General features: G+C 42.5%; 3 protein-coding genes across 17 annotated transcripts; all 3 read left to right on the top strand.

Moving 5' to 3' along the window:
* Positions 1–9,119: 9,119 nt before the first annotated feature.
* Positions 9,120–80,199, top strand: ITCH (itchy E3 ubiquitin protein ligase). 10 transcript variants are annotated; one of them, XM_075166269.1, is made up of 26 exons: positions 9,230–9,309; positions 29,501–29,573; positions 37,327–37,417; positions 40,049–40,187; positions 43,349–43,473; positions 44,719–44,856; positions 47,060–47,102; positions 49,187–49,356; positions 50,552–50,786; positions 52,046–52,141; positions 53,470–53,644; positions 54,608–54,674; positions 56,577–56,661; positions 58,061–58,189; positions 58,863–58,935; positions 59,781–59,852; positions 61,955–62,043; positions 62,710–62,869; positions 63,139–63,272; positions 67,069–67,209; positions 69,013–69,133; positions 69,886–69,990; positions 70,224–70,320; positions 70,700–70,772; positions 71,460–71,598; positions 76,673–76,755. In XM_075166269.1, the coding sequence occupies exons 3-25, from the start codon at positions 37,348–37,350 to the stop codon at positions 71,557–71,559; spliced, it is 2,637 nt and encodes an 878-aa protein (XP_075022370.1). In that variant the 5' UTR covers positions 9,230–9,309; positions 29,501–29,573; positions 37,327–37,347; the 3' UTR covers positions 71,560–71,598; positions 76,673–76,755. The 10 variants fall into 10 exon arrangements, 9 of the variants coding, with proteins under 9 accessions (XP_075022365.1, XP_075022367.1, XP_075022363.1 ...); XM_075166270.1 differs by lacking the exon at positions 29,501–29,573 and adding an exon at positions 22,986–23,110 and having other exon boundaries at positions 9,236–9,309; XM_075166267.1 differs by lacking the exon at positions 29,501–29,573 and having other exon boundaries at positions 9,219–9,309.
* Positions 76,679–83,724, top strand: DYNLRB1 (dynein light chain roadblock-type 1). Of its 4 annotated transcripts, none has more exons than XM_075166275.1 (4): positions 76,679–76,754; positions 80,121–80,196; positions 81,648–81,815; positions 83,210–83,724. In XM_075166275.1, the coding sequence occupies exons 1-4, from the start codon at positions 76,680–76,682 to the stop codon at positions 83,251–83,253; spliced, it is 363 nt and encodes a 120-aa protein (XP_075022376.1). In that variant the 5' UTR covers position 76,679; the 3' UTR covers positions 83,254–83,724. The 4 variants fall into 4 exon arrangements, with proteins under 4 accessions (XP_075022376.1, XP_075022375.1, XP_075022377.1 ...); XM_075166274.1 differs by having other exon boundaries at positions 81,648–81,821; XM_075166276.1 differs by lacking the exon at positions 76,679–76,754 and adding an exon at positions 77,229–77,360 and having other exon boundaries at positions 81,648–81,821.
* A 1,074-nt stretch (positions 83,725–84,798) lies between these two features.
* Positions 84,799–107,785, top strand: MAP1LC3A (microtubule associated protein 1 light chain 3 alpha). 3 transcript variants are annotated; one of them, XR_012676236.1, is made up of 4 exons: positions 84,799–88,687; positions 99,624–99,679; positions 99,988–100,168; positions 105,929–106,035. XR_012676236.1 is itself a non-coding variant. In XM_075166272.1 (4 exons), the coding sequence occupies exons 1-4, from the start codon at positions 88,441–88,443 to the stop codon at positions 106,738–106,740; spliced, it is 573 nt and encodes a 190-aa protein (XP_075022373.1). In that variant the 5' UTR covers positions 88,307–88,440; the 3' UTR covers positions 106,741–107,785. The 3 variants fall into 3 exon arrangements, 2 of the variants coding, with proteins under 2 accessions (XP_075022373.1, XP_075022374.1); XM_075166272.1 differs by lacking the exon at positions 99,988–100,168 and adding an exon at positions 106,578–107,785 and having other exon boundaries at positions 88,307–88,687; XM_075166273.1 differs by lacking the exons at positions 84,799–88,687; positions 99,988–100,168 and adding exons at positions 89,013–89,134; positions 106,578–107,785.
* The last annotated feature ends 13,755 nt before the right edge of the window (positions 107,786–121,540 follow it).

The raw sequence follows: 121,540 nt of genomic DNA, 5'->3' as shown, positions 1-121,540 counted from the left end.
CCACTAATTTCAGCTCAAGGCGTACTTCCCTGTGAAGGCTGAAAGGGACCAGCACCTGACTACAGCTAAGCCAAGGAATGGGTGGCGGGAGCTGACAGTATTTATTAAATGAGGACAGGTCAGCTCCACCTAGCATGAAGGTGCTCCAACGCTTGTCAAAGTATTTATGGTTGTTTATAACCGCATAAGGAGTGCTTAAAGACAAGTCATGCTAGCGGCATGGTTTGCCCTGACCCTCTGATTTAGGAGATTAATACCTCATAGCACTGTATTACACTACATCTTAATGTGTATCAGTGCCTTGACTACTCATATACAACCTAGTCCTTTCATTGTTGCTGTCACTGGTGGATTTGGGACACCAGATGGCACAAGATAGGCACAAGATGGAGGGAGTAGGATGTAGTGAAGAAGAAGGAACAGGAAAAAGAACAGAAGAGTACAAAAAACCACTACCTAACAGAGTACATGAAACAATAACAGGATGTTATTCATTTTATACATCCTGTGACTGTTTCATTTACTGTAGTAGTTCAAGTAGGGAAGTTCTGGGTTGTAAATTTAAATATCTCACAGTCACTGAAAAGTTGTGAAACTCAGGGAAAAAAATACTTTTTAAAAAAATGAGAATATGACATTTCTTCAGAACTATATTTTTAAAAAGATTAGGCTTACTGACGTGGCTAGGAAATACTGTAGATTTCAAGACTAGGAAAAAACATCAGTCTAAGCTTCTGTATAATACAGGTGATAGTTCACACAGGTACTCCATACAAAGCCAGTTAGTTGCTGGGGCAACTTATATATTATACAGATTGTAAGAAGGATTTTGTGCAATCTGATATGATTTTTTATAAAAAGAATGCCGGTGATTTGTTCAACAGGATTCTCGCCTGACAGTGCACTGGGAGTATCTGTGAATTAGAAATATACAGAAAATGAGGCTGTTGTTCACAGGACTTCATTTGTCACAGCAGGCAGAAGATGGGTATCAAAGAGTGGCAAGAATGGTCTGACAATGCAGCACTGTGGGAGCATGGAGAGCTGGGTTCCATCCCTACCATAGCACATCATCCCCTTGTGGTGCTGGCTCAGTCCCTTAGGACAGGCTTTGCATGAGTGATCATTAATTGTGTACTCATTTTCCAGGTGCCCAAGCATCCTCTGCTCTTTCCTGTTCTTTGACCAACGTTCTGCCAGGCTGTGTAGACTGAAGTCCGGAGTACATCACTGACCTTAGAAAATGCAGCACAATGCCAAGTACTCTGACAAAACAAACCCTGAATGTCTCAAAGTGGTACCCACAAACAATGAGAACATTTGAAGTTATATTCTGTACCTCAGTTCACCCTTACCATAAACTGCAGACAACGATTTCACTTTCCCACAAACTTACATATACATTGCAAAAATAAATTCATTTCTGCCTGTGAAGCACTACGATATTGTGGTGGCAGCATTCAGGAGCACCCTGAATTAGGAAACTAATGTTGTTTTACCTTGCATAGAGGTTTGATGAGTGAAGAAGAATCCCCATAGTGAATGATGCAGGTGAAAGAGGTGCTGCATAACTACTGTTCCAGCTAGCACAAGCCATTCTGTGCAGTGAGGCAGGTACAGTGTTTGATGATCCAGTTAGATCGTATCATGGTAAATGTCACAAGGTGCCTAATGAAGGTTGTAACAGTGATGCCATCACTGGCGTCTTCTAAGTAAAGTGCTTTGCTCTGTAGCCTTACCGCTTGTGAGGGCCCCAGCCAGCAGCTAAAGGTTGCAGCAGCCTTCTTACATGGACGCTGGATGACTCACACTGCTAATTTAGCTTAGCAGGGGTCCCATGTCGACTAGAGCCCTTGTTGTGCATGCCTTAAATTGGCTTTTAATATAGTGCTTTTATGAGTAGACATACACTTACAGTACTCACAAATGTGTTACAGCTCATGCTGCGAGTAAACTCTCCCTACCTGCCTCAAGCATAAACTCTGAGACATGTATTGCCTCGTGTGTTTGCACAAAGTCCTTCACAATGTGATTTCCCACTCACTATCATCTTGTGCAGCAGTACAGAATAACACCACCGGGGATCTAGTTCAGTTAATACTACCTCAATCCACAGCAGCATTTATATTACTGTGGCAAGCATCAGCATTATCATGATAATACCATTTGCCCCAGCGATATTAAATTCAACACATTCCAGATTCACCGCAGCAAACTGTCTCCTCCCCTATCCTCAGTAAAGACTTCTGCACTTTATCAGGTCCTGATTTTGTGTTTATGGTACCATCCACTTTCCATCATTAACTGCCCAACAGAGGGCAGAGAGAGCCTTCGTTTTGACTTCCCTGTGAATGAGGACTACCAACATTTAAAGAAGGGTTTGGTATAATCAAGCTGGTGCCTTTTAGGAGGAGTATGGTTAGTCCAAGGATTAAAAGGAGGCTATGTTTTTGTGGCAAGAACACTAGAAATAATTTACTTGTGAACATGCTGTCTGTACATCCAGTGCAAGCATGAACTGAAGCAAGAGCTAGAAGATAATAAATGAACTGACGTGAAGGCAGGTTTGGACTAATTTTACCTCTTGCCTTTTATTTTCCTTATACCCCCAACAAGATAAAACCCACCAGGTTTTGTTTCTTAGAGGAACCCTGAGGCCAGCCTCTCACTCAAGAGGCCAGTTCAGTTCCTGAGAGCCTGAGGCTCTGGGTTGGTGGTAAGTCAGTACAACTTCATCTTCTCCTCCCTCTCGCAGTTGTAGCAAGCATGAGCATAACCTGAACTGAGGACCAAGCCCTGAGCCTTGTAGAGCAAGTTTAACCAAGTAAATTCTCCCTTAATCCAGGCTGGGAAATTATGAGCTCTGCACCTGGTATGTTAATGGCATGCGACGGGACTGGTACAGCAACCTTCCTGCCCCTTGCTGTTAGTCACCTTAAGTTTGCAATTCAGCTGCCCAGTTACTTAGCGCACACTGAACATAAGAAAGGCTGGATAAAATAAATAGAGTGAATGAGCAAAATTACTACTCAGCAAGGGATATTCAAAGCCTGGGCCTGTTACCTTCCTTGCAGTCCAAGACCAGGGGTTTGGTTCAGAGTTCTTGTTCAGAAGTGTAATGCTGCAGCTCCAAGGGACAGAGGGACTTAGTGAAACACACAACTTGACCTCTTACTCAATTCAATTGATAGCTTGGGTGGTTTTGTTCTTTTTAGTGGAGGGCATTGGGGTAGCCTGGTACTAGGGACTACATAAGGTAAAGAAGGTACAGCCCCCTGAAGCTGATAGAGACTTTTAATTTACAGTGGAAACCAGTTCATTAGCTTTATTTGGCTTTGGATCAAGCCCTAGGGATTTAAATCATACCTTCTCCCTTTGTATTAGTTTTTACATTACATAGCTTTTTATCAGCATCTGTTCTGCTCTGAAATGCAAGCTGATTTATACCAGAGCAATTTGCAAGGAGGTAAACCACTCAGGGGATGAGTCAGCCTTTCTGATGTAGATAATTTACAATTGTATAAATGAGGGAGATTATCAGGGTGGGACAGGAATAAACCTGGGTCTAAACAAGATAAAGGCTCCCTCTCTACTAGCATCTCCATTTCAAAAACTCTTCTCAAAGAGCCTGGCAGAAGCAGGCATCCAACTCACACTGACACTCAGCAAATGCGTGTGTTCCCGTCCTTTAAGAGTCCTAGATGCAGTATCCAGAGAGCAAAGCAGTAACTGGGATCCAAGTGGTGCCTGTGGGTACCCTGCATATCTGCCATGCTGTCTCACCGTGCGCCCAGCTGACCTGAGGGCTGCTTGCAAGGTCTCTGTGGAGACAAGAGACGGACAGAGCCATCAGTTGAAAAATGCATGGTGTGTTTCACATATCCCAGCACCAGCATGTCATGTCTTTTTCTGAAAACTCCCCAGAGGGTTTACAGTATCATGTTCTTCAGCCCCAGGGGAAAATAATATTCAGCCTTTTGTGTGGGGAAGAGAGGAACAATTTTCCCAGTACCTTGTCCTTCCTTTAAAACATCTACATATCTTGGTTGTGTCATTTCCGTTCTCAAGACACCTAATCACTCCCTTCCAGTTCTCTGATTATGCACTGTAGAGCAATTGAGTAATAAAATACTTAATTAAATAGCCACATGTCTTTGTTTTACCCTTTAATTAGATTACTTGGAAATAATAATAGTTTCTCACCAACCTGAGGGTTTCGTTCATTCCTTCTCCAGATAACAGGAAGTAATTTATCTTTCCCTACTGATACTTTTCTAAATTCCAAATCGAATTAATCAATTCTGATTTTAAAGTCAATTAGAAATAGATACACTCTGACAACACACCTTTATCTTCATGAGTGAAATAATGAATTCAGACTCTGATAACAAGGCAGCACAACAAAAATTCTCTTTTTAGGGATGACAATTTCAAGATAAGTCTGATTTTAAAATATAAAGCACTTGCTGCGATAATTACCTAGTTAACAAAAAGCCCCAGAAAACTTATTTATAAGAAGACTTACTTTATAGTTCTTTATAAAGTGGTTTGAAATCCAGTAATGAAAAATGATGTGAAAACAAAATATTCCTGCATTTATAAATCACCAACTTTACAAAGCCTTAAGTCAGACAGAAGTGTTAAGCCACTGTTAAAGACTTAAAACAGCTTAGCAGGTAATGGGTGCTGATGACATCTGATGACTGTTCAATTGTGTGACATTTGCTTGGGGCTGTGTCTAGCCCAAAGTGGGTAAGCTTTCACACTATCAAAATTGCCTTCATAGAGAGATGGCCGATGTGATCTCTTCAGTACCAGGACCAGCTTTATGTTGTCGACTTATATAGCATTAGCAGACTGAGGTCCTAAATGAAAGTGGACAAAAACCTCAGGAAACTCAACAGAGACAAATGCGGGTGGTCAAAGATAGTTCTGTGTCTGGGAGGGAGTAACCCCAATTCAGCAGGACATGGGTCGACTGCCTAGAAAGCAATTTGGTGGAAGAGGTGCTGGGGTCCTCCTAAACGAGTTGAGTAGGAGTCCACTGAGTGCCCCTGTGACAAAGAAGGGCTGTGTCACCAAGAGTGCAGCCAGCAGGGTGAGATAAGGGAACCTTGACCTTTATTCTGCAGTAGTAAGAACCCATCTGCTAGAGCTGGGTCCAGTTTGAGCTCCCTGGTATAAGGCAGGCACTGATGTACCAGAGTCCAGGGGAGGCCACCAAGATGATCAGGGATGGAGCACAGGACATATGAGGAGATGCTGAGAGAGCAGCATCTGCTCAGCCTGGAGAAGAGAAGGCAAAGGGGAATCTTACTGCTGTCTACAGCTGCCTGATGGGAAGGTGTAAAGAAGATGGAGCCGTACTCTTTGCAGAAGTACAGAGGGACAGGATGAGGGACAAGAAGCAAAAGTTGCTACAAGTGAAATTCCAATTAGATATAAGGAAAAAAAAATCACTATGTGGGTCATCAAACACTCGACCAGGGAATGAAGAGGCTGTGGGATCTCCATCCTTGAAGATATTTATCTCTCGACTGAACAAAGCCCTTGGCAACCTTATCTAAGTTCATCCTGGTTCAAGCAGGGGGTGGACCTAGAGGCCTCCAGAGGTTCCTTCCTACCTAAATTATTTTGTATTTATGTGATTCTGTCTGGATTTTTATGTTCTTCACTAAAATAATAAAAAAATCATTAAACACTTGTCAAGGAGCTAAGAAACCCAGTTCTGTTTCCAACTCTGACAGCGACTTGCTGTGCAACCTTTAGTAAATTATGTAATCTTGGAAAGAATAGGTTTGTCATATGCGAGGTCAATGGGGATCTGTTGGTTGAGAGTGGAAAAAGGGAGTGAATTAAGGCAGGGTCTATTTCAGGAGAGGGGATCCCGTACTCTAGGGATAGCAGAATAATAAGGGTGTTCAGTGCTTCTGTTACGCAGTCCAGTCCCAGCCTCCTAGATGAGGGAGCCTAGGACTTTGAGATATCGGAGAGCAACCTCCATTTACAGACTCCTGCTCAAAAATCTAATAGAATTGTAATATTTTAATGATCCTGCAGGATTTTTTTATTACCACGTGAAAGATTCAAACATGGAAGTGATTTACACAACTCTGCCACACAGACCCTTATCCTCAGCGGTTTCCCAGTCAACTCCCAGCACCAACAGCACTTACTTAGTGTGCTAGTTCTGCCTGTAACAACACAGTTAGACTGCATTAGTGAGTTGAATATTGTTACTTACAATATTATTCTCAATGCAGATTACAGAATACAATATTATGCTCAATATTTATTCTCAATGCTATACATATTTTGCCACATGAAACAATCTCTGTCCCAGTGACCTGGAAATCTGGGTTGGACTGAGAAAAAATGGAAAAAATATTATGAATATTATTAAATATTATCTCTCAGAGATTAACTCCCAGAACCACTGCTTGACCATATTAAACCTAGGAAATCTGAAAAGCTATAAAATATACACAGTTTTTCTAAAAAGCCTTTGTACAAGATCATCCTGCATAGTTGTAGCAAACTTTCCTAATCTGTTGGGGTTCTTATAGTCAAAAGAAAGTTATGAGGGAATAGCAAGAAAATTCCATCCTGCCTGAGTATCTTGTAGTTATAGAAAGTATAGGAAAAAAGAAAATAATCAAGCAGTCTCCTCCTTTCCCCAAATAAGCAAACAAAAGAAAGGTAAAATCTTGGATATGTAGCTCTTCTGCCACTCAATTATATTCATCTGTCCTTGCGACGTTCTGGCGTTAATTCATTATTCATTGTTCCAGTTCACTGATAGGCCATGATTTTTAACAGGGAAAATGATCTCTGAAAGAGTGTGAGTATGAAGATTGCTCTACATTCATCTTGTCCTGGCAAGCATAAACTAATCAGTAGTCTGTGCACCTGGAATGCATTTTTTTTCTCATGAATTTTACAGGGCAGATAGCACCAGTGGAACTTGACTTGAGGCATCAGAAGCCGAAAAATAAAGAGATTAGGGTTGCTGGAGTTGAACAACAATCACTTTTCTGAAATGCCAGTTACAAAAGCAGAAAAAAAATGACAGCACAGAGGACAACTTATGTGGTGTCCTTGAAAAGAGACACTGAATGTTATTAATTCTCATCTGCTTTAGCAACCTTTACCTTGGAAACCTAAAAACCAGTAAGACAAAAACAGACTGCAAATGGCTACACTGCCCTAGCGATATAGGCACATCTGTTGACTTCGATAGGAGTCACACATATGTGTACTTGGGGTAGCATTCAGGTTCTTCCTGCAAACACTAAACTTCTACTAAAGTTAAAATTAATTCAGACAGCTGGGGTAAAAGGTCATAGTACACCTAGGTGCAATGATCCTACAGTTTTGGGAATCAAACCACAGGCAATCTGCAAAAACAAGCCCTATGTTATATACCAGCTGGGAGACAGACCAAGTACGCTGTAAAGGAAACCCAGCTATGCAGATGTGGAACTCCAGCTGGTCAGCCTGAGCTTTACTGTCCTGCCAGGACAGGAATCTGTACCGCAACAATGGCTGAGAGATGGCTGTTTATGTAGGTAACGCCTGAGAGAGAAATTTCTGTTAAGTAAGGCTTGCAGAACTCATTTTTATTGTTATTAATTTGAATGGACCATTTAAATATGGAACTGTAAATCTGGTCAATATGTGGTCAAATGTCTGTGAAGGAAGGTGAAGACTTAAAGGTGCATAGAAAAGTTTTAGAGGAAAAAACAAACTCCAGAACTTATTTCAGCTGTTCAATTTGTTTGGTTCTTATATTGGGCTGTAACCTTGCCTTCAAATCTGCTTCCCAGGGACACGCACCTTTCTGACAAAGCCACACACTTCTGACTTTTCAGTACCCACAGGCTCTGCCTGAGCAGCATGTATTGTTCTGTGCTGGAATTAAAGTGATTCCTGTGCTTGAAGTTATGTGCACATGTACCTTGGTCAATCATAACTGCAGATGGCTAATTGGTGTTGAAACATGTATGTCATTCTGCTAGGAGAAAACAATCTGAGTTGTTTTCTTGCTTAGGCCTCATCAACAGAAACGCTCATTTAATTGTAGCTGTGGGATCTTTCTCATTGGAGTTTATATGTGAAGTAGGGAAGACAAGATGGATTTTCACATCCCTGCCAGTTGTAAGAAAATGCCAAACGTTGCACTTGTAAAGCATGTAATTTTCTTGAAAAATTAGTGAGGATATTCTCCTACTCTTTGAAAATTAAGGAGTCTCTTCTCTGACTTCAGTGCATAGAAACTGAACTCTCTCATTCTTCACTGTCAAAAGAGGAGGTGTATTGTAATTTGTATATATTCACTCATGCAATAGTGCATTCTGGTTAAGAAAAAATACACTTGAAACAAGAAAGGTTTTGTGTAAAGGTTAAGTAATAGCAATAGCTGAAGTATCTGCAGTGGATACATTAAAACTGCAAAACCTCGATCGTGTGACACAAAGCCCGCGCTGCTACCAGTGATAGCCCAGTTGCTTGACTGGTAGAAACGTGGATTACCCTGTACGTACATCCCTTTGTGCTATCAGAAATTTCCAGTTATTAGTGTTACTGCCGTAATGCAGCGCCATGGATGGCCATGGGTTCGCTAAGGTATTCTTGTAACGTCGGAGAGCATTAGCCTAGCCTGCAGGGTTGCTTTGACGATCAATGATTTTTACTTTAGTGTGCGTATACATATACATACACACACATACATATATATACTCTGTGTGTGTGTGCATACACATACATAACCCTTTCTAGGGACCTGGCCCAGCCGGTTGCTGTGGGAGGTGAGGGGATGACCGGGCCCAAACGCCTCCCTGCTGCTCCGGGCAGCCTCACCAGCGCACGGCCAAGCCCCAGCTGCGGCCCGGGAACCGAGCGCTGTTGGGAAGCGTTCCCGTGAGCTCAGCGCTGAGGCCCAGGCACCCAGGCCGCAGCCACGGCCGCGCCGGCGGCGCTGCCCCTCAGCCCGGCCGACTCACCGCGCCCCGCCCCGCCCCGCCCCGCCCCGCCCCGCCCCGCCCCGCCCCGCCCCGCCCCGCCCCGCCCCGCCCCGCCCCGCCCCGCCCCGCCCCGCCCCTCACTGCCCGGCGGCTCCTCCGGCCGCTGTGAGCATGCGCAGCGTCCGGAGCACGCCGGGGCTTGTAGTCACTGCGCGCCCATGGCCGCTGAGCGACTCGGCGCATGCGCACATCCCGCCCGACTTTGTAAAGTCGCTGCCTCAGGTTGTGCTCGGAACGGCTGCCATCTTGGCCGAGGGACGGAGGAGCTGCTACGCCGCCGTGCCCGGTGAGGGGAGCGGGGGTCCGCGCTGCGGGCAGGGCGGAAAGGAGGAGGTGGGGGCGGCGGCAGCGGTGGGGACGGGACCCTGCGAGGCCGCGGGGTGCGGCATGGTGGCCCTGCCGCTCTCCTCGGCTCCGGGCGGCCGTGGCGCGGCGGCGGAGGCAGGGGGGCGCGGGGGACCCCGGCGGGCGTAGGCCCGCCTTTAGAGGGGCTTCTCGCCCCCGGGAGGGCCTTGCTGAGGGAGGCCCTCCCCGCCGCGCTGCCTCCCCGGGCCCCGGCGGGCGCAGCTCTTGGGCCGGGGGCCGGCCTGGGACGGCAGCATCGTTACTTCCCCAGGAGACGGGGCGGCGGTCCCGGGACCCCGGCGCTCCCCTGCGAGGGCTGCCTGGCCCCGCCGCTCCTTCTCCGGCGCTGCCGGCCTGCGCTGCGGAGCCCTTTCTCCGCTCCGGCTGCTGGGAGCACCTGCCCGGGCCCCGGGCTGGGGTGCCTGTTTCCCCCAGCTCTGCATCGCTTGCCCCAGTTGTCCCCAGCAGTATTTGCTTCCCCTCCCCGGTCGGACCCTGCCATCCTTTCCAGGCTCCTTGTTGCTGAGATCAGCCTCTAAACCTTCGCCCTCTTAGGGCCTTGGGGATTCGCTCCCGTCAGAGGCTTTGCTTTCCGGCAGTCGTTCCGTAGCACAGCCCTCTTCCCAACCTTTGTATTTAGCCCCTTCTGAGGAGCGCGTCCCCTCGGTCCTGGGGTCTCCTTCCAGATTAGGCTGCTGCTGCTGCAGCCGCTTTACGAGGGTTCGCTGCCTTTGTCTTGTCAGGGTACAGCCGTGCCTTGAAGTAATGTTTCCAGCGATAAAGCATGACTATAGCTGGAGGTTTATACTGAACTGTGTTCCCTCTTGTAAACACAGCAGAATGGCAACGCTGGTGCCACCGCTTTATTTTGGAAACACGGACAAGTTCTAGCTGTTAACACTACCGCTTCCAAATAGGGTGTCTTTGACCTTGTGTGGCAATAGTATCCAGATAAAAGCAGAAGAGGGTGTTTGAGGATGGCTTTAATTGGCTCTGATATCCAAGAATTCAGCTTGTTTTAATAGCTGTAATTTGTGATGTTAAATTGACAAAAGAACTTCAGATCTGTGCGTGATGCAGAGAGAAAGGCGGGTGTAGCATTTGGACTATCTGTTGTCATTTGTGTGGCATCCTTCACCCTTGAAGCTTCAGAAAATATCCTCAGCAAAACTTATCTTTATAGCTTAGTTAGAATTGAAGAAATCAGAAACCAGGGTATTTTAGACCATCTTTTCCCAATATATTATTGCTTATTTTAGGGAGTTTCTCATTGTTTTGTTTGGTCTCTGCTACCCTGCCACTCATCCTTTTCAAAGAGAAAAGGAGAGAAATCCAGACTGATATGTGCTGATATTATTAGAAGACAGTCCGTGTCGAGAGAATGACAGTAGATCCAGTTATTGCTTGCTTGCATTTACCTGAAAAAAGGCATGGATGTTTAAGAATGAAATATGAACTGCAAGCTGTCTTTGGTTCTGAGGATTTTAATGCTTTAAAAAAATTTTATTTGAAAAAACAAATTTAAATTATTTTCTCTCTTCTTACAGCAAAAGTCCAAAGCAGTTCTAATTTAATTACAGTTACATTGCTCTTTGCTACAGCCGTTTAAATCTGGACTTGGTCTAGTGTGCATTCTTAGTTGTGGTTTGGCTGACAGTTTTAATCACTACACTGAATGCATTCACCTCCAAGTGATCATCAGAATAATATGTAGCATTCTGATCCAAAGTGAATTTTCTTGTCTTTAAAACAAAGAACTGATACAGCACATGTGAAAGATGATGTTGCAGTGGAAAATAACTGAGACTTCTGAGTGCTAACTTTGAAAGCTTCTTACAGATTAAACAGTTATTTTGGGTCTTAAGAGAGATTGAGAGAAGATTATTTATAGGAATTTATTAGTTAAGCAGCATCACCTCATTTTCTTCCCTCAATTTTCTCTCCCTTCTTAAAGTTCTGTTCCTTCTGTGGTGAAATATGAAGTTGTCTTGTTTCCTTGTTTCTAAGTTTCAAAATGGTTTGGGGGAGTTAACTACAGAATAAATAAGCTAATAGGAAGACAGATAGTAAAGTAGCATGATGTTTCTCTTGTAGAGTTTAAATTAATCATTGTTTCTAAGAAAGCTTGCCTTACGACTGCTTGAAAAATATGTTTCAATATCTGAGAGTTACGAAATAAATTAATTTTCTTCTATTTTACAGTATATGCAATAGATAAGTCGCTTCTCAACAGCATTATCAGTTAATATCAGTCAATGATAGCATCTAAACAAACATCTTTCGTAAATTTAAGCTGTTTAAACGAAGTGGTAAACATATTCAACCATAGTGAAGTGGTTTTCATGTTGCAGCAAAACAAATTTGATTTCTGCTTAAAAGCAAGGAAAAGAGTCTGTGGGGTTACACTAGAAGGAAAAACCCCTTGCAAATGGTAATGGTGAAGCTTCTGGGAGTGCTATCACTGATGCTGTTTATTTTTAAGCCTTTCTGTTTGGCTATCCAGTTATGTTCATGTAATGTTCTAATTTTTGTCAGTCTGCTGTACTTTATGTAATTGAAGGAACTACTTTGTGCCCTTTCACCTAAGGAAAACGAATACGTGTGCATAACCTAGAGGAGAGTATTTGCCTCAGATGCTTACTGTAACCGTACTTTGCCCAACTATAGAAGCACTTTGAAGTGTGTGCTCGCCTCAAAAGAGGAAGTAGACAAGCCATGATTATAGTCTAGCTTGGGAGTATTCTGTTTTTCTACATATTTACTTTTTACTGTCTCATAAATTGAGTATTTTTAAAGGTTTTAGGCAATCCTTCTTGGGCTTTCTTTGACTGTTGTCTGAGCTAATTCTGTGTCCACAGTTTGGAGAGGGAAATGTAGTTTTTCTTCTCCATCCCTCTCATCTGAAGAATAAAGCAATAAGGACTTGAGCATTTTCTGTAAGTGACTGGCATTCAGGTTTTGCTTATTGTAGTGCAGAGTTGCTGCAGTTGAAGGATTGATCTTTTTCTATAAGAGAATTGCAAATTACACTTAATAGATATGAAAGTATTGTAAACTGGGAAAAGAAACCAAGGCCCTGTTTCATATGACCAGCTCTTAAGTTATGCCTGGAATTTCTACTTTTACTATACTGGGGCATAGAACAAACTTCCTGGTAAAACATCAAGGGCAGATTTTTTTTCCCCCCTCTGAGGAAACATGATACTAGATCTTGTTATGCTGGTTATTCAAATCATTTTTTTAAAACTTGGCACTATGTTAATATGCTGTTCTTTTTTTAAAAAAGTTTTATTACAGTCCTCCCATTTAGAAACTGATAATGCCTGCCTTCCACCCACCTGCCTGAGCTATTCTAAACTGGTGGTAGGAGAGGCCTATTGTTTCAGTCATGAACAGAACTACTTACACGTTTGCATTTAGATCATTGATTTTGAAGTTCAGAGCTTAGACTCAAGTGGTATTGTTGTTGAGCAAGAAAAGGCCTATTCTCTTCAGGTGGATTGTTAAAGTTTTATTGTGTGGAACCCTGTTTCTAATTAAGAAGTGAAAGTTAAGTGACTTATCTTTTACCTGAAATGTGCGGCTCTCGGGTTTTGGGTTGGGTAGGTCATGATATGGAAGCTGGAGCCTTCAAGAAGAGGGTGTTAATATCAGCGTCTATAAAATCTTTATGCGCTCTGTTTTCTGTTCTGTAGAGGTCTAGCTTTTTGTCAAGGATAGCCTTTAGACACACGTCTTCTGTCTTAGTATTAGCTAGATACCTGGTAATCTTTTTAAAATGTAATACTAAGGAAAAGAAAGATCAGTTAAGGTTTAAAGCAATCTTGAATAGAAAAAGACGTAGTAAAGATAGGCCTATAATCTGTTTCTGATTTATTCATTAATTCATCGAATGGATAGCCATTTGCAGTGAAATGTCCATCAAGAATATAAAATTTGTGACTGGGAGCATGTTCATTTACTTAAAAATAAAATGAGCTCTTTGATTCCTTCAGTTTCACATGATTGTGATGGAACTTTTGCATGTGCAAGTCATTTGTAAGTGGTTACTTCCCCTTTTCGCTTTGCCTCGTCCAGTACATTGAAAAAAGCTAAGGAAGACTAGATGCTGAGCAAGTTGAAGAGTATGTACTGAGACATAGAAGAGTGGATTGTGTTAATTTTTATCATACTTTTGGTCAGTATCCTTCCCTAGTGCCTGTTCCTATCCCCAGTGCTAGCTGTCTTTTAATTATATATTAATAATCGTTACTCTTGCTTGACAGTTAGAGTGGTCAGATATCCAAATTTTTATTTCTTCACTGCTGGTTTCATAAACATTTGAACGGATTTAGACCTGTTGCTCCAAATACTGCATTTGTACTTTTCTGACACCTTAATTTTTTCTCTGCCAGTGCCATCAGCTGCTCTTCCCTTGATTTATTTGCAAAGCAGCTAGATGGAGTGAGTTCATTCTTTATAAGGATTCCTCAGCTTTAAAGTTTTTTTACTTTGGCTTGTCAGACCCTGAATTAATTGACCTTTGGATCACTCTGATTAATTTCTCTTCATAGGGCTTGCCTCTACAGGTGTGTGTGTGTGCCTTGTGTGTATATGTATGTGTGTATTTCTTACCACTGTAAATATATCATTTCAGAGGCTAGATAAAAAATGTGATTAATATATAAAAGTGTTCATAAGGCGATAATGTGTTTGGTCTAATCTTTAACCAGGCTTGCTAACTTTTGTGAAAGTGATGAGCTGCATATTTTCACTAGATTTTACCTGAAGTTGACACCTTTCCTATCTATTCAAGTTAAGACCTCCTGGGGTGATCTTGAAGGGCATTTCACTCTATAAAGGAAGTGAGAAAAAAGAAAATACAGGAGCTTAGAAGATTAAAAAGTTACAGTATGACACCAGCTTGGTTTTTGTATAAGGATAGCAAGGCTGCTTCTGTTCTTATATGTATGCGATTCATCCAGCGCATGTGTTGTCATCAATGATGCAGTCTTCAAAGCAGCTTCTTATTCCAGCTATTTGAAGGGGAATAATGTGTGTAATGATAACAGGAAAGAGGAGGGAGATGATGAAGGTTTAGGAAAACACTCTGACCACCTCACTGTACATTAAAAAAGTTTCTATAGCTATCCAAACTAAATAGCTGTCACCTGTGTTTTCAAATTTTTTTTTACATTGTGTTGTTTAGTAAATATTGGCCATATGTAACATTCCTAATTCCATTTAAGTGTTCATCACCTAAAGATACAGAGGAAAGCTTATGATCAATGGGCAGTACTTCTGCAGATAATTGGCATACTCCATTTTGTGCTTGGTAAATTGAGTTTCCCAGTAAGATATTAGAATATCTTTTTTGTCTTTTGCAAATGCGGCATGTGCTGTATATTAGAATGACCAATTTCCAGAGCAATGCTACATTTGTTAAACATTTGCCTGAATCAAATCTAGTTCAGGTCAATGAATGAACTATCACAAGGCAACGATGTTCTCATTGTTCTTCTTTTTGTGCACCCATTGAATCAGTGTATTTAACCCCTGTTCTGAAATGTAATTTGGGCAAGTGAATTTGCTCTGTGTGGAAACCTGTTGACATTGCTGGTGGTTTATTTAGGTATTCTCAGTGTTTTAAAGGTTTTAAACATAGTCCTGTGAGGTGTGGCATATCATTACTTTTTTCCTTCCCCTTCCTTTCCACCCCTCATCCGGCCCTCAGAACTACAAGACTTTTATGGCATTAGTGACAATTTGAGTTACTAAAGCAGAAGATAACATTTAAGAAAAGTCTTGCTTTCATCTGGGATGTGAATGTCTGAACAAAATAATACTGTCCTGATGGTGATATTAGAGGTGAAAATGCTTTCAGACTGATGTGTGTTCACTTTGAAGGTTCCCAGTGAACTGTACATTTGAGTGTAGAAGATACCAAAAAATGAAATTCACAGGTAAGGGTGGACGATGTAGGAGTTGAGAGGGGAGGGACTTTGTAGGCAGTTGTGATAGGGATAGAATCTATTATGAGAGACGGCTTGTGCCACTGCTGGGACTTCTTTGCTTTTTGGAATTTCACTTCCTATTTTTAAAATCGTAAACTCTGTACTTTGCATTTTGTATTTCTGCCTTCATGACTTCTAATCAAACACAGTATGGTTCTTAACAAATTACAAACTAAATAAAAAAAGTGTCTGAACAAAATTTAGAAGAACAATTGTCAGAACTCCTCAGATGACCTAGACTCAGGGTTTGTATCTGGAAGAATGCTTTGCTGATTAAAGAGGTCATTACATAGCATTATAACCCTATGGGCTTATACTTTTACTCCAGCGTTTGGAGTACCTTTTTGGTTTGCCACATAATGCATGGACGGGTAAGCCGTGAAGGGGTGTATGTATGGTGTAGCAAGTGTGTTCGCACTGAGTTACACTCCTTGTATAGAATACTTTGCCAGGGCATGTGAAGTATGCCTATTTTATAAAAAAAAAAAATGGTTTTGCAGTTATTAGGGGCCCTAGGCTTTTTTTCCCCCTGAAGATTTACTGAATTTAAACAGGTCAGTGAGTGTCAATTTAGCACTAGAATTGGCACAGAGATAGGGAAGGACTGTGTGACTGGGAGGAGCTTAAAGGGGAAGGGCAGTATCAAGCTGCCAGAGTAGAACTCACCATCTGCGCTCTCCTGATAGCTGCAGCAAGTGTATTGTCGTCACTCTTATTCTACAGTTACCTCTGGCTCACTGTCAAGTTTTAGTTCAGGAGACAGTTCTAAGCTTCTTTACAGACCTGTCGGCTTTAAGTTGTATCCCTGCAGTATGGCGATTCCCTTGAAATTGAAGGATGCAATTAATGTTTGTTGTTAGCAGATAATCCTGTTCTTTTTTTAAATGTGCAGTTGTCAGTTCCTCATACAGAAGATCTAGGACATAAAGACTGAAACTTTCATTCAAGGATTTTATTTATTACTACAGTTGGAAGTCTTGGGTAACCCCAGATTTCAGAAGAGAAGTCTACTTTATCTTCTGATACAAGGACAAAAGTGTTTTTAGGGCAGTGCCATAAAAACCAAATCAAATGGAAGTGCTGAGAATATTGAAATAGTGCTGCAGTTCTAAGCCATCTTTTTCCTATAGTTTCTGTTTTATTTTTCAGAGAGGCATGAGCTGGAATGTAGCAAACAGTTGCACTTTCCAGGGTTGGGATGGTTGTGTTGTCCACTCCTGCTATGCTTTCATGTTGCCGTCTGGTCACTCATGAAAGATTCCTAGGAAACAGGTGATGGACTTCTGTTGCAATTAGAAAACATGAAGATGATTCCTCTAGAACTCAAGATTTTGCTTGCAGCAGTTTGCAGTTGTAAAAAAGACAGTGACTCATAGTAGACTTTCAGATACCTCAGTGTTTACTTAAATAATCTCAATTCCTCCCCCCCCCCGAAATTCTCATTTCTATTATATCTTTTGCATTTGTGTGCTTTGCTTTACTAATGTGTAATTTAGGTTGGAAAGATGCAACCTTTATTTCTGGCTGGCATTGAATTTTGCACACAGGAGTATTATTTCATTTTGTTCCAAATGCTAGATTTCCAGTTCTAGTTTCTTTGATTGTTTGTAATGCTTAAGAGTATTCAGAGAAGCAGCTTATTTTTCTTATGGGGCAATGTATGTATATACCTTGGTAACTAGTTAACTGTAAGAATTTCAGTGCACTGGCTACAGTAATTCTTGTTCTTACAGCTGAGTCAATCAAGAGGAACTGTATCTTATACCATCTAATTTGCTAAGGCAAGCACAAGCAGCAAGTGACAAAGAACTTTTTTTTTCAAGAGATTACAAATCAGCAAATTTCAGATTTGTGGTTGTCACTGGTAGTAGAGAGTGATTCATCATTTCTTTGATGAGTCTTGCCAGGTTGAATTGCAGATCTGTGCAGTATGTTTTGATTTGGTTTATTGCTCAGGTACCTGTAGTGACAATCCGTTTAGCAAGATGTATTTTCTCAGGCGATATCATTTGCCAGTATCTTTCTATTGATACCTCCATGGCCCTTTTTATCTGTGTTCTTGGGAGCAAAGAAACAGGTGTATCTGGGGCTCTCTTCATTGTTGTACCCCCAGAGGGAGGTACCTTTGTACATGTGTGAACCTTCATCAGTGCTATTGAACACTCTTAAAACAAGGTGCGTTATACGCTGTACAGTTCTGTACAGAACACACTGAACAATCCTGTTTAGGTTAATGTAGATACCAGCTTTATTATGCTTTTGAAAAATGTATCTGCTAGATTTGAGTCTTCCAGGTGACAGGATCTGGTTTTGGTTCTGGGTTTATAGACTGCTAGTAAACAACAGCCTTTCAAAAGGCTACTTCTAAAAACATTCTTTAAAACAACTGTAATAGTGGGTGAAGTTGTCATTCTTAGTAATGAATACAGGTAATAGTGTAATTTAATGGTCAAGCTTTCTGTTTTTTTCCCATTCCCCGCAGAGTTAAAAACTTTATGTAGGTTTATTTGAATAAGGGTATATATGAACCGTCGCTAATGGTTCATTGGTACATCAGTGGACATGGGAAGAGCTACAGTTGTCGTCTGTCTGGACCTCTGTAAGGCCTTTGACGCAATCCCCCACAACATCCTTCTCTCTAAACTGGAGAGATATGGATTTGATGGGTGGACTGTCTGGTGGGTGAGGAATTGGTTGGATGGTCGCATCCAGAGGGTAGTGGTCAACAGCTCAGTGTCCAGATGGAGATCAGTGACAAGTGGTGTCCCGCAGGGGTCTGTACTGGGACCAGTACCATTTAATATCTTCATCAGCGACGTAGACAGTGGGATCGAGTGCACCCTTCAACAAGTTTGCAGATGACACCAAGCTGAGTGGTGCGGTCAACACACCTGAGGGATGGGATGCCATCCAGAGGGACCTGGACAAGCTTGAGAAGTGGGCCCATGTGACCCTCATGAGGTTCAACAAGGCCAAGTGCAAGGTCCTGCACCTGGGTCGGGGCAACCCCTGGTATCAACACAGGCTGGGGGATGAAGGGATTGAGAGCAGCCCTGTGAGAAGGACTTGGGGGTACTGGTGGATGAAAAGCTGGACATGAGCCGGCAATGTGCACTCGCAGCCCAGAAGGCCAACCGTATCCTGGGCTGCATCCAAAGCAGCGTGGCCAGCAGGTCGAGGGAGGGGATTCTGCCCCTCTACTCTGCTCTGCTCTGGTGAGACACTCCCCCCCCCCCCGCAGTGCTGCGTCCAGCTCTGGGGTCCTCAGCACAAGAAAGATGTGGACCTGTTGGAGTGGGTCCAGAGGAGGCCACGAAAATGATCAGGGGGATGGAACGCCCCTCCTATGAAGAATGGCTGAGAGAGTTGGGGTTGTTCAGCCTGGAGAAGGCTCCGGTGAGACCTTATTGCAGCCTTTCAGTGCTTAAAGGGGACTTAGAAGAAAGATGGGGACAGACTTTTTAGCAGGGCCTGTTGCAACAGGACAAGGGGGAATGGTTTTAAACTAAAAGAGGGTAGATTTAGACTAGATATAAGGAAGAGATTTTTTCCGATGCGGGTGGTGAAACCCTGGCACAGGTTGCCCAGAGAGGTGGTAGATGCCCCATCCCTGGGATCATTCAAGGTCAGGTTGGACGGGGCTCTGAGCAACCTGATCTAGTTGAAGATGACCCTGCCCATAGCAGGGGGGTTGGACTAGATGACCTTGAAAGGTCCCTTCCAACCCAAACTATTCTATGATTCTATGAAATGTAGTGCTAAGAATGGAATGAGGAAATATGCTGAAGCAAGCATTGAGCTGTAAACAAGAAGAAAAACTAATGGCTGGAGATTATGAAATCCTCTGTAGATGCTGTCCTCTGTTAATAACTGAATATATAACTGCTTCTAAAGTGACTTGTTTAAAAGCTGCAAGGTGGATGGTGAAACAGAAAGTGGTGGCCTTGTATTTTGTTTTACTGCAAGAGTTTATAATCTAGAGATTGTTTCTTATTGACACTTTAAAAGCAATGCCTTTGAAATACATTTTAAAATAGCTGTAATCAAAAACATTAGTTTTCTTCTGGTGCCAAATCACGAAATAACCAGGCAAATTAGTTAAAGCTCAAGTGGTTCTCCAACATATCTACTAGTATCAGTCTTTTATCTCTCTTCCCATGCGCATCAAAATAAGTTCTGTAGTTTCTGAAATTTGCTCATGAAGGTTAATGATTTCCGCCTTTTTAATTGGAAAATAACATAAAACTGTAATCCGAACTGTGATGCTATGTGAGTATTTCTGTAATAATGAGATAGGGGAGCTAACTGTATGCACTGGGAACTGTGAAATGAGTAAAAGTTAGTGGATATGTTAAAACCATGAGGCTAAAATAGTAGAACAGCACATTGATGTGAATTTATCAGCTTGGTATGCAGCTGTATTAAGCCTCCACGGTCAAGTTACCTGTATATATCATTGGGATTTTTGGCAGCATCGTTTTTGTTTGTTTAGTATAAGTGAAACTCCATTGCCATTCTTTCCCACTGAGGTTTGGATTAATTTGTATAGATACCTAGGACGAGTTTTTAGAAACTGTTAGGGGATCAACATCCTTTAAGTGACACTCCAGCCCAAATTTGTCACACATGGAATATTTTTAATGTAAAATAGAGTAATTAGCTTGATTGAAAGTACTGCAGAGATTGGGACAGAGGCTTTATAGATGTGTGGGAGAGATATGGAGCAACATACAGGTAACTGTCCAGATTTGCTCTGGAAAGTTATCACCATATGAGTTAAAATGAAGGAAATTCTTAAAGGTATGAACAGTTGGACACTTGCCAATAGCAAAGAAAATGTCTTTTTGAATAAACAGAGTATCAACCATGATATTCAATGACTGCCCCATCTCTGACGTTATATAAATAATTAAGGGATACCACAGGTTCCAAGGCAGCGATATGTGAATGTTTTATGAGGTTTCTTATCAGGGCAAAAGAAAATTAAAATAAGCCAGGAAAGCAGTGTGCATATGAAGTGTACAATAGCATTCTTTCTGTTGGGACAGTTGAACTTGGCCTTGATTTTTACGTGTTTTTCAATTTCACGTTACCTGATTGTCATTAATTGAAGCTACCTAACACTTTGGTATGTAGAGTCTTGGATGTTTTGTAGAATATTGACTCAAGCTGTGTTGCTTTGTTCTTTATAATAGAGAGCAGCAATAAAGTAAATGGAAGTAGTTTTCAAAAGTGAGAAAAAATACTTAGTGTAGGCTTGTGCATTGAATTTTAATGTAGGACTTGGGAAAAGTTGTAGAAATGAAAGCAGATGACACTCAAGATGAAGATTACTGAACCTGGAGAAGGTGCATACTGGCTTATGCAGTCTGTGCCTTTCTATTCAAACTAGTAAAACTTAAGCTGTAATCAATAAGTGGGCACTGAAAAGGAACCTCAGTTTGAAAAAAAAAAATCTATGTAACCGACTTGATAGATGTCTCTTTAGAGGAGGAATCTGCCACAAGACAGAGACCTAAAGAGAACAAGCAGGAAGAACGGGACAGGTACAACAGGAGTTATTGAGTTTGTTTTAGGGAAGTCAAAGAATCGCAGCGTAGTTGAGGTTAGAAGGGACTTCTGGACATCATGTGGTCCAAACCCATCTGCTTAAAGCAAAGCCAGTTAGAGTGGTCAGTAACGTGTTCAGTCGGGTTTGGAATATTTCTGAGGATGGTGACTTAACCTCTCTTGGCAAGCTTCTCCACTATTCAAGCACCTCAGTAAAATAAGTAACTAAATCCCTTGTTTTTAAGTGGAATTTCTTGTATTTTGATTTGCGCCTACTGCCTGTTGTCCCATCACTGAGCACTGCTGGGGAGAGTCTGGCTTCAACTTTTTTAACCCTTTATACCCCTTTCAGGTATTTAATACAGACTGATAAGATCCTCCCGAGCATTTTCTTTTCCAGGCTTAACAATTCTAGCTCTCTCAGCCTCTCCCCATATGTCATGTTCCAATCACTTTCTCTCCATGGCCCTTTGCTGGTGCCACTCCAGTATGTCTGTGTCACTCTTGATTTGGGGAGCCCAGGACTAGACACACTAGCATACCAGATGTGGTCTCTACCAGAGTAGAGGGGAAGGACCACTTTCCTCATCCTGCTAGTGATGCTTTTCCTAATGCAGCTCAGGATGTTGGCGACCCTTTTTTTGCTGCAAGGAAGCATTACTAGTTCGTGTTCAGCAGGACCAGTGTTTTCTGCAAAGTTGCTTTCTGTCCAGCTGTCCCCCAGCCTTTACTGCATGGGTGCATGGGTTTATTCCTCCCCAGGTGCAGAACTTTGCACTTCTCTTTGTGGAACTTTTGTTTCATCAGCATATTTGCTGAGAGTGAGCTTGGTCCTATTGTCCAGGTCATAAATGAAGAAGTTAAACATTATTGACCAAGTATGTACCCCTGGGGTACAGCACTAATGACTGGCTGCTAACTGGACTGTGTACCGCTGATCAGAATCCTTTGAGCCTCGCAGTTCAGCCAGGTTTTCAGTCCACCCCACAGTCCTCTGTCTGGCCCATACTTCATCATCTTGTCTATGAGGATGTTATAGGAGACGGTGTCAAAGATAATCAGCATCCACTGCTGTCTTCTCAAGTACCAAGTCATCTTGTCATAGAAAGCTGTCAGGTTGGTCAAATATGATTTCCCCTTCATAAATCCATGCTGACTAATCCAAATCACCTTCTTGTCCGTAGTATGTTTGGAAATAGCTCCTATAAGAATTTGCTCCCTGACTTTCCCTGGGATTGAGATGAGACTGACCAGCCTGTAGTTTCTTGGATCATTCTTCTTGCTCCTTTGCAGAAAGAAGTGACATTTGCTTTTTTCAGTACCTGGGAATGTGGAGAGTCAAAGGAGTTGAGTGACCTTTTCACTTTCACATGGCACAGTATGGGCTTCACTGAGCGCAAACATGACTTCAGAGATTTATCAGAAATTTTAGTTTTGATGAATTATTTTTCTCTAGCGCATAGAATGAATGGGAAAAGAAACCAGTTTTTCAGCATCTCTGTAGATGCTTAATCCTTCTTGAAATGTATCCTCCTTGTGAAAACAAACATTTGTATTTACACAGATAGCGGTCCTCAGTTACTGGTCTTCCTGCCACATGAAACAAGTAGTTCTGTGGTCCAACTCATTGCTTAGGCCTCAGAGAAACACAATCTGTTACCCTATTTGAAGACACAAATACTTTGTGCTTTATGACAGAGCTTCTTTTTTTTTTACCTACAGCATTAGTCATTCAAGTTAAATAGATTTACGGTTTAAATGCAGCCTTAATCTATTTGACTAAAAAGGTCCTTATTATTTACTTAATTTTAACTGCTGTGGTCATGTCTTTCCCATAGTTTGGCAGAAACAATTTTCTAGCCTAGATTTTGTGCAGAAGAAGGGAAAAAGCAGATCTATCCCAGTGATGGAGAGTGGGAAACTTTGGGGTTTCCTTTGTATATTTTTATGAAGGAAAATGTTCTGTGAAAGAATCTCCTCTGAAACTGCCAAAACAGAGTGAAAGGTAAAAGTCTTGACACAAAGTGACTAAGCATATACTCATGCATGAAAATATTTATATCCACATTCACAGAATTAAAGAAAGAACAGAAGTAATGCAAAAGAATGAGCTTGAGTCAGTGGACATAATTTAGACCTGTGGAGGATTTCCGTACGGCCAGAATGCATACCAGAGAGGAATAGGTGAAGGGGAAACAGGTTAGTGTTTTAATTGTTTTAATTTGGACAAGGAGTGCACTTTGGAGATGAATCCCCAGTTGTTCTCACAGACTGCACTTTGATTTGGCTTGTGAGATGAGATTGGATCGAGAAAGCTGAATTGCCTTTGGATGAAACTAAACTGGAAGCTGCAGTCCGACTGGTGTGGGGCTGTGGGATCAGAGTAGAGCTGTTCCAAAATAAAACTCCAGAAATGTATACAATGTTGGTATTGGGTCTACAGACCTGTCTTACTTCCTAGCTCCACTTCTATCACATTGCACTACTTGCCGATGTGGACATAGCAAATCAGATTAAGGAAGGTACAGGGAGAGTTCAAAGACTGTCATCATTGGAAAAAGGCTGTTGCCATTCTAAAAGATGCCATAACAAAAAGGAGACAGGTTGACTACCGTATTTCTGAAAGGTGTGTGCAAGGAGTTTTTAGAAAGATTAGAGTACAGGAGGTAAAAAATGGGTCTGTCACAAAACAGGAATCTGTTTTGGCAAGTATTTCCCTCAGTGAAGCTTAGAAGCCATAAGACAACGCAATAAGCTAATACAAGCTAAAAGGGAATAGGCCTATTTTTAAATACAACTTCTAGAAAGGAATTATTCTCCTTGAATGTGTACAATATGAACAAGTATAGAAAATGAAGAAGCAGTAAAAGTCTTCAAGAAGAATAAAGAAACAAATGAAAAAGAAACCTAGATCGATAGAAAGGGAAGCATTTATATGGATTCTTATTGATAAAAGGTGCAGGGAAACGTACATCCTAAGGTGTTAAAGGAATAGCTATTACATTCACTAAACCCAGAATTATTTTTTGGAAAATAGTGAGATGGAGAATGCTTCAGAAGGAGTTAGCTTAGAAGCTCTTCTCAATCTTTCAATTGAGAGCCGTATGAAATTAATGTACAAACATATACTGGAAAAATTATTATACTTCCAAGAATTAAGTTGTGACAAAATAAATCTTGTATAAAATGGTTTGGTTTGGTTTTTTGTTTGGTTTTTTTTTTAGAACTATTAGTTCTGCACACCAGTTTTAGTAAAGCAGTTTGATTCACAGTTTGCATAAAGTCCTAAATGAAGTAAATTATCTTGACTGTGAGAAATCTCTTTATGAAATGAAAGGTGGCTTGTAATTGAACTTGGTTGGAAGGTGACTGCTTAGGGTAGAAGAGGCAGTTGTTTTTGGAGTTCACCTGTTTCACTGTATTTGCTCTTTTTCTCCATATTATTGCAAATATCAAGAGGAATGAAGTTGCTAAGGAATGCATCCTTAGGTAACTTCATATTTTAACTTTCATGTTAAATACATTTTGTTTCTCTTGATACCTTTTAGTAGAAGTATGGCAGGGATATGTGAAAGGCCTGAAATGTTAGGAATGTAAGGCATCTGTGCACATTTATGTGTTAGGAAAATAGGATATGCATTTGTGTAAAACCACAGAGCCGCTCACTTTGTTGTTATTGTATCTGGAAACTTGAGTATCTATTGAGATACCTTTATTACAACTTGCATCTTGCTACTAGTTTAGTGTGCTGAACATTTTGATGAGACTGTGCAGCTTAGTCTAACTTTGAAGTTGGCCTTGTTCTGGGAGGGTTTGGACAGGATGACCTCCAGAGGTCCTTTCCAGGCTAAATTATTGTGAGGTTCTATAAAAAAACCCCCACATTTGGGAGGAAATTAGAAAGTAATTCATAGAAATGTGTTCTCATTTTAAGATACCCTTGTTTCCTCATATGCTCTTTCAGTAACACATTTTCATTTATGTTATTTTCAGATCGTTTTTAGATAGGTTTTTTTTTAAATGCACAGCATAGGGAAGAACAAAAATATACATAGGAAGGTTCTGAGAGATAATATATAAATGCTGCTTCACAGTTGTTTAGACTACATTAAGAAACATCTGAGAGTAAAACCAAGCAAACTTTTCCTATACTGTGTGAAATTTTTCACAAGGCTTTGTACCACAGCTTTAAAGTCAGTGACTGTTCTATGTATTTTGTCTCCGTGTCCTTAATTTTCTAGCACTTCGTAACAGACAAAATTTTGGTTTTTATGGTGTATTTTTTATCTTTCAAGTTTTGTTCATGTGTTTTATGTAAAATAACTTTTAATCCTTGAATATCTTTGTTTTAAATATGGAAATGTTAATTTGTGTTTTTCCTGACTATTTGTACTAACTTCTTGCATTTCAGGAAAACTGTTAAAACTGCAAAAAGATGGGTAAAAGGGAGGTGATTTGAAATATCTCTTCCAGGCAATCATCAGTTAATAAATTACAAGTAAGAAAATTGCTTAAAGGGGAAAAAATAACTTAGAATTTTGACTTAATATTTTTGCTCTGGGTGATGATATTAAGATTATTTCATTGCCCTAATTAAAAAATAATTGAATAGCATGAATAAGGTGCTTATGGCTTGTGGATTTGTGTGACCATCTCTTCTCACTACTGTGTCACATAGCTAAAGCAGTGATAAGTGGAGGCCTGCAGATGAATTCTTTCCTTCCCCTTCCGATAGCAACAGGCAGGAAGAGACTTTGGGTAAAGTTCTTCAGCAGATTTATTTTTCCTGCTTTCATGGCAAGGTCCAAAATAACCTGTTGCTAACACCAACATTAATATTTGACTGAGATGCTCAAGACTGGGATTTTTGCTTTGTAGGAACCTCTTAGCCTCAGCGCCAGCTGAAGGGCAGATAGAGCAAAAAATATTGCTGCTTTTGGTAACTCTGTGTTTGTAACTATCTTGGACTTCTGCTCTTCAATATTTCTTTGTGCTCAAAGTTGTCCTTTGTGATAAAATTTGAGTAGTGTTGAGAAATATAATCTCTGAATTACAAAACAAATGCATGTATTCCTACAGTTAGGGTACAATCTTACTTAGGTAAACTGTAGCCAAGGCTGCATGCTGTAGAATATTGTGTTTATGAAACAGCTGCAATTCAAAGAAAGCACTAATGCTTTTGGATACTTGGTCAGCTTACTGTTAGTGCACAGTTTAACAGTGACTGCCTGTAACTATCTGGCCACGCTATCCGCTTGTCCCTTGAGAAAATTCTTTTCCAAAATTACCACTGGAAAATGTTGTTTATACTTTCTAGGTACTTTCTTTTTAGAAACCTGGGAATAGAACAATGTTATTTTTTAAAAGTGAAATATAAAAAGGCTTTTTGCCTGTTAGGGCTCTGTCAATATATGTCTGTCGATTACATTGCTTCAGTCTTTGTAATTGTCTTTCCTTCCTTTCCTTTCCTTCTCTGAGGAAGGATGTCCCTGAAGTTACAGCACAGATTATTTTTTTTTTAACCTGTATTTTCACAAAGCTCCATATAAGACATGGCTCACAGTGCAAGGAAGTGGAAGAATTAAGAGGGAAAGCTGTAATTAATTTCTACAAGATGTGAGAGTTCTAATTGCTAGAACTCGATGCCTTTTTGTTAGAGATCTATAATAACAGTCTTAACAATCCTAATAACAGGAATTGTGTAAGGTCAGAGGAACTTTGGCATTTGGAGGTGCTAAAAGGATATTTCCCTATGAAAGAAGAATATTGCTCATTCTGAGAAGTTGGTTCACCGTATAGTCCATCACCTTCCAGTTCTGGAACCTCTCAGGGCAGCAACTCTCCAATCATAATACTGTCAGCTGGTAGATTTCAGATCATGAGCTTAATTTGTATGTTGGAACCTGAACTTCCTTTAAACTATCCTAAAAGAAATGTGATGCAACTGAAATATGATGGTCACAGTAGACCGCTATGATGGGTTAACCGTGGCTGGCTGCTCACGAAGCTGTGCTCTCGCTCTCCCTCCTCAACAGGAGGGGGGAGAAAATAAGATCGAAAAAGCTCATTAGTTGAGATAAGGATGTGGAGATCACTCACCAGTTACCATCATGTGCAAAACAGACTTCACTTGGGAAAGATTAATTTATTGCCAATTAAAAATAGAGTAGGATAGTAAGAAATAAAAACAAAACTAAAACCACCTTCCCCCCACTTCTCCCTTTTTTCCAGGCTCAACTTCACTCCTTCATTCCCAACTCTTCTACCTCCTCCCCGCCCCAAGCAGCACAGGGCAATAGGGAATGGAGGTTGTGGTCAGTTCATAACACTTTGTATTTGCTAGTCCTTCTTCCTCACGCTTTTCCCATGCTCCAGTGTGGCTCCCTCCCATGGGATACAGTCCTTCACAAACTTCTCCAATGTGGGTCCCTCCCACAGGCTGCAGTTCTTCAAGAATTGTTCCAGCATGGGTCCCTTTCCATGGAGAGCAGTCCTTCAGGAACAGAATCCTCCAGCGTGGGTCTGCCATGGACCACAGGTCCTGCCAGAAAACCTGCTCCCACACAGGCTCCTCTCCATGGACTGCGGCTCCTGCCAGGAGCCTGCTCCTGTGAGGAGAGCTCCACAGGCTGCAGCTTCCTTCAGGGCACATCCGCCTGCTCCAGCGTGGAGTGTCCAGCCTCCTCCACAGGCTGCAGGTGGATATCTGCTCTAGCATGGTCTCCAGGGGCTGCAGGAGGGCAACCTGCTGCACCATGATCTTCTCCACAAGCTGCAGGGAAGTCTCTGCTCTGTTGCCTGGAGCATCTCCCCCCTCTCCTCCTTCACTCATCTTGGTGTTTGCATAGTTGTTTCTCTCACGTTTTCTCACTCCTTTCTCACACAGCTGCTGTGCAGTGTTTTTTACCTTTTCTTAAATGTGTTACCACAGAGATGCTACCGGCATCGTTGATGCGCTCAGCTTTGGCCAGTGGTGGGTCTGTTTTGGAGCTGGCTCTGTCCAACATGGGCGCAGTGGCCACCCCTGCAGCCCCGCTGCTACCAAAACCTTGCCATGTAAATCCAATACAACCACCTACCATGGAGACAGGTTTGGAGCTAAATTTGATTAGTTGTCTTCGATAAATTAAGTTAAAATGTTCTGTATTCATACCCTTAGGGATTTATTACTCCATGAAGCAAAGGCAACCAACAGTGATTTAAAAATCTTGACTTATAGGGTAAGCTTCCAGAAGAGGGGGCCTAGGAAAATAGTTTTGCCCATCATGAAATGGATAAAAGAGCACAAACCCTTACAAACAAACTTTTACTTTGTGAGTCTGTTGTCAGCCCATGATAACACCTGGGTACTTTCAGCCATAAAAGGAATAGGCTTGAATATCTGGTTTCTTGAATGAAAAGCAACTTGTCTTCCTTTGTGAGTAGCAAGGTAACAGCTTACCTTCCAGTCCACAGATTGTAACATTGTTCTGGCTCTGTACTACCACTGAAAAATTTTCCTGAAGTCTCATCACAGAAGTATTAAGATGAAACGTAGTTCTGAGTCAATGCAGTATTGTGTTGAAACTGTATTATTACAAAAGATTTTTTAAAAAGAGTTTAAAAGGCCAAAATGGATTTCTAAAAGCAGTGGTTTGTAAAATGCAGGAGTTAATCCAGTTAATGTCCAGTTAATACCAGTAAATCCAGCAGTTTAAAAATCTGATTTGTTTGTGGTAATTACCACGATGCCAGTTTCACTGTCTTCTCCTCTGTCTTCCTAATACCAGTTTAATTCTCTCTACTGTGGGTTAACATGCATGCCAAGTTTAATATATCTTGTTTTCCAACGGTGGTATTTAAGAACCAAGCATTTTAACTATTGCTCTATGTCTAAGATTACAGCAGTGAACCAGTTTTAGCTTAGTGGTTTGCATATATGAATTGTTGTCCTCTTTGAAATGGATTGTGCCATAAGAAGGAAATGGCTGAAATAAAAATAGACTATCTCTTTGTTTTCACAAATGGTTTTAATTATCTCGTGCAGCTCTGCAGTAGCTTTTCTTGCCAGGCTTTTTGGAATCAAGCAAAAAACACATGATGTTCATGTACACTTTTGTCTTTTTTTCCTTCTTTGAGCATTTCTTAAAAGTTAGTAAAAGCTCACATCCTTTTAGTTAGGAAGGAAATTCATTGGCAAGTTATCTGAGTTGGTGGCAAAGCCTGTTTTGTCCCTTTTGTCCTGCCTGCCACAGATTTAGTCTAAGAACAGCTTGTGATTGGGGAATTACTGATGTACTACTGAAAGGGGGAAAAAACTGTCAAATTACATGATCTTTTTTCTTTGAATTTTGTATATTGCAGTACTGTTTCTTTACATGTCTTTTTTCCAATTCTTTTATTCAGTATCAAGTACTATATGTATGTAGAAAAAAGTCACATGAAATATTTCTGCTGAGATGCAGGTTATACAAGCAGGCTTCTTGGTGCATAGAAATGCTAATGAATGAATTCTCTATAATGTTGATGTAAGTCTTTGGTTTGGGAGGCCTAAAGACATAGTTTAATTTGGATTGCAAGCAGTGTTGTTGGAAGCATTTTTCTCTGCAGGTTGAAGTTGATGGACCAGTTTTTCTAATCTGCGCAGTTTGCATAAGGAACACTGGTGATCCCTGGTATTGAGGTAGAAGTTACAGTGTGAATATCACTGGGTGTCTGACCACAACATTTCCAGAGTTACTCTGTCTTTCCTTGGTCAATCTCTTCGTTTTGATAGTTAGGTTAAATGTTTTTCAGCTTTTCCAACTTAGAAACTTTGGATTCAGAAGTTTCCCATGTTCAATTCTCTTTTGAAGTGGTAGATATTTAGGAAAAACAAGGAATCAGTGCCGAGGGTTAGTGCTGCATATGTAATTGTCCGAGTGTTTTTAGGAAAGGTGTTTAAGGCTGTTAGTCTGCAGTTCCCTATTCTTTGCTACTATAATTTTAAATCTGTTCATGACACAGAATAGAGCCATCTTTTGACCCTATTGTAGGATATCAATATGGTGTCAGACTGATTATCATTCATGTTGTGTATGAGGTCACAGGAAAGTAGTGTAACAAAACTCAGTGTGAGACTTTACGGGAAGGGAATGTGGTATTTGCTTTTAAAGTCTCAAATTAATTTTACCCACTCACACTCATTCTCTCACACATTTCATTTACTCTTTCTCTCACACTTGTGTACTCATAAGCACCAGGACATTTTTGTGTGTTGAGGTGGTATAGCCAGTGTCTCTTACGTGCAACATGGAGAATGGAACTAATGGTATCTGTCAACTGCTTATCATGCTTCGGGTTCCTTTTGGTGACAACAAACTACTTTATAAACAGATGTTTTATATCCTTTGGGAGTCAAGGGTTGTTTTACGCTAGTCCTTTGCTTTAGAACCTGGCTTACTTCAGCCTCCATATATCTTATGTGAAGGCTAATGCTAGTTGTTTTTTTCCTGATTTGTAATATCCATATCTTTACAGCTACAGTATGTTTTCCTGTTGAGCTAGCACGAAAAGGAATGACACATGTGATGTGCCGTAACCCTGTTGGCACACTCCTCTCTTTGAAGCACAGACTCTTCTGCTGGCCAGTCATCTGTGCTGTAGTCTTATCAGAGTGAAGGCATCCTGGTCTTGACACAAACACTCCTCAGTTTTATTGCTGCAAGAAGTGTCCTTTGTTATCAATAAAAGCCACTCTTCTAACCTTTGTTTTGCTTGTTTTTCTGATTTATATGCACACATTTTCATTCCTTCTTTGTTCATACCAATGTTAACATCTCCATTACAATTCTCTACAAGGTATGTCTACTTGTAGCAGAAAAACATCCAATGGAAAGATTCAGGATGGTAGTTACTTAGAATAGATTCAGATAATCTTACTTATAAAATATAATTAGACCTGTTGATTTAAAGGAGATGTGTCTTCTGATATACCACTGTGCTCTGAAAGAGTGTAGAAATGATAGTTTATAAGCAGACATAATGAGAAAGTGCTTCCTGTGTTGAACTAGAAGTACAATGGATCGTATATATTGTATACATGAATTAGATAGGGAAAAATGTAAAATATACATTTTTAAGACAGCATAATGGATGAAGTTTCTACTTCAATGTCAAGGATTTCTCATTAGCAAGTCCATAGTAGGGAAAGGACAGAAGTTGGGCAGCTCTTCTCCTATGTTTCGTGGTTTATATATGTTGCTTCTCTCTCATTGCAGCCTCTGAAGATCATGCCACGTGGGTTGCTTCCGAAACGGATTAAATTGTATTTCCCACAAATATATTTTTAGCCAGTATGTTGAATTGGCTCAAGTGTTGTCTTTGAGTCTGCATCTCACTCATTCTTATCAGAACAGCTGCCTGTATGTTAGCTTTGTAAATAGTTAAACTGAGTGTGTACACAGCAAAAGGCAGGTGTGCCTGTAGTGCTAACTGGCATATCAGTGCTGGCTGTAATCTGGTGAGTACAGTTATTGATAGCAGTGGAGATATGGCAACAACAGCTCAGTAATTCAACCTAGAGTCTGTTTTTGGACCCAGTATGCACTGTATTTCACATTTGTTCAAAAAACAATTTAGGTATCTGGATTTTAAACTTCAACAGATATATTATGGCAGAGACTACTTTGATTTTACTGCATTTTCAGTAAATAAGTGTAGTGCTGCTCATATGCAGTAATGGCCAAGGGAGTTAAGCTGCATTCTGCTGTTAAAACCCTCTTTGTTTCCAATCCTTATATAAATATCCCTTCATGCAAACCTCGTAATTGCTTCCCTTTCCAGTGTGTGCTCAACAGTCTTATAATCTGTGCCTATTCTTTTCTTCCTGGTTGGTTACTCAGCAGTTTCTTTCTTTCTGTATGTCTTCTTACTTGTTTGGGCAAAACTGACCATGTCCTTAAAATTTATTTTAGGGAAAAAAACAATAAAAATGTAAAACAATAAAACCAGCTTTGTCAAAACACTTTTTACTTTAAAGATGAAACTTGAGCAGTTAAAGTAACTGCAAATTTGCTAAACAAGTAAGTTGCCAAACTAGCTGTCTCTGCCTAGGCTCACTGGGTAATTATATCTAACATTTAAGAGAAAAGAACTTTTCCGTAATATGCATGCCTTCAGTTAAAAAGAGGCTTCAGTGTTTTGGGGAAAGGAGAGGAAGAATTTGTATTTATTTCTCGCACACAAAAAATGCAGTATTAATGTAAACAGGTGACTGAACTTTCTCTGAAATATCTAGTCTAATCTCTTCTTAATTGTCTAACTGACATACCTGTTGATAAAAAAAATAACTGTTGTAAAGGGGACATGTTAGGTCTTACATGCAGTTTTTTAAACAAAACTTTGTACATTTTACACTTTTTCCAAAAGTCTGTATTCCTGTGTTACACAGTGAGGTTTTCAAAACCGTTGTTAAAATTACTAGGTATGTTAAAGAAATTTTTAAATTATGTGATTTTTTTTTACTGGATTATTGAAACAGCAAATACACTTTGAATCGGTACACCTGTAAAGAGCAGTTTAGCTTGTTCTTAAGATTAATTACTAAACATAAGGCTTACAGCAGGCAACAATGTGCAATTGTTTAAGTATTTTTTAAATTATAAAGAGCATGTGCCAACATATTTTCAAACCTATGCATGTGTAATATACAGTCATGGGATTTCATTGTGACCTAGTTGTGTCTTCGGTTCTTTCAAATAAATACGAAACAAAATTACCTTCTTCGATAAGTCAGTTCTTTAACAGATGAATCCCATCACTGAATAAAGTCACCATAAGTTAAATTGATGTGACGCTCTAAAGATCTCTCAAGCCTTTGATAGCATTTTTCTTCTATTTGTACTCCCTGATTTTGTGGGGTAAGAAGCTCCTTCCCATCTCTTCCCTTATTTTGTTTTAACCAAGAAGCACTCAAAGCAGCTTTTGTCCCCACTCTTTCTCATGATTTGTTAAAAGAAAAATAAATGATGATCCTCCCTTTCTGCCTTCTTTTTTCTGAAAGTGTTTTTAGCATCTGGGCTGCGCTCCTCTAGAATTTCTTCTTTCTTCCACACCACTCACACAAAAAAATCTGGTGATGAAGTTTGCTGTCTTGGATTAAAATGCCACTGAAGATGATGCAGTTTGGCCTAACAGCATCAGGCCATGCCATAGGGGAGGCTTCTCAGAAAGCATGCTGGTTAAGAGGTGGAATTCAGAGAACTGAATCCCAAAAGGATGTGTGGACTGAGTTGCCAAATGTGAGGCGGATTTATTTTAAGCGATGTTTGTTCAAACCTGCCTGAGTACAGACAATGGCATATGCAATTATGAAGCTGAGTATAATTTATCTAATAATCTACACCTTATGGTAGCATGTTACAAAACCAAACAAACCTACCTGGGAGTAGGTACGCAGCCACCGAAGAAATTCAGGCAAGCATTTGAATGGTTTATTTTTAATGACAAGAAAATATTAATTCTGTATTATTCTGCACCAAATAATTTGTCTTGTTCTTTTCTAAGAAAATTATACTTTTGTGATAATACTCTGAGTGTCTGTTATGCTGCCCCGCTCTCTCTTCCACAGCTTTGAAACCTTTCAACTCATGTTGCTAAATTTCAGATTCTGGCAGGCTTCTTGGAAGTGAGTAGCAGCATCTGAGAGAAAAAATGGCAATATGAGTTTACTGTAATTTAAAACAAGACAAAACCAGAACAAAAAAAAACCCCAAACCCAAACCAAAACCAAATCCCTAAATATTTATGAAGATATATGTAATTTTCTACTGCAGAAAAAAACTTGAGTATGCATTCTCAGTTGTTTGGAATGACAGTTTCAACTTGTGGAAGTACTTGTTGCGTTACAATGAATTTATAAAGCACACATACCTGCTTTATAATGATTTCTCAAATTATATTTTTATTCATAAAATGATTACTTATAACATAGTTTGAAAGCAATCATTATACTCCTTTCCACTGGCTAGGGGTCCAAAGGTCTAGTACAATTAGAATGCTTGTTGGTGTTGACACAAGGCCTGTTCACATCCAGTTGCTGACAGAACTGCTTGTCTTAAAGACACTTGCTGTTCACAGAATCCGAAATATTGTTTCTATTGTAATAAAACTAAATGGAAATATTTTAATAATGATTGAAGACTGTATGTTGTCTTATTGTGTGATTAAATTTATAAGTAGCCCTACGCTGGTTTTGAGTTGAAATCATATGCAGTGTTACCATTAAAAATAGCTGTTAATACAGTAGTTTCTTACCAAACAAATTTAATTTTTGTGTGTATTTGTTATATAAACAAAGAGGAGTTAAAGGCTAAAAATTAAGTTTAAATGTAGAAATCAACTGGCTGTGTGTGACGTGGGGTTATTGTCTTTTGCAATCTCTTTGTGCTTCTTCAAAGTGTAGTTCATTAATCGTCACGGATTCTTATTTGACTAATTAATGTATTTTAGCCTTATTTCCTAAGAAAATGAGGTGTATACAATTCCACCTGCCAATCCTGTTCTGCTTTCTTCCCCTTTTCCTGTGTGTTGCACTACAAACTTTCTTAATTGCTGATCCATTCCAGCTAAAAGTTGATGGAGATGGAGGTATCAAAGTTGATTAAATTTCTATGAGTTATGAAAAATCTAGATAGAGTATGTACATGCATGATAGGGAAGAGACTTAAATTAGTGCCCAGCTGAGAGAGAAGCTGCAGTGTGAGTTCAGTGATTATTCCTTGCTGGATGCCTGGCTTGGAACCAGCTATTCTGCTTGCTGAGTCTTTCTCAGCTGGCAGTTAAGGGGAGCAGAAGAGGCATTGGGGTCAAGGTGTTTGAAAAGAGAAATAGGGCTATTGAAGGGCAGGGCACAGGTAAATTGTTGCTTGCTGTTTCTTCCTCTGGAACTCTCCTTTTTCCTGATTAACTAATGGAGCTTGCTTTAAGTGAAGAGCCTCTGGATTTTAGCAAGTGTGCAATAAAATAAGACTCTTCAGTTTTATTGTTCAAAAATAATTAGAAAGTTTATGGCAGCTGAGAGAACTAAACAATGTGTAATGTAGTTTCTTTTTTTTTAGAAGCGTTTGGAGGCAATAGATTCTTGAAATTTTACTTAAGCTAGTTGTTAGTAAAAACTGTCTCACTACGTATACGCTTGCACATATACATGTGCTAACTCAACAAATGTTTGCAGGGCAGTCATTTCAGATGTGATTAAGCTGCTAGAATTTTTTCTGCATATTCTCAATGAAAATGATCAAATATTAATAAAATTGTTTTAATGAGTGTATTTTGCATCATTTAGAAATGAAAGTTAGCTTTAACGTGGTTCTGAATGAATGTTTTATGCTGTATGTGCTGACTGGATGACTTCAATTGAAAATTATCACCTTCAGTAATTGCGTTTGTATTACATGCAGTGTTATTTCTCCAGGTGGAAAATAGCAGCTGTTCTGTAAATGCAAATTCCTTTAGGCTATCCAGTATGTCCTTGTTGGTCTAGACGCTATTCAATTGCTTTCTTAAAGCATAAAGGATACCTAGTGAGTTTGATAGAACTAATCACAGGATTAGAATTAAGAATTGTCCTCTAAATCTTTTAAATTTAGACTACTTTTGAAATAGTTACATTAAAAGCTTTTTTACTCTAGCAGGATCTAGATTTGTGTGATGCACATCTGGAATCTAGTAATTAACGGTACTGAACTCCACTAATATAACACTATATACTACTTAAGCAAGTCGTTAGTACTTTTTTTGGTGGTGTCATATTCTCCAGTAGTTAACACTAGCATCAGCACGCTGTGGGATGCAAGAACTTCGCATTTTACCACTTTCAAAATACCTGTGGAATTATCAATTTCACAGTAATTATCCCAGTATACAGACTTCTGCTTCACATTGCAGCTTCTAAAAAGGAACTTGCGATATTCAAATTCGGTCTCCTTTTACAAATTCTGTTTTGCATGGCAGGCAGAGGGTAAGCCATACACTTGTTTAGACTGCTTGTGCTGTTATCAGTTGGTAAGTCCACACGTATAGCCTTTTGTACTCAAGATACAGGTATCAGCATCTTAAGCTAACGTTACTTTCCTTGTTGGAAATAATGTTGTGTGCAGAAAATTACCTGAGAGCTGGCACGTGTTATTTGATCTGCTTTGGGATTCAGGTTCGGTGGCTGACCAAAGATGTGCAGCCAAGGGCTGGGAGATTTGCCTGTGCTGATTAGGCAACCCCTTGGCTGGAGTAGTTGAGCCTCGCAACAGGCGGGGGCCCAAAGGGCGATAGGTCAGACATACAGGTGGATGCATGGTTTTGCAGTAGATTATGACCACAGAAGACTGCGAGGAACACGGCACGAGAGGGGATGCAGTAAGTAGTCTGGAAGTTGTAGCTAGGAGGTAATTTGGAGTCTTCAACAACCCATTCATTTTCCAGTGGGTAATCTGCTGTAGAGGACTTACTGCTACGTATCTAGTTTAGTTGGTAAGGGATGTTGAGCTGCAAATGTGTTTTAAAAATGAGTAGGAGATAAGAATATCTGGATATTTCCAAAGTGATGTCTATTTTTAATATAATAGTACACTATTTCATTTCTGTCTGTTAATATTGAAGCTACATGATGCTTTGTCCACTTTCTCCCCCCTACCCCCAAAACCAAATACTGAATTGAATTAAGTTCAAAGAATAGTAGGAATATCTGCTTGCTTTGGTGCTGGGAGGATCAGGCTAGCAGAGGTGTGAGCGTTGCGGTGTGGTAAGAGAGAAGGTTGGGCTGTAAATGAAGATTGTCTTACTCTCTTTCAGAAGTGATGTATTTCCTCTTTTAGTGAAGTGGTTTGTAGAATTACAGCCCCTGTCTGTAGACTTGATCTGACCAAGTAAAAACAAAAAACATACAGAAGCAGGTTTCTCTAAATTTGAACTTCATTTTTTAATTTAATAATTCATTTTCAGCTTTTTTCCTATGCTTGTGGATTGTGGTTTTCTGTTTCTCTTTTTTTTCTTTTTTTTTTTTCCTTTTTTCATTTTTTAAACCAAGTAATACTTGACATGGGAGGATAAACTTCTTACCCAGGACTTACTACATCAAAATAGGCAGGTATTTTCAGACATAAGAGGTACAGCAAACTTTGCGATTAGAACATAATTCGCTCTCAGTTAATTGGCAAAATTGAAGGGACAAAATCAAAAGACCTCTTTTGCCTAGGAAATGAATATTTACAGATCATGTAATAGTAGAGACTAAGCCCTTTGTAAACTATTTTCTGTACTTTGGGGAGATGGAAAGGAACTAGAAAGAAAACAAGTGTGGTAGTTTTGTTTGCAGTATAATGAATCTACTTGTCGAAAACCAGATGATTTAATTTTTGAGTTTCTGAGGATTCAAATGTTTACATTGTCTCTTCATCCAGATTCAAGATCCAGCCCGTATTATGGCTGGCAGTGGGTCCAGGTCAGGACCATCCAGTGGGTTTTCCATGAAATCACAGCTTCAAATCACTGGTAAGCCTTTTGAAAGGATATATCTTTTCTGGTTAGAAATGTAAAAGTGTTTTTCTCACAATTAAACGGAAGTTACTAGTATGTTGCATTTCAGGAAGTTTTGAGTTGTACAAAACCCAAGAGCAGTCACGCGATAAAGTTGATGGTGTTATGCCATCATTACTTGGCAGAAATATAGCTATTTTATTCAGAATTTTATCTAAAATGCATTTTGAAATGATACATTTTTGTGTAAAAAAAAAAAAGGAATAATTCTTTTTGAATGCTATTGAGTAAATTGTACAGAACAGTCCTCTTTGAAATGTAATACGATACTGCTTTCAGTTACTAACACTTGACATAATACCAAATCTAACACTTTCTCCTAACAATCTTTTTACATCTCAAGCTAAGTGAATCTGAACTGCTGTTCATTAAATTTTACTTACTGCTTCTCCCTTATTATATGTTTTTATGGCCACCATTGTAAAGGAACTTTAATAGAAGTGTTGGTGAGAGTATTACTGTAATTGGGCACCTGTAGATTGCATAGGAATGGATTTACATGACATACTTTGCTTTTTGTAGTGCCCCACCAACAGAGAAGCTGTTGAAACTTAATTACCCAGTTTTCCTCACTTTTGCTCTCTGACAGATTTTACTGAAGCATAAAAGCTGAAGCCTGGGAATGGGAGACCTGTAGATGTATGCAGGTCTATGTTTGGAAGCATCAAGGGTAAATTTTGCACCCTCAGTGTGGAAGATCTGTGGCTATATGCAGAATTTTCACAAAGTTGGTATTATGAGGATGAAAAGAATTGCCAAAAATAGATGGGAAAGCTTTAGACTAGAAAGGAGGCTGGAGCTGAGTAAGTTACTCTGGCTCCAGCTGTCACACTGAGGTCACAAGCTTGTTTTTTCTCAGTAGGCCATGAGACTTTAAGAGAGATCTTGTCCCTACAGGTTGATATTAGAGAGAAAAATTGGAGAGGTTTGGAAGGAGGTACGTCCTCCACATAGCTATGGAGAGCAGAGCTAAGGACTGAAGTGGTAATTGCTGTCTGAGGCTTGCTCCGTTAAAGACCTGTGACTCGCATAAAGAAAGTGAAGTTGAAGAAATGTCTCAGTGTTTAGAGTTGAGAATATTAAGATGTTGAATGGTTCTTAATTTCTGTAGAAGTTCAGCCACAGTCTGCAAGTTAACTATTTCCTGTGCAAGCAGGCGTTACCTTTTTGTAAACATTTCTGTGAACAGCACCCCCCACCTGCCTTACCCTCACCTCCCCATTCTGCTGTCTTCATTAGTTTTAAATGAACTTTCTGGTTGTCTGGGTAAGTAAGAACCTTGAAAGTAGGTACAGGACTGCTGGTCTGTGCTGCCTCAAAGTAGGTCTTGATGCCTTTGAGATAGCTAGTGATGTTGAGGCATGAGATGCTGTAGTATAGAAGTACTGGAGACATGAGGGGGAAGGGAAGGGGAACTATTTGTGAAAATTAGTGTTAGCTAACTAAAGTTAATTTCTGTAAGATGTCTGTAATATAGAGAGAAAGAGTTTCCCTTGGGAGTAGTTCAGAGCAGTTTATACTAAGCTACTTCTCTAAATCTCTAAAGGAGCATAGACTATAAAGGGAATCTAGGTGGATTAGCCATATGGGCTTGAATTAGTCATCTTTTTTTAAGGATGTAGTGCAGTTGAGGTGGGTGACAAAAACACAGGAGACCGAGTTGTTATTTGTTAGAACAGAGTGGAGTTCATTGATAATTGGAAATGATAATACCTTTGTCTTAAGTACTGTTTTGTGGGTTTAGTGTTGCCAAGGGGTCCAAGAACACTGCTAATCTAAGAGTCAAATGTTGGGGGTAGGCTCGTGCACACACATGCTGCTTTGGCTAAATGGAGGCAACATAGCTGCGGTGTTTGGAAAGACAGGAGCGTTGCAGTTAATGATGTTGAATGTTTTAAAAAAAAAAAAAAAACCAAACAAACAGAACAAAAAAAAAACCCCAAACCAAAAAAAACCAAAACCAAAACTGAACAAACAAAAAACCAGAACGCACACCAAATTAAAGCTCTAGAGCTGCAAGTCCTGTCCAGATTTTGTTGTTTCTAGAACAGTAGGTAGTTACTGGAACTCAGAGTTTGCCTTTAGTTAGTTTTTCTGTAAGTTTGGTTTGATATAGAAAACTTAACGCAAAATTCTTTTTTCTTAATGATGTTCTTTTCACCAGAGGTGGTGGCAGTTTTCCATGATTCCTTAATGAGAGAGACAGATCATGTTTTGAGCTTTTTAACAAGCAAGTGTAATAAACTCAGGAATTCTCTTGGCTGGTGATAGGAAGAGGTTGGAGAGGATATTTTCTACTTTCAACACCTAAGCGCTTTTGTGCATCTTATACTAATTATTATTAATTATAGTGTCTGATGTTATAGAAGTACTGTTGCATGTTTTAGGATTTGTGTGAGCTATAGCATTGTATAAAATGATCTGGAATGCAAGAGCATTTTTGTCCATCTAATGTATTTTTTCTTCTTGACCGTTATTGTCAGGCGTCAATGACCTGATACTTGAATACTGAAGCACACAACTGAAAAATATTATTTGCAATTGAAATCTTATTGAGTAAATTATTACTTTTCTCTTTCTTGACAGTGATTTCAGCAAAACTAAAAGAAAAAAATAAATGGTTTGGACCTAGCCCTTATGTGGAAGTCTCAGTAGATGGACAGTCAAAGAAGACAGAAAAATGCAACAATACAAATAGTCCGAAGTGGAAACAGCATCTTACAGTGTATGTTTGATGGTTTTGTTTTCCAATTTATTTGAGCTAAATTAATGCAATTGACAGTGGAATTAAGGGTTGACTTTCTATTTTAAGCAAGGCATTCAATGTTGAATGATATGAAGATATTTGTGTAATTTTTGGAACAAATATACTACAGTCTGGAATATATATTTACAAACTATTGCATTATGTCCTATGGAAAGGACCCAGTGCTTATGAAGGAATGTATTCTGTATTAATGTATGTGGCATATCAAAGGAGCTTTAATTCTGTGAGTAGTAAGGAAAGTAAGGTAGTTTGATATTAAAACTGACAGTCCCATGCACGTTTTTGTTGTCACATTTAAGGTTATGGTGTTTCAGAAATACCATGGCTGAAAAGCACAGCTGTTCTTTGTGTACCGCTTTGTTGTGTACCACGCCATAGCGCAGGTAGTTAGCTCTGTCTTGCGCACGTCTGAACTCAATCACAAGTACAAAATTCCTGATTAATTTGTGCCTTCAGATTACAAAACTAACATTAGATTCAGGACGAACACAGCTGTTGATGTTTGCTTGGCCCAGTATTTGTGTTGTGAGATGATAGGAAGTATAAAGCACAGAAGAAAAATCATCTGCAGCTTTTATAAAATGTAGTTTTCTCTTAAGAATGTGTCACATGGAACACTGGCATAAAGGTCAGTTTTGTGCTTGCACATTTGCTTATGCTTAAATTCTAGATTATTATTCTTGAGGCGCCTTGAACATTCCTGCCTGATGAAAAGCTTTTTTGTGCCTGTTCTTTTCTTGTAATTCAGATTATTATGAAGTTTTAGTTACTATTTACCTTACTTTCCACTGCAAAGAAGTATTTTAAGAAAAAGAATACCGTATGCTTTACATGCATATCAATGTGCAAGAGCAGAATTTTCTTTCAGTTTTTAAAGCCTGCCTTTTTTCCTTTCTTTTTTTTAATTGAAATGTTTGTGGCTTGTGCTGTGCAAGTCCACATAATAATACATGGGCAATTTTTGCTCTTGTTCAATAAGTGCCAAACAGAGACACGCAATGCATATCAACTCCATTGAAGATTACACTAATGCTACATGGAACTTAGTGGAGTAAGTTAATTGTTTTTTAGGAAATATTTCAACACAGTTGCTTACATTCAGATTCAGAATAAAAAGGAAAAGTGTAATGGCTTCTGTAAATGGGAATGGACCATGGGTTCCTCTTCTAGGAGGCACTGTTAGGTGGAGCTGCATATTCTGAAGGGACTGTCTGACTGTGAAAGTCTGAACTTATCAATCATATACAAGTGAAATTATCCACTGAGAAAATAAAGTCATTTGTAATACCTGTTTCTCCCAGTTAAAATAATTTAAAAATATATAAATGTTAGAAGTTCCTTACAGAAAAAGAATATCAGTATTAAAAATTACTTTGAAGTTGCTGTTAGGGATTTTTTAAAAAAACCCAGAAATATCTTCGTACAATGTCAGCAACTGATACTGACATAAACTTGTTTCTCTGTTGTAAGGCTTCTCAAAACTCAAGGAAGCATGAGGGGCAGGTGAATATTTTACCTCTAAGAGCAACTTTATAGTAAAAAAAAGTTTTGAATCCATTCTTAATTGTAGTATCAGCTATTTTGTGATGCTCATCTTTCTGCTGTTGTCAGAATACTTTTAAGAAGGAAAAAGAAAAATCTAGGCTTTCAGGTTTTTCTTATCATTGGGAGAGTTCCTTTATTCTCCAAGATTTACCTGATCACATACACTATCTCAGCTGTCATCATCTTGCTGCAAAATGTTTGGTGAGATTTAGCAGTTTTGAAATGAGCATGGTTTGATTCAGCTTGTTTTGGAGCTAGGGGGGGAAGACTAAGTAACTGCTGTGGCAGAAAATATTTCTGTTTGCATATCTTTCTTCTCCAGTAAGGGGCTCTCCCAGTACATTACTGCTGGCATAGATCTGGGAGGGGAGGGTCTTACAGCATAGGTAATCCTTGATAAGAGATTTCAGGTTTAGGGAGTGACTCTGCTGATGGCTTTTCTAGGAGCCGAGATACACCTCCTCTGCCACAGGTTGACAAATTCAAACTGTGTGTTTGGCAGAGGCTACTGTGCTGTGGTTTTATGACCTTACCAGTCCACAAGGTTTTTCAGAGAGAACTTTGGCTCTTGTTTAGACTATATAGAGGCTTACATTGCCACTGTTTGTACTGTGCCTGCTCCCTGGAAGGCATCTTTCCAGATTGTAGCATCATGCTTTGAGTGAAGTTCAGATTTTTGTGTCACTAAAACAAGTAAAAATTTAAGAAAAGCCTCAGGGAAGTAAAAGGGCGGTAGAAACAAATGGTTGAATTCTTCTTTGAATTACTTGATTTGGAATGAAGAGAAACTGTTGTGATAGCTGGGTGCATAAGGGACTTTTCTGGTAGTAAACCTGGAACCAATTCTCCAAGGACATAGTCAAATTAGCACACTGTAGAAGTAATACATCCTACTCCTGGAAATGGTGAGGGAAGTTTTTGAATTGTTAAGCCATGGAAGATGTAGTGTGTTCTTCTGTTCTCAGTAAAAGCATTGTGAAGCCAGAAGTATACTAGTAAAATGTTAAATAATTTTATATATATTCAGCTACTTTGTCATGATATGATGTAAATATGTGCCAGCTTATTAGGGGAACAGTCATCTTCTAAAAATAGTTGAAATAATTTTTGGTATTTCCGAGTACTTCCCTTTTTATGGGATATCCTAAAATTTTCTGATAACCTCTTCAGAAAGCAAATTTGCTGTCTTCCCTCTCTGTGTGACAAACTCTCACATCAAGGTAGGCAAATGCTGAACACTCGGGAAATGTGAATCTGCAAGAATCAGTCTTTTTTTCTAATCCTAGTTAGACTCAGATGCTAATTGTGAGCTGGTAGTTTTTCTATAGATATTTCCCTTAAAATGGTAATAATAAAACATATACTCAGTCTGTGTACAGTCTTGCAACAGTCTTTTACATGACATATAAACGTCACTGCATACTAGAATGTGATAATTAGACATGGTATGATGTTACCACCATTATTTCTTTGTTTTTAAATAATTTTAAGTGACAGTTGAAGTAGATTGCTCTGTTCTCCCACTTCCCCTGCCAACAAATCCCCTTACGCAGTGCTCAACTTTTTCTTTTCAGAATTGTCACTCCTGCAAGTAAATTAAACTTTCGAGTCTGGAGCCATCAAACTTTAAAATCTGATGTCCTTCTGGGAAGTGCTGCTCTGGATATTCATGAGACTTTGAAATCAAATAGTATGAAACGTAAGTATGAGATTAACAATACCTTGGGATGCTGCAGAATTTGTCAGGAATTGTCTGTAATGAGTGCTGTGTGCAACTCTGTAGATGGCCCTTAAGAATTCCTTTTGTTGCTACAGATTGCATTTATGAGCTTCCTCCTACTTTTTCAGTGTAATCTTTCTTCGTTATACATAGTCTGCTATGATGTCATTGAAAACATGGTATTTTTCACTTTGCTAGTATGTGCAAGAGTGAAGGCCTAATTAAAAAAAAGAGTGTTTCCTTTTATATAGCTTAAAAATGCTGATATGTTCCTGGTGCTAGATCAGGAAATGTGTGAAGTTACTTTTGTTCTAAATAGTGTTACAGGGATATGTTGTATTATTTCATGCATCTTAGAACTAGCTAGTCTTTAGGCAGTATGTGCATCCTATGAAGCTTGAAAGAGAAATACAGAATTCTACACACCCGTTACAGAATTCATGTTGCTACAGCATATAGCTTTGTGCTGTCATACTTATGCTCTGTCCTTTAAAGAAGTGTTTGCTTCCGGGCTTTGAGATGTGGGCATTGTAAATGCAGCATGTTGATAGCAGTGTAATAACCTGTTCTCCTGACTGTGTTACTGTCCTGCTGAATCTGGGTGAGAATTACCTTGGGTAACTCCATTGTTCTGTATGACACCAGAAACCCTGCTGTAATGCGCTGGATTTTGTTTCAAACCATTTAATCAAGAACGTTTATTTACAGTTCTGAAAGTTATTTACCCTGAAAATACCTTTGGTCTGGGGATATGATGCAAAATCTTCACATACTAAACGTGAATCTTGATGTCATTAGATAAATGCGAAATATTTTAATCAGAAGATAGAATTGATATCTGCTCTGTATGAAGAATAAGGTGAATTACGTTTCCTAACTATAGGTTTTTGAGGACAGGTGTATTAAATGCTTTAGAATTGTGGGCAGAAATGTGAGACTCAATCTCTGCTGTAATGATAATCCTTTCTTTAGGCAGCAATAAGCTTATTCTCCAGTTTTCCCCTTTTTGTAGAAATAATAGCTTTTTACTGATATCTGGAAATGATTAGTTTTAGCACACAAAACTAAAAATCAGAGAGAGACAGAGCTGTAGTTCTGGGTTTTGTTTTGTTTGTTTTTTTTTCTTCCTCTTGATCACTGTGGTTTATGATGGGCTTCTTGAATAAAATGCACTTTTTTGTCATGTAGTAAGATAAACTCCCATTCTTTTCTGTACTTCTTCAGTTGAGCAGGTAGTGGTGACATTGCATCTTGTTGGTGACAGAGAACCAGCAGAAGTGGTAGGAGATTTGTCTGTCTGTCTAGATGGGATGCAGGTAGATCCTGAGCTCCTAACCAATGGTGATGCCTCAAGTACAAGAAGTAAGTAACTTTCAATTCAAATGTGCCCTCTACATATATCTGGTAAACAATTTTTTTCTGGAAGCTTTAACACAGTGTTTTAAGAATCATAATAACAGTGGTTTTATAAATTCCTGTTTGTAGAGACCAGAACTCTTATGCATTTTTATTTGAGGTGGGGTCATAGTCCACAGTGAAGATTTTCAGCCTTACTGTAATGAAAATAGGATCAGCATCTTTATTTTCTGGAATTTGCTAACTTACATCTAGCAATCCCAAACTTTAATGAAAGCCTCTAGCTTCCTTGAATATTTAACAACATCATAAACAGAAAAGAATATAAAATAAGTTAGTTTGATCTCATAATAATAAGAAGAAGTATTCTGCTCACTAGGAGACATGGGTTTATATTCGTTTTTCTTAAAATATCTCATTTAAATAAATGTTTTCATAGATTTTGCTCTGTGGAGTGCTGCAGAGAGGGATCTGCTATTCTGTTTAGTTGGTGTCTTCAGTTTCAGATAACTAGTATGATTTTTAACTGAAAATCTTGAATACATGTAAAATGTGTAATTACACTAAAATAAAAAATAAGGGGTTTTAATTCCATTGGTGCAGGACAGACAATGGAGCATTTTTGAGGGTATTGTACGTTGCAAGGTAGAACTAGATAAGATGATACTTCTCCAGAAGGCAGCATTAGAGAGGCTGTCTGCTGTAGCGACTAGCTAGGCAGTTAATTGGCAAATTTTAGGCTTCTGGGGTTTTTTTTTAAAGGACTAGAGGAAGTTGCTTTGAGATTCCATCTAAGTATCATAGGAAAATTGAATTAACACACTAGCGTTGTAACCATTTATTTCTTAAAGCTTTTAGTCCGTCTTTCTTGGCAGCTTGTTAAAAGGATCAATCACGTGATCTGATGGTGTGGGATGTTTTTTGTAAATAAAAGCCAAATGCTGGGATAGTGTGGGGCTTGTAGAGCAGGGCTGAGGTGTGTTGATGGAAATACCTAGTGAAAGTAACAAATTTTCCTCTTATGCAATACTTGTTTTTCATCTGTGCTTTCTTCCATTTCCTGAAATTCACCTACTGAGAAAAAGGTGCTAGCGAGTAGAAAAAGGCAAGCAGGTAGTGGAATTGAGTACTATATAAAGATTTGGTCTTGGCAGTAAAGACAGACGTTGGCATACCAAGCCAGACGTTCAGCAGAGGGTTCCCGGATAATCAGGGGACTGGAGCACACGAGGAAAGAGTTAAATCTTAAAGTAGTCTAAGACATTCTTATTGTACAGGCTAAAAGTACTTACAGACAAATACGTTGTTTATTGAGTAGTTTTTTAAATTAAGATTTCTGTTTCTGGGATTAAAATCGCTTCCATGCATAGCCCACTAACAGCACATTATCATAAGCCTTTACAGGACTACATCCTTGTCTTTGGCTTAGATCTGTAAATAATTCCCATCAGAATTGATAACTGATTTCTTTGTTAATGACATTTGTTTAATTCTACGGAAATAAAGTATTTGTGCAGTCTATGTGAATGAGCAGTTCTGTGCTGCATATTTAAGTATTGCAAATGCTGGCACAAAAGGCAAATATTTCCAAGCTGGCTGAATAAGCAGTTGCAAAACATTTGCAAATCTAGGCTGAGCTGCTATAATTCTGTTTGGAGTGCAGCCATATTTCGTACCTGCTTGAATGCCTTTATGCTAAATAATTTACAGAAAAAGGGAAGGGTCCAGGCTAGAGAGCCCCAGAAAACAAAGCCCTCTGCTTGCTAGCCAACCAGAGAGAAGATTTTAGAGAAATTGTTGCCCTTCCTGCTCTGCCTGTCATCATTGAAAAGGGAGAGAATATGAAAAGCCAGCTCCACCTGAAGGGTGGAGAACACTGCTTGATACTGCTACAAAGATAGGAGACAATGTTATTGAACTGTGTGTGTTTAGGAATATTCATACAGTCAAAGGATATCCTGTTATATCTTCCATAAGGTGAAAATATTACTCACAGTGGCAGTGGTTTAAAAAAAACGTATACACACAAACAGAGAGAGAGAGAGACATGGAAAATATACAGTTTTGAAATAAGACAGTAGATAAGCAGCACATAGTGAATCACTTCCACATATGAAAGAAATGTAAGCATTAAAGACTGCTTCTTTTCTTGGAAGTGATTCAGAATGTTGCTTATACTTTTATTGTCTTTTTCTTTCTGGTATTTAAGGTCCTACACAGAACGATAGCTCCAAAGTAAGGAATGATACACGGTAAGACTTTTTTCCTCTTTTTTTTTTACACTGCCTTTTAGCATTTGCAGTTTTGAAGGAGGAATTGTATGTTTTATAAAGAAGACAACTGAAAAATTTCTGACTATGCCCTGCAACAGCATCTGTTAAGATCTGAGCATGTCCTAAACAAAAATACTGTACCATTGTACATTCACATATTAAATTGTTTTCCGTATGAGCCCCATCTTCTAGCTTCAGCTTGCCTCCCTACCTGACTGATCTTTTGTTTTTTTCCCTTTGTGTTCCTCATCCTTCTCCCAATGATTAACTGAAGTAAAATATTTTTTAAAAAAAATATCCCACTGGTGGGTAAATAGTGCTGGTTATTTTTACACTGTTTTGCTCTATAGCATGGAGGTATTAGAAATATATTTAGCTTTGTTAAGAAGATACTAAAAGCTCTCTAGCAGTTGCAGTGTTTTAAGGTCGATACCGGATTATGTACCCTGCTGCTTGGTAGGATAAAAGTGTGACCATATTTGATGGTGGATTGACCTGCAATGAGCGCCATGCCACTTTAGTTCCTAGTACTACAAGTATTTTAAGGATCTGTACAGTGCACAACACTCTTGGATGACATCTAGAGTAGCTAATAAGTTAAATTTCACTGTTGTTTTCAATAGATTGTAACTCTCTTAGCTATGTTGTCTAAAGTCTTTCCATGAAAGTTTATTTTTGTTCTGTTTCCTGTTCATGCTCAGAAGGTTTCCATGCTTGCGTATTCAGACTGCCTGAGTATGTAATAGTATAATAATAATAATAATAATAATAGCTTGATTTGGTTTTAGACCAACCAGTGGGGTTTTTGGTGTTCATTAAAGGTCCATTTTGAGGATCATGTAAACGATCTGGAATATGTCTAGCAGTGGTTATTGTTACATGTATAATAATGTTTTGATACGCATTTTTATGCCTTAAGCCAACTACTCAAATACACTAAAGATAAAAGATTACACTTTTGACTTTAATGTTCAAACAACAGAAGTATGCTTTCTGGGACTGAGGAAAACCTAAGCTATAGCTCTTAAAACCTTCAGATCACTAATGATTTGTACACGCTTTCATAGTCATTTACTTTGGGGTTGGTGTGGTATGACATGAATTATGTGCACCACACCTGGCATAGAGCAAAAGTGTGCTTAACAATGATATTGAGGTCAAATGTACATGATTCTACTTGATCCTCTATGACTTGTGACTTAGGCTTACCTACTGGGTTTTATTTTGTATACATTTAAAGGAATGCAATTTTAGAGGTAGTGGGTTGAAACCATAACCTATGGTTTTATTACTGATGGCCTATGTACTTGACCTCTCAATCCACTAGAATTTTAGTTGACAATCTTTTTATTTTGCTTAACGTATTCTGAAAATAAAATGCTTCAGAAATAAAAATGTAGATACCTGTAACTCTGCTTAAGGAGCTACAAATATATCAGAATAATACACCGTTAGGTATAACTGCACAGTACAGAATGGGTGAGTACGGCTATTTAGTTTCTTAATCCTTGTAAAGTTGAGAAGCTTATATTCATAGCTGTTGGTCAAAACTTTAATGCTTAGCCCTAAATTCTCCAGCCCTTTCCAGAATTGAGTTTAGGGGGAATATTGGTGGATGCGTAATTAAGTTTTCTAAAAATTTGAAGCATTCTGTGTGTTCTGAGCATATGCTAGCCCTGTGGAGCAAATGCACACAGGCTGTTCTCAGGTCTTAGTCAGCTTCTCATCTCATTAGAGACAAGTGGAATTCATGGGCGGAAATAGCTGAGCAGCAAAATCCAGAGCCTGGGCCTAAAGGCAGGTGTATCAAGTTGGGAAATGAAAGAGGAGATTTCAGTGGCAGATGTTATATACATCTATTTCACAACCTTTTCATCAGTTGAGGTTTCGTGTACCTCAGGAGATAAACTTAGTATGTTCATGCAGATGTATAGGTTTTTGTAATTATTATGAATGTAAGAATCTCACCTAGCATAACTGTTACATTCTAGAGTCTTCCATAAAGTTTAACGTCATCCATACACTATTAGAACAGTTCTCCTTTCTGTCTTTTCCTGCAAAAGAACTCACTCAAATGGCCTTGAAAGCTGTGAAGATGCTGCTCCCAATGAAAACAAGACTGTTAATGGCAGTGATTCTCCATTACTCACAAATGGAAACTGCAAACCTTCTAGACCTCCCAGGCCTTCTAGACCACCTCCACCCACTCCCCGCAGACCCACTTCAGTAGCTGGTATGTATTCTAGGGCCAGGCATTCATTTCAAAACTGCACAGTCTTTGAATGAACATATCTGTTTCTGATGCTGATTTTTAACTACATTTTTTCACAGTAAATTCTTTGGCAGGTAACTTCCGAAGGACTATTTTTTAGCTTGCATTCAGTACTTGTTTAATCATTGTTCCTATCATTAGAAATTTCTTGCTTCCATGTCTGCTAAGTAATGATTGCAGTGATACTGCTACATATAGTAGAGCTGGGACCAAAAAAACACAAGTGAATGCTACTACTGCACTAAGACATCCACTGAGTTTGAGGCTTGAAATGAAATCTGCTGAAGGACTCACAGAACTGTCTCAAGTTGATAATACCGGGTTTTTAAATACTAGTTATTTGTTTCTGCAGTTCTAATTAAATTCTGTGAAATAGCAGCACTTAAGACATGAATTACTCTTTTGGACTGAAATGGATAGATTTTTAAAAAATTTTTGTTTCTGATTATTTAAAAACTATAAAACTTTAAGACAAGTAGCCCTGAAAAGTTAGTTGATGTTTTTAGGGTAACTCCTTTACCCCATACACTGCCATCTGTTTCAGTAGTCTCATTATTACAATTGCTAAATGCTGAGTCTGGATGGGAAACTGCAATATAGTACTTACTTTAAAAGATTAATCCAGTGTAGTTCAGTAATACGGCCTGACTTGTATACAACTTTTAATCCCACCCACCAAATGGTGTTCAGAAAAAACTGAAAACGTTTAAAGAATGTATGTATTCCCCTCCCATTCCGGTAATTTCTTTCCATACAATGTCAAATCTCTTTTTGAAAATTTTATGCTTACTATCTCATAAATTATTATTCCAAATAGTAAATGGAAAATAATTAACTCATCAATGCAAGAAAGTAGTTTTTTGCTTATAATCATTTAGTGTTTACAGCATGCAGACAACTTGCTTTGGTAAATATGATTTATTCTATCAGAAATATCAAAATTGTGCCGTTAATAGCAATTCTTGGATTAAAGCATCTTTACAAAGTGAGACAAAATTGCTTTTTAGTTTTCGTGTAAGCTGTAAAATGTGTGCACTTTGAAATACCAGTTCTTGCATGTTTTCTTTTATAATTTACAACTTCTAAAATAGATTGATGATAAATATCAGTTAAAGACTTTTTTTTTCCCCCATCTTGGATATCTCTGACATCATAGCAAGTGTAAATGGTCCGTCATCCACATCCACAGAAAATGATGGGGCCAGTGCAGGATCACTGGCAGGTACAACTGCAAATACATCTTCAGAACAGAGCCCTGAGGGGGCAACAGCTGCAACAACAGCTCCTGCAACTGCTGCACTCACCACACCTCCAGTATCAAGACAAGTCCAGCCAGTAAATCCTCCACCTCAGGCACTTACTACAGTCAGTCAAGGTCCTCTTCCACCTGGGTACGACGAGTTTTATGATTTTTTTTTTTTTTTGTGCTGACATTTCTGGTTTTACTTTATTTTACTTCCAGTAAGTGTAACAAAACATTCGTAACATCTGCCTTTTGGTGCATAACAAAAAGCCCCCCCTGATATTAATTTGGAGGTTTTCTTAACTGTTTTGTATGGTAGGCCTTCAAGCATAGTTTATTCAAGAAAACAATTAATCTTTTAGATATTTTTGGTACTTGTCACACATTCCCATGTCAGCGAAACATAGAAGTTTTAAATAGTGTGACAGCTTGCTGTCTTCAAATTAGAATGAAGTCAGGTAGTAAAGTATTGGTATAGGTAAATAGAAGAAAAGCTGCTATTGCAGTACATCATCTGCAATATGTCCTGAAGTTTTGGACTTCATATTGCAACTCCTGGGAGTAGCCTGGGCACACTGTTGTGTTTCAGGCACATGTGGAATTTGCCAGATGGTTGGCCTGTTGCCTCAAAGCTCTCATTTAGATTCTAAACTTTTAAAAAAACAAAGTTCCTGGACTCTTTGAGAGAGGCAAAGCAAAAGCTTCCCATTGTGAATGGTGTAATTGGTGAAATATCTGCCTTAATTTGCAGTCTGAATTACCTCGCTTACAGGATAACTGTGAAATGTAAAAGTAGTCTTGAAAACATCGGTTGTTGCTTTACCATTTTGATTTCAACAGAAATGGCAAATTAGCATGCTTTTTTCCCCGCGATGCTACATTTGATGCAAATACAGGCCTAAGTCACTATCCCAAATGCTTCATATGCAGAAAATACGTGACCAGTACCCTTATGATGAACTCTGCATATACGTGATGTGTGCAAAATTTGCATATTTTGAGGATTTAAATTGAATTAATGTTACTCTAAAAGGGGATTATGCTCTAGAGATGATTCTGTTCAACCGGTTATTGATATACTTCATATTGAATACAAAACTTTGCTTCATTGCTTGCTAAAATTGTATGTGTAGGCATGAATTTTAGCTTCAGTTTCCCAGAAACTGAAGATGATCATGTAGAATGTTTTTTGTATTCTAGTTGACGTAGAATTACTGTTAATATGAACATTGTACCACTGTATATTGTACGGCATTTTGGTGCATCTCGTGACCCAAGTGTTAGTTTCGAGCATTTTATTTAGAAATAAGCATTTTATGAAAACAAATATTTCTCATCTTTGTACAGTAGATGAATGGTTGGAGTAGTTTGATCTGGAGGAAGATAAAAATATTGTTTTATTTTCAGTTGGGAGCAAAGAGTAGACCAACACGGTCGAGTATACTATGTAGATCATGTTGAAAAAAGAACAACGTGGGATCGACCAGAGCCTCTTCCTCCAAGGTGAGCCAGGATAAGTCATGTGATTGTCTAGGACATGTCTGGATTTTTCAGGAATTAATTCACTGACAGTTCACTAAAGTGAGAATGTATGTTTGTAAATAGAAGTGTGAACCCGGTGCAAACAATTGCTTCAGGTTGTCTACAAGGAGTTCTGCAAAAATGCATAGTACATAGTATGGAAAAGAGTTGAATGTCAAAAATAACAGAATCTGAATTTCCTGTCAAAGATTAAGCAAGTGCATCTTTACTGAGAAACAGATTGAAGTTAAAGACAATAGTCACCCCCAACTATAAAAGAGAACCAAAACCACAGAAAAGTATTTTGGCATTGAGGTAACTATCAGCTTGAGCAGGAGTGCCCTTAGTTACCTCTTTACCCTGAGGTTACTGTTTGCAATCCTTTGATCTTGTCTCTGGGTTCTCAGCTGCTAATTTACTATGCTCTCATAAACCAGCTTTGGTTATTAGACTTTTCCAGCTGTTAGCATCAGAACAGCCAGTGATGTTAGTCTCTACATGGAAGCGATGTTCACGTTTGTTCTATGTTTCTTATTTCTTAAAAATTGTAAGAAAAACGTAAGAAATATTCTGTTGCACTTCATTCATGCTCAAGTGGTTCCACACGCTATACAGAATTACAAAGTAAAAACGTGGGATAGTAAAGAGAACTTGATATTAAAGAACAAAAACTGGCAGACAGTCTCATAGAGGGAACCCACCTGTCATACTCAGTTTATTTTGAACTCTTTGAGAGTATTGGCTAGTGTATTACTTAAACTTATTCAGAATAAGTTTTGTAAATAGTACTGATTTCATATGAACTGAAAATAACTAAAAAAAACCCAACCCAAAACCAGACCAAACCAAAAAAAAAAAAACCAAAACCCAATGCCCACACCTTCCTTTTCTGCCAAATTAGGGTGTGGGGAAATCTTGCATTGTACGGCCCAAACTGTCAGGGATTTTGCTGTCTTTTTAGGAGAAACCAGCAGACAATAGTCTTATTGGTTGGGCAGGATAAATGAAGTAATGACAGTATAGAATTGACAGTGGTTTGTGTAGCTCTTAAACTATTCCAAAAAATCCTGAAAGTACAGTGGATGGAATGAGTCTGACTTGGTATAGTATGCAACAAAGTAAAAGCAATTATCCTCAAACAATTTTAACTCTTACATAGTTTTAGTGGAGGATAAAAGGAGAAAAAAATGCCTGCTGATGAGCCCATGCTTTATATCCACTTCCAACATACTGCCTGTTTGCCTGAGAGTTCTTCTGAGCTCTTAAAGTTGTCTGCTATTGAGAACTGTTGCTTGTAATTTTTTTAAAAGCTGGGAGCGACGAGTTGACAACATGGGGAGAATTTATTATGTTGACCACTTCACTAGAACAACAACGTGGCAGAGACCAACGTTAGAGTCTGTCCGAAATTATGAGCAGTGGCAGCTTCAGCGCAGTCAGCTTCAAGGAGCTATGCAGCAATTTAATCAGAGATTTATCTATGGGGTAAGGAATATAATGGTGACTATAAAGGTTAAGTAAGAGAGGTATCTTTTTCAAATTTTCAACCCATTAGTCTCTTCTGCATATTGAAAGTATATATGTATTTGGGTTTTGGGCATGCTTGCGGGTGACTTTTCCCCATGAAGATACCAGACTTTGTTATGGTTTATTGTTTATGATAATGTAGTATCTTTGTGTGTGTAGCATGGCAGGAAGTAATAATTGCTAACCTTAGTTCATGTCCTTACAATGACTGCAGGCAGCACATGCAGTGTAATGTTTTTTATTTGTCAGCTGAATATAGGTGGTGTATCTTTTATTAATAAAAGCCATTGGTTCAAAACAAACTACAGCTTAGTAATAAGGTGGTTTATTTGTATTGTGTCTTGTATTGGCTTGGCCAAAGACCTGGAAGGTAAGCAAGCTCACAGGACATATTCCTCCTTCTGTAAAATGAAATATGCACAATGAATGTTATGAAAGCAGGGAAATTGAAAATAATCCTTCCAGAATTTTAAATCCATTGTTTACTTCTGATGAATAGTAGACTTTAGATAACTCCAACTCATGCTGCTAGTTTATCAAGAATGGTGTAGGTTCTAAATTTGCTCTGTGTGTAGAGAATAAAAATGGACCTCATAAATGGTGGTAGGGAGAACTGTCATGAATGCATGAATTAAGTGGTTTGGTTTCTGATTGTTTCGGGTGGTACTGTACTAATTTCCCTTCTGCGTAGGCAGGGGCACTAAACAAAGAATCATTATTTTCTTGGCATTCTAGTTAATTAAGCGTGCCAAGGTCTGTAAAATAGGCCTTCTCTGTGGAGAAAAATAAATTGTTGGCATCTTTGCTTATACGTAACATTAACAAAATGCATTTACTTCAATAATTCATGATAGCTATGGTAGAACATCTGGAAAGCAAATGACTAGTCATTAATGCATCAATTGTTTGTGTGACTTGCAGAACCAGGACTTTTCATCCACACAGAACAAAGAGTTTGATCCTCTTGGCCCTCTGCCACATGGATGGGGTAAGACTGACTTGAAAGTGTTTTGTAGTGCAATGTAATTAAACATTAAAGCATACTTCTGCCAAATTATTTTGTCAGCTCTTCTAGGCTAGTTTTTTTAAATGAAAATCTGGATTAAAAATCTTTTAAAATTAAATCTAATCAAATGTGCTGTTTTAAAACAGAGTCCTGAAAAGGATGTGCAGTTTCGAAGTAGATTAGAAACTATAAAGTATTCTGATTTACTCCCTGTAACTATCATAATACCTTCTTTCACACTGTCATCCTTTTTTACCACTTTCATTAGGCAGGATTCCACCCACCATCCCATTCCTGCCCAATCAGACTCCAAATCCCCTCTAAATCAGACTGCCAAATTCCCTTTCCAAGCCAATTCTTGGAGAATTTTGTTGGTCTGAAAATGTTTTTTATAATGACAACTAACTACTTCTTGACTTGCCCCTCTCCCTGGAATAAGTTTGGTTTTGTACTTTACAGGGTTGACAATTTACAATTAATGTAATTGGGGGGATGTACAAAAATGTAAGTGTAAAACTAATTTGTGATGTGACTATCAAGCAGATAATAAGAATTCAAGGTTCATGATACATAGGCAAAGTTTGCAGAATTGTGTAATTTTAAATCAAGTAATTACTTGGCAGAGTTAGACCTGGGTTTTTGGCTCATCTGTTTTTCAAACATAACTATTTGGATTTTTAGTTCTGGTACTGATGCAATTTCATGCCATAAAATTGTTGTTCCCCACACCTGTGCTTTGTTGCACTACATATATAACATTTCAAAGAAAGTTCTTTAGGCTGGCATTGCCCAGGAAACAACAAAACTGAGTTTCCACATCATGTTGAATTCTGCTATCAGTGTAACTCTCATAGACAAGTGTCTACTTCCAGACTTCTCTTGTAAACTGAAGCTTTTTACCTGTGGTGTTCAGATTTTGGCCTGTTTTTATAATTTGTAGTCTATATTCTGTATTTCTCTTGCAACACTAAATAAAAATTGCATAAGGAATTATAGAATGGTACAGAAGACCAAGCCGGGGCATTTATCATAAGCTTTGTTCGATCATGGGCATACACTAAACTATCTGAGAGAAAATATAAATGTATTTTCTTGGAAACTGCATTGATCGTTTTTTATTCCCTGCTCATAATTTGAACATGAAGCCCTTCTAATTTCTTGGTACTTGCGTTTACGTCTGTTACCTATTTTGTGTTTACTGTCTATATTGCTGTAAGGTATGTCACAATGATCGAAGCAGCTGGAATTTCCCGTGGAGAAAACAGCTTACGTTTTTTCTTTCCTCCAATTAATTTTTTCCTACAATTGAAAAATAAATAGCATAGTAAAGGATCTTAAGATGGAAATTGCGACTTCGTCAATATTTTAATCCACATAAATTTTTAACTTGCAAAAATAATGAAAAACCTTTTTAAGAAGTGCAAACAGTAGGCCAACAGATCTAGTGAAGGTAATCTCCTGTGATGAGCTACTTCCTTCACTCAAATGTTTGCATTGTTGTTATGATGCCCAGAATCTCTCTTGCAGTCAGGAATATTGGTATAAGCACTGCAGGTAGAGATAGCTGAACTTTTCAGAGTAAGAATTGAGATATAAAGAACTTCCCTACGAACGCCATTAAGTGCAGCTTTTCGCTGAGGATAGGTGATAGTGCAGTTTTGTATGACCATGAGCAGTTGGTAGTATTAAGACAGGTTCCTGTTTGTGAATAGCCTGTTAAGGAATAATGTCAATGAAAGCGAAAAGATGTTGAGCCAAAGGAGGTACAGAGAAACCTGAATACAGTAGAGCCTGTGGCAGGGTCTGTTGATTTATTTTATTTGATGTAGTCTCAGCAATACTTTAAGCAGGTACTGAAATTTTTTTCCTTTCGCATCTTTTCAGAAAAGAGAACTGACAGCAATGGCAGAGTGTATTTTGTCAATCACAACACACGAATCACTCAGTGGGAAGATCCCAGGAGTCAGGGGTAAGAAATCAGTTGCAACTTCATGTAAGTCTGGAATGAAAATGTAACAAAGTAGTGAGACTGAGAGCTAAGAAATGCTGCCCACAGCTGAAACATGGACTGTCCTACACAAACTTCAGACAGCCCATCAAAATATTAAAAGGTACTAGCCAAAATGGAAACTGTCAAAATATTACTTAGTAATAGTACAATTACCAAGAAAGTCTTGGTCAACAGCAGTGAGTTCATTACTTTTATAAGACATGCATGTCTAAACATTTGTGTCATTGGAGAAGGGAGGGATTTCTTTCTTTCGGTGATGGGATAGTGCAGAGGATCCTGAATAAGAATTTGATTATTTCCTAACACTCAATAGCTAAGAGACAGAAAGAAGACAAACTTGAAAAGCTGCAGCACCCCTCCTCACACCTTTTAAAAAAAGAAAAAGAAGAAAAAAAGAAAAAAAAAAAGAGAGAGAGAAAGATAACTTGAGGCACTACTAAAAGTAATGGAGTACTGTTTATTTTGGGCTCTGGTCACTCTGACTCTTTGAGGTGGGGAATGTAGGCAGGAGATTGAGGGTGAAGGGTACTCAATCCCAACTCCTCCCGTTTGAGCTGAAAAATTCCATTTGGTGAAGCAACTTCATCTGTCCTCTATAGAGAAGGAGTAAGGGGAGGGGGAGCGGAATAGCCTAGTGTATGTGGCGGGGTAATAGCTGTAGCCAGAGATGACAACTTTCCCATCCCAGTCACGTCTGCAGCAGCTGACTGTGTGATGAACATTTATACTCTTAATACAACCCACCAACCAAATGTGCTGGCTTCACAGCTAGAAACATGGTCCTACAATGTAGTTCTACGGAGGGAAGTCACTCTGAGAGCACTTTGGAGTGGTACTACTCAGGTCTTCCAAATATATTGAGATCTATTTTTGTTTATACCAAAATTGAGTTGGAAGCTGTCGAAAAATTATACAAGATCAGTATTTGCATTTTCTTTTATTTTTGTCATTCTGAAACTCTTACGTGTTTGGCTACTGTGGTTATACATGAGGTACGAAAAGCTACTTATTAAAATTATGTCAGTTTTCGAGTAAAAACCTAATAGAAGATAAAATTCTGTTGTTTAAGGAAACATCAATAAACCTTGCTTACATTTTTCCCTTAAGTTTCTATTTGCCATTTTTCCAGGTACTGCAACCAAATGAGCTAATCAGCTTTATTTAAACAGTCATTTTGGTCTAATTGAGAGCTGACATGAAAATTTAAGAGGAAAAAAAGGCAGAATAAATACTGAATGGAAAGTTTCTCAATCCATAGTTTTTCTAGATCTGCCAAAATTTTTACTGTCTCGGGTATTGTTCAATTGACTTAATGTATTAAGTTGATCAGTTACTATCTATTTTCTTGTATCCATAGTCAATTAAATGAGAAACCCTTACCAGAGGGCTGGGAAATGCGATTTACTGTGGATGGTATTCCATATTTTGTGGATCACAATAGAAGAACCACTACATATATAGATCCCCGCACGGGCAAGTCTGCTCTGTAAGTGTTTTTAACATTATACTCAGTTTTCAAAAAGTTTAGCACGTATCATTTTTGAAAGTTTTTTTTTCTCTTTGTACGTTTTTTATGCAGAAAGTTTTAAAGGGAGTAATGCTTCTTAATTTTTTGCGTTTTTTTATCCACTGATAACTGTCCCTGAAGAAGGCAGTGTTTTGAACACTTCAGAATCCTTCTGGCCGAGTATTATATAAGATTTGAGGGTAATGGAGGAGCTTCATCAGTACTGTTGATGACCAGATCCCTTCTTTCCAGTTACTAGTTTTTCTTTTTAAGAGTACATTCAACTTTTTCTTTCTTTCTTTGATTTTTAGGAACCAGAATGGACTTAAAACCAGAATTTAACTCCCAAGTTAAATTAACTGAATGTGATCCCATCCTTATTGTTAGAATCGTTTTTACAGTTAATATTCATACAGATAATAAAACACTGTTTAAAAAGTACTGTGTATGCACTCCACAATTTACAAAGGAAGATTTTTTTAAGTTTAAAACCGGGAAAATTATAACCCAAAATAAAAAAATGTGAATAAGAATCTTCCAACTAGATAGCCAACTAAACCATACAACTATATAACTAATACATTTGCAGGCTTTTACTTAAATTGCAAAAACACTTTCGAAATTCATTTTTTTTTTGTCCTTTTGGTTCCAGAGACAATGGACCCCAGATAGCTTATGTGCGTGATTTCAAGGCAAAGGTCCATTATTTCAGATTCTGGTGTCAGGTACGGATTCATTTCTTGGGAATATTTGTTTGCATTCTTGGTTTTTGCTTCCATGCTTTAAAGGAACTCTTCAATGCCTTGCAAGTAAAGGTAATCAAACTACTTTAAAGTTAAAGGTGAGTTAAATTAGGAGGGAGTAAATACAGGACTTGTATAAACTCATATAAGCTTTAAAGCTAGGTAAGCTATGGCTTTAAAACTTTTTAGAATAAAGGAAAACATCAATTTAGCTACTTTTTTTTTTTAAAGTGATGGGTTTCAGAGTAGTGTTTTCTTTCTGCTATTAATAAGGGAATATATGGAGGCACAATATTTTTATAGTTGATACAAGATTTACTTTCTGCACAAATACATACTTCTGGAAGAAAATGCAGGGCATTTGACACAGAACATGCATGTCTAAATATTGAAGAATATACTGTGTTGCACGTTAGCGTGCTCTAACATAATAACAAATTCCAGTGTGTCAGTCTTGGTTCTCTAAACTCTGTGTATATCAAAAGATTAAGTAACTTGGTGTTTAGGAAAAAGTCTTAGGTTTAAATGTTCCAGGTTTCAAGAGTCAATGAATTATCCTTTGAAAAATAGCAGAGAGACTAGCCTAATTTTTCACTTTGAATTATGTGAAGAATAACCTAAATTTCCTAATTTTTTATTAAATTGTGCAGTAGAAAGCCTTACTGACTTAGAATGTTATTGATCTTAATGTTTTCAGATGTTTTTATATGGATTAGTAAAATTCAAGTGTACCTCTTAAAACAATATATGCAACAAGTAACAGTCCAAACTCAGTATTAGAAACTTTAAGTGATTGTACACTTCACCTCTAAAAAATTTCATTTCAGCAACTGGCAATGCCACAACACATAAAGATTACAGCGAGCAGAAAAACATTATTCGAGGACTCATTTCAACAGGTATTGTATTAAAACATGTTAGTAGTGGGCATGAAAAGTTGAGTTGATTAAATTTATTGTCACATGTCATTCTTGATCCTTTGACATCTTGCTAATGTTATTTTAAGTGAGACTAACAAAAAAATACTAGTTTAATAGTTAGGATACATTCATAAATATATATTAAAAGGTCATGCTAAAATGCGAAGTTCTGGCTCTAAAGACTGATTCATCTGACAGAGAAGGTGATTTTTTTTATTTTTTATTTTTCTTCAGAATTCTTTAAAATCTGAGTTAATTTTGAGGGGAGTGCTGTGGCAGAGCAGCTCCCCATTCTCAGGAAGTTTTCATGTTGTGCTTATGTTTGTTGGCACATTTTTCCTAACACTGTGTTGTATAAGCATGGGCTATGTACCAAAATACATTAAGTTGATCTTAGTGTTATGGGTCTTTAAATGAGTAATGAGATGGTTAAAAGAAAACAAAAATTATTAATTCTATTCAGATATTAGTAGCAAAATTCTTGTTAATGTCTATAGACCTAAACCATGGTTAAAATTTATTCCTATACAATATTTTCAAGTGCTTTTGAATTTTACGTTTTGAATGTTCATTGTGGCAATAAATCACTCCCATTGCTTGTTAAATGGAAGCCAAAAGCAGCTCTTTGTCAGTCTAATAAGATACATAGAAACAGGCTGGGAAGTGCATGGAACAATTCCTTTTGGCAGATACTCCTCTTGGCCACTTTGGTATTTTTCTGACTTAAAACTAACTTAAGAAAATGCACACCTTATCTAAGAAGATAGGAACTTTTAGCTTCCTCTGTCCCTAGCTGAATTTTTTTTATCTTCCTACATGTCTTCAGGCTTCATTTCTTGTAGGAATTATCACAGATGTGTCAAGCCAGGAAATTTGAACAAATAGAATAGTATGTTTTGAGACAAATATATTTTTTAATACGGATTAATGCTTTCTTGTTCAAATTACTGTAAACTGGTTTAGCAAAAGCAACAAAATAGTGCAGTTGGCTAGTCTTTTCTTTTGGAACAATGATGTCTTCAAATAAAAGGGGTTAGAAGGGGACAAAATAAATCCTGTAACTGAAAGTTAGCTCCAGCCTTATTTCTAAAATTGCACTTGGTCCTTTTACAGTAACCATAGAGGTAATAAAATTATACTGTACTGGAAAGAATCACGAGGTGGATTATGTAATTATATAAACATCAGCAAACCAAGGTTTCCGTAGGAAAACAGGGTTGCCTTATCAATAGTTTAGATGACATAATCGCAAAGACCTGAGTTAATTTTTTTTATACTTGTTAGTCATTCGTCATTTGCAGATATCTCTGTTGGGGTTATAAAATTTTTTATGATGATTACCACAGACATTTAGGAGAGATTTTAAAATTCATATCTTGACCCAAATTCTGTGCCCCTCAGTGCAAACAAAAAATTAAGGTTCTTGGACACACACAAGTGTTATGTGAGTTTCTTTATGTAAACCTCCGACAATTGGCCAAATAAGCACAATTACGAATTTGGTCATTGTATTAAAACCAGCATTAGTAAAGTTCCTTAGCATCTATGATTCTTCCTAACTTTTAAAAAGCAAACAAACCAACCAGCTAGTTTTTTATTATCCTCTTTAGGAGATTAAGCTGTAGAATGAAAAAATATATATAGTGTATGTTTATTATTGTTTTGTTTCTAATTTATTTCTTTGAGTCCTTGATCATGTCTCTTCATTACTTCTAACTGGGATACCATTCAGTATGATATTTAACAAATACCAAATTTACTCACTTTGGGCCCATTATTTATTGGCTGGATCTCTGTCATATACTTATAGATAGGCTGCTGGCCTAAGTATCCCAATCTTTAATTTCAGAATTATTATTTCTTTTTCTTTCACATCTTTTACTTTGTAATCTATGGAAATAGGTTTGCACTAACGCTTCAAATTCCATGAACATTCCATAAACAGGTACTTCACATACTCATAGTTCATTTTATGGTCTGAATTATTAAATGCTATATTGCTTGATAGCAAATAGTAATACGTCTAGTCAGTGCTTATAGCTGGTTTCTTAAAAAGAATTGATTGTTTTTCTTTTACTAAGATAATGAGCTTCAGCCCTCAGGATCTACGGAGACGTTTATGGGTTATTTTCCCTGGTGAAGAAGGCTTAGATTATGGAGGTGTTGCAAGGTAAACTAAACTGAAATGGCAAATAATATCTTTTTCTGCAAGTTGTTGGTGTGAAGACTTCCCCAGAGTAGATACTTAAACTGCAGTGCTTTCAAAATATTAGTGAAGTTTATTCTTTATCTTTCCTCGGAATATCTGAGGAAGACAGTTCCTTAAGATGTATGCATATCTTTAAACTGTATAAAATTATTTTCAATTTGCATTAGGAATTACTTTAATCATCTCAGTGATTAAAGAGATTGCACAGTTTGCTGACCTACAGTAAGCCTTTGGCACAACCATTAATATCAAAGTAGAGGTTTATTGAAAAAGTGAATAGGAATCTACTTCCAAGTCAAAAGTCTTTACTGGAATGTAACTGAGAAGTGCATACATTAATTAGCATTCCTTAAAGTTTAAATCAGCGGTAGACTTTTAACCTGCTCATTTAGATAAGGGTGTTTTTTATCAAAGCACTGACAGTTGTATATCATTGTAACTTTGCATATTAATTTGTAATTTGTGTTAGTTTCAATTTGGTTTCAGTTTGGTCTAGCATACGTTCTGGTAAAGAAGTCAGATTGACTACCTATGTGCCAACAAGTTCCTAAGTCAACATGAGTTAGCTAAAGTAATTTCTAATTTAATTTATTTTGAAATGTGTTTTTATTGTTTGTGTGATTTCAGGGAATGGTTCTTTCTATTGTCACATGAAGTTTTGAACCCAATGTATTGCCTGTTTGAATATGCAGGGAAAGATAACTACTGCTTACAGATAAACCCAGCCTCTTATATTAATCCAGACCATCTGAAATACTTCCGATTTATTGGAAGATTCATTGCTATGGTAAGTTCAAAAGTAGAAAGAGGTTCTCTCATGTAATTTTCCTATAAATAAATATTGTACCATCAGATGGATAATTAAACAATTCATTTTTGAGTTGAAGCTATTATCAAGTGTTTGGATATAACTACTGTTGGATATTAGCACTCATGATATTCTAGGTTGTTTTAATTCTTTGGCTGTCAAATTTCATTGGTACAGACTACAGAATGTTGTCATATTAAGTATTCAATCATCCTTTGCATTATTTTGTCTGTTTTCATGTTCTTCAGGCTTTGTTCCATGGGAAATTCATTGACACTGGGTTCTCTCTGCCGTTCTATAAACGTATCCTAAACAAGCCAGTAGGACTCAAGGATTTAGAATCTGTTGACCCAGAGTTTTACAACTCTCTCATCTGGGTAAAGTGAGTTTGACTTGATTTTGTTCTTGAAATAGCAATACAATGTTTTTGATTTTCACTTATGTCAGGAAGCAAGTGTAAATTTATTACTAAAAACCCCACTGGAAAGTATAATATATCAATTGCAGAGCAGTACTGGAATTCTTACTGTAATTTTAAATACACAAATAACTTGATAATGCAAAAGCCTTTCTGGTTCCTTGAATATTCTGCACAGCATCTTGCATTCCAGTTTTGCTGATTTTTAATAAATCTAGCTAGACATTATACAAATGTGGCAGTCTTGAACACTGTTACAAATAAAATGGCTTGAGTAAATTCCACTGAAACTTTTCAGATAACTGATTAAAAGAAATCAGCAAAAATCCACTCAATGTTTCTCTCTCTAGTACCTGGTTTAGTTAGAAAACATAAAAAGTTTAGTGCTACAGTAATGTGAAGTTAACAAATGTAGTTTATTATTTACTACCACATAATTCTTCTGTTAGTCATACCTGAAATTTGACTTAAAGGTTAATATTGAAGATTTAATGCTTTAAAGAAGTTAATGCTCATTTTTCTAGCTGTCCTTGGTTTTTTGCTCCAAGCTGAATGATTCAAGACCATTCGTATGTATAGCCTTCCATGTATGCATTGTCAGTCATCTGTCTATTCTACATTCATACTCTTTTTGAGTCCTCCTTCTCCACTCCTTTGCAGATTTCTCTCCGGAGAGCAGCAAGTAAAAAGAATCTGGAGTTTGTAGACCATAATTATTTTGGAATTATGTGTTAAAAATATGGTAAATAATTATAAAAACCCCTTAGATCTAAAGCATTGTAATTCTGTACTTATCTATAATAGCAGGACTCCAGGATGTTGTAGTCCATGGTTGATGTGCACATCATGATGTGCACAATGATGTTTCAGTAACACAGGTGATTTTCCTTTCCCAGCAGTTAAAAAAAAAAAAAAATTAGAAGGGAAAGACAAAAAGACAAATTCAGTTAAAAATTTTTTTGCTTCTGCTATAGTAAAGACAATTTAACAGAAAAATTCAGTCTTTTTTATGTGACTAGAGAGATAAAACATTTTACTTAAGAATCATACAAAACCAGAATAGTTTTAAAAATGCTTTGAGAAATTCATGAAAGGTGTGGGAGATAGGTTGTTTTTTAAAATGCAAAAATAAGTATAAAAGGCAAGATTGTAATCTCCTATAGTGGTGAATCTTGGAAGCATTTTCTTGAATAATGAGGAGAGGGGAAAGCAGCTTTATGAGATGTTTACAAATTGAGATAGGAATTTTGATTTGGTTTTCGAAGAGTAGTGTGTTCTCTACTCAGTGTATGTGCTGCTAAAAGGTGTAGTTAAAATTCCATTAGGAAAATTTAAAATAGTTGCTATTTGAGTAAAGATGCCATGAAACTGAGACCCAAAAGGGAAGAAAAGGTCTCAAAGCTGGAAGTCCTGATTTCTGTAATCAAGGAATGCTGTTACCTGTTTTGTAGTCAGACCATGTACATATATTTTTTTTAAAAGAAGGGCACTTTTTTGTCATCTTGTGACTTACTGAGTTTTAGAGACCAAGCAAATGTGATACTGAAAAATGCAAGCTGTAGGGAAGAAATTTGCATTAAATTGTGAGGGAAGCTATTACTGGTCAACGATCTTCTGACTAAATTGTAATGAGTTGCACATAAAACAATGTTTACCTTATGAACAGTATCAATACGTTAATACTTTGTGGAAAGTCTAGAGTAAAAGGGTGTTATTTTAAGCCATTATCTGTAGATGTATTTGCATCTTTGCATTTGTGTGTGTAGTGCACATAAGCTGGCCACTTTCCACACTTCAAAGCAATGGGTTTTCTTCATAACACCCAATAATTGCAAGGTCTTTCAGTGCTGCTTCAGCGTGTTACGTTTATTCTATGTATGGTTCTTTTGGTGCGTATGTAATTTATAACGGTCTAAAAGAGAGCACAGAGGCTTCTGGATGTCAATATTAGGCTGCTTGTCTATGGCAATAAATGGGGACTTGTCATAGACATCTCAGACTACATTTTCCCTCATTTTAATTCAAAGTATGCAGTGTTGCCACGTACCACCCAGTGGATTTTTGGTGTGAAACTTCCAAGACTGAATTCTTGGGTACCAGCAGACGCTAATGAAAGATTTTGTGGAAGACAGGAGAAGCCTGCTTCTGTAGTAAGGAACTAGAAAACTCAGAACTTGCTGTCAAGAACAACTTTTGTATCTCACTCTGTATATGAGGGTTTCAAATGATTAAGCTGTGCGGGCTACGTATGCTTTTATTAATCTGCACTCAGTGTTTGGGTTTTTTCTTTACCACAGAAGAAAGCAATAGGGAAGCTTAAGCTGTAACAAGAACTTTTCTGAAGGCTGTCTCTAGAGCAAGTATGTCCCAAATACCAGTAGCAATTTCTGTTGTGATAAAGAAATCTTCTAGGTTGGAGCCCATGAAGGGCTTTGCCCCTTTGAAAAAACACTTAAGGATATGAAAATGCTGGAGAAAAACCTTCAGACCTCTGAGGGGGTGCACATTGACCTCCACATACAGAGAACCAAACTTCCTCTAAGGAAATGACTGCAAATTTGTAGGGAAAAAAGTCATGTCTGTCAGGGTGAATATAATTTTGTTCCTCACCAAAAAAAGCAAATTTTATAACTCTCCAGGAAGCTTTCAGTAGTTTTGAATTTCTTGACACTTCTCCTATCAGGTGGCCATTTTTCTTGTTCCCACAATTTTGAAAATTTCACAGAATCATTGAGTTTGGAAGGGGACCTCTAGAGGTCATCTAGTCAAACCTCCCTGCTCAAACTGAGCTAGAGCAGGTATCTTTCATTTTAAAAGGAAGGGGTGATTTTATTTCATCATCCATCCATCTGAAGCCTTCCCTCCTCATCTGAGATTTCATACAATAGCATGTGTTTTGGAAAGATCAATTCAGAAGCATTGTTGCATATGGTGCTATATAAACCACAGCGATGTTTTCAAGACTGACGTTTCTGTGTTACGGTTCAGGACAAATACCTTGATTTTGCACTTTATTTTGGGGGGAAATGGTCATCAAAACCTCTGCATATGCAGGTGATTCTTCACTTTACAGAAGCACATATCAACATACAAATTACGGTGTTGTACCTGTTATTCTTCTGGTTATTAACGCCTATAAAGAGAATAGAGTTTATTTGAGCGATGTTTGTTGGCTACAGATTCTTCCTATGTTGAAATTTCTAAGAGAATTCCTCTTTAGCAGGAGTATTTGTACTTTGTTAACGTTGGAGCTTGGGACATTTTAGTATATGCTTACAAGATAGTCCCATAAATATACTGGAGTTGAAGATGATTCATTGAGCATACAAAGAGTTTCTTAGTTGCTTCTTATCTGCTATTATCTGACAAAGTGACAGCTACATTTTAACACAGCCCTTACATTACCTGTTGGAAGAAGCAATCATGCAATGAAATATGCCAAAATGTCATTACTTGAAAAGTTTCTGTATTCTATAGACATTCCGCAGATCATAGTCAGCGGGTAGTTTGTCAGCCTTGTGATTGGTAAATTTAAGGGTACTACTGATCAAAAATTTCTGATCAGGAGTACAATTCATGTATGCACATTGATAAAATGAGTCAGTACTTCTTGCAAAACCATAATTATTGTGTAAGGAACATTTCCTTATCTTGATTATTTAGCTCCAAACCTTTTTTTCTTGAGGTTCTTCATACCCATCTGCTCTACTGAGTACAAGGTCTTGACACAGTTATTTAAAATTATATTTTTTCCTTACAGAGAGAATGATATTGAAGAATGTGGCTTGGAAATGTTTTTCTCAGTTGATAAAGAAATTCTAGGGGAAATCAAAAGCCATGATTTGAAGCCAAATGGTAGCAACATTCTGGTCACAGAAGAAAACAAAGAAGAATACATTAGGTAAGAATAAAGGAAGATTTTAAAATATTCTTCTCTGTCATTTTCTTTCTTTAGTTCTAGCAAGAAAAGATTGTCAAACTATGTAATCCGAAGCATTGTTAAAATTCTGTCTCTGAGTAATTGCTGATGTTGGCCACAAGTGGCAATTGTTTGGATATCATATTTGAAAGAAGAATATTGATAGAAATAAGTTTTTAAAATCCACTTTTTCCCAAAGATTATAGTTATTAGAAGGTCCACTTTTTTCCTAGAGATATTTAAGTTTAGCAGAACGTCATGACAGCAAATGTGAATGTCAGGTATTTCATGAAATCGTTGCATGTGTTTATTATCGGAATTATATTGCTTCATAGCCTACTGATATTCTACCCAGCCATTTATGTTTGGGGTTTTTTTTAAACTTAAGAACATTTTTGGATGCTTTTGTGATGATTCTTATTTTTTAAAGATCCTTGGGATCGCTGCTGGTTTTATCTGAACTGGTCTTACAGTATAATTAGGTCTTGGCATTTGTAACAGGACAGTGTTATGAATGTCATAAGTTGTATTGACATAAATGAAGGATTGTGTTTGCAGTACCAGATTGTTTTAAAGCAATAGGTTAAGAGGGAAGGAGCCTAAGAGTGATTAAAGAATAAAAATGTGAACAGTGACCTGCTTTGTCCTGAAATAGCCCCTTCTTCCTCAATGTGCAGCAGTACGTAAGCTCTGCTTTAAGGTGTGAACTTCAACATATAAGCTTGGAGGATGTGCTTGCGGGGGGAAAAGAAAAAAAAAAAAAAGTCACACATTGCAGGCACAAAATAAACTGAATCATAGTAGAATTTTCCTCTCTTTCTTACGATGTGTTCTGCAAAGGCTTCTTTCACGGAAAGGACTGAGGGAGAAGGGAGTGAATTTTGTTTTCATCATATGAGTAATCTGAAGACATTTCAGTGATTCACAGAAAAGGTAGTATTTACAGAAGAAACATACTGGCATTTTCCAGTTTTGCAAAGTATTAATATTGGGGTTGAAAATAGGGAGGATCTGCAGAAAACCATTCTCTTCTAGTTTCTAGGAACCCAGGGAGAGCTCAGATTCCAGTTTCACTCATATTCTTTTGTCTTACTCCAAGTCCTGCTTTAAGTCCCCAAAGTTTCTAGGATTGAAATCAGCAAACAGCCATCTCTCCTTTAGACTCCAGTTCTCCTGACAGGTTAGGCTTGAATTCAGCATAATATCTGCTTCTCCCTGGGTTCAGGTTCTTCGGGTCTCCTGCCTGCTTTTCACCCTTTTATTAATGGAGAGTGGAGTTTCTGCCACAGAGCAAAGTTTCATGATTAACAGAAACAAATATGGAACTTTCCAAATGGACATAGTCATTTCTTGGTAAGCTAGCAGCCCTACTTCTCTTCACCAGTACAACTTGACCTAGTTTTTACCTTTTCATGGATAATGACTGAGATTTCTGGGGAGAATATTAGACAAATATAGCTCTGCATTTTTTTCTTTCTTCAAATACCTAGGGACTGCTGTGCTCTCATTAGTATAATCAGTGAATAGATACTGCCTCCTCTTTGAGTCTAAAATACTTTCAGAATGGTTGGAAACATAGGGTTTTAACTTAAAGAAAAAACAAAATCGTTTGCACAGAGTAAAGGTTACTAATAAAATTATACAATGCTCTATCCCCAGAACTTTCCAGACTTTCCATAGTTTTTTTTAACGTAGCTTACACTTCATCTCAAAATAGGCTAACAAAGATGTGGACTTGGGTTAGCACAGGCCATTTAAATTATCTTTCTGTATCTTCTTTTACAGGCTAGTAGCAGAATGGAGACTTTCCCGAGGTGTTGAGGAGCAGACACAGGCTTTCTTTGAAGGCTTCAATGAAATTCTGCCACAACAGTATTTGCAGTACTTTGATGCTAAGGAACTGGAGGTAAAGGATTGTTTGTCTATTGCTAGATCCAGGTTGTTACACACAAAATACTGAAACTCCAGTCGTTATGTCTGAAGAGCAGAACTCACTAAGGCTGACGACTCCTTTTTATAGGGCGTACGAGGGAAACTTTATGGAGCAGTATTTGATTAGTGTGTTTCCCTTCACTTTCCTCTTTGCAGCCTATTTATGTATTTCTAAAGGCTAAGATTCTGCCAGTACAAATTTCTTATCAAATTGCTTTTGTAATCCTCAGCAATTTGATTTGCCTGTGTTCAAAGAATGAGTAATTGACAGAAAGGGAGATAAAACCAGATAGCAATGGATGATCACATATAGGCTGGACCAGGTTCTAGATGGTTTTCATCTCCCAGATTACGCTTTCTGAAGCATCTGTTCAGTTTAAAAAGATAAAAACATAAAATCAAAACATGCTGTTCCTAGCAGAGAATTGTATGGCTGGGCAATGGTAAACTGTTCCTGGCTTGAATGTCTAAATGCAAGCAATTATTCCATTTTTCATGACAGAGATGCTTTCTGTTTTGTGGCCTCTCCAAATACACTTAATAAGCAGTCATCGTTCTTTGTTGTAGAAGTTTTGGATAAAGTTTAAAATTAAAAACAAGTATACTGTCATTGCAGATGCTTCTAAGTATGGGTGCAGTTGATGTTCTATTTTGCTATGTGGGAAGGCATAGAAGGAAAGTCATAACTTGTACTTGCATGTTTATTTCCCTTTTTCTCCCCTAAAGGTGCTTCTGTGTGGAATGCAAGAAATTGATTTGAATGACTGGCAGAGGCATACCATCTACCGGCACTATACGCGGACCAGCAGACAGATAGTATGGTTCTGGCAGGTTTGTAGACTTTGTTTTATTCTCAGACCAACAGAAGTTACCAAGCACAGCTACAGCTTAGTAAACAATAGTCAGAATTACTGAACAGATCTGTAGTATGTAAATATAAATTGTTACTGCTAATCCAGCTATTCATAACAGTCATGTAATTTGTTAATCTATGGATGATGACAATGTGAAAGTCTGAATATCAGATCTATATCTAAATGTTTATTTCAATTATTATTTTTCAGTTTGTGAAAGAAATAGATAATGAGAAGAGAATGAGACTCTTGCAGTTTGTTACTGGAACATGCAGATTACCAGTGGGAGGATTTGCTGACCTCATGGGTATGCATTAATAATCCCTCTAATGCATTAGATAATTTTTTTTAAAACAACCAAGTTATATGTTTATGGACATTTTTAATGAATTTTATATTGAATGCTATTTTGTAAGTCCTGCATATACTTGCGCTGTGGAAAGTGAGATGGAGGGAATGTTTACACCTGTGGTATTGAGTTTCAAAATCACTTCAAATTTACGCGTTTCACTATATGCATACTTTGATCTAGACAGCGTTGTATAGTGAAAGACAGAAGTCTCCTTTATGTGTGAGTAATGGTACTCTTGTCTTGTGTTTAAGCCTTTCATACTTCAGTTGTAATGTATTACCTACTGATACAAAGGTAGCTAGACCTCTGCCTTGTTTATTTGAATCTGTTACAGGGAGCAACGGCCCCCAAAAATTTTGTATTGAAAAAGTTGGAAAGGAAAACTGGTTACCTAGAAGTCATACCTGGTGAGTACGTAATAAATCAGAATATTACTACTTGTTCTGTTTTAACTGCCAACAATCTACTTGGAGATTTTAGTAAATGGGTAATATACTTAAATGGTTGAGACTGTGTGAAAGCAAACACCAAGTTATACCAATAAACCTTGTTGTTTAATAATAGCTGAACTTCTGAAAAACTCTTGTAGCATGGAGTAGATTCCATTGTAAATTCCATGGATTTGTGTATTACTGAAAATTTAAAGTAATAAACAGTACTAAACAGTCTAAAGAGCTTGGGACTGATCTTTTGTTATCACTACACTCCATCTTCATAGTGAAGTAGCCACATTCACACTCCCTCTTCCCTAGAGAAAATGCAACTTCTACTCAGTTCCTCAGTATTAGTGGTTAGTAAAAACACACAAATTTAAAATTTCAAATGCGAATTATGAGTCTAGTTAATCAACTAGGAAAAGTTAGTGAAACTTCTTACCAAGTACACTGCATTTCTAGAAAACTATTGCTGTTCAAGTGCTTGAACTCTAACTTTTGCTCTTAGAAATATATAAAATTATGCCAGCAGTCAGCTTTTCAGGGAGTAAATCCAGCTATCCATCTACACAGCAAAAAGTTTAAGTACCCGTATTCATAATGGATTTTTTGTGATGGTTTAATTATTTTTCAGTACTAAAGTTCTTTCTTCATTTTCAGTTTCAACCGCTTAGACCTTCCACCCTATAAGAATTATGAGCAGCTGAAGGAAAAGCTGTTGTTCGCAATTGAAGAAACAGAAGGGTTTGGGCAAGAATAGCTAAAATTTGCACCTTGAAGAATGTGAACTCAACACAATGTATGTTCTTCACTTCTGCTTGTTGCACACTTCATTGTAAAGTAGACTTGACTTGGATTTATTTAACAATACTAACGTGTAAGTAAATGGATGTTATCCTGAGGTTTTATCCACACTAACTCTGGATTTCTACTGAGCACTTTCAGAAATCAAATGAGCAATCAGATATGCCTACAAATGAATTATGACCCAAGTCGAGACTTAATACAGCTTTGGGCTCTGCTTTGTTTTACCGTTCATTAATTAGAATGTGTCCTTAATGACTGACAGATTTTTAACAATAGTTTTGTCTTTCCTTTTTAGTAGCATTTTTTGCTACTGATGCACTGGGAAGTTCATTGGTAGCTGCAATGCTGCAGCATCATCATAAGCCTCTTTACAGCAGTGTTGTTAGAGCCAGCTTGTAACCATCCTCTGCGTACCGTGAGCAAATTCATTGCTTAAGCTCTTTTTTCTAACTCAAGCGTGGCCAGACTGTTTTTTTCCCCCGCCTGGACTCTGCTCACGTGCCAGCTGGACTCAAGCTGCTGTTAAGGGGATGTCAAACTGTGGCACAAATCCAGGGCATAGCTTTGCTTTGTTTTTTCCCAATCCTGCTAATTTCAGCAAAATAGACACCCGCCCAAAGTTGTTGGAACATTTCTGTGTGCCCTCAGAAGAATTCTGGTCTTTTTCTGTGTCGCACATTTAACTTTTAAATCAACATTAACACTGTGGTACTTCACTTGTTTTGCAAAAGACAAGACCACCTGGGATTGCACTGATTCCATTTAGATTCCTGTCTGCAGACTGATGTTTCTTGTCAAAAGTGTTAATGGACATTATTCTCAGTGTTATTCTTACACGATGCAGTCAGTTTGCTCTGAAGACTGTTGGGTTCTCAGGAAGAGGTACAAAACAACTGGATTCAGAAAATGATAATACCTATCATTTTTGCTGATGAACTGATATGCGATACTGGCTAAGGCGAAGAGGATTAGAAAGTTCAGACATGGATTACAGATTTTTGAAAAGCTGGAGTATGAGTAAATAGTTCTATAAAGATTGAAACTAAAGTTTTTGGGGGAGGTTTCTAAGCTAATTCACCCTACGCTGCTTATAGCTAGTAACTTTTGTAGTGAGTTCCTATTGGATTAATAATATCTTTTACTTCCTTTTAGAATCTGTTAATACTCAATTCTCTTCTGGTTTACAATAACATTTTGCATTTTACTGCTCCTTTAGACTGAATGCACTTTTTGGGTATGGTCAGCTCTTTCCCTATCTGAAGGGAGGAAAGCAAACTTCAATGAGATGAGCTGTTAGCCATAGTAAGAGACATGACACTTGAAATAGCATGTAGCACATATTAAAGCATAACTGCAGCTCAAAGCATTGGGACAGGAGCTGTTTTTAAGAGGCTTCTAGATATTGGAGCTGAAACAGGACAGTGGGAAACTGTAAAACTGAACTTCCAGTCTTGAAAAGAATATTTCTTTCCCGCTGTCCCTTCTGTCTAAACTGTAAGAGGGAAAAACTGATTCAGGCCTAAGAAGAACCAAGACACTACAGTTTTTTCACTGACTTCAAGAGTTTTTCAGGTCATACAAAGTGATACGTGCTTATTGGAAGGCAGAATGATTAGACTTCAGAGTGAATAGCTCTCTTGTCATGCATATTCTAAGAAAGGCATGGAAAAGAGTTTCCATGATACAGAAATGACCACCTTTTACAGTTTCACTGATGGTGAGAACTAACCTGACTTCATGGGTTTACTAGCAGGAGAATCTGCCAACTTCAAAACATTTGATGGACATATTACAGTATACAGCTCATGAGGAGAAAAAAAGCCTTATAAATATTTTCTGTTTATATTAATTCTTACAATTAAATGTAGTTATCTAACATATTTACAAGAGAGATTAAATTAAGCAAGATAATGCAAGATTAAGCTATGAAAAATAGTCTGTGTTCTGCATAATGCTTTATAATTCATGTAGGGAACCTAGAAATATTGTTAATGTATAAATATCATCCAAAAGGCTTTCAGCCCTATATTTTTAAAATAAAGAATAGTTATAATTGAAATAGCCTTAGCCCTAGTTCTATAGGGTATGGCTGTTTAATATTTTTATGGTTGAAATGTTTAGTTCAGGAAAAAGGTAAATGCTTGTATATATTTTTGCAGTCCGGGATTCCACTTATTCCATTTTTCTTTCTTTAATTTAAATGGCATGTTTATATGTCTTTTCTGCTGTATTAGGATGGGGGAAAGGGGGCTGGATATCCCAAGCACCAGACATGATTTTAGAATGTTGCAAATAAAGAATTCATTGGGAGGGGGGAAATAATCTGTGAAACATTGGATTTGCCCAAAATATCAAAAATTTAAAGCAACTTTGCTGTGTTAAATTGGCAATATTTCTGAAGTCATAGGTTAATATTACTTAGGCATTTTATTTTGTCAGCATTGTGAATGCTAACAAATCTGTTAATTTTTTACAGCATGTTGTGTAGAAATAAAAAGGAATTAATATAAGCCACTGGTGCACTTTTCTGTTCTTTATGGAGATCTGGTGAAAACAACATGTGGATGAGCCCACAGCATCTGGTATCCCAGATAATAGGTTATTATGAATTGGACTTACAAGTAAGATTTTCAGCAGAGATTAATGAATTTGCCTCCCACTACTTCAACTGATTTAGCAGCCTGAGCTGCATGAATTCATAGTATGTCACAAATGTATATTCATATGCAACTGTCAATTGATCCTAATTTTCAAGTATTAAAATAACTTTTATTTAGAATTTTGCCTTATGAGAATGACATGAGAAAATTAAATGCTGAGCTGCTGATCTAAGAGTTAATAAAGCCTTATTGTTCCAGCTAGCTCAGGAAATGTTAATATACTAATGAAATGCACAGTAAATGTGTCATGTCTTCATCTGACCTAGTATGGAAGTTGGTTTTTTTAATCCAGTTTCTTGTGTTTAAAAACAAACGCTTTTATTGTTCTGAGAAAAGTAAAACAAAAAAAAATGGTTGTTTGATTTTTTTTTGTTTGCATTTTTGTTACATGCTGCACTGGATTTGTAATCTCAACACTCTCTGTTATATTGGTATCTCCAGCCCCCTTTTTGTGGTGTCTTTTAATTTTCTGCAAGAATCACTGTTTGTGTATATGTGCTCTAGTGAACTCGTATATAAACTGGGATCAGCAGCACTGGATTGTAAAATACTGTACTGAAATTCATTGTTGAAATTTCCTTGCATTGTAATTTCAAATACTCAGGTAACTGTAACAGTATCTCAGTAAGTCAAATACTTTTATAAAACTACTTAAAGAGCTGGTAGTCTCATCATTATTCCTTCTGTGTTATGAAGCATCCGTGTGCAAATAAATTGTCTGTCTGCTGTTTTGGGGGTGAGGGGTTAGGCTGTCTGAAGTTGTCCTTCTAGCAAAGTTATTTAGGAATGTTTCTTTCCTAAGACCTCTTCTGCCATTGCTGATTGCATTGGAAATTCATTAGGAGATTTCAGACACAGCTGCCTTTGTGACTGCGGACAAAACAATTCCTCAATTTTTAGTGCTCATGGCGATGCTGCCCCAGGGAGACAGTGCTGGTCCGGTAGTGGTGGTACTCTGAGGGAGATGGTCTGGAGAAAGGTTCTGCAGGAGCCACAGCTTTAACATTTTCTTGTACCAGTATTGCAGTGATAACAAAAATGAGGTATGACTGTGCAAGTTTGTGTTTTCTTTTCTGTTTAGGAATGACAGGGTGACAGGAAGGAGGGAAGAAAAGCTCAGATGAGACTGTCCAGCCTCGTAGTGACCCTGATCCTCCTCCTTGAAGGGAGAAGTGGCATTTGCATTCTTCCTGTCATCAGGAACCTCTCCTCATCACCGTGGCCTTTCAAAAATAATTGAGATCAGCTTTACAATTACATTGGCCAGCTCCCTCAGCGGTCATGGGTACATCCTGTCAAGTCTCATGAACTTGTTTATGTCCAGTTTGTACAAATGTTCCCTAAACTGGTCCTCCTCCACTGAGGGTAATCTTCCTTGCTGCAGACCTTCCCACTGGGTTTTCACTCTGCTTGCTTTCCCAGATGTTCACACAGGCTCGGTTAATATGGTTTTGTTAGTAGCAGCAAATCCCGAGTATGCTTTTCTATGCCAAGTAATTATATGCAATAGTATTTGCCCTTTTTCTGCAGCAGGGGAGGTTAGTTTTGAATTGCTTCCTCCATGCCTTGGATGAAATCACTTAAAAGCATGCTAGTAAGTTGTGCAAACCCAAAATTTGACACTGCTTTGGGTAGTTTTAAGTTATACAGCTATGAGGATATTTCATGTATATATGAAGTTTAAAAAAAGGCAAAAAACCCCAAACGGAATCACAACGCAATGCATGATAAACGTACAACTCAGTTGCACCATTGCTTAGTTCCTTGCTATTTTCTTCTGTGATGATGTTGCCAATGTCAGTACCAGTCCTGGGTGGGGTTATTGATGGTTTTGTACAGGGCAAGCTGCGAGTGCTTGTTTAGTTTAAACAAAACCTTGTTTGGTTCAGGTCTCTGATGACAGCTGTGCACTGCTTACCTACTGACCCAATTGTATCATCGTTGATGGGACTAGAAGTTGAATCCATCTATGGTAAAATGACTTTCTGTAGCCAAGCTTTAAAACTTATTGCTGGACTGATAAGAGAGATTAGAATTTAAATTAATTAGGTTGCAGAGCTGTAAATATCCACTGGAAGAAAAAATAGCTGTATCTCTTGGATTCTAAAGAAGGATTTGTTTGTGATCTCTGAAGATGCCTGATCGCATGTCCACGCTCAACCTATCAACTCTACAGTAGTGCACAAATGACAGGGTTTGTTGGAGAAATCTTGTTTTCTCTGAGCAGAAAGTAGTCCCTGCCAGATCTGAAGGACCAGTGAGCTCTCCAGGTTTCCAGAGTATCTTGGAAAGAAAATGAAAATACTCCATGAGGTCATGTTTCTACTTTTTACCCAGCAAATAGCTGCTTTCTGTAACTGTTGTGAGGAGCTGAGTGTTAGCTGAATGTCAGTTTTCTGCTTGCAGGGTCGCAATGCTGAAAGAAGCAACATTCAAGCAGAGGATGGATTCCAGATGGAAGGGGGAAAGTACCAGATGCTATTATTGTGTATGTATAATACCAACGAGGGTTATGTTTGATACCGTTTTCAGCGTGTTGTTTTGCCTTCAGCATATAGGGCGTCCCCCGTCCCTCCCAGAGGGGGGGTGAGCATTTATCCTTTCACACTCACAGGGGCAGACGGCGCTGTTACCCGAATGAAACGAATTCCCAGGGTCGCGGCAGGTGGGTTCCCAGGGTTTTCCCCAGCCCCGCTGTTCTAGGGGTGCGCGATGCCTGCGGGTCCTAGACGGAGCCCCCTGCTCTGCCCAGCGCTTCCCCGTGTCTCGACGGCGTCAGAGGCAGCGGAGGCGGCTTGGCGGGGCGGTGCGGGGGTTTACACTGCAGGCCTTACGCGAGACCAACGACCCCAAGCGACAGCTCCCCGGGAGCAGCGGCCGGGCCGAGCCTCGCCCCGCCGGGCCCTGAGGCGAGCGAGGCGGGGGTTACCGCGGAAACGGCGGTGTCCGGCCCCCTCCCAGCCGTGGGACAAGTGCTTCCGGGGCAGGGCGGACGCCGTGGCGCCCAACCCGCCGCTCCTCCCCGCGGATTGGCGGAGCGGGCGGCGCATGCGCGCGGTGCCGTGACTGGGCGGAGAGGCGGCGGCTCGAGATGGTGGGTGAGGCCGCCGCGGGCGCTGGGGGCCGGGGCCGGGGGCCCTGTGCCGCGTCTCTCCCCGGGCCCTCGGGGGGCTCCCCCGTGGGAAACGCCCGTGTTCGCGCTACCGCCAGCAGGCGCGGGGCGGGGCGGGGAGGACCGCTCCTAGGACCTCTCGGCCGGGCGGGTGTCCGCGCCGACCGGTGTCCCGCACCGAGGCCCAGTCGTGGGCGGTTGTTCGATCTCTCTCCGGGTCCTCTTAACCTCCCCTGCCTTGGGCCAGGAACGCGCGGATGCGGCCCTGTTTTTGTTCAGCGGGTGTTTTGCCGGGAGGTGTCTGGTCCCCTGCGGCTTGCCGGTGTGTCAGACACCAGCGGGCGGGTCAGGCAGCTCAGGAGGCCCCTGCTCGGTCACGGAGGGGCTTCACTGCGACAGCTGAGCCCCGCCTGGTAGCGGGGGCCGTGGGCTTCTGTCCCAAAATCCCTGCGGTGAAAGCGTATCATTCCCATAAACCTTCGATTAATTCTGTCAAGCACCGAAATACGGCATGCGATGGCAGGCTGAAGATAGGTTCGGAGGAAAATCTTTGCATTTCTTATGGCTACCAGGCTACAATTCCTCAAGCTGAAAGCAATCAGGAAGAAAGACTGTTTTAAGACAACTGCATGTTTAATATTCTGTGGAACTTGGAACGTATTTATTTTATTGTAATTGTATTGGAGGTTGCTTCCTGTTCAAATATATTGTTGGCTAGCATATATTCATAAAATTGGGGGTCAAAATATGTGGAAAAATTTCTAAAGAAATAAGTACTGACCTAAGTTGTAGATGGAAAATTAAAATGGTCTAATAAGACATATTTTTTAGGCAAATCTAGGAGTTAAAGCTTTCTAGATGAAAACAGGAAGATAAAGGCTACTGTTGTATATACAGGAAAGGTTATATAGGAGCAAATTGGTGATGGGGGAGTGTTTATTCTCCTTTTCCAGAGTGTATCTCTCCTTCCCCATACACTATCTCTTGCAGTTGTTCACCCCTTTATTAAGGTAGTTTTTGTTTGTTTCACGAGTTAAATATATAATTTTTTCTCAGTAATATTTTTGCTGGTCTGGTGAGTTGAACTGGCTTGCGGGGTGTTGGACAAGCACCAGAGCTAGTGTGTGTGAAGTGGTATGTGTGTGTCAGGGAGTAAGAAAAGGAGGAGCAGGACCTTTCCATGTCAACAGCAGTGAACTGTTAGAGCAGATCACCCCACCTCCTGAGTTACTTTGTCTGTTGGTTGTTAGAAGAAATTAAAAATTGGCATCGTTCTGTATGGATGCTTCTTTTCATCCAAATAGGATTGTTAAGGTCCAGTGAAGGAAAGTATTTAATGAATCAGGACTTAAATACTGCTAGTAAGAAGTCAGGAAATTATTTCAGACTTAATAGTGTGCCACCATATTTCTCTCAGCATTTGTACACCTTGTAGTTTATTCTTTGTTTCACTTCCCTTGTCTTCCATTTGAAAATAGTCCAGCACTCAGATATCATCAAGAGCTTTGTTAAAAAGACTGGATTTTTCTATGGTGGATAAGACGGAAAAACTGTGCTTCATAAAGACAAACTCAGGTGGTACCATCTCTTAGCAGCAACAGCTCGTGTTATTCCAAGCTACTTATACTAAGAGCACTCTGCAGAAAGTTTGCTATGAGTTCCAAGGTTGAGGCCATGTTGTTTTGTTAGGACAAGTCCTCTTCCCAGGGAACAGGGCTTATAACACGACTGTGCTCGTTTGCTGCAGGGTGGAAGTGGAGAGAGGGTTATTCACAATGCCTAAGAAACACAGCCGTCCTGGCCAAATGCCCCATCTCACCTTTCCTGAGTTCACATGATTCTTGTCTTCCTTCCTAGACCATTTCTGTGGGACTCTGTCTAGCAGGATCTGAAAGAAGCTGCATGTCGCTTTTTCCTTCAATGGCAATAAAAAATGTGAAATATTCACCCAGCTGTGGAAAACAGCTCAGGTGCTGAGGTTTTATGACCCTGTTAGAGAACCCATAGTTAAATTTTGATTGATGTCTTGTAGCAATGAAAGTTTTGCAGAAGGGTTTGAAAGCTCTTCTGAAGTTGGTGGTGATTTTTACAGAGAAGGCAAAGGGACTACTGCCTTGGCCTTCAGTTTTCATTTTTCCTTTTTTTTTAAGTTGATTTCGCAAAGTTGTAAATTATTGTTGGTGGTTATAATCTTGTAGCCCAGCACGACTCATAATTATAAATAAATAGCATTTATTAATTGTTTTTCCCCTCACTTGTCTTATTTGTAATTGCTCTTAGCATTCATTTGATAAAAGGGAAGGTAGTCTTGCAGCCAGAACGTATCTTTCTACTTTTTTCATAAATTCCATATATATTTTCATACATGATTTTTGCTTGACACCTAGATTGTAGCAGTCTGACTAAGCAGTCTTCCAGTTGCAAGCCTTCAGTAAGGAACTGATGCGTGAGGTTGTGGGAGGGCTGGGGAGGGGGAGAGAGGGAAAGATCAGAGGGGAGTTCCAAGTTTCCACAAGATTATAATCACAAATGAGTGAAGAGCGGAGACAGATGGAAAGCAGCTGAAAAGGTCATGCAGAAAAGGTAGTACCAAAGTACAGACACTTCGCTGTATAGAACGGTGTAGGTAGTATCTGAATCATCTTTGCGCAGCTTTACTTTCAGATACGTTATTACAAAGCTTTGATGGAAGGCAAATAGCAGCTGTAATCTTCTATTGATTTGTGCTTTCTCTGTTTGCAGGCTGAGGTGGAGGAAACACTGAAGCGAATTCAGAGCCAAAAAGGAGTGCAAGGAATCATTGTTGTTAATTCTGAAGGTACCGTGACAGTCTTGGTTTTCTGAGGTACAACTTAATCTAAAGATGCACTTTAAGGACCACTGATTGTGCTACTTGCGTTTAGGTTACAGTCTGTCTTTAGCAAAGGTTTTCCTGTAGCCAAAGCAGATAGACAACAGTTAGGCTACAAGAGAAAACTGGAATCCTATTTCTGCTTTTCTGCAAGCTCACTTTATTAGTTTAGGAAATAAATTAAAATAAATTGCAAAAGCTTAGAAATATTTGAGTTATGCCAGTGTTTGAGACTGTGTTCTGTCAAAGCCTTTATCAGTAGCACTAAAAGCTCTCATGACATCTGAAATCTTGCTGCTGTGCATGTCCAGAATGCTGCTAATGCTGCTGTCTTGGCAGACTCGAGTAGCTTAGCAACTGTCTCGTGCTCATGGCCTCATGAGGCTCCTAAGCTAGCTGTCTCTTTTTGGAGTCACTGAAGGGTCCAACAGAGCAGACTTCTTCAGAGCACTGTAAATACACTGTGAGCGGCCCAGCTTCTTCAAATTGTGTGATTATCAATTTAAATTGAATATTTCCTAGAAATAATCCTTAGAAAAGATGACATATAGTAGCTATATATGAATATATTGAAGACCAGATCTTTGCGTACTTGTATGCAGCTAGTGTTCCTGCTCGCTGCTTTTTCATGATAGTAAATAATGGATTGTGCTCTCCAGGCTGAAGCTGTGCTTATTTGAACGTACACCTGCAGCAGTTTTTCTGCCAAGCCAGTATTTGGTAGTTGGCTGCTGCATTGTTCTGACACATGAGCTGAATTTTGGCTGGCTTTTTGTAGGAAAACATATCTAATAGGTGGCAAAAGTATAAGGAAGGGAAAGCTCTGGCCAAACAGTGTCGGTGTGTCTGCCCTCTTGGCTGGTGCACAGGAACTGAACCAGGGACTTCGCAGGACTGCATCAACTCTTACGGCTAAACGTTGGAGCCTCAGCTTTGTAACTGTGTGATGCAGCAGCTGATGTCCTCTATAATCAACACTGATCCCAGCCTAGCTTACTTGAATATCATGTAATTGTGATGTTCAGGAGCCTTTCTGAAAGGAAAAGCTGTCCCCAGTCAGGAGAACAAAATTGAAACATTGCTATTTCCTCTCTCCCCCTGCCCTGATATTTATTTTTGTTATTCTTTATTTCTAGTTATAAATCTCATAAATAAACAAATAAAAGAAAAAGCAAAAGTAAAGCACTGATGCTACTAGAGGTAAACAGTTCTTCTCACCTACACCTGTGGTTCCAGTTCTTAGCCTTTCCACATCTTATTTCTGTTCATGTTCTTCTTTGAAGCCTTTAAAAAGAACACTCCTAATCCCTGGTGTAGCGACAACATCTGCTTAGGTTAAATAGCCACGCCATGATGCCCAAGGCGGAGTTAGTTCTGGAGACTTGTCACCGACCCTTGCTGTCCCTTGTTTCTTGCAGGTATTCCTATCAAAAGTACTATGGACAACTCCACAACGATTCAGTATGCGGGCCTCATGCACAGCTTCATCATGAAGGCAAGGAGCACTGTGCGAGACATTGATCCCCAGAATGACCTCACATTCCTGCGGATCCGCTCCAAGAAAAATGAAATCATGGTTGCACCAGGTAAAAGTGAGTGGGGTGAAAGCAGGCATCACGGAATCCAGCAGAATTATTTTCTCGTGAGATTGACACTGTCAGCCTGAGAGAAAAGTTCTGCCTGCTGCTTTTATTCATATTGTATAATCTCTTCTTTTCCAAGAAGCTGTTTTGCTTTCTTCAGAGTTGAAAGCTTTTATCACTAAAAATCACGTTATCATTTATTAGTTGCACCAAGGGAGGTTTAGACTGGACATTAGGAGAAATTTCTTTACTGAAAGAGTGGTCAGGCCTTGGAACAGGCTGCCCAGGGAAGTGGTTGAGTCACCATCCCTAGAGGTATTTAAAAGATGTGTAGATGAGGCGCTTAGGGACATGGTGTAGTGGGCACGGTGGTGTTGGGTTGACGGTTGGACTCGAAGATCTTAGAGGTCTTTTCCAACCTTAATGATTCTATGATTCTATGATCGTTGACCTAAGTTTGCTTTTTCATGTTTGAATGTGAGAAATCGCTTTCCTCATTTCGTGTTGATCAAAGTAGAAAGTGTTAAATAGTGTTTCAGAGCGTGTTGCAGCCTCTCACGCTTTGTGTTTTTCAGTATAAAACCACAAGGGTTGGAAAGGAATATGTTTTGAGAGCAATTTCAGTTCAGCACTGTAGACTAAGTGACAAAGCAAAACAGTCTAATAGATTTTCCAGTTCAGAGAAAAGTAATAGAGCATACTGTAGCTGTAATCATGAGTCATAGAATATAGCAGCAGCAACCTTCTTTTCAGTAAATGTCCTCAGTATTTCATCAAATTATGAAATGGGAAGCAGTGAGATGAGTACAGTTCACTAATGTGGCAGGAACTCAGCTTTGTTCCTTCATACTGCATCAGCTCCGTGGTGGGATTGTGCCGATGGAGAGGCAAAGGAGGGGATTGCAGTTGCAGTAGACTGCTCTGCAGGCTCTCGTCAAGGCAGATCTTGGGACAGGCTCTGGGGTTGAAGCTGAGGCAGCCTCTGATTTCCATATGAAGGATGGAAAGAGAGGCATAAGGATTGCTCCGGAAAAAATGCAGCTACAGCCACTGCAGCCCAGCAGTCTGCCTGTGAGATGAGGGAAATCACTGTCTTGCACCACCTGTTTGGATTCCATCATTGCATGTGCCAGTTACTATTATTCCCTAGGCACAAACTGAGTTAAATTCAATTGGCTTGGGAGCATGCAGTTTCTAAAGCTGAGACTTTTTCTCAGTAAGACTCATAAAAATAAGTGATCTGACATGCCAAGCTTGTTTTGCTTATTGAGAATGAATGTCAGGACTCTATAGTTCCCACAGTGTTATCAGTGGGATATGAAAAAATGTTGAAATTTACTATTGCTGTGAACAAATATCAGCAATGAAAGAATAATTTTTTTTTTTTTTTCCTCCAGATAAAGACTACTTCCTGATTGTCATCCAGAATCCAACTGAATGATTATACTGACTTGGTCTGTTTCTTTCACTTTGCCCAATTGTTTTTTTTTAATTTAATGGTAAAGAATAGAGCATTAGTGTTAAAACTGCTGTGCCACTTCAGTAATGTCTGGAAAAAACAAAAGCAGGTGGTTTTGTTGTTTACAAACAGAAAAAGTGGCTTTTTTTTTTTGTATCACAAGTCATTTTGAGGAGGAGTTGGTGAATTAGAATCAGGTAGTAGAAAATGCAACAGATTCTTTAATAGTTAAGAAGATAATATAATAAAATTCTAATAATGTTCTAAAAAAGATTATTCTTTGTGTGTTTCCATGCTTCTGTCACCACTATTTGAGATATGCTTTTACACTATTACTTTTGACTGACTGTAAATATGAAACTTGCCTATCCTCTAGTTCTGTCTTACTCTGTTGGTTTTACAAGTTACTTTGAAAAAGTCTGGCCATATCAAATTAAAAAGTGTCATCAGTGACTGTTTTTGTCTTACGTGTTTTCCTTCTGAAGATTTTAATTATTCTCATGATTGATTGAGTTTTTCTTCAAAAAATAGAACCTTCCTAGGACTACTTTTACTCATCTGTTTCTTTCTCTAAATAAGGATGTACTCATAATTGCCTCATATGTTGGAGCATTTTCCTACCACTACCTTTTTGTTTCAGACAGAGAAGTGTTGTGACTAAGTAAGGCCGTGAAGACTGCCTGTTTGATCTGGTATCTTCCTTTAGTAATTTTTTATTGATGGCCCTTAAGGACCAAAAAAAGTCATCTGGCTCCTCCAAAATAATAAAGGGGTTATTTTTGTAGCCTTGAAAAAGCCTTGTAATTCCATGCAGAGCTCAAGAATTTGTGCGAAATGTCTGCATTGAAGACGTTTGTCACGTGTGTGACAGACACAACTCTGGCTTGTACCGAAGAGTCTTAGCGACGTGCAGAACATCACAGCCCAGATTCAGAAATGATGCATATTGTCTTGCACTGCATTTTCTTTGTGTGCTCAGGTAGCTCAATACAGCTAACTGCTACAGCAGGGAGCGGTGCTCAGAGAGCCTGGCTCCTTCCCCAGGCTCGTTTGTCCCACAGAGGAGGGGGGCTTGCGGGGCTGCCTGCTTGTGCTTCAGCCTCCTCACACGTCTGGCCTCGGACTGCTTGTGATAGAAGTGTGTTACCAGCCTGAAAAGGAGTTTCTCCCAAAGTGGACCTGAGCAAAGAGGCACAGCCTACAGGCATGAAACGTACTGTACAATTAAAGAAAGAACCCCGATTGAGTAACTGCAGCTTTATTAGGGGATGCTGTTTCTTGTGCTGGTGAGGGATCCTGACTCATGTATCTCTGTTAGCAGAAGTGTATAACCGTGTTTAGCCCTGCTCTTTCAACGTTACAAGCAGTAGTAGGAACATGTGATACTGTCCAGTTCTACACCGAGGAACAGACTAAGAATTTCTGGGTGATCTCAGCAGGTTAGAGGGTATTCCAGGCAATTGGCTGCAGTGCAGTTTTGGAGTCTTTACTAAAAATGTCGGTGTTGGCTTGGACCCTTTTCTGGATTTCAGGGCACAAAGTGATGGGGTGGGTATGTGGTGACTCAAACAGCTAAGATAACCTGTATGTTCAGCCTTTGTTTTCTGTGTGTTCTCAGGCTTGGGCATTAATTTATAGACTGTGTCTAATTTTTTAGGTAGTGTTTAAGACCATGAAGGTCAGAAATGCTTTTTGAGATCTGTAAAGTGGTCAGTCCTGCAGCATCTGGGTGAGGGTGCTTTACAGTGTTTTGGGTATCTCAGCTGTCATCGTGACTCAGTTTATGAACTGTTTCTCCCATCAGCATATGTCTGAGCACACTAAATTGGCGTAGCCCTGAGATCACATTTTGTGCCAAGAAGTGACTGACATAAACATCCATCTCGTCATCATAGAAAACTGACAGATAACTCACATAGCATGTATTCACTGCCCCTTTTATTACTGAATCTTGGTTTAAGCCATGCCATCAAACCAATGAATAGGATCTGCAATCATGCTCTGCATTTGGAGTAGTTCCTGATACACAGCAGCTGTATGTATACTGCATGTGATCTGTCATAATTTAATTGAACGCTGTCTCCAAAAAAATGATCTCTAGCAAGCTGAAGTCTCTGGATAGTTGAATAGTGAGGCAAGGCAGAAGAAAAATGTGACTTCAGTTCTCTTTTCTTTTGTTGTTCATAGCCAGAGAAATGTTTCCTGGGAGGTGGTGACCTGCTTATGTATTTTGGCTTTCCCTAGTAGGTGGCAGTGCTACTCTCTTGAACAGTGAAGAATTTCTTCAGTGTCCTGCGTTCTTTTGGACACTTCCTTTAAGGATAGCTGTCCTACCAGTGGTTTTGTGTCGTATCTGAGATTGGGACAGAGTGTTGAGTTTTTTGGGGTTTTTTAAACAAGCTGTAATAAATAACCCTATTGCAAAACAAAGATCATGCCCATTTTCTGCATTGTGTTGAGACCATAAACTTGCGGTGAAATTACTGAGTTCCTGCTATATGCTGATTGATTGGGGTTTTGGAGAGGGCTTGGGGGTTGGTTTGGGGGGTTTTTGTTTGGTTTTTTCAAGGACTGTTAGTCTGGTTTGAAATATACTCAAGTCTTGAAGAAGCTGGTTTGGAGTCTGGAGGAGCTTGTCAAATCCATCTGGTCAGGGCAGGGCCTTACTTAGGCCATGCTAGTGCTACCTTTACACTAGCATTCAAAGTTAATTCAAATTTTTTTTTAAAAAGGGGAAGGGGTGGATGAAGCTGAAGAACAACAACTTCCATTTAGATACTTACTAGGGAGAAAAAGTGTCTTGTTTGGATCAGGAGCATCAGAAAGTCACAGAGATCTGACCGGAAGCAATTCCTCTGTATGCAAGTTAGGGGAGGATTTCACTTTTCCTAAGTTACCTTCAAGAGGGTCAAGAAAGAGATGGGATGAAGTTCTTCTTGTCCTGTGTTTGCTGAATCTGGGCCTAGTTATTCGTATGGTAAAATTACTGTCAAATTGAGGAAGAACAGAAAACTAAGCATTATGGTTCTAGTCTTTTTTTCTAGCCAGAAAGCATGACAAGGTGGTTCAAAGGAGGGCTGGAATAATCTTTGCGATTTGTGCCATAGAGCTGCTTTGTGTTGTGGTTGGAGACTGGCCTAATTTGCTGTCTTGGAGAAAACAGTTTTGATGGATCCCACTCTGAAGGCAGAGAAGGCATCTGCTGCTGAGATGTGGAAAACAAACCCTAATGCATTAACAAGCTAATGAAAGGAAGTTTGAGGTATGGCTCTGGGCTGCGAACAGCAGCACTTGAGGCCCAAGGACGTGCTCTCTTGTGCTGACTCTGCCCTGAGATAAGGCTCTGGCAGAGGAATGGAGGTGATAACATATTAATACTGCAAAAACTAAGCTTGTAGAAACTCCTCTTCTGTGGATCTTAGAGCAGCTCTTTTAAGCTGCTCCAGCGCCCTCCCAAGCAACTCTTTATCTGCCTGAGGTGGCTGAGCTCCGATTGTGCAGCGCTCCCCTTCACGTACGGGACATTTATGTTTGATCTTGTCTTAACACTTCTGTTATGTATAGCTACATCTATGGGGGATGGAAGTCTGGCATAGATGGTTACACCAATATAGGCTGGCCTTGTGTTAGTAGAGCTAGAGCAGCTCCTTGAACCAGTATAATCTGTAGGAAAAGCTGTGGCAGCTGGGGTGTGCAGAGGCAGTGAGCTCTGACAAACACTTCTGCCGTGTCAGCAGAAGCCTGAGCATCAACACGATTTCTGTGGACAATACACTTCCTTTACCAGCATGACGGGGGGGACTTCCCTCCGCTAGCGTGGTTTCGCAAGCATCCAGGGGTGCTTATTGTCAGTGGTGTTTCCCCTGTAGGAATGCTGGCATGCCTAAAGCTTGTTGTTGGTCCTAGGTCATGTCAGGACAGCTTCTATCTTCTTTAAACCTTTGACTGATCCGGGGTTTTTTGGACCTGAAGTGCACCTCCTTAAATAAGGAGTTTTGCTAATGACATCAGTAACAGCAGGCAAGAGAGGTATTAGTGTGTGCAAGATTTTTCAGGAAGGCTGAGGGCTGAAGGAAGAAGTGTATAAATCATACTCTGCCGTATTAGAAGTAAAACTTCCTTGATCCGTGTCCCATTTTTGTAAGTACATTAACATGCTGAGAAGCTCCAGAGCTTCCATGAACTGGTGTCTTTTCTCCCACCCCGGGTGTATGAATAATCTTCCATGGAATTATGGCCCCAGTCCTGCAACGAAGTCTGCATGGATAAAATCAGGGATCAAATCACTAAATTAGAAAGAGTTTCTCATGTCTCTCATCAAAAAGGGGTTAACACTTTATAACAATAGTAATAAGTCCTTTGCCTGAGGATGCAGTCTGGAAAGTTAATCAGCTGGCCATGTCTAATTCAACATTACTGCTTTCCCTTATGTATTTTCTGATTAAAAGGACCTATATTGGAAATGAATGCCTCTACCTGTATCTTAATTACAAAAGTGAATCTGAAGAGTTTATACTTCCTTACCAGTATGTGTTTAATTAGCTACTGCTACTGCTTGGTCAAGGAAAATCCATTACGTTAGCCATGAAAGTAATGGTTTCCTTTCTTGGGTAAACTCTATGAGGAGAAAAGAATTTGCTTGACTGTAGTTAAATATATTTTTCTTTTAATTGGTGACACTTTTAATAATTGGAGCGGTTTTTTAATAGATGCGTCTTTCATGCCTTTTTTTGACCAACGTTGTACTTAATCCTTTAACATTTTGTGTTCACTCCTGTTTCATGCCAATTCACTGTGAACAATGAAACATTGCTTCGGCAGAACGCAGCTTTTGTTGCGGCATACCTTGAGGAGGAGTGTTAAATATGGTTCTTCGTGAAACGTTGCCATTCTGTTTGCAGTTGTTTTTTGATTCATTTACAGTAGCTCCAGAAATAGCCTGCCCTGTTTGTAGTCACCCTGCGGTCTTTAGAATATTCAGCATAGACGTGGCTCTGAATGCAGCAGGGAAAACAACAGACTCGTTAGTTGAGAAACGACAGAGGTAGCCGTGGGAACTGCAAATACCCGATTATCTCGGCGACATTAGTTTATGTCCAGGTCTGCTGCCTGCCGGAGCTCACAGATACACCCGTGGTCTGAACTCTCCGAGCAGCCGTCCCCGCGTGGATGCTGCCCCTCCGCCAGCCGCGCAGCGTCGGTGTTTCCCGACCGGAGCCCGCGGGAACGCTCGGGAGCCGAGACCGCCAGACGAAGCCGCTGTGCGCTGGGGTCGCTGCCACCTCTGCCCTTCGCGCACCTCTGGAAACCCCCGCCCGGGAGCTGTCGTCGAACAAGGCCGCCCTCGCCCTCCCCTGCCCGAAGCAGAGCTGCTGCTCCGCGGGGCCAGCCCCTGAACGAACCATGATGTCTGCTGGTGAGTAGCCGCGCTCCATCGCTGCCTTCGGCGGTGGCTGGAAACGACCTTCCCGACGCCGCCACCGCCTCCCTGTGGTTGCCGCACCGCGGGTCAGCGCGGCGGCTCCGTGCTGACCGACGCCCCTGTCGCGCTGGAGCCGGGGCGGTCCCGCAGGGACCCGCCCGCGGGGTGCAGCGGCGCGCGCGCGCTTCCCGCCTCTCACCGCCCTCCCGCTGGCACGGCAGCGCGGGGCGGGGCTGCGGGCGGGGCGGCCACACCCCCGCGGGGCAGGCCCCGCCCCTGCCGGGCGTGCCGCGGTGACGTCACCGGCCCGCTCCGCCGCAGCCCCAGCGCAGGCCGCGCCGCCAGACGGAGCCGCCCGCCGGCACCCGCGCCCCGGCCCGGCCCGCCGCCCCCCGGCCGCCATGCCCTCGGACCGGCCCTTCAAGCAGCGCCGCACCTTCGGTGAGCCGGGCGGGGGTGGGGGGTCCCCGCGCCCTCCCAGCGTGCTGACCTTCGGGGCCACCCCCCACCCGCCGCGGAGCGGCCGGGGGCTCGGCCGCCGTCGGGCTCCGCCGTGCGAAGCCGGGCCGCGGGATGGGGGGCGGGGGGCGGCGGTGCCGCAGCCACGCGCGGTGATGTCATCCCGGCCGGCAGCGCGGCGGGGCGCCGACCCCCGCACCGGGCCGCACCGGGCCGCACCGGGCCGCACCGGGCCGCACCGGGCCGCACCGGGCCGCACCGGGCCGCACCGGGCCGCGGGTCTCCGGCCGAGCGGCGCGGACAGCAGCCCCGGGGGCCGCACCGGGGGGGCGGGCGCTGCAGCTGGAGGACGGGTCGCGGCCCCCCGGGCTGGGAGGCGTTCGGAGCCTCCCCCGCGTACGTGCCCGAGCCCTGCGCCGGCGGTGCGGGGGGGCTCCCGGACACACGCCGGTCCGATGCCCCCCCTCCGAATGGCGTTACTCTTCACCAGAAATTCACATGCGTACCTGACATCAGCTTCGGCCGTTATCCCTTGGCAGGGGAGATGCTTGCTCAATAAGCCTCCATTTTTGATAAAGCACAGAATAACAGACTTGTCCGGAGTGAGCAACTGCTGTCGTTGAGCGCAGGAAACCCGCGTGCGGTGTTTGCGGAGCCATCAGCCCCCGTGTCATGTCTGTGCATCCATCCGAGGAACTGGGGTGACTGGGGCGGGGTGATGACTACAAGGGTCTCTGAAGTCTACAGGGCAAGGTAGTACTCAAGAGGTAGATGTTCTTGTTTCACTCTTGCCCTGGGTCCAGTCTTTTGACTGTCAGAGGACAATTACTTTCCATGCTCCCCGTCTCATTAGCATTAGAGTAGTTGTTCCAGGAATTTGATACACCCTCTCTAATTGTTCTTGAGACCCAGAAGAGTTAATGCTCACATCACACCCATCCCTTCGTTAAATGTACATGGTGGGAGAACTCAAGTGACAAGGAGGTTACCACGGAAGGTACCAGATTTGATCGCCAGACCTGATAGTGAAATCAGATGAAACATCAACTGCTGTTTCTCTTGACCTTTGCCAGCTGGTGTGGGGAAAGGTGCGTGTTTCTGGCAGGTTACATCCCGAGGGGGGTATCGGTTGAGCTTTACTGCCTTAATAATGCTGAAATCAGTGTATTTATGCCAAACAAGGCCTCATTTTGTGTCAGATGCTGTCCAAACGCAGGTGAGGGCGTTTCCTACGTGAGTTTTAAAATTGGAGCTTTTTCCTACTGAACTGCTCCAACCCCTCGCTGCTCTCTTGGAAACTGTAAATATTTGGTAATTTACTGGCACAACCCTTCCGGCCTTGAATGCTTACACAGCCTTCTCCTGCCACAGCGAGCGAGCCGAGTGAATGTGCACAAACAGGAATAAAACGAAGCCTGGGTGCCCTGGGACACCTCCTTGGGACCCTGCTGTGTTCTCCTAAGCGACAAATTAAAAGCAGTAAAGTCCTAAATCAAACCCTTAGTAACTACCTACTGTTAAACTGGTGAGAATCAGCTTATTATGGTCAGGAGGAGTCTGGTTTGCCTTTGCAGATTGCTCAGACTTTGTATGAGCCAGAAGGAAAACAAAATCCGAGGCTCAGAGTAGTTGAAAGAAAGGAGGATTAAAATAGCCCAGGAGGGCAAGGGGGGGTGAGCGAGTTTGGTGCCGGCAACTGCAAGTGCTCCTTGTTTCTGTGTACTTTCCTCTGCCCTTTTGCTCTCTCAGCTGACTGGTCTGCAGAGCTCAGCCAGGAGGAGGGGAAGGAGGAGGAGGCCTGGCAGCCCACGCAGTTGCTTTGGGTCAGGGCTGGAATTGCTCGGTTGGAGAAAGTAAATACAGCTTGTTTTTGTCTTCGAATCATTACCCAACAGGAGCAGGAAGTGATTGTTTACAATGCAGTTGGAGAGGGCTGATGGAAAACATCACCAGCAACACTGTACCCTCAGAACGGCTTAATTTTTAAGGCTTCAAAACTTTATAGAAGTGGAACGGTTCCAAAAACACCAGAGAAAAGGCAGAGTCAGGAATATGACTGTTTACAAAAGGCACCCAGGCTCCAGTTTCTCGGCAAGTGGCTTGCTTAGGTCTTGGTCTGCCACCCCTTGCTGAAGATTCTGCTTTCCTCAATGCATGTTTTCCCCCTTCTTGTATTTTTAAGAATTGTGTTTCCATTAATTTTTTCTACTTGTTCATCTGCTTTGTCTTGGGTCTATCCTGATTTCTGTTCATCATTGTTGAGGACTTGAAAAAGGGACTGGCTGGGAATGCCAGGGGTTTGAGCCAAGGTGTGTTGAGGGCACTGAGTGCTGACTTCTCCCATGATCTGATGTGCCATTAGTGGCGAGAGGGCGATGCTCTGTGACCTGGACCGGTCCTTGGCACGTCTGCAGCAGAGCATCTTTGGTCTGGGTGCGTGGGGGTAAAATCTGACAGTAACCCTCTGCTTTCATGTGCTGAACCCGACTGTAGATGCTGAGGCGGCTGTCTTCTGTGTCGTTGGATCCATTGTAGGAGTCCAAAACAATTCCCAGAACAAAGCTGTGATCTGTATCAAAGGAACAGGGTGTCCTGGCTGTAGCGAGGGTGTGCGGCAGCCTGAGGACATTGTTGCACTTCCCGTGAAGAACGCCAGTCCTTCGGAGCATTGGGTAGCACTCGCACCTCCCACTGTTCTTGAAGTGGTTGTTTTGAATTGGCTGCTCTGCTGTTGCAAGGCTGCCAGCAGGCTTCAAGCTTTGTTTTCAATGCAGTGCGTAACCAGTGTGGTTACGGACACGGACCTTAAACCTAGGCTGGTCAGCTAACTGAAAGTAAGCTGGCCTCGTGCCCCAGCATCCTGCTGAAATGGAGGCTCTTCGCAGTAAGACACGTATGCGTGTGTCCTGTAGGTCAGCTGGAGCCCCTGGCTAGGTGACAAACATAGAGGTTTGACCTCAGCCTCTCTGGGCTGAGTATTCCCATCCCAGGTTCAGTCCTCTGGGAGATCTGCCTTTAGTTCTGGGAAGCACTTCTCCTTAGAGGAAAGGCAGCGGTAGATAAAGGCAGTGTGTGGAGCTGAATTCCCTCTCCTCTTGGCTCTGGGGAAAAGTGAAGCGTTGCTTTCTCTGGAGATTTATCTAGTGTCAGCCAGCCTTGCTTGTACCAGTTGAAAGACCAACAGTGGATGAATTGTTTCTCGCACACCATCCTGCGCTTGTCATAATGGTTTTGCTTTGTTGGTGGCTTGGAAAAGTGTCTTGATCTTGATCTGAGTTTGGTTAGTGAGTCAGCTTGTCCTTACGCTCTGTGCTCGGAGTATTCATGCTCTAGCAGTTGTGCTTTAAGTTGTGTGGGATTCCTTGAAATGAGGCTGCTGTGGGAAATCAATGCTTAGCTGCCTGTGTCTAGTTGCATTAATTACCGAGGACATTCTGTGACGTAATTTGGTGCGGGTTAATTATCAGCGTTGAAGAAAATATTGGTACAAGAAGAACTGAACAAACATCCAGAACAAATGCCAGCTAGACATGTAGACCACAAATATTGATTTTTTTTTATTATTATTATTCTTTTATATAACAAAAGGTCCTGAGTGGCAGCCAGGAATAATAAAACCTTTGTTCATTACTTAATACTTTCTTCACTACGAAAACTTCAGATATCCCCTTGAGCCAGAAGGGTGGAGACTGATGAATCTAGGAGCTGTAAGACTGGTAGACTCTCGCTGCCCCTGTCATCGAGTAGCCATGAGCAACAGACAAGTCATCTCCCTTGGCTTCTGTGTTCCTTCCTTGGTCAGTCCCAGTGGGGATCACGGTCAGGAGAGTCACTCAGGAGGTCTTCTGGTGTGTCACCCTGCTTGTGTCATGCTCTCCGGTCAACCTGTGGTGTGTAAACACCTCCGACTCTGTGGTCATGCAGTTGTTTGCTGCCTTTTGTCTTCAGAAGGCAGTTTGAAAATAGGCTGCGAGAGAAAATGAAGGAATAAATTCAAGACGCTTGTGTCTGGCACGTCTCCCCAAATAGCCCTGCAAATCTGTGCATGTCCAGGCATGTCTGTACACAAATAGCAATGACCCAGGCTGAGCAAAGTCTCTTTGTCCATGCACACGTGTGGTGTGCTGCATTAAAACACAGTTCTGTCAAGAGTGCCAGTCCTTTCTTTGAGCAGTTTGAAGCGTCCTGAGTAATTCTGAGAAATGTAAGTGCATTCCTGCTGTCTTGGAGGCTTATAATTGTGAAGGTCGTCAAGACGGAAGAAAAGGTCAAAGAAAAGCTAGAGGGAAGCCGTTGCAGAGGACAGTATCCTGACGGCTCATACAGAGGGAACTTGCTGTCTTTCTCCAAGGCTAGTGAAACTGTGATTAAACGTTGAGCAAAAAAAACAGTTCCTTATCTGGAACTCTGATGTAAGTACTCCGTATGCCATCCAAACATGGCACAGAAGGTATTGGCCATTTGCCCCTCATGCTTAGGAGGTGTACTGAGTTGGAAGCCCTGTTTTAAGCTTTTTGAATGATGGAGGTCCAGTGCTCATCCTGCATGGCCTGCATGGAGGCAGGCTCAAAATCATACTCAGTTAAAATTTGAAACTGCTAAAAAAAATGAAGGTGGTTCCTGTTTGTCTTTTAAAATCCATTTTCAAGCTCTACTCGGGAGCCAGAAGATTGGGAACTTATGCAAATGAACAAGAGGGCTGAGATCCTTCTGCAGTCACAGAGCTCCAGGAGCTAGGCATTCAAAAATCCTTCCAGACATCACACATCTTGTAATGAAGCTGTAACAACAAAATGGATAGTGATGCAGACAGATCATCAGTTGCTCCATGTTCATGTTGGTAATACCTTCCAGTGGAGCATCAGGCTCTACCTACACCAATGCTGCAGAGGCACACTTTCTATCAGGCAATAAGTTCAAAACACTGTAGTTTTGGTCCCGAGTCATTCATCCTGTCCGAAGCCCCCCAGCTTTGCAGACAGAAGACCAATGATCAGAATCACTGTCAAGTTTCTGCAACACTGCTGTCCTACGTAGCCTGGGACAGCAACCCTTTCTTAGTAGCGAGGACAGCTTTCCCAGGGCACGGCTGGCCTCGCAAGCTCTGCCCTCCTTTCCTGGATGTGGGAGTCCACTCTTGCCGCTCCTGCAGTGCCACTGGCCTGAGAACGAGATCTCCAGCATTGGGCAAGGACAGGTCAGGTCAGCTGTTGGGTGAGCCATGACACATACACGGGGGTGTATTTCCTGGTGGTTAGAGGTGTCTGGCCTTAGGGTGGTGCGATATTACAAAAATATTTACTGATGTTCATCAGGAATGACCTGCATAACTTGCCTTCAGCAACGTGTCTTCAGCAGTTGCCAGCTCATCCCAGACATACCCTGATTTCAAACCATCCAATTCCTCCTCTCCTTACAGAAAATCTCTTGGAAAGAGGACCACATTCTAGCAACCCTCTGCCCTGGGACTGACCGCAGCAGCTTCTTGAAGAAACATGTTCGGTTTTGCATCTGCTTCATATCTGAGGCAGATGCACCCTCAAGCTGGCTAGCAGAGTGTCCTGTGGATGGCAGTGAGAAAGCCACAGGGCTGGCAGCCTGCTGCAAGTGGCAGGGATGTCTGCACGCTCTCTTCGTGCCATGGGCAGCTGCGCCCGCAGCCCTGAGACGTAGGACTACAGGGAGAGGCAGTAGCTCGTGGCCGAATTTCTACTCTGCTTTGCTTTCCACATGCAGCTCTTGCTCAGCTCAGGAGCTGTTGACCTGGTAGCATGCTGATGGCGTTTCCAGGAGGTGTTTTTTCTTAACTGTGTTTTCTTAACAGTGTTCCTCTTGGTCACAGGCAGCAGGGCTGGTCGTAGAGTCCATCCACTGCCCCAGGGCAGCACCGGTGCCTGACCAGTGTTTGTCTAGTGTCTCCTGAAAAATGCTGTCCCTTACGCAACTGCACTGTTGGAGAACTTGCCATGTGTTTTCCTTCTGTTCTACCATCTGCATCTTTTGTCTGATTAAGCTCTTTTGCATCCAGGGATGTCCTTTCATCCTGCGTCTGCACAGCGCCCAGCACAGCAGAGACCTGTCTTACATAGCCGGGGTTCCTGGGCACTGCTGATAAAAAAGGTTAATGCTTGGAAAGCCTGGCTTAAAATTTTCTACAGTTCTCCTTAACTGTCATAACGATCTCATCCTGCATTGCCATGGGATACGTTGTGTGCCCACATCTTTGGGAGAACAGCTTGGGAAGGACCTCAGTCAAGAAAACAGCTGAGATTCTGGTGTTTTGGGCAATTTGCAAGCTTTGCTGTTGGTACTTAACAGTTGAAACAGCAGTTGGAGGAAAAATAGGCGATTTTCCTGGCATATGCAATACTACAAAAATACTCCTGTCTTTCAATAGGCCCTTGCAGTGAAATTTTAGTAGGAATAACCAATAAGAAGTGTGCGTTTTTTATCTTGCTGCCACCTTGAGCTCTTACATCCTGGCACTGGGGAGAAGCCCGGCTTCCCTCGTGGCAGATGTGCGGTGCCTGCAGCTGGGAGCAGAGGTGCTCTTCCCTCTATGCGCAGTTCATTAATCTTTGCTCAGCTCCTTCAAAACAGCGGCTGGCTGCAGCCCCTTCATCCCCTCTTGCTTGGAGTCTCTGAGCTGCTGAAATCAGGTGTGGTGTTTTGCTTCTCCTTGCAGCGAGGAACGGCCGGAGAAAAAAAGGTAGATACGGACTGGGTTGTGTAAACAGTTCTGGTTCACTTTATATATAAGCTAAGGATTAACTATAGCTGGGTGCTGCAGAAAAGGGGAAAGTTTTAACCTCCGTTAGCACAGCTATAATTTGGGAGAGCTGCAGGAGAAGAACAAGGCTTGTAAAATCAGACCTGTGGTGTATGAAATGTGAGTGTGCAGACACTGCTGGTGAAAGGGTGGAGGGAGCGTACCTGTCTGCAGTGCCTATGTGGTGTGAGCTTGGGTGCTAGGCTGGCATCTCCCTCGGTGTCTCTCTGAAGTGCCCTTTAACGCTTTTCTCTTTAATCCTGTGACTTAGATTATACTACATATACATTAAATTAAAGGTGGTATTTATAGTCGTTCCTTGCTATGTGATGTTGAAGATGCTTTCATGAGGCACAGGATCAACCTCTAGCTCCTGCTCCAGGCTGAGGAGGGTGTGGGTGACCATCACCTATTTCTTGCGGGAGATCTCTAGTGCCTGAACTACTGTGCACACAGAAATTACCCTTGTACAGGGTAAATCCCTGGAGGTATTTAAAAGACGTGTAGATGAGGCGCTTAGGGACATGGTTTAGTGGGCATGGGGGTGTTGAGTTGATGGTTGGACTTGATGATCTTAGAGGTCTTTTCCAACCTTAATGATTCTATGATTCTATAGCTTCTCCTGATTCCCAAGCCTGCTTGGTTGGATCTCCAAGGCTAGGATGGGACTGAGTGTGCTCCTTAGCAGAGCTTCAGATGTCCTGGAAATTTCTGCCTGCATCTTCAGGCACCTGAACAGCTTAGGTAGGGTTGCTGCCAACTGCCTTCCTGAATGACGTTTCTGAAATAGGCATCTCCTGGGCAGAAGAAGAAGTGCAGTGCTTTAGGTGCTTGTAGTTGCAATCACGCGTACCTGCTGAAGGGATCCAGCAGCCCCTGGAGCAAAGCAGCACCTACTGTCGTTGCATTGTGGTAACCTGCGAATCGGCCACCTCCCACAGCGTCCTCTGAGATTAGAAAGGCTGCAAAAGCCCTGGGCCCATCTGACCAGAGGGATCAGGTCCTGGGCACATGGCAGGTCTTAAAGAGTGGGACAGGGGAGCTGCCACTATGGTACATCAGAGTTGAGGCTAGCTGAGAGCTTTATCACTGGTGGCTTATGCCCTTAATTTCTGCTGGGCGTGGAGTCAGCAAGACCTGGAAGAAACGTACTGCAGCAGCAGCCTGGCCTGCCTCGGTCCGAGGCACCTGCAGTATGCACCCCTCGGGGGACAAAGGACTGTGGTTTCAGGGGTGCAATCCTGAGACACTGATGTGTAGCTGGGTAGATGATGTACCGTTTTATTCTCTGTGTGGCATCTTTTTCAGTGTGATGGGAGAGGGCACCTCTGGCTCCCCTGTGGAAGCGAAGGTGGTGATGGCTGCCAGCCTTGTGCTGGAGTTGGTGATGCTTCCAGAGAGCAAGAAGAGGCATCAGGCATGTGGCTGTGGCTGCCCTTTGGCACATGCAGCCTAGACTAGTTGCACGCTCTGAGATTATCTACGTTACTAGCCATGATAACATGCAAAGGCTGCAAATTTGCCTTTGGAAAATTGCTTCTCAGACCCTTCTCATAATTACCTGCATTGTTGGGGCTGCCTGTGCAAACAGTTCTGTGACCCTACAGGGAAATGCATGATGTCTAGGAAGTTCATCCATATGGCCATCTCATAGGTATGGAGAGAGATGCAGGATAGGGTGGATACTGAAGCTGGAAAAACTAGCCAGCCATGAGGACACACAGATTTCTGCAGGCTCTGTTAATACCCAGCGAGTCTGAGTTGACTGCAGTCAAGCTGCCTAAAGTACTTACGCTGATAAGTGTTGTCCACTCACGCTCTGGATCTCCAGCCTTTCAGATGCTCTGTCCTGCAGAAGCTTGTACACAACGAACACGTGGGAGCGGAGCTCTGCAGAAGAGGGGCACGTGCTTCTGGCTGGCTGCTCAAGTTGGGTGCTGGGTGCTTCTTGTCACTGTGTCCTTCAGTGTCCCTGAAGAGGCATTGCTGTACCAGCGTCACGTGCAGTGCTGACTTCTGCGTGACTCTTCGCTGATTGGGACCTCAGGGAAAAACGGTCTGTATCACAAGGATAACTCTGGATGCCCTGGAGCATTGGATAGGGTGAAAAGGAAACATGAGGAATTACATCTTCAGTCACAAAACCCAAAACAAATATGCCCAAATTTTCCATTACATCCAAATAATTTTGCTCTGTCTTACTAGCCTATGGAGTCCTACAGAAGAAAGGTCTAGCAGTTCCTAGCAGAGGGATATTTTCCTCTCGGAGGAGACAGAAGTGGTGCTCAAAAGCTTCTGTGATCCGGTGATTTTGTAGTCTTGTGGCCTCTAAAGAAACTCCAGTCTCTTCCCAGAGTAGTATCTAGCCAAATTCAATTTATAAGCAATAGGGTTTTATTGAGTGGTTAGAGGAGAAATGCTCGATGTTTGTGGGGAGGAAGCACACTCAAACACATGCACTTATCCTGCCCTACGTGATCCTGGTGGGTCGTGAGAAACTGGGGCTGGGTGAAGCGGGTAAGGGGAGTCGGGCTTGAAGTAGGTACTGCGCCGGCGACTCTGTGTGTGTGGCAGGATGACCCCATGACAGATCCTGCGATGCCCAGATCTTGCATTTCTAGGCAGTTCTTAGTTGTTGGCCTTCACCCCCTGGCTTACCTGCTGTGATCCATGAAACTGCTTCCCCTGGGCACTTCAGATGGGCCGTTGTAGGCTGTGAAGCACCTCCCAGAGTAATGGTAATGCAAGGAGGAGCGTAGGTCTGTGGTGTCCCAGAAAGAGCACACACAGAGCCGTACCTGGCCCTGGTACGGCTTCTTCCCCTCCTTTCTGCTACTTTGAATTGTGGAAAGTGGAGGGCCCTCTAGTAAAGCAGTGAGGGGGCATTGAAATTCTCCTGTAAGCTTGAAGGGTGTACAAGCTTTTATGTGCTGCCTGTTGTGTGTGTCAGTAAACATGAACTCTGGAGGAAAATGGGTTAGAAAGTGTGAGAACAACTGCAGAAAAAATCTTTTAGTACGTGGGTCATCTCCTTGCTTAAGTTTTTTTTCCTGTTTCCACAACAGGTCTAGAAATACTTTCTGTGAGGCCAGTAGCTGTCGTAGCTACTATGTAGATCTATGGTAGTGAAGGAGTCCTCCTTGGCAAGGTGTATCTCTTTTGGAGGTAGTGTGCCAGATAGCGCTTGGAAGTGCGCAACAGGCAAAAGGAAAAGGCTAAAACCCAGCCCCAGTTGGGGAATCATCTCTGGGAGAGCAGCAGGAGACACAAAGAGCTTGAGCTTCCAGAGCTGAGACCCTAAAGCTGTGCTGCTGCCTGGCACTGATGGTCATGAGCTGCATTTGCTTAAGGTAGATTTAGGAATACGGTTTTGTAATCCTTATGGTCTCATTTAAGTCATTTGGTTTCCGTGTGTGTTGCCCAGTTTTACTGGGCAGGGTAGCATGTCCCTACCTTGGGGGATGATTGGGGTGGTAGGAAGCCATGAAGGGTTGATCACTGAAGCTGACACCTGGCTGACCATATCACTGCTGCAAAATGTTCAGAGAAGGTCTGATGAACAGAATTTACATTTCTTTTGCAATGTCCCTCTTTGTCAGTTTGTGGCTTGCACACAAATCTCGTTACCTGGTTACCTCGTTTTTGTCTGTACTAGCACAGCCAGATGTTTCTAACTTCGTTTCTCTACTTCTTTCTTTCCAGCGGATCGTTGTAAAGAAGTACAGCAGATCCGAGAGCAGCATCCAAACAAAATCCCGGTAAGTGATCATTCTTGCTGTTCTGCATTAGACTTTGTTCTCATGACCCGTCTGTGCTGCTGGACAGCCTCCCCCAGCCAACCACGGAGGTTACAAAACTTTGCTCCCCCGAATCAACACAGGACGCTCTCCATAAGCCTCCAGCATGCCAGCTGCTCGATAGTAGACCGCATTCTCAACAGTGCAAAATACAGTCTTTCTCTGAAGCTTCATGCCTGCCCTAGAGGCAAGGAACTGATTTCATCTACTTCCAAGCTACTGCAGCAGGAGAAAACTCTGAAATGGCCTTTTTGTTGTTGTTGTTGCAGTAGCTACCTGACTTTTCCTGGATAACCTCGTAAGGATTTCTCTGCATCTGCCCAGAAAAAGATGTGTGAGATGATCTTCGCTGTATTGAAAGCAAAGAGACTCTGTTAGGATAATTCGTACCACAGCCAAACAGTCACACCCGTTCTGTGCTTTCCCAGCACCTGATGTTGACATGCATAGGTGAGACTCCCGTGAATTGCCTCCAGTTCTTCCTGCCCATGTCAGACCTAATATGCTGTCTCGCTCTTTGGCTGTGAGTGCGCTTTTGATATCCTAGCTGAGTATTTGCTTCTTTTCCTGAGAAGATGCAGAACTTGGAGAAATAACACACTCAAGGCTTGCTTGAGTTAGTATTTGCAATACCATAGCATGTATGGCCAAAAAACGGGATGTGTTCCTAGATCAGCTCACTCTCAGTGTTGGATGAACATCAGCCTTGTCTTAAAATTGCATACGATCTCTCAGTATTTAGCCTTCAAGGCTTAATGTCTCAAACTGCTTTTGGCACATTCCTGCCTCGCTCTTCTTTTGATTTTAGCACAGCATCTTTTAGCAAAAAGAATTCTTTCTCTTTCTTCTCTTCCACCACCACTGTGGTGTCCACATGTTGTTAGCTCAGCAGAGCAGGACTTGCCCCTTGCAGCACACTGAATAGCAGTATGTCCTATCATCTACGTGTTTATTGACCACTGCTTTTAACATGGTTTTCATGCCATTAGGCTGGCTCTGCATTTCTCCAGAGTTGTGGCAGAGCTAATTACAATGCCTTAAGGTTCTAGCAGTAAGGACAAGCTAGAAATAAGTTGTACATAAAATATACACACATGCATGTATCAGGTGCCTGTACGCAAATGTTGCCTGGGAAATGAACAGAAGGAGCCAGAGCTTTCCATCCACATGCAGAATTTTACCGGCATTACTGAAACATGGCGGGAGAGCTTCCATGGCTGGAGTGCTCTTTGTGTTGGGGTCAAACACCATGTGCCCTGGGAGAAGGCTTTTGTGCCATCAGGACCTGGCCACTGGTGTGGTTGTCTGGGGAGTTGTGTGTGTGCGGTGAGGTTTAGCCATGGCAGAGACCTGAGCCCTCCCACACCTGCTCCAGTGACCTCTTTGTTCCGTGCCTTATTGTCCTTGATAGTGTCCTGAGCACCCGCATTGTGCGAGGGTGAGGGACTCGGCTAAACGCTCAGCTGCTTTGCTTTCCTGGGCTGACTGACATGACAGGGCAGGATACGTTTAGCTGCAAGTTTTGCTGGAGCAGTAAAAAGAATCAGGAGGAGAGAAGGGTGTTGAAGGCCTTGGGGCATCCAGCTGTGTTTGTGTCATTGGTATCTCTAAAGGCCTGGTCCTGATTAGACCCTGACATCAAGTTTGATGCTGTCTCTTCTCTTTTACATAGCAAAGTTCCTGCAAGTCACTGTACACAGCCTTCCGTGCTAGGGCTGTGAGCAAAGCCTTGTACTGCAAAACGGAGCATGGTGTGGGGGATAGCTGCGGGTCTGAGCAGTGCAGTGCAGGCAAACTGGCTGTAGGAAGGTCTTGGTCTTCTGTGAAACGCGGGAGCTGTGTTTGCCAAGTGACTGGCTTCCCTGGAGAGGCACTTGGAATTAGCAAAGGGGTTTGAGCCCACAGCCCAGGGGGAGTTAGGGAGAAGATGGCCCAGGTCACACCCTTATTGCTGGCAGAAATCACAGCAAGCTGTGCTGCAGCTGCTGCCCTCTTCTTGCATCTCCAGTTTCCACTCGGAGCCCTTGGGTGAGTCCCCTTTTGCTTTGACAGAGGGCCAGGAGGATTTGCAGAGTGCATGGCCTGGCTTTGTGCCCAGGGAAAGGCATTTCTCTCCTGTTTCCATGAGGGTACTTCCACAGGAGGCTGAGGAAGGGGCTGTGCCACATACATGTGGGGGCACTGCGTGGGGAGAGAGCTGGTGGTGTGTCTGTCTGAGCCCACCAGAGACAAAGCAGTAGATAACCTGGACTCTGCCTGAGGTGTGGAGTTCTCTGCTTGTGTTTGAAGGGAAATCACATCTCAGGACGCCTCACTGGCACGTGTAATAAGGAGACAGGCAGGAGCTAGGGGCTCCCCGGTGTTTCCCTATCCACCTCATGCCAGGAGCTCCTTTGCTGTCTCTGCATTGCCCAAAGCTGGCTGCACTTCCATGGTAAAAAGTGCTGACCACGGGAACACACAGCTCTTGCTGAGAAGGGCATGGTTGGCAATGAGCTGCTGCTCACGCTTAGCTCTGCTGGTAAGGAGCCTCCAGCTGCCCTTTGCAGGCAGCTGCGGGGTGGCTCCTCCTCGGGCAGTCAGAGCAAGCAGAGCGCGTCCTGCCTTCTCGCTGGGACCTCCATCCACAGCCTCAGCAGATGCGTTAGAAATCATCTTCTGCCCTGTTAGAGGATAGACCGAGCTTACGCCTGCCCTCGCCTGCTGTCAGCCCCAGGCTTGCTTTCTGGGGCCTGTTGAGGAGCAGCTGCAAGCCTTAAGCCAGCTCTGGTGAGCCTCGGAGAGTCTAAAATCACTGGGGAACAGCTTGTGCTGGGCAGCAACGGGAGCAAACCATTTCCCCAAGTACTGTTATGCTAAATTCAGCAAGGCCTAGGGAGTCACAGGCTGCACTGCTGCAGAGGGAGGCTGAGGGGAGAGCCACCTCTCATGCTGATAGGGAAGGCTAAGGGAGTGTTTGGGCCATGCAGAGGGGTCTCAGGTTATGTGATAAAAAGCTCATCTGCACACCCACAGAGGAGCACGGAGAGGCAATGGCAGGTGAGGGAGCCCAAATAATGCCCTGCCCTGGCACAATGGCGGACAGGAACCCAAATTACAGACTTGGAGGAAGGGACAACCTTCTCTGGGCTCCTGCGGGGGTTGTTCGGGGAGCTGCAGACCCAGTGTCCAGGGCTGACACAACTTAAGATGGATCAACACCAGAGAACCTTTTGGACCGAGGGGGGTTACTGTATATATTCCCACTAAAGGACCTCCACCCTGCTCAGCCAGAGGGGGACAGGGTGCGGCTGTTGGTGCTGTCTGTGTTCGTGTGAGTGCTCTGCATGTCTGTGTTGATCTCTGTGGCTGGCTATGTATATAGGTATGTATGTGTTACATACACGCTTTGTGTGTGTGCGCCTACTGGGAATACATTCTCAGCCTTGCTGCTGGTTGGACCTGGGGGCATGGAGTAGTGGCAGCCTTGCCTCTGTCGGGCTGCCAGATCTGGCCCCATCCCCTACCAAAATCCCTTTCCACCTTTTCAGACTGGCCCCAGAACAAAGGTTGAGTTTATAAATGCTGCCCAATCCCCCTGTGCGATGGGACTGGGACCCCAGGCTCTGCCCTAAGCCTTTCCACCTGTGCCCACCTGTGTTGGTTCTGCAGTGAGATCTGTGGTGGGTTCCCACTACAAGAGCAGGTGTCCTACACTGAGGAACCCCCTGGCCTGAGGCAGCAGCTTGGAAGAGGATACGGGAGGGGATGTGGCTTTGTATACAAGCCCTGTGGCCACAGGGATGTAATATTAGCATTTGATGCTGCATTTCCTTCCAAAGCTAGACAAGAACGTTTTGTCCATTGGCCACCTGTTCCCATAGCTGGGTTACCCAAATAGCAGCTCATGTTCTGGAAACAGAAACCCTTGGAGCTGTTCTACATGACAGGCCCTCTGTCTGCTCAGGGTACAAGGCAGCTGCTGCTTTAACAGCCAGGACATCCTTCTCGGCCCATTCTTGGATTAATTGAGACACTTTTCTTTGTGGGATGGAATTGGCTGGTAATTAGAGATGTCTGCCTCTGTTCCTGCTAGATGTGAGAAATGAGGCATAGCCCAGGTGTACAGGGCCCTCTCTGCACGTAAAGGTATATGGACAAACAGTTGCTGTGTAGCTGCCCCTTTGTGCAAACTACTGTTAAAAACTCGAGGTCCCGCTGTTGCCTCTGCGTTTCCCAATGGCTGGAGCAGCATCCTTGTATGTGGCTGTTGTGAGTGTGCGGCCCCTTGAGACTGTTCATCTCCCTCTAGCCAAAATACTCATCTGTCCAAGTAAGATTCAAATTAAATACAGTAGGATGGTTCTGCTTTTCTTTGTCTTTCCTCTGCCTTCCTCCTGGAGGGAGGAAGGGATGTTAGCAGGTTGGTAAGGGGCATCCTGATGCATGATTTAGTCTGTTGCAGAAAATTGTTCTTTCGTCAGGTCCCCATCTTGCAAAAGGGGCCAATGGAGCAATACCTGGCTTTCCCTGGTCTTTTTCTCTGGCACTCTTGTTCAGAATCAGGAGACATGGCCAATGTGAAAATACATTGGTGGACTCATGGGGGCCTTCATATGCTGCTTGTCCGGCCCTCAGGCTCCAGGGTCCCCCTTGTGTGAGCTTTGTCCAGGATGGGCTCTTCAGAGGGTATTTAGATGGAGAGCTCTCACCAAGGCGCCTCGCACCCCTCCCTCATCTGGGAACTGCCTGCAACATAGCTTGGCCCGTCCTGGTGGGCCTTGAGACAAGCCCTGCAGTCTGGGGAACTCATCAGACTCTCCCAGCTCACTGGTGACACCGCAGCATCCCAGCCAGAGTATCTGATGTGGCTTTGGTGTAGACAGGCAGCAGGAGTTACATTGCTGCTGCTGATAGAGGCTGGTGTGTCAACAAATGATGAAGGGAAAGGCAAATCGATGTTCCCGGAGGTTCGCCTGATCCTTTTGGCTCCACAGAGCCATCTTCTGGGGATCCTGATCTCTGCATGCTGTTCCATCCCTCCACTGTCCAAAGGCATTTGCAGTCTCCCGTATATTTTTGGAAAAGGCATAGGAAAATGATTTATGGGAACTCCTTGCCTTACAGTGAAAAATAGTGTTCAGTCTCAACTCGGAGAGAACTGATTCGTATACAAGTGTCTTTCTGTGGAGAAAACAACTAGGTACTGGAGAGATGTGAGAGTCAGAGTATCGCTGTAATGGGAACGTATTGAGCTTTATAAGTAATATCATTACTTATTTTAACTGCCTACCACCTTGTTTCTTAGAACACAGACAGTACATTTCCAGGCTGGTTTAGAATAGCGATTGTAGCTGTCAGCAGACACTTCTTAACAGAAGAAATTCATTCATTATAATAGCAGGAAAACTAAACAGAAAACATTGTTTAGCCATTTCAGAATGTAGGTGTGGTAAGAGCTTTCTCAAGCAAGACCTCTTGCAGGGGAGGACAGGTTGGGCTGTCCCCGGGTGGCACCGTGCTGAAGTGCCCTGGAAGCTCACCGCACCAGCTCCCGTTGGCACACAGGAGAAGTGGCCATAGGTTTCTGATCCTTTTCGGAGTCGGTGTGTCTGAGTGTTAACATGAGGAGTGGGACTGGCGAAATCCAAACTCCTCCTTTCTGAAGGAATGCCTTGGGTGGCTTCGCAGTGATTTCTAAAAACAGCTTCCTTGGGAATATCCGCAGCTCTTTCTGAGCAAGCAGGGTGATGCTGAATGGCAGCAGCCCAGAGTTGTGGCACAAAAGGGAAGGAAAACGTCTCTTGCTGTGCACCGTGAGTTCAGTCCTTAGCTCAAGCCAGCAAATCCTGTGGCTTCGGTCAGTCTGAAAGTGATGTTAAAATACACTTCACTCCTCTTCCGGATCTCCTGCATGTCGGGAGAGGTAGCTAAATCAATCCACTAATGCCGACTGTTTCTCAGCCAGCCAGAGTAATTGGTGCTTTAGTTCACTTATCTTGGATGCTCTCCACGTCTCAGGCAGACAAATGACTCTTTGCAGAAGAGTTGTCTGCAGCCAACCTGATAGTCACTGCTCATATCCCTTTTTTGTTTTCCTGGGAGGGTGAAGCAAACTGGGGCCTTAGCTCAACTTTTCCACTTGTGCTAGTTTGATTTGTGTTTGACCTTGAGGCCGGTGCTTGGGGCAGTGTACGCTGTGGCTAACCCTACCATTGACTTTCTCCCCAGGTCATCATTGAACGCTATAAAGGGGAGAAACAGCTGCCAGTGCTGGACAAGACCAAGTTCCTTGTCCCAGACCATGTCAACATGAGTGAATTGGTCAAAATAATCCGGTGAGTGGGGTGGCCCCAGCTGGCATGCTGTGAACCTGTCCTTGACACACAGGCCCTGAACACAGAGCGGTGGGGTGAGGATGAGGCAGAGGCAGCTGCTGAGGGTGGGCATGGGGACATGACAGCCACAGCATCCTTGTGTTGTGGTACAGACTGTTTGGGGGGCATCGAGGGGGGACAGGTTCTTAGCATCCGGTGAAGGACTGTGACCCTCTCCCTCATAGGGGCACTCCATGAGCTGATGAGAGGGACTCCAATCCCCTTCTTTTATCCTTCAGCTCACGTGGAAGAAGCCTCTCTGCTTTGCCCTTCGCAGCAGCGCTTGGAGAAAGGGGCTTTGCAGAGTCCCGACTCAGGAGGCCTTGGAGCCCCAAGCAGCTCAGCTGGGCTCGTAGACACCATGTCCCGAGCATGTGGGAGGAGGTCCTAGCCGTGCAGGTCTAGCCCCATGTGAACAGCATTGCTGGAGGGAGGTACAACTTGCTGTCACAGTGCCTACCCCAGGTGGGTTGACCCAGGTCCTCCTACCCTTGCCCCCACAGGCGTCGCTTGCAGCTGAATCCCACCCAGGCTTTCTTCCTGCTGGTGAACCAGCACAGCATGGTGAGTGTGTCTACCCCCATCTCGGAGATCTACGAACAGGAGAAGGACGAGGATGGCTTCCTCTACATGGTCTATGCTTCCCAGGAGACGTTTGGCTACTGAGGCCTGCTGAGAGGTGGAGACAGATGAACTGTGGTGCACAGGTCCCCAGCCTTGGAGGACACCACAACCAGGGGCTCACAAGAGGGGGACTGTGCTGACTGCTTCTCTCCCTCCCTCCCCTTCCCATCACCCTGTCATCAAAGAGGCTCGTGGCGTGTGTTGGACTCGCACAACCCTTCACCTCTGTGTAGATTAGTCCCACTCCCTCCACACACACACCCCCACACGTGCACATACGTACAGACACCCATGTGCACACACAGGGCCTTGGCTTCCCATCCTGTCCCCTTCGTGTACCCTTCAGCTGCTCTCACTGTGCTGTGTACGTGTGCGTGTGCGCGTTTGTAGCCTACTGCCAGAACAGTTCGGCCGGTGTTGGAGAGGACAGGACACTGTCGCCTTCACCTTCAGCACAGGGAGAGCCGCCTCTCCTCCAAGAAGCTAATAAAGGGCAGGAGGTCTGCAGAAGCAGCAAACAGATGTTACCATTGCTCCCGAGTTTTAATTGATTTTAATTACACCCATATCAGATTCTTGGTGCTACTGAGTAGATGTAGGCATCTCCATAGGACTGTGGATAATGTATATCCTTTAGAATTTTTTTTTTTTGTTTGGGGTTTTTTTTTTTTTTAGGGATAGATTGGAATGGGGAGAGGGGGTAAACTTTCCTGTATTCTGTAGGTAAATAAATCAGGCTTCATTGCACTTTAAAGCATAGTAGATGTCAGAGTGGAATTTACTTTTAATTTATACAGGTTTGCCATATATAGTGCTGCTCCTCTGTTGACAGTTGTACCTAGATTGTCTTTTTTTTTTTAAATAAAATTGATTTCCCTTCTCTCTGTCTCCCCATTGCATGCAATTTTTCAGTCTCAGTGTGGCAAAGAGTTTGCTCAAGGAATGTACCGATTTATATTTGCTATGTTCCTGTTCCTGTTTCTCATGTATTATACCAAAAAAATGTATATGATAAAATCCCAGCCCGTTTAATCTATACAAAGGTATATATATATAAAATAAACACGAATTCAAGTTGTGTCTTGTAGGAATGTTCTGTTCCCATCTCATTTCTCTGTGTTAATGTCCCTAGTATCAGGTAAGAGTGATATGTCTTGGCTGGTGCGTTGTATGCCTGCCCAGGCTTTGCAGCTGGTTAGTGCAAGCTATGGCAAAAGCAGCTGGCTGGGGTTGAGGCAAAGGTGGAAGCTTGGGTTAGAGGACAGAGCACTGGATAGTGATGGGGGAAGCATGGTTATCCTTGCCCTACCTGTGACATAGTGTTAGGTAAGTCTCTTGTCCCGTGACAAGTTTCCTCATCCGGGGAAAAAAAAAAAAACTGAGGTGGAGGGCATTTGCAAAGTCTCTGCTTTTAAAGGAAACTGAGCAGTGCAGGAAATCTCCCCGCGCACTCAGTCAAAACTGTTTTACAACCAAAGGCAGGGCTGATGGCCATTTAGCATTTCAGTCTGTCTCCCTGCCCCTCGGCTTGCTCTGCTTCCTTTGCACTGCCCAGCAGAGAAGGGTTTAGATAGTTTGCCTGAGTTGCAGCTGACTGTCCTGTTTATGTCCTACACCTGCAGGGAATCTTCTGTCCAGGGAAGGAGCTGGTGTAGGGGAAACATCCAGCAGAGTGCACACGGCTGGGTAAGCACTGAAGAAAGATGGTGGGAAGCTGGAAGCGCAGTACCCAGCGGAGTATGGGTGAGAACAGTTGCCCCATTGCTCCTGGCAGCTGGAGCAGCAATGGGGGTTGCCCCTTGTTAAGCACCAACCTCATGGTATTTAAACTCCAGTCCCTGAGCTAAGGTCCTCCCCCATCTCCCTCCCTGTGGGATGGGCTCCTGCAGGTGATGGGGCTGTGCCTTGCTTCAGCAGCCCCACAGCAGCAGCAGCCCAGCTGAGGCTTCTCCCTGTGGGAGTTGGTAAAGGAGTAGCAGATGGGCTTAAACACAGTGGGCTGGAGCCCTTGGTGGTGTGTAGCAGTGCAGCTGAGGCGTCCCACTCTCTCCACCATGAATACAGTCACCTGGAGATGTGCTGATTCCCTTTAACACTATGGCTCTCTGCTACATGTGACCTCAGCCAGCAAAAGGATGCTTGCAAAAGGCAGAGCTGAGGAAGAGGGAAAACAGCACTGCCTGTGTCAGCGTATCTCCATAGAATCATAGAATAATTCCGGTTGGAAGGGACCTTTAAAGGTCATCTAGTCCAACACCCCTGCAATGAGCAGGAACATCAACATTTTAGAGAGCAAGTCTTATGGGGAGCAGCTGAGGGAACTGGGGTTGCTTACTCTGGAGCACCACAGAGCCAGGAGCTTCCCTCGACCCCCAGCCCTGTCGCACTGAAGGGCTGCAGCTCCCGCCATAGAGCACATGGCCACATGGACTTCTCTGAATGACAGGCACCCGTAAAAGAAGGCAGCTTTTCTACCCCTTTCCACTTCCTTTACCTTTTCCCCCAGCTTTGCCCTGCTGAAGACAGGCTTGGAGCCGGGCAGCACAGCCATCTTGACCCCGAGCGGGAGGTCCAGCAGCTCACGGTCCATCAGCCCGGTAGCTCCTTCTCCCAGGTGCTGTCTTCTGTGCCCGAGCTAGGAAGACAGAGGCACTCAGGCGCTAGCTCAATAAGCCCCCTGCACGGCAGCTGCAAGAAAGGGCACGTCCCGAGGCCCCAGAGCAGCCCCGCCATGTCCCAGGCTCCCCGGGTGAGCCCTCTCCATTGGCCCGCGGCTCACCTCTCCTCTTTCAAAGTGCACTGCTGAGTCCCCATTTGGTTTGGGGTTAGAGTCCCCATTTGGTCGGGGTTAGAGTCCCAATTTTATTCGGAGTTAAAGTCCCCATTTGGTCGGGGTTAAAATCCTCATTTTCTTCGGGGTTAGAGTCCCCATTTGTTCGGGGCTAAAGTCGCCATTTAGTCAGGGTTAGAGCCCCCATTTCGTCGGGGTTAAGTCCCCATTTGGTCAGGATTAGTGTCCCAATGTAGTTCGGGGTTAGAGTCCCCCTTTGGTCAGGGTTAAAGTCCCCATTTGGTTTGGGGTTAGAGTCCCCATTTGGTCGGGGTTAGAGTCCCCATTTGATTCAGGGTTAGAATCCCCTTTTGGTTTGGGGTTAAAGTCCCCATTTGGGTCGGGGTTAGAGTCCCCATTTGTCAAGGGAAGCCTGTGAAGATGTTCTGTCGGAAGCTGATCTTTCACCTTGCCCCTCGGATCTGCCCACTCGCGTGGCTCCTCCGGCAACAGGCTGCTCCTTCCACCTGGCTGCTGGCTCTGGCTCCGATGCTTCGGAGGTGCTGGAGGACAAAGGCTTCCCCAAGCTCTCCAACAGGGTTGCTAAAAACTCTTTGGCCACCAGGCCCGTTTCCTGACAGCGATCTGGAGGAGAAGACTCTGAAAGCTCTGCTTTTCCAGCGCTGCCACTCAATCTTCCTCTGGTCCCCAGGGCAGCGCTCCTTAAAACACAGGCAGACTGATCCCCAGGAGCCTCCACCCTCTCCAACACTTCCTGCACCACGGTCTCAGACACCTCTTCAAGCTCCTGGGCTTCTCTTGCAGTTTGTTGTTCAAACGCAGCGTGGAACACGCTGTTTGCAGCGACGTCTGGCTTCCCCTCGGAGTCAGCATCACTACGGACCCTGCTGGGCAGCTTGGCACCTTCCTGTCCCAACTCAGGCTGGCAGTAGGTTTGGCCCCTGACCAAAGCTGCTTTCAGTCTTCTGCATCGCACCGATTTCGGGGAGAACATTATGCTCTCGGGTGGAGGTGGGCAAGATGGTTTCTGAGGCTGCAGCAGCCGCCCTGACAGGCAAGAAGTGTCGATCGCTCCCGGCACTTTGGGGTCATCCTTTCATTTGGCCAGGGCTTGCCGAAGCCTCTCCTGAAAGGTGACACCAGGTTGTGGCTCGCTGCCGCCTGGACAAGCGCTCACGCCCCTGCCTGCTGAGGCTGCACGCGGGCCCAGGCCAGCGCTCTGCTTCAGCCACGCGACGCGGCCAGAAGAGAAGGGCTTCCCTCAGGACTGCGTGTGCTTGCACATGACCTTGCTGCCCGTGTCCGCCCCAGCACCCTGCGCTAGCTCAGCTCCCAGCCGGGTAGTCCTTTCCCCGCCACGACGCCCGGCCCCCCGGCGCAGCCCTCACCTCTTCTGCACTGACCGCCTCCCCGAGACGCAGCAAGTAAAGCCCCAGCCCGCGGCACCGTGCCGCTGACAGGCGTCCGCGGACACTCAGCTTTGCCTACCTCTTCTCGCCTGAACGTCTGCCCTGCCCCCCGCCTGAGTGTGGTCAGATACTGCCTGTACTCGTTGAACTCCTTCAGAGTGCAAACCACCTATGGAGAGACGAGGGGAGAAATCACCCAAGCGCTGTCACGCCAGCCACGCAGACTGCCTTCCCCAAAACAGCCCCAACCCAGCGGGAGGGGAGCTGCTCCTCTGCACGCAGAGGGAGCTCTGCGCTCGGGGAACCCCGCCCGGAGGGAACCGTTTTCATCAGCCCGACGACGTCCAAACCTGCTTCGCCATCACTGGTGACGTAACCCGCTCTCTTCAGCCTCCCAATGTTGTCTTTGCGATTGTGGTACGCCTGCAGGTGCGGGTCACGCAGGCTGTTGTACTCTGGGCGCATTAGGCAACAGTAGGGATCTCCCAGGTCAAAATCGCGTGAGGGCCGCTCAAGCTGTAAGAGAGATGTTCCGGAGTATGAACAGGGCAGGAGAGAGCAGCAGGGACGAACGCGCTTCCGAGCTCCTCGCGCACCACAGAGACAGGAGCTTCCCTCCACCCCCCAGCCCTGTCGCACTGAAGGGCTGCAGCTCCCGCCATAGAGCAGGTGGCCACAAGGACTTCTCTGAATGATGGGCACCCGTAAAAGAAGGCAGCTTTTCTACCCCTTTCCACTTCCTTTACCTTTTCCCCCAGCTTTGCCCTGCTGAAGACAGGCTTGGAGCCGGGCAGCACAGCCATCTTGACCCCGAGCGGGAGGTCCAGCAGCTCACGGTCCATCAGCCCGGTAGCTCCTTCTCCCAGGTGCTGTCTTCTGTGCCCGAGCTAGGAAGACAGAGGCACTCAGGCGCTAGCTCAATAAGCCCCCTGCACGGCAGCTGCAAAGGGCACGTCCCGAGGCCCCAGAGCAGCCCCGCCATGTCCCAGGCTCCCCGGCTGAGCCCTCTCCATCGGCCCGTGGCTCACCTCTTCTCTTTCCCAGTGCACTGCTGAGTCCCCATTTGGTTTGGGGTTAGAGTCCCCATTTGATTCGGGGTTAAGGTCCCCATTTGGTCAGGGTTAGAGTCCCCATTTGGTCGGGGTTAGAGTCCCCATTTGGTTCGGGGTTAGAGTCCCCATTTGGGCGCGGTTAAAGTCCCCATTTGGTTCGGGATTAGTGTCCCCATTTGGTCGGGCTTAAAGTCCCCATTTGTCCAGGGTTAGAGTGCTCATTTGATTCGGAGTTTAAGTCCCCATTTGGTCGGGGTTAAAGTCCTCATTTTCGTTGAGGTTAGAGTCCCCATTTGGTTGGGGTTAACGTCCCTATTTGGTTCGGGGTTAGAGTCGCCATTTGGTCGGGTTTAAAGTGCCCATTTCGTAAGGGTTAAAGTCCCCATTTCATTGGGGTTAGAGTCCCCATTTAGACGGGGTTTAAGTCCCTATTTGGTTCAGGTTTAGTTTCCCCATTTGGTTCAGGGTTAGAGTCCCCATTTGGTTCGTGGTCAGAGTCCCCATTTGGTTGTGGTTAGAGTCCCCATTTGGTCGGGGTTAGAGTCCCCATTTGGTCGGGGTTAGAGTTCCCATTTGGTCGGAGTTACGCTCCCCATTTGGTTCAGGGTTAAAGTCCCCATTTGGTTCGGGGTTAGAGTCCCCTTTTGGGCGCGGTTAAAGTCCTAACTTTCATCGAGGTTAGAGTCCCCATTTGGTCGGGCTTAGAGTCCCCATTTGGTTGGGGTTAACGTCCCCATTTGGTTCGGGGTTAGAGTCGCCATTCGGTCAGGGTTAAAGTGCCCATTTGGTCAGGGTTAGGGTGCCCATTTCGTTGGGGTTAGAGTGCACATTTGATTCGGGGTTAGAGTCCCCATTTGGTCAGGGTTAGAGTCCCTGTTTGATTCGGGCTTAGAGTCCCCATTTGGTTAGGATTAGAATCCACATTTAGTCGGGATTAGAGTTCCCTTTTGGTCATAGTTAAAGTCCTCATTTTTTCGAGGTTAACGTCCCATTTGGTCGGGATTAGATTTCCCATTCGGTCGCAGTTAGAATCCCCATTTGGTCGGGGTTAGAGTGCCCATTTGGTCCGGGTTAGAATCCCCATTTCGTTCGGGGTTAGAGTCCCCATTTTGTCGGGGTTAGAGTTCCCTTTTGTTCGCATTTAGAGTCCCCACTTGGTCAGGGTTTAAGTCCCCATTTGGTCGGGGTTAGAGTTTCCATTTGGTTGAGGTTAGAGTCCCATTTGGTCGGGGTTAGAGTCCTCATTTGTTCGGGGTTAAAGTCCCCATTTTGTTCGGGGTTTGAGTCCCCATTTGGTCAGGGTTAGTGTCCCCATGTAGTTCGGGTTTAGAGCCCCCATTAGGGTTGGGGTTAAAGTCCCCATTTGGTCGGGGTAACAGTCCCCATTTTGTTTGGGGTTAGAGTCCCCATTTGGTCGGGGTTAGAGTCCCCATTTGGTCGGGGTTAGAGTCCCCATTTGATTCGGGGTTAGAATTCCCATTTAGTCGGGATTAGAGTTCCCATTTGGTCACAGTTAGAGTCCTCATTTGGTCAGGGCTAGTGGCCCCATTTCGTCGGGGTTAAAGTCCGAATTTGGTTCGGGTTTAGAGTCCCCATTTGATCCGGGGTTAGAGTCCCCATTTGGTTCGGGGTTAGAGTCCCCATTTAGTCAGGGTTAGAATTCCCATTTGGTTCGGGCTTAGAGTCCCCATTTGGTCAGGGTTAAAATCCCCATTTAGTTCGGGGTTAGAGTCCCCATTTGGGCGGGGTTAGAGTGCCCATGTGGTCAGGGTTAGAGTCCCCATTTTGTTTGGGTTAGAGTTCCCATTTGGTTAGCATTAGAGTTCCCATTTCGTCATAGTTAGAGTCCCCATTTGTTTGAGGTTAACGTCCCATTTGGTCGGGATTAGATTTCCCATTTGGTCGCAGTTAGAGTCCCCATTTGGTCAGGGTTAGAGTCCCCATTTCGTCAGGCTTAGAGTCCCCATTTGGGCGGGGTTAGAGTCCCCATTTTGTCGCGGTAAGAATCCCCATTTAGTCTGGGTTTAAGTCCCAATTTGGTTCAGGTTTAGTGTCCTCATTTGGTCGGGGTTAAAGTCCCAATTTGGTTCAGGTTTAGTGTCCTCATTTGGTCGGGGTTAAAGTCCCCACTTGTTTCGGGGTTAGAGTCCCCATTTGATTCGGAGTCAGAGACTCCATTTGGTTCCGGGTTAGAGTCCCCATTTGGTCGGGGTTAAAATCCCCATTTGGTCGGGGTTAGAGTGCCCATTTGGTCCGGGTTAGAATCCCCATTTCGTTCGGGGTTAGAGTCCCCATTTTGTCGGGGTTAGAGTTCCCTTTTGTTCGCATTTAGAGTCCCCACTTGGTCAGGGTTTAAGTCCCCATTTTGTCGGGGTTAGAGTTTCCATTTGGTTGAGGTTAGAGTCCCATTTGGTCGGGGTTAGAGTCCTCATTTGTTCGGGGTTAAAGTCCCCATTTTGTTCGGGGTTTGAGTCCCCATTTGGTCAGGGTTAGTGTCCCCATGTAGTTCGGGTTTGGAGCTCCCATTAGGGTTGGGGTTAAAGTCCCCATTTGGTCAGGGTTACAGTCCCCATTTTGTTTGGGGTTAGAGTCCCCATTTGGTCGGGGTTAGAGTCCCCATTTGATTCGGGGTTAGAATTCCCATTTAGTCGGGATTAGAGTTCCCATTTGGTCACAGTTAGAGTCCCCATTTGGTCAGGGCTAGTGGCCCCATTTCGTCGGGGTTAAAGTCCGAATTTGGTTCGGGTTTAGAGTCCCCATTTGATCCGGGGTTAGAGTCCCCATTTGGTTCGGGGTTAGAGTCCCCATTTAGTCAGGGTTAGAATTCCCATTTGGTTCGGGCTTAGAGTCCCCATTTGGTCAGGGTTAAAATCCCCATTTAGTTCGGGGTTAGAGTCCCAATTTCGTCGGGGTTAGAGTCCCCATTTGGGCGGGGTTAGAGTCCCGATTTAGTCTGGGTTTAAGTCCCAATTTGGTTTAGGTTTAGTGTCGTCATTTGGACGGGGTTAAAGTCCCCACTTGGTTCGGGGTTAGAGTCCCCATTTGAGTCGGAGTTAGGACTCCATTTGGTTCGGGGTTAGAGTCCCCATTTGGTCGGGGTTAGAGTTCCCATTTGTTTGGGGTTAAAGTCCCCATTTTGTTTGGGGTTTGTGTCTCCATTTGGTCAGCATTAGTGTCCCCATGTAGTTCTGGTTTAGAGCCTCCATTTGGGTTGGGCTTAAAATCCCCATTTGGTCGGGGATAGAGTCCCCATTTGGTCAGGGTTAAAATCCCCATTTGGTCGGGGTTAGAGTGCCCATTTGGTCAGGGTTAGAGTCCCCATTTTGTTTGGGTTACAGTCCCCATTAGATTCAGGGTTAGAGTCCCAATTTGGTCAGGGTTAGAGTCCCTATTTGATTCGGGCTTAGAGTCCCCATTTGGTTACGATTAGAATCCCCATTTAGAGTTCCCTTTTGGTCATAGTTAGAGTCCTCATTTGTTCGAGGTTAACGTCCCATTTGGTCGGGATTAGATTTCCCATTTGGTCACAGTTAGAGTTCCCATTTGTTCAGGGTTAGAGTCCCCATTTGAGCGGGGTTAAGGTCCCCATTTTGTTTGGGGTTAGAGTCCCCATTTGGTCGGGGTTAAAGTCCCCATTTGGTTCGGGGTTAAAGTCCCCATTTGGTTCGGGGTTAGAGTCCCCATTTGGTCGGGGTTAGAGTCCCCATTTCGTTAGGACTGGAATCCCCATTTAGTCTGGATTAGAGTATACTTCTGATCATAGCTAGAGTCCCCATTTGTTCGAGGTTAACGTCCCACTGGTCGGGATTAGATTTCCCATTTGGTCGCAGTTAGAGTCCCCATTTGGTCAGGTCTAGAGGCCCCATTTCGTCGGGGTTAAAGTCCCCATTTGGTTCGGGTTTAAGTCCCCATTTTGTCGGGTTTAGTCTCCCCATTTCGTTCGGGGTTAGAGTCCCCATTTGGTCGGGGTTAGAGTCCCCATTTGGTTCAGGGTTAGAGTCCCCATTTGGTCGGGGTTAGAGTCCCCATTTGGTCAGGGTTAGTGTCCCCACGTACTGCCTGTACTCGCTGAACTCCTTCAGAGTGCAAACCACCTATGGAGAGACGAGGGGAGAAATCACCCAAGCGCTGTCACAACAGCCACGCAGACTGCCTTCCCCAAAACAGCCCCAACCCAGCGGGAGGGGAGCTGCTCCTCTGCACACAGAGGGAGCTCTGCGCTCGGGGAACCCCGCCCGGAGGGAACCGTTTTCATCAGCCCGACGACGTCCAAACCTACTTCGCCATCGCTGGTGACGGAACCCGCTCTCTTCAGCCTCCTAATGTTGTCTTTGCGATTGTGGTACGCCTGCAGGTGCAGGTCACGCAGGCTGTTGTACTCTGGGCGCATTAGGCAACAGTAGGGATCTCCCAGGTCAAAATCGCGTGAGGGCCGCTCAAGCTCTAAGAGAGATGTTCCGGAGTATGAACGGGGCAGGAGAGAGCAGCAGGGACGAACGCGCTTCCGAGCTCCTCGCGCACCACGGAGCCCGGAGCTTCCCTCGACTCCCCAGCCCCGTCGGACTGAAGGGCTGCAGCTCCCGCCATAGAGCAGGTGGCCACATGGACTTCTCTGAATGACGGGCACCCCGTAAAAGAAGGCAGCTTTTCTACCCCTTTCCACTTCCTTTACCTTTTCCCCCAGCTTTGCCCTGCTGAAGACAGGCTTGGAGCCGGGCGGCACAGCCATCTTGACCCCGAGCGGGAGGTCCAGCACTCACGGTCCATCAGCCTGGTAGCTCCTTCTCCCAGGTGCTGTCTTCTGTGCCCGAGCTAGGAAGACAGAGGCACTCAGGCGCTAGCTCAATAAGCCCCCTGCACGGCAGCTGCAAGAAAGGGCACGTCCCGAGGCCCCAGAGCAGCCCCGCCATGTCCCAGGCTCCCCGGCTGAGCCCTCTCCATCGGCCCGCGGCTCACCTCTCCTCTTTCCCAGTGCACTCAGCAGCGTGTCTGCCTTTCAGACGCCAGCAGTGAGACGGTGCTCCATGGCTCCTTCCAAGAGCTCTCCTGGAGCTGCGACCCTGCGCTGACTCCTCACGTTCCAGAGGCAGCCAGCTGTGGCCGCTCCAGCCGGTTTCCCAGCGAGCGGCTTTATAGAGCTATCGCGCACATGGACGCCACTCAGCAGCTTTCTGCCCGGCCCGTGTGGGGGTCTGCCTGGAGGCCCATTTGGACAGGCCTTTGGGCCACCCGCTCGTGCTGACCCGGCTTTGAGAGGTCATCTCCACAGGCCCCTTCCCACCTCAACTGTTCTGTGATTCGGTGAGGCAAAGCAGGCATCCTCGCCAACCGGGAAGAAGTGCAAGACCTGCCACACCAGAGATGCTCAGCTTGGGCTCGGGTTTACCCCCTTTTCCTTTTTAGACCTCTTTCCTGTCACGGGCAGAGCAGCCTCAACTCCAGGCATTGCACTGAACTGGATTTTTGGCCCGTTGCTCTCAACATCTGATTTCTGATTTGCATTTTGAGAAACACTGAAGACAAACAAAGGACGCAGGCAATCCCTCTCCTCCCCTTTCCTCAGGCTCCCCTTCAGCCCAGACACCTCTCTATCCCCTTCTCAGTCTACCCTCCTCTCGTTTCTGCTGCGCGTCACCCTCGGTCCCTCCCAGTGCCTCCCGGGGGGCGACGGGCAGCGCAGGACGTTTTGCATCAGTGCGGGATGGTTTCTCTCTGCCGCTCTTTGCCTTTCCCTCTGCCCTTCTGCTGCCCCTTCCCTCTCACCTGCTCCTTCTGCTCCAGCAGGACTCCCCCACAGGTCGCAGTCTGTGGACTGCAGAGCTTCCGCCGCCGCCATGGAGCGCCTCCGGCCCAGAGCGCGTCCACAACGGTGTCCCCTTCCGTGGGCCTCCTCCTGTGTCTTCTTCTGTGGCCCCTCCTGCGTCTGCCTCCCCAGGTGTGCCCCCCCCGCCGCCGCGCGCCCCCACAGGTCTCTTCCCGCCTCCTGCCCCAGCAGCTCCACGCAGGCCGGAGCGGCGGCGCCGCGGGCTCCTCTGATTGGTCGCAGCTCCGGTGCCACGAGCTCCTCCGACCGGCCGCAGCTCTGGCGCGTACCGTCCGTTGCTGAGCCGGCTGGAACCGGCTCTGACTGGCCCGGGGCGGCTCCTGGCGGCCCCCCCAGACGCAGACGCGGACCCGCCATGTGTGCCCCGAACCTCCCCCGGCTTTCACCTGTAGAGGACGGGGTGGGAGCTGGGCCACCGGCTCGCTTCTGCTCTCGCTTCCTACCGCTTCCTCCATTTTTACTGGCTTTCTACCCCTTTGTCCTTCCTGCTACCTATTCCCCTCGCTGTTTTCCTGGGGAAGGCAGTTAGGAGCCTGGCTGCGGCTCCTGCTGCGCTCACCTTTTACCTCTCCTTCTTTACATAAGAAAAACCTACAAAACGCACCTCCTGACAAACCTTTTGTATTATATTTACGTGAACAGAAAGAAACAGCCAGTGCCACGTTGACCCAGAAAGCAGCCCAACGCCTGCGAACTGTAGCATATTACTCAGCACAACCAGACCCCGTAATTCAAGGCAGAATTTCATGCGCTAGGGCTGTTGCAGCAGCCGCTTTCATGATGGAGAAAGCGGGACATGTTGGCCTGGGGCACCCCCTGACGGTAATGGTGCCCCATGCAGGGAAAGCTGCGTTAACTCGGAGGGCTCATTCCTTATTCACCCGTCAACGTCTGCATCGTTTTGAATGCGGAAACAAGTATGAACCTAGAACAGCGCGAGGTGTGAAATCCCTTACCCACAAAAGAAGCTGAAAAATGGAAACATTTAGGAGCAAAACGAGTAAATGGAATCTGGACATTAGAAAGAAAACCTTTTCTCCCCAGGACTATGTTGATAGCTTTGGTCAGAGAACTTCACCGTCGGACACATGGAGGAGCATCTTACCTAGAAAATGAAGTCTCTCGGTCAGGGGCGGCACCTGGATTGACCCAAGCAGTATTACAAGTCACAAAAGGATGTTTGATATGTACAGAATATAATGCAAAGTCCAGATAGAGACAAAACCAAAAGGAGGGCCCCCTTGGGCCTCGATGCCCTTCCAGAAAGTACAAATTGACTTCACAGATATGCCTCCAAAAGACGGACTAAAACACCTGCTGCTTATAATGGATCAATTATCCCACTGGGCAGAGGCATTCCCTACCCGATAAGCAACTGCTCAAGTGGTGGTTAAAGCTTTGCTGAAAAATATCATACCACGTTTTGGAGAGCCTGAATAAATAGACTCCCATAAGGGATCCCATTTTACAGCTGAAATATTAGAAAACCTGTGTAAAGCTTTAGGAATTCGACAAGGACTGCATACACCTTACCACCCCCCAATCCTAGGGACAGGTAGAGAGAATGAACCGTACCCTAAAGAGTAAACTGGCAAAACTCTGTAGAGAAACTCAACTCAAATGGACAGAAGCTTTATCATTAGCACTATCAGAATTAAGGAGGTGCCCAAACCCAGGGCATAGATTAACGCCATTTGAGATTTTGTTCGGAAGACCACATAGAATCCCAGGAACCTTCGCTGCAGCACACACAGGCCTTTTGGCAGGGGACGAAGCAGTTACCCAACACGTCTTATTTCTACAAGCCAGTTTTAAAAAGAAACGGTACGAAGCTGTAATTATGCAAACTTTACCTTTAGGAAACTGTTTGATGCATTACAACCCAAGCAGAAGGGTCCTGTGCAAGCAGTGTTATGTACTTATTCTGCTCTTAAAGTTGCAGGTAAAGATGCTTGGATCCACCACTCTCAGGTGAACGCCGCGCCGAACTCGCAGCCGTGATCCTTCTTTTGCTGTTGTTGAACACGATCTGCAGAATTCCACTACAACACGTAACTCCAGACTCATGGCTATTATTAAGCAACGACTGCCTTAAACAATTCAGATCAATTTTGTGTGCGGTGTGGGTCAGATATCACGAAAGCTGCAACTACATGTTTCATAGGCGTGAGCACATCCTGTCACTAATACATAACGACTCGAACTTGCCCAGCTTTAAGGTGAACCTCACCTGTAATCAGCTTCCCAATATAGGGAAAGTCTCAACACCAGCCACACGGACGAGTCAACATGCTGTGCGATTCCAACTTCTCAGTGTAATGCCAGCTGAATCTTGCACGTATATGGCTAATGCTACTGCACCATCAGTACATTTGAACAACAGTGATTTAATCTGTAACACAATAAAAAAGGTTTCCTATTATTCCGCTGATACCTAGCTCCCAAAAGAGATTTTTTGGACTCCAAAAAGTCCACAAAAATACCCCAAACTGCAGCCGGAGGCCTGTGCACACTTGGAAGACTCACAGCCTCCCTACTAACAGGAAGTACCTCAACCAAATGTAACACAAAAAGAAGCGGAAGGAGCCTATCTCCAGCTCTACCACCGGATTGTGACTCAACTGTAAATGTGTTGAGCAAAGCGGATGCAGTAGCTCATGAGCCTGTCATTAGTGGGAGTCCCTGCACTAGCACTAGGTGCCAACCTCCAACTGACTAAAGTGGCCTGTACGCTAGCAAAAACTCTGAATGCCACCTCCGCTTTGATTGCGTTACTACAAGAGGAACAACGTTCGAACAGGGAAGCAATCTTAGAAAACAGCGCAGCTATAGATTGCTTGTTACTTAGGGCCAACAACGGGTGTGACGATTTGGAAGGACTTTGTTGTTTCACTCCCACAGATAACAATAAACCAATAGAATCTCAACTGAAAAACTTAAAAGCTTCAGGACAAAAAATGACAGGACCCAAAGGAACAGAATGGTGGAACTGGTTGTCAAATCCATTTCCTTCTAGTACCCCAATATTGAAACAATGTATCAGTTTGGTATTAACTACATTAGGAGTTTTACTTATTGTAGAGATCACAGTCTGCTGTTTTGCTCAAGTACGGCCAATATGTCTTGCTCAAACTAGTGGGTACAAATTCTGTTCTGCTCCAATTTAAAGTCAGAAAAAGCTCCAATGTAAAGATGGCTTCAAAGACATGTGCAAAAGAACTTGCATGGATTGCATGGGGCCCCTCAGCCGGGCCGTGGGTCCATTTCCCGGACCAGCGCTGCTGCCCAGAGGTGGCCCCTGAGAGCTCCCATTCCAGGATGGCTACAAGACAATGCTGAGGCTGTTTCTTATCTCATCACCCAGGGAAACTAAGCTTCCCCTTGCAGGGAGTCCTTCTGTCTCTGGCACCCCTGCTTCCAGCCAGTTTAACCCCTTCTTGCCCTCCGTGCCAGATCATTCCTCGGTCACAAGTTACCACTGCTGAGCAGTTACAGTTTGAATTTCCCCTTCACTCTCAACTATTTGACTTGTCTCCTTGTGGGACTGAAGGCCTTCCTTCCCCAGGGGATGCTGCACGGGAGCCCGTCCAAGGCCAAGCCTGTGGCACAGCAGGGTTCCCGCTAGAGAGGGGGTTGCCCCCACCACTCCGCTTGGGGTGAGCCCCAGCACGGGCTGCTCGAACCTGCTCAAGTGCACGATTCGGGGCCTCCACAATATACCTGCCTCCCCCTCGGGACAGACGAGACCCACACGACAGGGGACGGA

This window comes from Calonectris borealis, chromosome 17 (assembly GCF_964195595.1).
Source record: "Calonectris borealis chromosome 17, bCalBor7.hap1.2, whole genome shotgun sequence".
NCBI lineage: Eukaryota > Metazoa > Chordata > Aves > Procellariiformes > Procellariidae > Calonectris > Calonectris borealis.
This window is presented reverse-complemented; position numbering and strand designations above follow the sequence as displayed.

Coding starts and splice junctions, on each gene's coding strand:
- DYNLRB1 (XM_075166274.1), top strand. CDS start 76,680: ATGCTGAAAGAAGCAACATTCAAGCAGAGGATGGATTCCAGATGGAAG. Junction 76,755..80,120: donor GTACCAGATGCTATTATTGT/GTATGTATAATA, acceptor CTCTGTTTGCAG/GCTGAGGTGGAGGAAACACT. Junction 80,197..81,647: donor CATTGTTGTTAATTCTGAAG/GTACCGTGACAG, acceptor TGTTTCTTGCAG/GTATTCCTATCAAAAGTACT.
- MAP1LC3A (XM_075166272.1), top strand. CDS start 88,441: ATGCTGCCCCTCCGCCAGCCGCGCAGCGTCGGTGTTTCCCGACCGGAG. Junction 88,688..99,623: donor ACGAACCATGATGTCTGCTG/GTGAGTAGCCGC, acceptor CTTTCTTTCCAG/CGGATCGTTGTAAAGAAGTA. Junction 99,680..105,928: donor AGCATCCAAACAAAATCCCG/GTAAGTGATCAT, acceptor CTTTCTCCCCAG/GTCATCATTGAACGCTATAA.
- ITCH (XM_075166264.1), top strand. CDS start 9,135: ATGCGCAGCGTCCGGAGCACGCCGGGGCTTGTAGTCACTGCGCGCCCA. Junction 58,190..58,862: donor CGCACGGGCAAGTCTGCTCT/GTAAGTGTTTTT, acceptor TTTTGGTTCCAG/AGACAATGGACCCCAGATAG. Junction 58,936..59,780: donor ATTTCAGATTCTGGTGTCAG/GTACGGATTCAT, acceptor ATTTCATTTCAG/CAACTGGCAATGCCACAACA.